The sequence below is a fragment of the Gymnoscopelus braueri genome (assembly GCF_963280865.1).
Source record: "Gymnoscopelus braueri genome assembly, chromosome: 15".
In the NCBI taxonomy this organism is placed as follows: Eukaryota; Metazoa; Chordata; class Actinopteri; order Myctophiformes; family Myctophidae; genus Gymnoscopelus; species Gymnoscopelus braueri.
Window position 1 is genome coordinate 12,267,478 of NC_137620.1, and position 126,669 is coordinate 12,394,146.

Consider the following 126,669-nt stretch of genomic DNA (forward strand, 5'->3'; position numbering starts at 1 on the left):
TCATGCAAATCGGTACACAGTATCTCTATAGTCATGTGATCAACCCGGATCTGTCCCATTTTTCATATTACATCCTCATTGGCTAAGATTGGCTTCCAAAGTTTGCAGGATTGGTCCGTTTTGAACAAACTGCCTCAAATCATGACGCAGCTTGCCATATCCATAAAATTGCACACACACATTCCCACTAGACCGAGGAAGAAATGCCACTTGAAAATGTTCAAATCAGCCTCATGGTGGCGCTATAACAGGCCGATTTGCATTTTTAACTATAACTGCACCGATCTGCGTGAAACTTAGCACGCACACTCCATAGAGGCCAAGGAAAAACATCTGCACTGCATTTTTCACATCTGCTTTTTACAGCGCCACCAGGAGGCCGACTTTATTATTCCTTCAGATTCTGTCCAAAAAACACGCAAATTGGTACACAGTATCTCCATAGTCATGTGATTCTGTGGATCTGTCCGATATTTCATATTCCATCCTATTTGGCTTACAGTGGTTTCCAAAGTTTGCAGGATTGGTCAGTTTTGAACAAAATGCCTTCAAACATGAACGCAGTGTGCGATTTCCGTGAAATTTTGCATGCAGATCCCGACTAGGCCGAGGAAGAAATGCCCCCCTTTTCACATTCACGTTGGCGTGTTATAGCGCCACCAGCAGGTCTAATTTAGCAAAACACATTTTTGGAACAAAATGCCTCAAATCATGAATGCAGTGTCCGATTGCTGTGAAAGGCCTAAGAAGAAATGCTACCCTTTTCACATTGGCCTATTATAGCGCCACCAGGAGGCCACAATAACCTGCCTGACCTGGCGGAGACTTGTGCTCCGAGGAGCACTTTTTCTGGTTTTTTATGATTTTGAAAAACATTTTAAAATTGTGAAAATAGACCAGTTGTGTGTCTCTTCAAAGTAAAAAATAAAAAACCTACCTAATAACATTTGTCATACAAGGCATAACATGTCACGTAAAATAGAGCCCTCTATCTTTCTCTCTTTAAAACTGAGTGGCTAATTCTCTGTCTCTGTCTCTGTCTCTGTCTCTGTCTCTATCTCTATCTCTATCTCTCCCTCTCTCTCTTTGTCTGATGATTTGTTCTAATTTATTCTACAGAGCGGGAAGCTCACAGGATGCAACAGACCCTAACCAACAGAGAGGATGAAAGGTACACTAATCCTTCTTCTACCTGCATGTATCTATGTATAGGCTACTGGTAGAAACACACTGGTCTATTGTTGTGGTCTGAGTGTTGTAGCGTATCTACTACAGATGATGATTATTATTTGAGGTACAGTGAGAGAAGACACAACAGGAAACTACAGAGAATCTAACATTAGATCCAAGAATAAAAGTTTAGAAAACAGCTTTGGGTTCATCATTTGTGATTGTGTGTGTATGTACAGTATGTGTGATGAAGTCTGTGGTTGTTCTTCATCTTGGTACGTGTTGTGTGTGTTTTGTGTGTGTTTGTGTTGCAGGTGATCAGGAGAGCAGAGTCCTGGCTGAAGGAGAGTGAGGAAGATCTTTGGTTAAAGGACGTGAGCTTTGCTTCATCCATGCTTTTATAGAAAGCTTGAAAATTTGTTTTTTGGTGACTTTATTTCAGTTATAGGGTTGGCCGCGGCCCCAGACTGCCCGGCCGTTCTGGCATCTGCCAGAAGTGCCAGACCGTCCAATCCGGGCCTGTACGTATCATTAATATGCATTTTATTTCACAGTAACAGTAGAGACGTTTCCAAACAATATAGCTGGTTTCGAAAGCTAGACATTTACAGTGACATTTATAGGCCAATATTATACCAAGTACAGTCGACGTACAACTAGCAACTTCCTCCACTCGTGATCTCATGATTCTTCATACCCGGACACCTGCTTTTTCAGCAGCTATGGATAACATTTCTCATTTTAAGTCATATCGATATAATTATTATTTTTAAAGCAACTGCTATTGTTCTCTATATGGTCTAGTACTGTATGTAAATATTTGAAGTTGTCAATTCTTCACTTTAGAGGAACATAATTCTACTGTATCTATATCACAAATGTTGATTTTGAAGCCGCACAGCGATGCAAGGTAAATCTGCCATCATTCACCTCATGAAATGCATTTGATTCCTGTTGCAAATAGCAATACCAAGATAACTTCTGCTAAACTTGTGAGATGACATCGCTCACTGCTCTACCAATTACAGAATAGCTGCCTAATAGTCTGACATCTCGTTCTCACCAAATTGAAAAAAGAATAACTCTTCCACTCATATCTATTTTTATTGTCACTGAGCGTGAACCAGGTTCTCTGAAACTCAACACCTCCATTATCAACTACATGTAAAAGTGTTCTATATAAATTGTTTATTTTTATTAAGAATTGTCATCCCTAATACCTCAGACCATATTTGTAACTTATATTTGTGTCTACATTGAACCACACAGCATCTATTTGAAAACATTCACCTTCACTGTTCTTGTAAATGTAATTCTCAAACGTGTGAACAGAACAGAGCAGGACACAGTGGTTTGACTATGACTGCTAAAAAACAGATAAGTTATCCTGAAATAGATGTGAATGTGATGCAGTGTCTGTAGATGAACATGTGAACTGAGCCGGTGGTTTGACCACAGAGAGCAGCTTACAGACCTGAAATAGAGACCTGACTGACACCACGGAGACAGAAAACCATGAGTACTATTTAAAATGTTTACAGCAATTCATACATCTACAGCTTATAGGCTACATTGATAAACATATGAAACACAGCAGAACATTAACATACAACATAACTTTCCATACAGGCTGTCCACACCAAGCTCTATGACTATAATTATAAAGGTATCGTTTTAAAAATATGTCTAATTCAAGTGGATGGCAGAGTCCACAGACTCCACACTACAACTATAATGAAGACAGTGTTGAAAGATGTAGTGCTTTGTGTGGACGACCCTTTACACTATAATATAATACTGATAGCGTGTGATATAATAATGATACTGTATAATATATAATAATCATCCATTATGACATTAAATCTACAGTAGAAAACTGTCATGTTTGTCTACTGTGTTCGTCTACAGCAACACTGTCAACAGTGTTGCTGTTTTCTTGGTTTCAGTGGATTTCGTTTGACAACACGTCAGCCACTGAAAGCCCTGTGTGTTTGTGCACAATATTATGCACAAATATTCAACTAGTATTAACACAACATATTGTGTACAGTATAGAATCAATGGATCGATCATTTAACATTTTTTTTGTTTTTGTCGCGAGATTTTTTTTGTTTTTGTCGCATTCCTGAGCCAATAATTTGGCGACTCAAGGAGGACTCAAAGTGTGAACTTTGAATCTCCTACCGGAGACATTAGCATCTATCTGGTCATCAAATTATTGGCTTAGGAATGTGAAAAAAAAAAGAAAATCCATTAATTCAAGGCTTCATGGGGTGTGTAATTAGCCCTTTAAAGAAAGGTCTTCCTCACCCCTTCAGCCAGGATTCTGTTCTCATGATCACCTGTAACACAAATACACACATGTCAAGATGAACACCACTCATCATAACCAGTGTACAATCAGTGTACTACTGTGGTACTGTCACACTTGGTGTACAGAGACTGTAGAGAAATATCTAGTGCTGTACACAGTGCACAAAGGACTATCATTTGTTTCACTGATGAAAGAATAATAAAGATGAGAGTGATCTGCACAAGAGAAACACTGATACACTTATAGTCTTAACTAATGAGTCTTACCATAATGAGTCTTTGCTATTTTCAGGGCTGCCAGCATTATCTATCTATAATAATGAATATTAGGTGAATTAATAGAAGGATTTGGTGAATTAACAGCAGGATAATAATAATGAGTGACCCTTACTTTTTATAACTAGAGTCACCTGTAATAATTAGAGTATTACCTATAATAATAATGATGAAAATCCTTCATAATACAAAAACATGTCCTTACATTTTATTACCAAAGTTTGACCTAAAACAGTGAGTCATAACAATGAGCGTTTTACCTATTGGAATGTAAAGAATTGGTCCCCGTCTGACTGAACTGGATTTGTAGATGAAGAATCATATTGGATCACTGAGTAGGTACACAGTTCTGGTTCTGCTGGTGAAAACACACACACACACACGCACGCACACGCACACGCACACGCACATGCACGCGCACACGCTCACTCACACACACTCAATATATATAAGAATGTCAACTTAATGTGTGTTGTAGCACTGACATAAAAACAAAAACAAGGCTATGCAAAAAAGATCTTTCCGTTTTGTCTTTGTCAATATTTCCTTCTACTTTATAAATACATATTCTGAACTTTTTGAATCTTCCCTGTCAAATACTCCATATTACAATAAAAACGAATACAAAATAAAACATAAACCTTTACACAAAATAACCCATTGTGTGTGTGTGTGTGTGTGTGTGTGTGTGTGTGTGTGTGTGTGTGTGTGTGTGTGTGTGTGTGTGTGTCTGTGTGTGTGTGTGTGTGTGTGTGTGTGTGTGTGTGTGTGTGTCCTTTATTTACAAATTGTCCTTTGTTGACCTACCTGTCTTCTTCTTTGGTTTTTTGACCGCAGCGTATGTCATTTCTTGTGAGTCTGGTTCATTTATGTCCTCCGGGGCTGAAAGAGAAGAAGACACAATTAGACCATCATGAGACAAAGTAAAGAAAAGGTCGCCCCTGTGGCTCCTCAGCCAAGCACATGCTCCAAATGTCTGAACCTGTGGTCCCTCTCATACTGAGCGGGATTACTATTTCAACAACACATCATCAGTAGGGTAAAACTAACCTGTCTCACAACGGTCTAAACACAACGTTTTTTGTGACTGGAGTTATTCCTCGCATTCCTTCTAGTTTCACTGTGGAGGGTGTGTAGACAACCATATGTATTACAACGGTCTCACAGTGGTCTAAACCCAAAATCTCACGCTTGGTGAATTCTGCTTCACAATGATAGGAAGGGGCGACATCGAAGGATCAATAAGCGATGTCACTTTGTAACTTAACATTAAAACCAATAAACCAATGTGTGCATGCGCGTGCGTGCGTGCGTGCGTGCGTGCCTCCTTGATTGAAATTGTCCTTTGTTAACCTACCAGTCTTCTTCTTTGGTTTGCTGACCACAGCGTATGTCATTTCTTGTGAGTCTGGTTTATTTATGTCCACCGGGGCTGAAAGAGAAGAAAAACAATTAGCCTATCACGAGACAGTCTAATTATCAGTTAACAAACAAGTCGTTAGAAGAAACTATTTCATTGTCCCTTAATTTAAAATACATACAGTACATACCTTTACATACATACATACATAGTTTTTTTATTTATATACTGCTGCTATCCACTGTTGTGAAATAATCGATGATTACTTGAGGTACTTGAGGAAGGCTTTGTAGCCGTCATTTCTTTGTCATGTTGCCTGCTATAATAATAAAATGAAAAGTTTCTGAATGGACTGACAATCATTCCTTACATGATATACTATACTTTTGGAGCCGTGCACCCGGCAAGTTTTTGATATTGTTTTTGTGACTGGAGTTATTCCTCGCATTCCTTCTAGTTTCACTGTGGAGGGTGTGTAGATAACCATATGTATCAATCTGATACAGATGGAGACACGAGCCATTCTGTTTCACCAGACAGTGAGGAGTTTTACTAAGGGCGGATTCAGACTATGGTCCCGGGTGCGCACCCCGGACCACATGGCAGATGTTGTGGTAGTGTGAATGTAGCGAACCGTTCCCCGTAACGCATCACCGTACCGTACCCGAAACCACCTGGGGAGGTAGTCTCGGGTCCGATTGCTGCGGACTCAGGAACGGAACGCGACAGTGTGAATCCATCCGTACCAAAAGAAGGAAGTGGACTGCTAATCATATCATTTATATATTTATTTTAATGACGCATTATTTTAGCTGGGTTATACCTTCTCATAGTTCTACTTGAATGTTGACAAGAAATAATAATCCCGCTAGTGTTTGAGTAGCGCGAGCAGTGAAAAAGAATAAACAAAAAACACATACAGCGAACGTATATATAAGGATAAATATACCAAGGATTAGTCCGTGACGTCACTGCTAAAATACCAAGGATGTATCAGTGACGTGACTATCATATTGATAACAACAGAGACGCGAGAGACGATTTTGAGGTTTCAAAGACCAATGCACACACTGCTTTGGTTGTGTATTGTTGTTCTGTTATTATAATAACTCAAGACAACGTCAGGAACACAGTCAAACTTTATTATTCACTTTAAACTCTGACAAGTGACTTCTGTGAATGAATGACCTTCTGTAAAAGCCCCATAGTAACAGCGCCCCCATGAGGCACATATTTACCATTACTGTTAAATTAAATGGTCTCGGGTGCGCAAGAATCTTGGCCAATGTGAATACTGGCCAGCTGCGAGAGGCCAACCGTACTCGGGAACGCTTCGAATCAATCGGACCCAGTCTGAATCCACCCTAAGAGAGAGAGAGAGTGAGCATGAGGTTTATGCTCTCTCTCCCCCTCCCTAACTGACCAACCAGTAGAAACCACTACTTTAGCTTCAAAGACAAACTTTTGGGAAGTGTACAAAATCTAAATGTATTCATTATTTCTCTTTACCACCACTTATCTTCCGGTAGATTATTCTTATCAGCATTCCCAGCATTCCCGCCAGTAGAACCAATGAAAAGAGGCAGACACAGATCCACAGCAGGTAGGAGAACGCAACAGAGGAAAGGCTGCCAGCTTGGTTGTCTGAAAAATGCAAAAATATATAGTAATAAATTAATATGAGAGATCAGTGCCCATACCCTAGGTGGGGTTGGCGAAAGGGCCTTTCTGTGTGGAGTTTGCATGTTCTCCCCGTGTCTCCTAGGGTGTACCCTCACAAAAACATGCAGTAATCCTGGTCACTAAACTGCCTCCCCCTGGCCAGCCGGGGCGCCTGATGGAGGGGAAAGGAACTGGTTGGAATAACGTGCTCCTTCCACGCGTTACGTCCAACCAGGGAACCTCTGCCCTGTCAGGTGACAAGAAGGTCAGTTGGCTCTCATGCATTGAAGGAGGCATGAGCTCGGCCCTGGCCTCCCTAGGTTGGCAGAGGGAAGGTAGTGCCCAGGATTACATAGACAATTGGCACTGGGTGTAAAAAATGGGGTTACAAAATTGTGGGATAAAAATTCAAGAAAAAAAAAATGTATATGAGAGAGTGATAGACAGATATGCCTACAAATGTTTCCTTGTAGAACCTCTCCTATCGAAAAACTGTTACTCTGTAGGCATACATACATAAATATATAGATACTATTCAATATACATAATATAATATAAATTATTATACAGATACTACTGTACCTTTCTCATTTGTGTGATTGTTAGAGACACTGACTATGTCCTTGTTAGAGACACTGACTGTTCCATAATGTCTGTTTCCTGTGTCTGTCTCTCCTGCTGCATAGAATAAAATGTGTGTGAATGTTAGCTGAGTAATATAATGTTCATTAAAAAAATCATCTCACCTCTGACATCCATCCAGCTCTCTAGTGACTCTCCAAGGTCAGAGATGCTACACTTGTAGAATCCTTCATCAGACTTGTTAGCACTGTGGATGGTCATCTGTCCTGTAGAGTCAGTCCTGATGAAGGATCCATTTTTATAGAAATCAGCTGGGAGGTTAGATGTTGTCTGGGTTGTACAGTGCAGAGTGACATCACTTCCTTCCATCACAGGAAGTACAGGGCTATCCAGTATCACAGCATCATCTGAACAACATACAGTAGGAATGATAAACAATGTGTTTAAATGTACTGCCTGTGCCTGGTGACAGTTACTTTATTCTTCCATCATACTAGCATTTATATTCATTCCTCCTCACCAGTCACAGTGACGTGGACAGTATTGCTTCTTCTTTTTCCATCTCCAGATTCACACCAGTACACACCGCTGTGTTCAATGAATGGCCCATCCATGATGCAGGAAGATCCGCTTGCTTCCCCCCAGTCAGTAGGACATATTTCAGCTTTGCCCTTAGTGTCCCTCATCAGCCTCCGTCCATCAGAGCCTGAAGACCCCTCACAGCTGAGAGATACTTTCTCAGAAGTAAAGAACTGCAGCCTGTTTGGGTCAACGCTGAGAACAAGATGTTCTGAGAGACATAGAGAATGAGAAAGAAAGAAACATACAAAGAGATGGAAATGGTACGGTAACACTTGCTATGCATCCCATGTCTATAATGCATTATAGAAATACTTTATAATCCGCTTATGACTTATGACTATGACTGTATGATTAAAGTTGTAATAACTAATAAATACTCATAGTGCTTTATGACAATAATCATAACACATTGCATTATAATGACTTATAAGGTCATGTATTATAATATTTAATAATTGTGGGACACTCACAGATGTTTTTGCAAGGATCGTGTGTTATAATTATCGTAATTGCAATACATACTAATAATAATATAATGTATTATAATCACTGTTGTAATGCATACAATTTGATTATAACAAGTCAACATAAGTGGTCATTGGGAGTCAAAAGTAATCACATTCCTGAAGGTATAGGTAGAAACTTATTGCATTAATTGAATGTTATTTATTTTTGCTTTAATTAAAGCACCCAATGGCCACTTATAGTGACATATAACCATACTGTATTGGCATTATAACAGTGATTTTAGTGCATTATAAAATCATTATAATGTAAATGTATACAAGTATGAGAATTATAATACTCTATGTTCCTCGCCAAAGGAAAAAGTCAGTGAGTGACCGTATGAGTCATTATAAGATGTATCATAATGTGTTATGATTGCATTATGAGTACAGTACTGATGACTGCTTACATGTAATGATACAATGTTACAACATTGCATTTATACCTGACTTTATAAGCATGGGCGGCGGGAGGGGGCACTAGCATAGTCTAAGGCCCCCCTCCCCACTAACCCTATTGTGATGAAAAATATTTATGGAATAAATAAATATATTACATTTATAAATGATGGACAATGGACAGACTTCTGAGTAACAAACTAAACTACTGTATGAAATCATACATTTCTATGCTATAATCTGCTTATTATACATTCACCGAATTATTTGCATCGTTGTATAACACTAAACATTAAAGGTAGGGTAAGTGATTTGCGTTGGTTAAAATAATTGTTAAATAGCTCTATATTCTGATAGTACTCATTGCTATAGAGTGTTTGTTCAGTATTAGGAGTCTCCTTGTCTCTCAACCTCTTTATTAAACAGAAAATGCATTTTCGTTTCAGTTTCAGTTTCATTTCCAATTTTATCCAACCAGGACAGAGAACTCAATCAGGATACAGATTAAACAAGTGAAATTGGAAGTGATGACACTAAGAAATGAGCAGACAAAATTGGAACTGGAACACTATACAAATTAAGCTTAAAAATGGGTACTTTCTCCTGATTGGCTGAGATTTTGACACCTACCGAAAAATGTATTTTCTGTTTATTAAAGAGCTGGAGAGACAGGGAGACGTCTGTTACTGAAAAAACACTCTATAGCAATGATTACAATCAGAATATAGTATTTTAACCTTTTAACAAAATACTTTTTGTTTTAACCCAAAAATATCACTTACCCTACCTTTAAGTAATGTGGCTATATTATATTATATTATATTATATTATATTATATTATATTATATTATATTATATTATATTAGATTAAATTCAAAGCCTAAATTCATTAGCCCCAAGCTCTCTGGAGCCACCACTACTTATAAGTCACGTTATGATTATTGTTATATGAAACATCATGAATATTAATGAGTTCTCACAACTATAATTATACATTATAAGCAGATTATAATGTATTATAAGTATAATTATAATGCATAGACTTGGGCTGCATAGCAAGTGTTACCACGGGGGTCTCTCCGTCTCTCCAGCTCTTTAATAAACAGGTGGCCAATTTCTTTATCCTGTATCCTGTATAAGTTATTTCTCCTGATTGGATAAAATTGGTAATTCGATTTTTACTAAAGAGCTAGAGAGATTGGAAGACCCTCTATAGCAATAATTACTATGGGAATATATTTCACACTACTTTAACCCAAAAAGATCACTAATCAACTGCTTTAATGCCACTTACCACCGTTGTGAACAGGATCATTCTGAGCATGTGCAAACAGTAGCATTAAAGGAGCTACACCATGAATTTAAAAAAAATATTTGATATTTAATATCATATGGTGTATGTCCCTCAAACCTTTTTCAAAAGGTTTGAGCCTAAATCATCACTCAGATATACTCATCCCAAGTCAATTGTCTCTGGCTTATACAGCACTTTCAGCTGCAATACCAAAACGTCCTCTTGGGCAGGGGGGGGCTACTGAGCAATTCTGTTAATACAAAATTCTGTTAATAAAAAAATATATTAAAAAAAAAATTCTGCATAAAAAGAAGCATCTAAGAAAAATACAAAATCGAAAAGAAAACACTTTGAACATTTTTGAACAATTCCACCAAGTGTTTGAGGTGCCTGTTTCACCCACTTCCGGGGGGCGGAGCCAAAATCCGAGCCCGAAGTATTTGTTCGTAGACCCCCACTTAGGGGGGGTAGAAAAAGTTTCGGAGCGATTCGGGCACTTTTCATTTAACATTGGGTTTGCCATCAAAAATGTTTATGACCTCATAAACATTGCCATTCTGAGATCGCCTGTTCAGACACGCCCATTCTGGAAATCCATGAAATGAGAAGGAATGACTGAATTTAATTTTTGGGGTACAAGAGACACTGGGGACCCCAAAAAATACAAAAAACCAAGAAAAAAGTGATTTTCATGGTGTAGACTCTTTAATATAATGAACCCTGTACAGAGAAGAGAAATATAATTATACACAAAGACAGTACACACACACACACACACACACACACACACACACACACACACACACACACACACACACACACGCACGCACGCACGCACGCACACACACACACACACACACACACACACATGTGCCTTGAATGGCACCGTTGGTGTGTCAATGTGTGTATGAATGGGTAACGCATGTTGTGGCCTAAAGCACTGAGGATGCACTTTAGAAATGTAGACTATTTACTATTATGTGCACAAAATGTTTCTCCTTGCTCCTGTCTTCATCACACAGGATTACTGTATGAGTTTGTATCTAATACTGATAATTTGTTGTCAGGGCATCATGAACTCTGAACTTTGCTGTCTTGTAATGTTACTGAGCTAATGATTCAAGATTATTTTTCAGAGTGCATGTAAAGAGTGCAAAATAACGAAATAAATTAAATGCAGTTAATAAAAAAGACTATTCCATAATCAAACAACATATAATCTAGTTAATCAATTTTACTTCATCAATCGGTAATAGGTTTATCTATGAAGTGTGATGTTATTGTATCATATTTACACAAGTTATTATTTGTAAATGCTGTTAAGCTTTTACATGATTAAAAACTCATGGAGAAAGGGGATACAGATAGATAAAGGGAGAGAGAGGTGTGGAGAGAGTAAAAGGTGAGAAATGTAAAAAATGAGGTATACATAGAGAAATGAAGAGAGTCAGTACTCACCCAGTGTGAGACAGAGAGTTGAGGTCTTCATGCTGTCTGTCTACTGAATGCCTCAACACTAAACTACACTCTAGTTACATTCTACTTCCTGTTCCTGTCCAGCTGGAGAGATGCGTTTTCAGATGTTACAGCTATACACCAGATGTTGTTGTTGTTGATGAGGACAGCAGACAAGTGACAATTTTGGAAGTGGGATGTACTTTCGACTACAGTCTGTAAGAGTCATTCCTTACCAAGGTGCTACCAACAACTTCAGGATGCTATTATACAGCTTGGTTACAAAATGTTTTGTAAACGGCTTGTGTTAAATAATGAAGCTGTCTAGAGCTATAGACTGGCCAGTCTCTTCATCCACAGCGGCCTTCGGTCAAAAAGTTCACAGAGAGCAAGGGTGGCAGTGTGCAGACACAGGTACAGGTCAGAAGTTATAGTAGTATGGTTTCTGTAGATATAATACACAAGAATACAATGGTTCTGTAAGCAATAACATACAGGCATAGCATATAGACTTGCATTAGCTTAGTGATCAACCATGTGCTAAACAAACAAATCAGCTAGCATCAACCATGTGCTAAACAAACAAATCAGCTAGCATCAACCATGTGCTAAACAAACAAATCAGCTAGCATCAACCATGTGCAAAACAAACGAATCAATTAGCAAATAAGGGTAGCTGCTAGAATGAAATAAACATCCACGTGTGATAGAAATAGTCAATGGTGCTTAACAAAGGCATACATGTAAACTCAACAAACTTACACGAGCATTCACTCATCTGACTGTCTCATCTGACTGTCTCATCTGATGCAAAAGGGTAGGTAAATGGGTGCAGCACATACTTATAGACAAGGCAAAGGCCCCCTTAGGTGTCCTACACACTGCCTGACTGAAATAACATGATATACATATATTGCATCACACAACACCACCTACTGGTGGGAAGGGGGAATTCTGCACAGCCGCCCCCATAATAGCAGGGCTATTATGTAATGTCCCAGAATTCTGTGTCCCAGGAGTAGTCCCTTGGCTGCCGTGGTATGGCTGGCAGTCGGACCAGCCGCGCCACAGGGCGTAGATAGATGTGGTCCTTGACCTTCACCTCTGCCGATCGGACACATCCATCTGAGCTGAAGATAAGCTTAACTACTCTTCCGATGGGCCAGTGAGCACGTTGTAGCTGCGGGTCGACAATCATGACCACATCGTCCATTGCCAGATTGTCAGTAGGGTTGCGCCACTTTTGTCTGACCTGAAGGGTAGGTAAGTATCCACGGATGAATTGCGACCAGAAGTGGTCCGCTATCATCTGGCTGTGTCGCCATCTCCTCTTGGTGAGAACATCAGGTGCATAGGACACCTGTGGCAGTGAAGCGTCTCGCCGCCCCATTAGCAACATACTTGGTGTCACCGGGTCAGGATCCGCCACATCGGAGGACACATAACCAAGCGGCTTGGCATTGAGGATGCCCTCGACCTCGATCAGAACTGTGAGTAGGACGTCCTCAGACACTGCTTGGCCACCGATCACCACTTGCAGAGCCCTCTTGACTGAGCGGATCTCCCGCTCCCAAATCCCGCCGAAGTGCGGTGCTGCAGGTGGATTGAACTTGAATGTTATCTGGTGTGCAGCCAGACCCTCCCGCAGCTGTGGTTCCATTGCCGCGAAGGCCTCCTTCAGTTCCCTCTCCGCACCCTTGAAATTTGTTCCTTGGTCCGAATAAATCTCTGACGGGGTACCTCTGCGGGCAATGAAACGCCTCATGGCGAGGAGAAAGGCGTCGGCGTCCATGCTGTTGAGCAGGTCCAGATGCACACACCTCGTAGTGAGGCACTTAAAGATCAAGCCCCAGCGTAGTCCGATCTTCACGAGATAAGGCCCGAAACAATCAACGCCCGTTGAGTAGAAGGGAGGCTTGAACAGCCGCAGACGGGCATAATGGGGACTGACGGCTGCCCTCTCCACTTCCAGCATCCTACACATGTCTTCTGGTGGTGTTTGATCGCCTGCCGACCACGCAGCACCCAATATTGGCGTCGAAGTTCGGCAAAGACCCGGTCGGGTCCTGGATGAAGCAGGCGAACATCCATATCTCTGATGAGAAGATTGGTCACTGCTTGGTGAGGCTCCAGAACAAAGGGATGAATGTCAGCGGAGCAGGGGTTTTCCATGCGTCGGAAGCGCCCCCCCAACACGGATAAGGCCGGTTGTAGAGTCCCACTCTGGGGAAAGAGAGCTTAGCCGGCTGCTGCACGACACTGGCTTCCCAGTCTGGAGAACTCTGACCTCCTCCGGGAAGCTGTCTGCTTGACAAGCTCTTAACAGATGGAGCTCAGTATTCCGGAGATCTGATGGGGCTACAGCAGGGTCAGTCCCCGCCGCCCCGTGCAAGGAGTGATGAGTGGCATTGACCAGGTCTGCCCAGGTGTTAAACTGGGTCGCATTCGGGATGGGAATGGCTTGAGTCGTCTGAGTGAGCCCACAGAATGTACTTCGTTTGAGCTCATCCGCATCCTCCTGCTCAATGTAGATAAAGGCCAATGGTCCGGGGAATTACGGAGAAACATTGGGCCTTCAATCCAGCGGTTTGGGAGTGCAAGTTCAGCCAAGGTCTTCCCTCGGGTGACGTCATCTGCTGGGTTGCTAGGAGAGTCCACATACCTCCACTCATCGTCCTGGGTGAGCTCCTGGATTTCAGAGACTCTGGTGTCCACAAACACCTTAAACCTGCAGGACTCAGATTTCAGCCAATGGAGAACTGTCATCGAGTCCGTCCAGAGGAAAGTCTTGGCGATGTCCAGAGTTAGCTCTCTGTGAATCAGGGTGGATAGCTGCGCTCCTGTCAATGCTGCACACAGCTCTAAACGTGGAATTGACAGCTGCCGCTTAGGAGCCACCCGAGACCGGGCCATCACAAAGGCAACATGAATGTCGTTGTTACTTTCCAGGGTCAGATACGCGACTGAACCATACGCCTGCTCAGAGGCATCACAGAAGACATGAAGGTTGTAGGCTTTGGCTTGAGTTGACTTCATAGGTTCGTGGCAGTGATATCTTTGACAACTCTGGTAGTTCTTGTTCCCAGCGGGTCCAGGCTTCCAAGAGGTCAGGTGGAAGGTTAGGGTCATCCCAGCCTCTCCCTTTTGCCCACAGCCTCTGAACGAGGACTTTGGCCCGCGTAGTGAACGGGAGGATTACACCCAATGGGTCATACTGACTTGACAGCACACTGTATATGTTCCGCATGGTTGGAAGTTGTCTCTCCACAGGTCTGCACTTGTAACTTAATCTGTCGTTGCGGTAGTGCCAACTCAGACCTAAGGCGGGCTCCTGAGGGTCAGTATGCTTCTCCATGATCCACAACTCAGTGGACTCTGACTTGGCGGTGGATGGTAGATGGGCGACCGTGGAGGGATCATTACTCGCCCACTGCCGGATCTCGAACCCTCCATCCGCGAGAACCTGCCGGATCTTGTCCACCAGGTGCTTGGCGGCTTCAGCAGTCGGGAAACTCTGAAGACAGTTATCCACATAGAATGACTGCTCCAGACACTGAAGCACGTCTTCGTTCCCCTTCTTGTGATCCTTGACGTGCTTCTGCAACGCAAAGGTTGCACAGCACGGGCTGCTGGTGGTACCAAATGGTAAGACCTGCCACTGGTACACGTCAGGTGGCTCCTCTCTTCGCAGGTTCCGCCAGGTGAATCTCATCAGGGGCTGGTCCTCTGGTAACAGACGCACCTGATGAAACATCGCCCGAATGTCCACGCTCACAGCGACAGGATGTTGCCTGAATCTCAACAGGACTCCCAACAGAGCCGGGCCGGGCCTGCGAGCAGTTGTTCATTGAGAGAAAGCCCCTGGTAGGAAAACGAACAGTTGAAAACGAGGCGGTGCTTCCCGTTATGATGGACGAGGTGATGGGGGCTGAACCATGACTCGGTTGATTGGCGTACTTCGTCTGGGTGAAGTTTCGCAACATATCCTCCATCGATAAGCTTTTGTATTTCCGCTTCATAGATCTGAGCCTTCTCGGGGTCCTTCACTAGTCTGCGTTCGGTGCTCCGTATTGTTGCCATCACTGCTTCCATCGTAGCCCGAAGTGGCGGTGCATCCTTCTTACGAGACAAAGGAGTGGCATATCGGAGAATGTCACCAACTTTGACTCGAACCGTGCGAGCCTCCAAGGTGTCCTGCCACCTTGGTCCTGACGGGAACGTACCGCCAGCTTCTTGCTTCGGAATGGCAAGACGTCGACCTGCCACAGGCGTTCCACCTGCCGATAGAGGTCATCAATACAACAAAGAGAAAGATAGAGGAATAGTTATGAGTCTTTGAAGCTGGAACTGCTTTCAAATTGATTGCAATTTAATAGTGTGGTGGGGAGAAGGATTTATTAAGCGTGCCAACGTGTCGTCACCAGCAGAAGGGGCAAATCAGGCTGCGGGGGCGAGGCATTGGGCGTGGCATTGGGCAATGTTAAGTCAACCTGGTTTTTACCCCTCAAAGATGTCCGCAGCTACCAAAAGACACTTGTTGACGCCCCCTTCAGGATTTTTGGCACGCTCTATATATTTTCATAGTTAAAGGAGAAAACAAAAACAGGGAAGACATATCATTTATTTTACATTATATTACATTTAAATTAAGATCTTTGCACTTAAATTCAAAGTGTTTATTGTCACATACACATGCTCAGTACAGCTGGCCTGGTAGGCTAGTACAGAATTTAAAGTTGTAATGATTATTTCTCCTAGTGTTGATTCCATTGATACTGCTGTTTCTACACTTTATTTTATTTTGTATTTATTTTTATTTTTATATTTTTATCCCACAATTTTGTAGCCCATTTTTCACTCAGTGCCAATTGCCTAAGCTTGTAATATTGGGCGCTACGGTAAGCAACACAGCTGCTGTGTGTGTGTGTGTGTGTGTGTGTGTGTGTGTGTGTGTGTGTGTGTGTGTGTGTGTGTGTGCGTGCGTGCGTGCGTGCGTGCGTGCGTGCGTGCGTGCGTGCGTGCGTGCGTGCGTGCGTGCGTGCGTGCGTGCGTGTCTATATCTTTTACCCTAGATATGACAGTCAGAATCAGAATCTGTCTATTCCAACAACGTCGAGCCAGATACAACCTAAACAAATACAACAGAGCAAGTGCTTCCTAGCAACAGCAATCATTTATTTATATCGATTTAAGATATGAAACAGTAAAATGCTTGACTCAGCAGTATGCTGTTCTGCTTGTGATAAGATTAGTCATTTAATTGTGGAATTCAATGTTCATCAAATTAACTGTTAACCTACATGCTGTCCATAAAAGAGACATTTTTAAACAACTCTTCCTCTTTGATTTCTGTGTACATAAATCTATACATATTACCTTTTCCTTTGTTTAGGGGACATAAGGTAGTCACAACTTTCTCAACCAGTGTTTCAACAACCTGCTTTAGAACCTTCAGTCTATTTGGTACATAGAACCTTCACCCCTATTTGGTACATCATAGAACCTTCACCCCTATTTGGTACATCATAGATAGAACCTTCACCACTATTTTGTGCATTATAGAATATCTGAAATCGATATTAAATAAATGATTGCCGTTTCTGGGAAACACTTTCTCTGTTGTATTCGTTTAGTTTGTATCTGGCACAAGTTGTTGGAATAGACAGATTCTGATCGGACTGTCACATCAAGGGTAAGAGATAAAGACACTCACGCACGCACGCACGCACACACACACACACACACACACAAACACAGACAGAGAGAGAGAGAGAGAGAGAGAGAGAGAGAGAGAGAACGAGCATGCTTGAGATTTAATTAGTAATTGTAAAATAACAGCAGAAGGACTGGGCTATAAACATGACTAATCTGAGTAACCACACTCATGCACAAACATACTCCCACGCACACAACCACCATTATCCCCATAGACATGCAGGCGAAATTAAAACAACAACAACCTGAAACAACCACTTTTTGTGTTTTTCGTAAATTAATGCCCTACTTGATCATACACTACAGCATCACACAAAAAGCATCAAAAGTAGCAGATCTACAAGCTCGAAACACGGCCCAAAGCGACACGTTTTGAGATTGTAGATCTGCTACTTTTGCTATTTTTGAATTTGAATCCTGAAAAGTAGCAGTTTTGGACATATGAGGTTTCCACCCGACAGAGGCGATATATGACATCGTAACCATATTCATTGTCTTCTACGGATGAAAATGTGCATCCTTGCTAACTCTGACATATTTACCCTGCATTCCAACTCTACTGCTGTGTTCATTAATACAGTATGTACAAATAAACAAATAAAGTAAACAAAGTAAAGTTACAATGCTGACAGAAGAACAGAAACTGAGTCCATGAACTTTAAATTACAACAGTTTGTAATGTCTGTCTGTCTGTCTGTCTGTCTGCCTGTCTGTCTGTCTGTCTGTCTGCCTGTCTGTCTGTCTGTCTGTCTGTCTGTCTGTCTGTCTGTCTATCATATCGTATACAGTACCTGACGCAGCTGTCTCTATTGCTAAAGAATTCAAGATGGCGAGAGTAATCCCTCTGTATAAAAAAGGGAGCAAATTAGAACGCCCCGTTTCCATCCTTTGTTCCATCTCAAAGGTTATCTGAGAGATTAATTCACGAACAAATCAACAGCTACCTCGACGTGCGTAAACTGCTGTTTGAATTCCAATCTGGCTTCAGAACATCCCACTACACTAACACATGCCTACTGTATTACCGACTACATCAAACGCGAGGTAGACTCGGGCAAATTATGCGGCATGGTCATGCTGGACCTCCAAAAGGTGTTCGACTCTGTTCAATTCTACTGAATAAGCTGAAGGCGATTGGTTTTGATAGCACATCATTAAACTGGATGAAATCAAGCAAGCCATCAAGCATATAGGGCCGTTACTGTTCCTTCTATAAATTAACGACATGAATGCTGCTTGTAACTGCAAATTGTTCCTGTTCGCTGACGACTGAGCACTCCTGGTCTCGGGTGTATACAAAATGCAGCTTGAGGAAGCTCTCAGCTCTGAACTCACTCAAATCCGTACTCGGCTTACCGACAACAAACTGTCACTACACCTTGGTAAGACAGAATCCATTATCTTTGGGTCCAAACATTCCCTCACTAAGATAAAAGTAAATTATTTCAAGGTCATGTTGATGACTTGGTAATCTCTAAAGAAGAGGTTACCTATTTGGGCTGTATTCTTGACAAAAACCTGAGAGGTGAAAGCATGGCAACAAAGGTGATCAAAAAAGTTAATCAAAGATCAACAAAGATTTTTGGGCAGAATTTCCTCTTTTTTCTACAAAAGACTTGCCGGAGCCCTCATTTAATGCCACTTTGACTATGCTTGCACCTCCTGGTTCTCCAACATCTCAATGTCACTAAAGACTAAGCTTCAAACCTCCCAAAACAAACAAATTCGACTACTTCTCAGCTTAGGGCCCATGACCCACCTTTTTCCCCACACATTTTGCTAGCCTAGGATGGCTCAGGGTAGAAGACAGGGTTAAGCCATTCAAAATTTTCACTTCTCCCTTAGAAAGGTGATCACCCCCTCCCTCTTTACTACCCTGCTCAACAGTCAGTTGCCCAGTACAACCACAGTATAACATTATAACAGGCATACATAGAATGTAATGCATGTGAGGTTTACTCTTCAAGATCTAAAATGTATTTGAGAGACAGTATAGGTTAGTGATCCTCAAATACACAGGTTCAGAACCTGACCAAACCACAACTATCTCCGGACTCTTGGCAAATTATAGCAAATTATATTTTCATAATACATTATTTTTGTATTATCTGCAAGATGCTATCGCGACGCATCAAGTAAATATTCTCTCATGTCTCCACTGCACGCAGTGCTCCGTACGACTATTCCACTGTTGGTGATTTGGTTTGTTCCAAATGTTGTTGCTTTCATTCATTGAGAGTCCGTACTGCAGACAGAGAGATGACAACACGCTAGAGATACACAAATGGGCTTTGACTTGAGGCAAAAAAGCACCAACAAATAAATCATCTGCCCAAATGTATTATTTCTCAGAGAGATAGATACAGTATAGCCTGCACCCACACGTACACAAGTTATTAATCAGTAATGAGAAGACACAATTTTATGCAAACATCCATTTTTGTGCTGTGTATGTTTTCCCAAACGTAAATCTGAGAGGGTACAAATGGAACCAAATGGACCCGGGGAAGCTCCCAACCCCAATATCCATTTGCGAACGCAATGGACACACCTGGCAAATCAAACCCCCAGGAACAAATGACATTGAACCTGTGTGTTTACCAGCTGAACACAGCAGTTGTCAGCTGTAGTTATAGATATATATATATACATTTGTAGATCTTATGTGGCTTATGACTGACCTTACGGACCTTTGTCATATTGAGAAAAAAAAATTGTGGACCTTTAAGATTTCTATTTGAGTACTCCTGGTGTAACTGTAAGGGTGCAGTTCAGCCCCATGGACAGTGTACAGAGGGGCTCTAGCTTGTAGGGGTACATTTTGGCACCATGGACAGTGTACAGAGGGGATATAGTTCAGCACCATGGACAGTGTCTAGCTCGTTAATTAACCCACTTGTCACATGAAGTCCTACATTTGTGTTGAAAATCCACCACACGATTAAATAGGCATGATCTAAAATAACAAAGGATTCCCATCAACAGTGACAACAGCAAACCTCACAAGGCTTATTAAATGAATATCTGAAACATAGTGTTAATATGTAAACATCCTCTTAGATGACGTGTATTAGCGTAACTGCTTCAAGACTTAAGTACAATAATGTTTACCTTAATAGTGCGGGATAATTGCCATTTGTGTTGAAAATGGTGAAGTGAATGACAGGAGGCGGTCCATGGTGCTGAAATGCTCTCTGTATTGTTTCCATGTTTATCCTTTAGGTATTGGATTATGTGAGTTTTCCACTCTGTGTCTGCTTTTAGCTGCATAATGATTAGGCTTTAATGATTAAGTCTTTTAGTCACTTTAATAATTAAGCCTTTTGACTAATCAGATCTTTAGGCTATTTAACCAGGTGAATCTCATTGAGATTAAGGCTTAATCATTAAAGCTTAATCATTAGCTCTGATGGGCTGGCCCAGCAACAACACTAACCTGGCATGCAGGCTTTCACAGCAACACCATAAAACGAACATGAAAAGCAACAATTACAGTTTATAAAAGACCTAAAACAACAAAGTATTGGGTAAGGCGAGTGATCCGGGCGGGTGAGCCGGGTCATCATCTGTATGGTCATCTGGCTGGGGCTTATAGTCTTGAGATGCTTGGACGGTGTTGGTGTGGGTCTCAGACTTGATGGGTACAGGTTGACAGCTACCCGTAGGGTCAATGGGGACCTCCTCAAACTCTGAGCTATACGAACATAAAGAACTCTTCTTACATACATTCAGTTTTCACTTCTACTTTTTCTTTAACTATGTCAAATGCAGTGAGATTAGGAATCAGTGGAGTGGAGAAACCTACTTCTTTTTGGTTTTGAGGATTCCCTTAATGTAGTCGTCCACCTCCAGATCCTCTGGTAACACTGGTTGTCTGTGGAGAGCAATAGTTTTGTTCCATTAGCAAAATGTGTTGGATGCTGGGGTCGCGCAGCAAAAATAGCTCACAACCTGTCACGATGTGATGCGTTGTGAGCTTGTAAGTGCTGTTGGTAATGTCCTTTCACTTACTGGCATACCGGACACATCCATATGCCATTCTCACTGTTGTCCTGCAGGTATGACTCCAGATCAAAGCACTGTTGAGAAAAACAGGTATACGTCATAATAACATAATAATAACAATAATAATAATAATAATAATAATAATGATAATGATAATGATAATGATAATGATAATGATAATGATAATAATAATAATAATAATAATTCAACACTTATGATCCGTCAGTGTCTGGTAAAGATAAGAGGAATTCAGGAGTAAACCACAACATGTTTACCATTTAAAGTTCACATACCTCAATATGTTTGCATTTGTGCCCTCGTGCTGGTAGTCGGATACGTCTCAAGGTTTTGGGGCATTTTAGTGACACTTTAATGCTCGTCTGCTTCATGCCATGTTGCCTGTCCTTACTTCCCTGTCTTTTGCTGTTTATGTTCTTAACTGGACAGACAATGCAACAATGTACAAGTTAGTTTAGTCAACAAGCAACAGCATTGCATTCCAAGGCATACAAAGGCAAGCAACCTGAAGCTTGTGAAATCTCCTGTAATGATGTAATTGCGTAAAGGTCTGTGTAAATGAATACGGTAGACGATGTAGGTCATACTCTTTTTGATGCACTGTTCTTCTGGCAGGAGTTGCTTCTCCAACAGTTCCTGGAGGACAGATCGCACCAACGGCCTGTGGACCAGCTGCACCACTAACATGTGGGACTGTGGAACACAAGAGACAAACAAACAGGATTAGTATAAACTGTTTCTGCAGCTACCAATGGACCCTTTGTCAGCCTTCTGATTGATCCCTGACCGACCAACCAGCAGGCTCCTTCCGCTTTGTTTTACCCTGGTTCCACCTCCTTCAGATTATTGTCTCCGCCCGGCCGAAGGCATGGCCGAGACTATGTTTTGCACCCTGTCTGTCTGTCCGTCGGTCCCTCCTTCCGTATGTGTGTCCCCGTCTGTGAATAGCTTATCTCCGGCAGCGTTGGCTTGATCGTAGGGGCGGCCATAGCTGAGTGGTTAGTGAGCCCGCCTAGGGAGCCAGAGGCCCTGGTTGCCCCAGGTACGATTCCAGGCCACGCCAGCATATGTGTCGATGAAATGAAATTTGTCCCTGAGCAAGACTCTTAACCCCTAATTGCTCACAGGCCCTCATTGGAAACAAGCCCGCAAGGACTTTCATGAACGTCCTGTTAAAAGGAAGTATCCTTATCGCAGCCAAACTGTGCTCACACACTCCCTGGATGCCAGAGCAGAACCTCAAATGTTTTCACATGGGCCTGTTATAGCGCCACCAGGAGGCACATTTTTGCCAAACTGATTGGCTAAGAGATTAGCTTCCAAAGTTTGCGGGCGTGCTCCGTTTTGAACCAAATGCCTCAAATCATGAACACAAAGTGTGATTTCCGTGAAATTTTGCACAAATATCTGCCTTTTATAGCACCACCAGGGGGCCGACTAATGTAAAACACATGTTTTGATATTAATCCCAAATTTCACGCAAATCGGTACACATGATCTATATAGTCATGTGATTAAGACGGATCTGTTTGATTTTTCATATTCAATCCTAATTGGCTAAGATTGACTGGAGTTTACTGGAGTGGCCCGTTTTGAACAAAATGCCACAAATCATGAACGCACTGTCCGATTGCGGTGAAACTTTCACGCACATACACACATTGAGGAACAAATGCCACCCTTTTAACATTGCCCTATTATAGCGCCACCAGGAGGCCGATTTTTGCAAAACACTTTTAAAAATAATTTCACTTTTAAAAACAAATTTTGTCCACACATCACGCAAATCGGTACACATTATCTCTATTGTCAATTGATCAAGACGGATCCGTCAGATTTTTCATATTCCATCCTGATTGGCCAATTCCTAACATTGCTGGCCCACAATAACCTACCTGACCTGGCGGACACCTTTTTCTAGTTTATGCTGAGTTTGCTAAAGAAAATTGAATTGGAGCATCAGGTGTCAGTTTGTATCTTCATGTGTACATGTCATCAACCTGGCGACAACTTGTCATTATATATATATATATATATATATATATATATATATATATATATATATATATATATATATATATATATATATATACACACATATATATCGGCCCTAGTGACTATTACTGTTACTACTGTATGTAGTGTATAACTTGTATTGTGCCTCTTAGGTTTTTTGTTTTTCTTCCCCCATTTGTTTTTTTTGTTTTATTTTTTGTGCTGTTTTGTGTCTTTTTGTGTCTTTTTTGTTGTTGCTCTTATAGGCCTACTGTGCCTTGGTTGGGGGGTGGGAAGGGAGATTTCTAGATTGGGGACAACATTGTTGACTCCTGCGCCCCATGTTAAATCTAAAAATGTATAAATAAAGTTGGAAAATATTAATAATAATACCCCCCCCCCCCCCAAAAAAAAAAGGAATTAGGAAAAAAAGGGGGAAAATTGTCACAATTGAGAGAGACATTGAACAAGGGATGTAGGTATGAGTAGGGTTTGCACCCCAGGTGCATCTGTTGAATTCTAAATTGGGTAGCTGCACTCACAGAGCATAAAGGGTTGTAGTCAGAGTTGCGGGTGGTGTTCTGGATCTGGATGTTGTTTCTCACAGGTTTATAGACGTGCTTCAAGTACAAGGGTTTTTGGGAGGTGTTGCTGTCTCCTCTCTCGATGGTCAGGGGTGTGCCATTGACACTGAACTGAACAGAGTCAGGCCAGTTGGTCTTCTTGTCATTGTCGTCATTGCGATAGCACTTGAACTGCAGCTCCATGTCTTTAAATCTTGTGACGGAGGGTAAAAATAAACACAGTTATTGACGTAGTGTTGCCGAAAAAATACAAGGGTGAAAAAACAAACAAACAAAAAATCAGCATCAAAGTGAAGAAAGATGGTTCTGTACCAGCCCTGTTCATTCCTTACAGAAAATCATTCCTAACATGACTGATAGTGCACTAGTAAGGCACCTTTAACCACTTTTACCCTGGTGTCCCTATTTTGGGCAAAGAAAATAAATAAAAACAAATTTAGTTTAGTTTAAATAAATAAATATATGAATATATATATATATATATATATATATATATTACTTCAAATAGTGAAAATAGCGAATGTACAATACATCGCGATGCGTTGTGAGCTTGTGGGCTTGTGAGACAGTGTTGGTAGAACAGCTATTTTGAACAGCTATTTTAGCATGACACCATAATTACAAATTATGAAATAGGGTAAACATTCAAATGAGGAAAAGAAGTGTTTGGAAACGTTGTGTAACAGTGCTATAGTACCTCTGGGTCAGGGTCTCATTTTGGGAGGCTGTCAGGGTGAAGTAGTGGCTAGTCAGGTCGGGCCCGAAGCGGCATGGTGCCAACACCACCCCAGTCTTCACCGGGAATGTAAACCGTAGTTCCTCGTTGGGATAGGCTGGGAAAGGAGCACAACATTCAATAGGACACAATTTACAGTAAACCTCAAAATATTTTTTCAGGGGGAGGGGGGTGTGGTGGATGAATATAGTTTTTCAGCTATATGAAACAAACGGCACTAGAACATCGGGACATGATGTTTGAGTGCTGCAGAAGTGTGTCTGCTGCTGAAGACAGCCAGGAATGGAGGACTACTGCTTCCTGGGGTCATGGGGTGTGTGGCGTTACCAGAGACAGAGGTGAGTGAGGATAGTTACCAGGCCTTGAGGACTACAGAGAGAGAGAGAGAGAGAGAGAGAGAGAGAGAGAGAGAGAGAGAGAGAGAGAGAGAGAGAGAGAGAGAGAGAAGAGAGGGAGAGAGATGATGATGATAATGATGATGATGACAATGAAATATTATGAAAAATGTCATGAATGAGACTTCCTTTATGTTTGACAAGCTCAATTGCAACTCAAGGATCTTCACTAAAGAACCACTTAAGCCTTATACTTTGCCCTACGACAAAAATAGCCGATCTACAAGCTCACAATGCATAATAGCATGATACGTTGTGAGTCTGTAAACATTTTGCCAAAATGGGGATGAAAGGGTTAATATGGTTAATATTTCTATTTTTATAAAAACATGTCATACTTCTCAATATGGTCCATGTGTTTACAAATCGCCTACGTAAAACTAATGCAATTGTGACAATTTCTTGGTGGCAAGTCTGCAACGTGAGCGCTCAACACACAGAATGCATTATGTCACATGTTCATAAGTCATCCTCACATCACATCTTTAGAGAATGAGACAACCTCACAATATGGCCCGACCATCGAGTTCAATGGACAGGTGGCATCATCTTGTGAGGTCTGCCGCTATTACAACAACACTGTGTGATGTCATGTTGTCTTCCTTGATAGGATTCATGTTAAGTATTGATAATGGGGGTCATCCCTATGTTCCCTGGGGTTCTATGTTCCCCCACTAAGGTTAGGGTTAGGGTTAGGTTTAGGTTAGGTCCTATATTCCCCGCTCTCCCTAGGAAAGCGGGGAACATAGGACCCGGGGAACATAGGTACGGTCCCTTGATAATGTTAAGACGACTTTGGTAGAGGTTTGGATTGTGTATGTACCTTGCCATGATGTAACTCCAGAGGTGGACAAGAAATCAAAAATAATTGCTCCATTGAATAGAAATTGATAATTACAAATATGCTCCTCATTGACTTACATTGTAAGGTAAAACAGCTCTCAAAGTCACTATTGTAGCAAACACGAACAAAGTTGATTCAGACAATATAGAACATCACCAAACCCAGTACTGTTTATTTTTTTAATAGAAATGTCAACTTGCTGCTGATTTTTACCTAGTGCCTTATGGACATTTCCTTAGCTGGCTAAGATCGCACCACGCTCTCACGCTCACTCTTTCGGGTATTCACTCTGAGGCCATCCGCTTCTTCGTTTTGCATGCCCCTACATCGCCACTGGTGTTGGGTAGACCTTGACATGAACCTCACATCTCCAGGGCCGTATCTTGGGTTGGAGCGCACATGTCATGCGGCCTGTCTGCGCTCCACCCTGTCTCCTCCCAGTGGTCCCAGGCCCATGTCCTCTCCCCCAGATATCACTGGTGTTCCTCCTGTTTATCATGACCTTGTCCTGGTGTTTAGTATGGATAAAGAAATTTCACTTCCCCCTCACCGGCCATATGATTGTGCCATCGACCTCCTTCCCGGGCATCCCATCCTAAGGGCGGCTCTACAACATCTCCCTTCTGGAGAAGGAGGCAATGCACAATTATATTGCAGAGTCCCTGCTCTCAGGCATCATGAGACCATTGTCTTCTCCCCTTGGGGCGGGCTTCTTTTTGTGGCTAAGAAGGATGGCGGCCTGAGGCCTTGTATTGACTATCCATTTTTAAGCCACTTACTCACACCTGGGTGTTCACTAAGCTCACTAGGCGACGAATGGAAGACGGCCTTCAACACCCATTTTCGAGGCTCGTTGTGCCTATTGGCCTTTCCAATGCCCCGGCAGTCTTCCAAGTCCTTGTGAACGACATGCTTAGAGATATGCTAAACGTCTTTGTGGTGGTGTACCTGGACGACATCCTTATCTTCTCCAGGTCCATGGAGGAACACCACCAGAATGTCCGCCTGGTTCTCCACCGGCGGTTGGAGAACCGCCTCTTTGTCGAAGCCGAAAAGTCTTCCACTCTGACACTGTGACGTACCTTGGCAACATTGTGGAAGCTGGACATATGTGTGCTGATCCCACCAAGGTCAAGGCAGTGGAGGAGTAGCTGCGACCCACTAACCGGACTCAGCTCAGACGCTTCCTGGGTTTTGCCGGTTTTGTATGCCGGTTCATCAAGGGATTCAGTCAGATCGCTGCCCCTCTCAATGACCTAACCTCCATCTCACGCCCCTTTTCCTGGACACCCAAAGCCGAGGCAGCCTTCTCCAAGCTCAGGGGCCTGTTCTCGACGGCTCCTGTGCTCGTCCACCCTGACCCGGCGAGGCAATTCATAGTGGAAGTAAATGCTTCAGACGGGCATCGGAGCGGCCCTCTCTCAGCGGTCTGAGGAGGACCAGAGGGTTCATCGTTGAGGTTATTTCTCTAGGAGGTACAACTCCGCTGAATCGCTGAGTCGTGTAACATGGAGCTGCTGGCGGCCCACGACGCACTGAGGGAGTGGAGACACTGGTTGGAGAGAGCGAAGAGGCCGTTCCTCGTGTGGTCAGACCACAATAATCTGACCTACTTGAGGACGGCGAAGAGGCTTAACTCCAGGCAGACCCACTGGGCCCTATTCTTCAGCCGGTTTGATTTCACTCTAAACTAGCGTCGACGCTCTTTCCCGTCAGTTCTCTGGCAAAAGCCCTGCTGTCCAGGAGAGTTCGGACACCATCCTTCCCCCTGCCCGGGTGGTAGGTGTTGTCACCTAGGCCACCGACTCGGTGGTAAGACAGGACTTACAGGCCCAGCCCGACCCGGGCAATGGTCCTCAGAACAGGCAGTTTGTTCCTGTTGCTGTCCGTCCACAGGTGTTGCAGTGACGACTGGTCACTCCAGTCGTGTTGCCTGTCACCCCGGAGAGCACCGGATAGCGGGGTTCATTGGCCAGAGGCTCTGGTGGCCCACCCTTAAGAAGGATGTCAGGGAGTTTGTTGCAGCCTCCGCCTGCACCATCTGTGTCCATAGAAAGGCTTCCCATGGCCCTCCAGCAGGTCTCCTACAACCCCTTCCCCTTCTGAGTTGGCCATGGTCTCACATAGCCGTGGACTTCGTTACTTGGCTCCCCGTGTCCCGGGGCAGTGACACCATCCTGACCGTAGTCGACCGTTTCTGTAAGGCGGTCCATTTCGTTCCTCTCCCCAAGTTCCCTTCTGCTGCTGAAACGGTGGACCTCCTCACCCTCCACGTCGTCCGCCTCCACGGAATTCCTGCTGGCATTGTGTCCAACCGTGGTCCCCGATTGATCTCCAAGGTATGGCAGGCCTTTTGCAAGGGAATTGGGGACACAGCCAGCCTCTCCTCTGGTACTATCCGCAGTCCAATGGGCAGGTAGAGCGTGCTATCCAGGCAGTCGAGGCGGCTCTTCGCTTCGTTGCCTCCAGCAACCCCTCCTCCTTGGCCAAATACCTAGCTTGGGAGGAGTATTTCCTCAACACCATGGAGAGCTCCGCCACCGGTATGTCACCTTTTCGATGCTCGTTGGGTTACCAACCTCCTCTGTTTCCCCAACAGGAGCTGGAGGTGGCGCCTGTTTCCCCAACAGGAGCTGGAGGTGGCGGTCCCGTCCACCAAGAACCACCTCCGGCGATGTCGACGCATCTGGAAAGCTGCCCGGGCTGCGCTACTCCGTGACTCTGTGCGTGCCTGCAGCGGTGCCAACCGGCGGAGGGTGCGTGCCCATGTCTACCAGCCTGGTCAGAAGGTTTGGCTGTTGGCCCGGGACCTGCAACTCCAGACCTCCCACACTTCTACCCGCAAGCCCTGTTGCGGTTTGTCTGGATCTCCCTCCTGCTCTCATGGTTCACCCTGTGTTCCATGTGTCCCAGCTTAAGCCCGTGGCCACCAGCTCCTTGTATCCCCAGGGTAGCACTTCAGCATTACAATACCTTATATGTATGTGTATAATGCCTTATACACATGGGATGCATAGCAAGTGCTACCGAAAGGTTTCCAGTACTTAGTGGACTGGGAGGGCTTCGGCCCTGAAGACCGTAGCTGGACGACTTCTACCGGGACAATCCGGGCGTCCCGGGGCGGTCGTCCGGTGCCTCCCCTCAATCCTCCCCACCAGCGCTCCACTTCTCCACTCCCTGGATTCCAAAACCCTCTCACCTCCCCAGCATTTCGCCCCCAACCTAACGTTTATTATTTAATAAAATTCCTTTTAGCACCATTCCTGTCTCTGTTTCTTTGCCTTTGGGGTCCCCGGCACATTTGACTACGCAGCACCAGTCGAGCCTAACACTCACATCCGTGTTGTTCTCTTTTGTCATCAGCAGGACTCTCTCTCTCTGTTCAGACCGTGGTTGATCCACATGTCTCTGAGTCTCTGTGAATAAATAAGAACGCTGTAAGCTACTGTTTACATTAATGTGTTTCCTTTTTTTTAAGGTTTTTGCGTTGTAAGTGGTCATCGGGTGCTTTAAATAAAATAAATAGCATTCAATTTGCGCAAGAACAACACAAAAAGTTTCTGCCTAAAATCTAATTTCTTAAATTAAAGCACACAATAAACACCTATAGTGACTTATAATCACACTAACAAGCGTTATAACAGTGATTATAATACATTAAAACATTATTATAATGTAAGCATTATAAAACTATGATAATTGTAATACACTATGATCCTTGCAACAATGACAAAAAACATAGTTCAAATACCACCGAAGTGGAAAAAGCGGCACTCCAAAATGAAGGATGCAAGACAGGCTTATTGAGAACGCTAATGCGTTTCGGCCTCAGCCTTCAACAAAACATGTCTGTGAGTGTCCAGCAGTTATGACATTTTATAATTGAATAATTATAAAATTATGTATAACGTGTTATGATTATTGCTATAAAGCATTGTGATTATTTATGAGTTCTTATAATTATACAGTGTTATAAAAACATTATACATTATATTAAAGTGCCTTAAGTACAAATATGTTTATAATGCATTCTATGAATGGGATGCATAAGTGTTACCAAAAACACATACACAAACATATGTAATGTATATTAAAAAAGGTTAAAGTTTTGTATATCTCTGCTGTCCAGCCCGAACCTGCTAACTCCAAAACACTCATTGTTCAGGAAACGAAAAAACAAAATATACGTTTTTTAGGAAATGAAGAAAAACATATATTTTTAAAACAAAGCAATACTGCCTCACCAACTTGGTATAGTGACTTTATATATCGTCAGATACTTGCATGTGTCATTATATTATCACCACTTTACCCAAATCCAGCGCAAGTGGAGATAGTAGTTTCAGACGAGCAGAAATCAAGCTGAAATGGAGTTAGGTGTCCAAACAACAATAGCTCCACTTGCTGCTGAGGGAGAGGTTTCAAAAGGGTAAAAATTTCCAAAAGCTAACAATGGATCTCCAAGCTCACAATGCATCACAACAACGTGTGAATTAATGCCCTGATGCTTCATGACACTTATATAGGCCAACAATAATAAACAGGACTTTAAATATTACAATAACTTTTGCAAAGAGGGGTTCACAGAATTGGAGATAGTGCGAGTCGCGACAGAAATGCTATCAACTCCTTTCTTCTTGTCACATTGCTCTCTTCATTAAACACTTCATAGATTTTAGAAATATAATTACTTGTTTTCATAACATTAGCGTCAGTGCTAAGTTTGATAAACAGGTACACTGCATATTTTTAACAGACTAAGGGGAGTTTGTTTACGTGATACTCCTCCTCGTTCACTGCGCAGCACGCTCTGTTCTGTGTTGTCAAAAGGCTGCAGCAGAGTAGAGAGGGGGAGTTGTTTGTTTTTGACGGACAGTTTGAGGATCCAATGGAGTTGGGAGAGGCGCTTTTTAATACTTTTCATTGGTTCAAATGTTTAGATTTTTTACACAGACGTAAAGGTTGTTCAATAGCGTTGATTTATGAAAAAAAAAAAAGAAGCTGAAAATGGAGTTAGCTGGTTCGTCCCGGACACCGACAAATTATATAGGATCATACAATTAAAAGTATTAATGTAATAATCTTACCATCAATTGGAATAATTAAAATTTGAAGGTGTGAATGTGTGTCTTACTGTGGTTGTTACGTCTCCATAAAAACAAGCCAGAAGCTGCTACCAGACAGCAACACATGAAGACAACAGCTATGATGATATAAACAACAGAGGAACTGGACTGAGCCATGAAGAAATCTCCTACAAATGATAAAAGACACAACAGCTGTTATTAATTCAAAACTATAACTTAGTTGTTTAAAACATCAAAGAATGTATGAGGGATATTATTAGCAAACATGTTTACCAGGAACATGGATGTGTGTGTCTCTGGTCTGGTTGATGTTGTGTTGTTGAAGTCTACAGGTGAAGGTGTTGTTGTCAGTCTTCTTCACAGTAACGTTGCTTCTGACTGCATAGAGACCATCAGTACCTCTGACTGTCTCTGAGGGTTCAGCAGGAAGGAGCTTTCCTTCACTGTCCAGCCAAGACACCTCAGGTTGTGGATACCAGCCTTTAGACTCACACCCTAAAACCACTCCATCACTGTTGATCCCCACTAAGAGGATGACAGGGGAGGAAGCAGTACCTAATGAAGAAGAAATTATTTTCAATCCAATAAAGTAAAATAAATAAATTTATCATTTAACACATCAATGTAACAGATTGGTGAAAATAGTGATACAACAATTGGGTCAAGGTTAGCTTGAAGGTCATCAAAATCAGTTTCTATTGGCCAAACATGCTTTACATTTAGAGAAATTTTACTCCGGTTCACACTGACTCTTGTTGTACTTAGTTATATTATGTTTAAGTCTGTTCTCTACTTTGAGTTAAACCAGGCAGTGTAGACACTGTTCAAGTTTGTGTTTTGTGACGTCATTCATTTAACAGCCTGAGCCCTGATTGCTACATTTTTGTGGGGTCACACAGACAAACAGCCTTCAGTTATGCTGTGAAAAGTGGAAAACCAGACAGAATATGATCATACTTACCAACAACCAGTTTAACAGAAGCCTCTCTCTTCATCACAGGAAGGAAGCATCTGTAAGTCCCTTCATCTGAGATCTTCACGTTGGACAGTTTGAGGGAAATGTTGCCGTTCTGCAGTTCCTCTATGAACAGAGATGTTCTTCCAGTGAAGGCTGTGTTTTGCAGATGAAGGAGTTCTCGCCTTCCCTGTCGTACGTAAACAAACCTAGGTTTGAGGTCTGGTCTTGTCCACTCCAGGGTCACTGCAACAGCACTAATGTTTGGATTCAGGCGACTTGGCAGAACAATGTCATCACCAAGTAATGCCACTATTGGATGATGTGGAGTGACCACCTGAGTCTCACCTGGGAAGAGATGAATGTGTTAATTAACAGGTTCAGCGTTTACTGAACAATATTGAAATGTTGAATTCACAAAGAAACATATTCTTACTTAAGCCACAAAATAGCTACATTAATTTTCCACAGGAGGAAAATAATTAATATTAATTATCCACAGTAGGAAAATGATTTTAGTAACATGGAAAAGTGTAAACAATTAACTATGCTACTTCTCATTGGTTCAATATTTTAAAAAGCCCATAGACACACTTAACCACTTCCATTAAGAATGTTCTTCTCTTTTTGCTACTTTTGTGTGACACTATAGTGGTAGTGGTGGTACTGTAGTATGAAGTAGGGTATTCATTTATGTAAGAAACCCCCCCTGAAAAAGTTTAAATATAGAGATACAAGGTTGCTGCCCGGCAGGAATTGTAAAAATATTTGTATTATAAGATTTATCAGAAGATGTATTTACAACACTGTGATTCCTGCTTGTGTTTTATAAACTAGCCCATACCCGGTCGGCCGGTCGGTCGACCCAAGACGGACACCAAGACAGAGGTTACTCCAATTATATAGTAGGATGTAGTTTTAAAGCTACAGAAACATGTTTCTGTAGCATACAGTATAATATCCTATATATCGTCGGTGTCCGGGACGAACCAGCTAACTCCATTTTCAGCTTCTTTTTTTTTTCATAAATCAACGCTATTGAACACCCTTTACGTCTGTGTAAAAAATCTAAACATTTGAACCAATGAAAAGTATTAAAAAGCGCCTCTGACGCAACCTCCCAACTCCATTGGATCCTCAAACTGTCCGTCAAAAACAAACAACTCCCCCTCTCTACTCTGCTGCAGCCTTTTGACAACACAGAACAGAGCGCGCTGCGCAGTGAACGAGGAGGAGTATCACGTAAACAAACTCCCCTTAGTCTGTTAAAAATATGCAGTGTATGTTTATCAAACTTAGCACTGACGCTAATGTTATGAAAACAAGTAATTATATTTCTAAAATCTATGAAGTGTTTAATGAAGAGAGCAATGTGACAAGAAGAAAGGAGTTGATAGCATTTCTGTCGCGACTCGCGCTAGTTCTACTGAATCTCCAATTCTGTGAACCCCTCTTTGCAAAAGTTATTGTAATATTTAAAGTCCTGTTTATTATTGTTGGCCTATATAAGTGTCATGAAGCATCAGGGCATTAATTCACACGTTGTTGTGATGCATTGTGAGCTTGGAGATCCATTGTTAGCTTTTGGAAATTTTTACCCTTTTGAAACCTCTCCCTCAGCAGCAAGTGGAGCTATTGTTGTTTGGACACCTAACTCCATTTCAGCTTGATTTCTGCTCATCTGAAACTACTATCTCCACTTGCGCTGGATTTGGGTAAAGTGGTGATAATATAATGACACATGCAAGTATCTGACGATATATAAAGTCACTATACCAACTTTGATGAGGCAGTATTGCTTTGTTTTAAAAAATATATGGTTTTCTTCATTTCCTAAAAAACGTATATTTAGTTTTTTCGTTTCCTGAACAATGAGCGTTTTGGAGTTAGCAGGTTCGGGCTGGACAGCAGAGATATATATATCTATATCTGTTGCCAGAACCTTAAATAAAGAAAATGAAAATAAAAACAATGCATTCACAGGCTATGTTTTTCAATAACATAGGCTTAGTGGGAAGGATACATCTTTCTTTTTTCATTGTTCTATTTGCAGCCCCTTAGCAGAGGTGTTTGAAAACCTTAGATTAAATAACATACCATTTTAAAATATATGTGAATTACCTTGTGTACAGACTGTCAATAGAAGAAAGACAACAGCATGATGGAACATGAACACACAGATGACTCTAGAGACAGAATGAAGAGACTGTCCATTCTTCAGGTCAAACATCATGGAGGTCTGAAAATACAAAATACATTAATACATATATGTACACCTCAGCATTACTTCATTATTCAAATTACACTCTGAGAACATTATTAGTACATTGTATTATTAAAATAATAATAATTATTATTATTTTATTTTTGTATTATTTGAAAATTATAGTGATATACCGAATTGAACTTTTAATATTAATATTACCATTAACCTTACAATTACTGGTTCATGCACAGTTGCACACACACACACACACACACACACACACACACACACACACACACACACACACACACACACACCAACCCAGTCTCTCTCACACACACACGCACGCACGCACGCACGCACCCACCCACCCACCCACCCACGCACACACACATACACACACACACACACCAACCCAGTCTCTCACTTACTCACACACACACACACGCACGCACGCACGCACGCACGCACGCACGCACGCACGCACGCACGCACGCACACACACACACACACACACACACACACACACACACACACACACACACACACACACACACACACACACACACCAACCCAGTCTCTCACTCACTCACACACACACACACACACACACACACACACACACACACACACACACACACACACACACACTAGGAAGGACATGATCAGAAATGACTACATTGAGCGGGTCAGCCCAGGTTAGAAGGTTTGGGTAAAAAAAACAGAAGCTATAGGTTGAGATGATTTGGGCATGTGCAGAGGAGGGATGAGGGATACATTGGAAGAAGCAGTGATGGTAAGTAGAAGTATCAATACCATAATGTAGACATACTTTGTTATAAGTAAAAGTCTGGTATTCAAAATTGACTTGAGTATAAAAGAACAAAAGTATTGGCATCAAAATATACAGTAAAAGTACTCATTGTGCATAATGTCCCATTTCCCAAGTTTTCAAAATGCAAAAAAATCCTTTGAAAATAGCAGATCTACAAGCTCATAACGTGTAGATCGGCTATTTTCAAATGACCGAAGTATATATTAAGGCTGAAGTGGTTAATGCATGTTTTGTAATAATGATAAAAAATCTACAAAGTAATTAGTAACTAAAGTTTTCTAATAAGTGTAGTGGAGTAAAAGTACAATATTTGCTTCTGAGATGTACTGGAGTAGAAGTAAAAGTATTGAAAATTGGAAATACTCCGGCAAAGTAAAAATGCCTAAACATTTTACTTAAGTACAGTGCTTGAGTACATGTACTTACATGTTACTTTACACCACTGGGAGGAAAGATGCTGAAGCTGGAACTGCCAGGCAAGAGGAGCAGAGGAAGGCCAAAGAGAGACAAGATTCAGAGAACAGAAGCAGATGGAAACAAATGATTTGCTCTGGTGACCCCTGCCAGCAAAGAATGTCAGCAGTTGGGAATTTGTTATTAAGGCATTGAATGACCTAAAACCACCTTTAGAAAATATTTATACCCAAAGTATACCCCACTTGGTCCTGTTTGACTTTTATTGGCCAATAAATGGTATAATTACATTAATTATGCAAATTTCTCAACACTCAACTTGCAACGCAACAAAGTTGAATATCATGCACTAGGCTTATAGATTACATTTCAATAATACATGTTAATGGAAAACAAAATTTCCAGTAGTGTATTTTATGTAATACAGGGTTTCGGCCTGCTGACAGCTGGTCAGCAGGTGGTTACATGAATGTATATAGACAATATTTTCGACCAATAAAAAAAAACTATAGACCCACCCCACCTCAGGGGCTCCGGACTATAAGACTATATACGTGTAAGACTATATTGAAGTATCTGTATTATAAATGTACATTACCTGAGGTTAACTTGTGGATTTCTTTCAAATGTCTTTTGTCTTGACGTCTCTTGCTGTGAGAAGTGTTGGTTTAAACCAGCCTACTGTATGATAACCTGCTTATTTCATTTGGACTTTGGACCGTTGACTCTGTTTTTCATTAATTATTCACTGCCTCAATTAGACAAAGGTTGCGTTGTAATGTGTTAACCTGACAATTATTAAATTATTGGATACCAGGCCTAGGCTACACAGTACAACATAAAAAAGAGAAAATGTTTATGTAGAAACCAGTGGTGATGTTATTACTTGGCCTGCTACAAGTACTACTTGACTACAGTCTTAGGAGTACAGTTATTAATCTTATGAGTAGTACTAATATTACCTGACAATTATTAAATTATTGGATACCAGGCCTAGGCTACACAGTACAACATAAAAAAGAGAAAATGTTTATGTAGAAACCAGTGGTGATGTTATTACTTGGCCTGCTACAAGTACTACTTGACTACAGTCTTAGGAGTACAGTTATTAATCTTATGAGTAGTACTAATATTAGTACTAATATACTAAAATATATATTTTTTAAAATTATAATTGTATGTAGGCCGACTGTACTGCAGAGGGCAGCAGAGCACCCTATGCTTTTGACCTCCACTGGCCCGTTGCTGTCGGGCAGAAACCTCTATTCATATTTTAACTTTTTGTTTTATCGTAAATGAATGCCCTACTTGATCATACTACAGCGTTGCACAAAACCATCAAAAGAAGCAGATATACAAGGGTTAGGGTTAGAGCTTGATGACCTGCTACTTTTGCTATTTTGGAAATAATTAGGTTTCCACCCGACAGAGACGATATCTAGCATCTAAAATAAAAAATTACACAAATGCTTTCCCGGCTTTAATGGGTTAATATTCACTCTTATTCAGAGTTGGATTGCCAGAGCAATAATATTGAATCTCCATATCATTAACAATACAAGACAGCAAAGCTCAGAATCATAATGTCCTGAAAACAGGGCATACAGTATAAACAACCTTTATTATTAACCCATTAAAACCGGGAAAGCATCTTTGAGCATTTTAGATTTCAACCACTTTAACCATTATGTTATACTTTGGTTACTCAAAAAAAGCAGATCTACAAGCTTATCTGTGAGCTTGTAGATCTACTATGTTTTCGAAAAATCTTGAACATTTGTGCAAATCTTTGAATAAACATTTATTTTTAAAGCGAATTTTTTTTACTTAGATCTTTGCTTCTGGGGGGTCCCTGGAACACAATATTTTGAGATGGGGATCGGCGGCCGAATACATATACTTTAGGGGGTCCTTGATATATTACACATGCGTGTACAGTAAGTGTGTTTAAAATACAGTATATACAGTATGATACTTATCTCTGTGCAGGATTCAGTCTATTGATGATGCACACTGCACACGCTGAAAATGATCGTTCTGATCCTCTTCTGCACTGCTGCTACAAGAACAAGATAACTGGTCAAACATCCTCGGACCTCCCAGCTGATTTCTATAAAAGTGGATCTCTCATCAGGACCGAGTCTACAGGACAGATGACCATCCACAGTGTTTACAAGTCTGATGAAGGATTCTAAAGTGTTGCATCTCTGACCTTGGAGAGTCAACAGAGAGCTGGATGGATGTGAGAGGTGAGATGAAAAATAGTTTATGAACATTACATTACTCAACAACTAACATTCACACTCATGCACGCACAAACGCACACGCACGCACGCACGCACGCACGCACGCACGCACACATTTATTTTTTATTTTATTTTATACGGCAGTCAACACAAGAAACAGACAGTATGAAACAGTCAGTGTCTCAACAAGCACGCAGAGGACAAAGGTAGTTTTATTTGTATGTGTATATGTATATTGAATTATATCTATGTATTTATGTATGTATGTTTACACAGTAACAGTTGTTCTATAGGTAAGGTTCTACAAGGAAACATTTGTATCTGTCTATCACTCTGTCTACATATTCATCTATTACAGTATAGCCTATATCTTTTTATATTTTGCAGACAACCAAGCTGGCAGCCATTCCTCAGTTGCACTCTGTGTCTGCCTGGTTCTACTGGCTGGAATGCTGGGAATGCTGATAAGAATTCTCTACCAGAAGAGACATACTGGTAAAGAGAAATAATGAAAACATTTTGATTTTGTACACTTTCCAAAAGTTTGTCCTTGATGCTGAACTAGTGGTTTGACCGGTTTCTACGAGTTGATCAGTTAGGGAGGGGGAGAGAGAGAGTATGAACCTCATGCTCGCTCTCTCTCTTAGTATAACTCCTCACTGTCTGGTGAAACAAAATGGCTTGTGTCTCCATCTGTATCGATACATTATGGTTGTCTACAGACCCTCCACAGTGAAACTAGAAGGAATGCGATGGAGCTGTTTTTCCTTATCACCCACACAAAGTACCAGACACTTTCATAAAGAGGCGACAAAGAAAAAACAGACTCAGAACACAGGCTCTCCATTGGGTATAGTGAAATATCTTGTATTCAGACAGAGAGAGAATGGAAGGTTACAGTGTCACAGGTATGGTAGGCATCATCGGTCGTCGTCTCTCTGCAGTTTAACAGAGAAAGCACTGGACTTTAACAGCGTCCGTTAACATAAACATATGACATCATAGGATGTGACATAGATGAGTTTCCGGGCGAAGGTGGACTTCTTGGATTGGATGAGAGTGATGATTACGTCGTCGTCAGATGAGGATGATGATGGTAGATGATGAAGATGATGATGATGGTGTGACAGTTTATCTTTGGACAAACAGCGTCCACATGTCTGGGTCAACACGTTGACCTCGGCTCTGACCCGTCACTGGTCAGTGGTGATTTTGTGACACTGAAGGAAGGGTTAGCGTAGAAAAGAACACTGATAGGAAGTGTTCTCAAAACAACAGATAGCCACAGAAAGCCTATAGCTAGTTTGACCTTGCATAGACAGAGAGACTGGGAGTACAGAAGCAACATTTAACATGACTGATTTAGGCCAATATGAAACCATTATATTAAATTGACATTTTAAGCAGGTTTATGGACCCTAGACACATTATGATAATTAAGATAACGAGATTAACTCTATCAGCGAGCACTAACTCAAGTCACAAAAACAATATATTTAGAGAGAGACAGGTTAGTTTTACCCTACTGATGTTGAAATAGTAATCCTGCTCAGTAAGAGAGGAAACACAGGTTCAGACATTTGTTGCATTTGCTTGGCTGAGGAGCCACTGGGGCGATCATTAATCATTCATTCATCATTAATTTGGTCTAAGTAATTTATAATTAGACACAAAGTTCTAATTGTTTCTCTTCTCTTTCAGCCTCGGAGGACATAAATGAACCAGACCAACAAGCAGTCACATACGATGTGGGCAGAAAGACAGTTATGACAACAAAGGACTTTTTTCTGTTAAAAAGTTTTTTAGTTATCTAGTTGTTTTCTTAGTTTTCATTTAACTATAACCATGGTACACACACCTTATCAGCAGTGTTTTAGTTTGCTCAGTTTAAGTTATTTTTTCTTTTGTGATTTAAATAATCAATGTTAGTATTTTTCTGGGGCTCTCTCAGACCCAGACATGTGTACCTACTCAGTGATCCAACATCATTCTTCATCTCCAAATCCAGTTCAGTCAGACGGGGACCAATTCTCTACATTCTAATAGGTAAAACGCTCATTGTTATGACTCACTGTTATAGGTAAAACTATAATAGTTATAAAATGTAAAAAATATTTTCATAGGTAGGATTCTCATTATTATAGGTAATAGTCCAATTATTAAAGGCAAGGCTCTAGTTATAAAAGGTAAGACAAATTGATAACTCATGGGAAAGAGTCTAATTATTATAGGTAAGACTCATGTGCATTTATGGAGTTTATGGTGATTGTTGTTCATTCTGTGTGCATTTTGTGTTACAGGTGATCATGAGAACAGAAACCTGACTGAAGGAGTGAGGAAGACCTACAATGATATATTGTATCATTATTATATATATCATTCATCAGCGGTCCACACAAAGCACTATAATTATAACTATATCGTTCAGCACTGTCATCATAGTTGTGGCGTGGACTCCACTTGAGTTGGAATGTTTTTTTAAACAATATCTTTATAATTTAGTTATAGTTATAGTGTGGACAGCCCATATGGAAAGTCTGCCGTTGCTCTCATGTCTTTATCAAAACTGTATTTTTATGAATTGTTGTAAACATTTTAAATAGTTCTCATGGTCTCCAGAAGTCAGACGTGTCTCTACTTTCAGGGCTGTAGGCTGCTCACTGTGGTTAAACCACCTGCTGGGTTCACATGTCCATCTATAGGCCACATACACACTGCATCACATTCACATCTATTTCGGATAACTTAGCTGTTTTTTAGCTGTCATAGTCAAACCACTGTGTCCTGCTCTGCTCTGTTCACACGTTTGAGAACGGCATTTACAAGAACAGCGAAGGTGAATGTTTTTAAATAGATGCTACTGTACACTGTATGTGTTTCAATGTAGACACAAAGTACAAGTTATAGCAATATGGTCTGCGGTATATAAAAGGGCCTAAAAACCTTCCTTTTTAACAAGGCATTTGCCTAGATAGAGATGTAGTTGTTTTATCTTTTTAAACTTCTACTGTGTTTTGCCGACTTGATTTGAAGTTTATTAATGTCACTATTTTATTATTATTGTTGTTTTCTTCTTTCTTTTTTTATTTTTAACCTGTAGCACTTTGAGATTTGTTTCAAATATAAAGTGCGTTACAAATAAAATGTATTATTATTATTATTATATATTAAGATGACAATTCTATCTTAATAAAAATAAACAATGTGTACAAACAATAAAACAATGATTAAACAATAGCATTCTTTATAAGTTAGTTCATAATGGAGGTCATGAGGTTCAGAGAACCTGAGTAACATTCAGTGACAATAAATATGAGTGGAAGAGATCATCTGTTTCATTTTGTTGAGAACGAGAAGTCAGAATGTCTCTGGTACGGTTGAGATGTCTTCTGCATCTGGCTGTAGTAGATGTGTGGAGCCACGTTGAAAAGATCAAGCTCAGACCAGGGGCGTCAATCTGTCTTGAGGCTGGGGGGGGTCCCTCGCGGTTCTGGGCGGATTGGGTTCGTTTTTATCGCGGTTCTGGGCGGATTGGGTTCTTTTTTTTTCCAGTTTTTGGTTTCTTTATTTTGGTTTTAGGGTTAGGATTAGGAGTTAGGTTAGGGTTATGTTATTTAATTCATATTTTTGCCTGATTTTACCAATTAATTATCACAAAAAACAATTTCTGCCTAATAAAATATTCAAACAAAATGGGTTTATACTAATGTAAAAATGTTGGTTATATGGCGGTTTTAGGGTTAGGTTAGGGTTATGTTATTTTGCCTAATTTTACTGATTTAATATAAAAATACTATTTTAACATTCATTTTTTATTATTCTAAATGACTTGGGGATGAGTAGCCCTGATCACCTCAAGGCAAAACACAGGCCGAGGCACAGCCAACTGCCAAGTAAGAGTAATATAAAATGTATTTTACCCACCACTGGCTGTTTCAAATAATGAGCAGAGCAGAGGAATTGAGCATCAACCATCTACGATTATCAATAGCTACTGTAAACTAAAGTATAACGAATAGAAGGTTTGGCACAGAGGCTTGTGAGTTTTGTTCAGAACATGAAGTTTGCTTTATATTCACTTAGTAAATTTACTCATCACCAGGCAGCCGCACTTGAAGTTGGTTTGTTTCAGGATAGACAGACACTAATAACAAATATAATGAAGCTGAGAAACTTTGGTCAACTTCATTATGTATGTACAGTACTTGCATAATAAATGGTACTTTGGATCTGATGGATAGGGTTCTGTGCAGACTGCAGTCCATTTGGAAACACTGGACCCTACCTGGTCGTAGTGTCACTGTTGCCTGGGCTGGTCCAGGTCCATTGCATTGCTCCTAACATTATCCCAAAAAAATCCTTTGATCACTGATGACCGACATTCTCCGTGTCCTCCTCTTCACTTCGGTTTTGGTCAGTCCATTCTCCTAACATTATCAGAATGGCAGCTGCTAAATCCTTTGATCTCTGATGACCGTAACATTCTCCATATCCTCCTCTTCAATACCTTTGGTTTTGGTCAAACTACCCCCCAACTTGGAAGCACCAGGAGGTTGTTTGTTTATAATTATACACTACGAATCCTTGGATTTGATGATAAACTCCCATTAGTTTGAGTCGTGGCGGGGGTCTATCACTCTGTTTCTTTTTCCTCGGTAGCTTTCACTGTTTTAAAATACTTGCTTAAATCTGCACACTTTGCAGCTAGCACAGATAGCTCTTGTATCCTCTCGTGTCTCGTTATGTTGTTGAGCTCTTTCCCCAAATTCTACTTGTAAACAAACCGTGAAAAACCACATGTTGGATGTTGCTGTGTGGCCGGTGTCACTGTTTACAATACAAGAACGCATCGTCCCAAAACACACTCGCCCCGGGTATATCCGGCGGCCTCGAACGCCGAAAAAAATAGGGGCGAGTGTGTTTTGGGGCGAGTGTTTTCACCGTGCAGTGAGGAAGAATGCCGGGCGTTGGACCAAACCATTTTGGGATTTACACGGGGGGGGGGGATAAATTAGTGTTTATTAGTGCATGTCATGATTTCAAAAGCGGGTTCGGATTCTATTAACTTAAATTAAAAAAGTATTTTTGAATTATCCTAAATTACTTGGGGGGGGTCCAATCTGACTTGGGGGGGTCCAATCTGAAGCTAGGGGGGGACAAAACCCCCCCGTCCCCCCCGGGATTGACGCGCATGGCTCAGACAAGCTGAGGTTAAGGCATCTATTGCAGTGGTTCTCAACCTTTTCAGGCCGTGATCCCCAAAATAATCATATTATTATTAATCATAACTATAGGGACCCCCCACCCTAATAAGCACTTGGCATGTAGGAGTTGAGGCATTCAATTTAGTTTGACTCGGTTCCACAGATAAATATTGTGAAAATAGCTGATCTACAAGCTCACAAGAGCATGTAGATAAAAGAGCGAAATAAAAGAGCACCTGTCTGCGATAGCCCTCTAAGCTTAGCCCCCCCCCCCCCAAAAAAAAGGTTTACTACACATAATTATGTTCATTGCTAGTGTTGATTATGTCGTGTTTATTATTGTATATTATTGTATGTCTTTAAATGTCTTAATGAATTGAATACACAGGGCTTTTTGTGTTTTAAAATCATTGTAAATCGTACCTCTGTACTAATTGCAAACTGTTAATAAAGTATTCAATCAATCAATCAAAGCTCACTGTGAGCTTGCAGATCAGCTATTTTTTTTTCTTAAATTGACCAGTTTTTATAGAAAGACTTTGATGATTTTTTTTAGGTATTAAAAAGGTCTTAAAAATCCTTAAATTGTCACTTCACTGTCATCTGGGGACCCCAAAAAATCATGTGGGGATCCTCGTGGGGGTAAAGCAACACCAAACAAGTCTGCTGGGCTGGTACTGTCTTTTTTTTTTAAAGGTGGAGGATAGTTCTGTTCTTGAACCTGAGCTAATAGCTCCCATAATTGAATTGTGGAGGCCTCAGGTATTTACATTTAACTCAACAGTGACCTCTGGTGGTAAAATGTAACTTACAGTTCCCTCTTATCAAGAATCAAGACAAATAAGATGAAATAAAAAGGTAGAAAAAAGGTTAAACAATACAGGCAAGACCCTCAGTCCAAACATTTTGTAAAATGAACTTTAGCAGCAAATAACCCCATCGTGGGGGTTATATTGGCCACACCTGGAGGTGTGGCCAATGCTGTTTGGCTACTCAAAATAGCCAAACAGCATTGGCCACACGCAAAATAGGGCCCTGTAATTCTTAACTGCTGTGCTGCCACTGGGCGACTGATATTCGGGATCAATAAAGGTATCTATCTATCTAAGTGCTTGTAGATCTGATCTTTTTCCTATTTAGGAAAATTACAAACATATTGGAATTTGGCTGAAATGGGGAGGGGGGTCCACAGATTCAAGTACAGAAATAGATGATCTTTTTGCTGTTTTCAAATATGATGCTTGTATGTTCCTGTTTATGTGAACCTTTCAGCAATATATATATATTTTTAAATATGCATCATTATCAGTTCTCATGAGGGGATTATTAAGGCTATAGGCAATTTTTAATTTGATGGTGGTTAATTGCAGAATACATTATTTGTACTTTTGTTCTTGTTCTTGTTGGCTGTTTGTGTTATGAATGCATCTTATATCATCAATACAATGTTTTCCTAATCATGTGAGTTGTCTCAGATACAATAACTATCAGATAGTGTTTAATAAACCCCTCCTTCTTCCATCTCTTATGTCCCTCTCTTCTTCTTCCCCCCATCATTCATGATTGGGGTTTGACTGGGTGTAAATTGTAATGATTGGTAGTTATGGCTACCATCCCTTTCTCTGTTCTTCTTGTGTAGGTAGAGCTCCATAAGCATAGAGGGGAGCCTCTTCCTCTAGATCAGTGGTTCTCAACCTGTGGGTCGGAACCCCCAGGGGTCCCCAGATGACAGTATTAAAGTAGTAGTTTCCTTCCTTACCTATGTTGAATGCACTTATTGTAAGTCGCTTTGGATAAAAGCGTCTGCTAAATGACTGTAATGTATTAAATTGTAATGTGACAATTAAAGGACTTTTAAGACCTTTTAAATAAAAAGAAGAAGAAATTAAAAAAGAGATTACTGCATCAAAAACAAGACCAGGAGACCTGGTTCTGCCAGACCCAAAATGAAGTCCTAGTATGTAACACACCTACAAACCACTTTATAACTGAAGTTCATGATGTCATGAATAGTTCGTGATGAAAGGGGATGTCACAAACTTTTGGACAAATGGCCCATGCCCATGTATGGACGAAACAGATACCCATGTATGGACGAAAGGGGGACAGACTTTTTTGGCTGGGGCCGGAGGACAAATGGCCCCTGCCCATGTATGGACGAAACAGATACAAAGCCTCATGTAAGCCCGACCCCTTGGGTCTGGCAATAATCAACAAACTATACTATACAAACTGGTCAAACATTGGCCAAATTGCAGATGGTTAGAAAGTGTAGCTCTGTTTCCACCACATTTTGTGTGCAGTAGTGCATGGGTGCATAGTCTTCCCTTGGGAGCGGGGTCTGTCTGTGGCGGCCTTTCTCTATTGCAAGGCTGTGTTCACTGATTCTGTACCTAGTCAAGGCTTTCCTAAGTTTTGGGTCGTTCACCCTGCTCAGGTATACTGTCAACCTCTTTTTAGTGCTAGACTAGTAGATAGCATTCCATTTTGCTTTGGTTTTGAGTTGTCTCTTTCCAGTATGTCAAGTAGCTTTCTTTTTGTTTTCTTATAATCTGGTTTTCCATCTGTTAGTTGGGCTTGCGTTTGTGCACAGAGTTCCTGGACCAGCTGACTAAGCGGACATCCCTGTAGGTTTTCTCTATGGTTGTGGGTCTTTTAGGTAGTTATGAAATTTAAGTGCTCTCTTCTTTACAATAAAATAGTAAATGATGAAAAACAGAGACAGACAACGGGTCCAAAGTCCGAATTCAATAAACAGGTTCAGTAGGCTGTATTAAACCGACACTTCTCACAGCAAGAGACGTCAAGACAAAAGACATTTGAAAGAAATCTACAAGTTAACCTCAGGTAATGTACATTTATAATACAGATACTTCAATACAGATGCATTAGTCTTATAGACCGGCAGCCCCTGAGGTGGGGTGGGAAATTTGATCTGTTGTTCCAAAATATTGTCTATATAGCCTACATGCATTCATGAAACCACCTGCTGACCAGCTGTCAGCATTGAGCTGTCAGCATTTTTTTATACAGGGGTACATGTGACCTTATCTCTGTATTACAAAAATACACTACTGGAAATGTCTTTGACCCAGAAATGTTTTTTTTTACTGTACTGGTGCAGTATTCCCAATTTTCAATACTTTTACTTCTACTCCAATACATCTCAGAAGCAAATATTGTACTTTTACTCCACTACACTTATTTGAAAACTTTAGTTACTAGTTACTTAAACTTTGTAGATTTTTGATTATTATTACAAAGCATGCATTAACCACTTCAGCCTTAATATATACTTTGGTTATTTGAAAATATTCAATCTACAAGCTCACAACGAGTCACATTGTGAGCTTGTATAGTATGTGTATAGAGTCTCCTACTGACCGATAACCCGGTCATCAAATAATTGGCCTGGGAACAAAAAAATCTCCATGAATTCAAGGCTTCATGGGGGTGTGTAATTGATAGAAGATAAGTCATTTTTTGGGTGAACTACTCCTTTAATGTAGTCATTTCTGATCATGTCCTTCCTAATAGCACATCCTCCAGCTCAACCTCCTGTCTTTGCATCAGTGACACCCTTTCCAAGCCGTCCAACCATGCTCTTTGGCTTGGTGTGTGCATGAACCAATAATTGTAAGGTTAATGGTAATATTATAAGTTCAATTCGGTATGTCACTAAAAGTTTGGAATAATAAAAAAGAAATGTGTTTAGAATTATTTTCTCAGAGTGTAATTTGAATAATGAAGTATTGCTGAGGTGTACAATATATATATGTATTCATTTATTTTGTATTTTCAGACATGTTTGACATGAAGATTGGACTGTCTCTTCATTCTGTCTGCAGAGTCGTCTGTGTGTTCATGTTCCATCATGCTGTTGCCTTTCTTCTGTTGACAGTCTGTACACAAGGTAATTCCCAGATATTTTAAAATCTTATGTTATTTAATCTATTTCAGAGGTTTTCAAACACCTCTGCTAAGGGGCTGCACATATAAAAAATAAAAAATAAAAATGTATCCTTCCCACTAAGCCTATGTTATTGAAAAGCATAGCCTGTGAATGCATTTCGTTATTTAAGGTTCTGGCAGATATAACCTATATTATACTGTATGCTACCATTTTATTGAAATGTGTACAGAAACCTTTTTCTGTAGCTTTAAAACTACATTGAAAAAACACTATCAGCAGGAATCACAGCGTTGTAAATACATCTTCTGATAAATATTATTAAAACAATGTTTTACACATGCTGTCGGGCAGAAAGCTTGTATCTCTGTATTTCAAAATGTTCATGTTTTCTTACATAGATGAATACCCTACTTCATACTACGTACGGTACCACCACTAATATTACAGTGTCACACAGAAGTAGCAAAAAGAGCAGAGCATTCTTAATGGAAGTGGTTAAGTGTGTCTATGGGCTTTTTTTTAATATTGAACCAATGAAAAGTAGCATTAACACAAGGGTTAGTGAGCTTGTGACTAAATAACTATACATTGGATCCATGGGACATACTTCTCAAGGTTTCTGCCTGACAGTGACAATATGCTGTATTTCAACTTTGAAATCTCACCATAAATCAAGTGTGGGGTTGCCAAAATAATAGGCCCTAGTATAAACTAGTGTATAAAATAGTTCATTGTTTACACTGTTCAACACACTGCCATGTTACCAATAAAGGTAAATATTTTTCCGACTGTGGATAATTAATATTAATTATTTTACTACTGTGGACAATGTATGTGGCTATTTTGTGGCATAAGTAAGAATATGCTTCTTTGTGAATTCAACATTTCAATATTATTCAGTAACGCTGAACCTGTTCAATCAACACATTGATCTCTTTCAGGTGAGACTCAGGTGGTCACTCCAAATCAGCCAATAGTGGCATTACTTGGTGATGACATCATTCTGCCAAGTCATCTGAATCCAAACATTAATGCTGTTGAACTTACCCTGGAGTGGAGCAGACCAGACCTCAATCCTAAGGTTGTTTACGTACGACGAGAAGGCAGAGAACTGGTTAATCTGAAAAACCCAGCCTACACTGGAAGAACATCTATGTTCATAGAGGAACTGCAGAACGGCAACGTTTCCCTCAAACTATCCAATGTGAAGATGTCAGATGAAGGGAGATACAGATGCTCCCTTCCTACAATGAACAGAGAGTCTTTTGTTGAGCTGGTTGTTGGTAAGTAGAATCATATCTTGTTTTGTCTTTAATTTTTTAATCTTTATCTCTAAAAGTATATCTAAAACTAGAAAAAGTGCTTCTCGGAGCACAGGTCTCCGCCGGGTCAGGCAGGTTAATGTGGCCTCCTGGTGGCGCTATTGATGGAATTCGGACACTGCGTTCATGAATTGAGGCATTTTGTTCAAAAAATGTGTTTTGCTAAATTAGACCTGCAGGTGGCGCTATAACAGGCCAATGTTAAAAGGGTGGCATTTGTTCCTCAACATAGTGTGAATCAGCGTGCAAAGTTTGACCGCAATCGGATGCTGCGTTCATGATTTCAGGCATTTTGTTCAAAACAAGCCACTACTGCAAACTTTAGATCTTAGCCAATCAGGATGGAATATGAAAAATCAAAAATCAAACCGATTGTTTTGCAAAAAGTGGCCTCCTGGTGAATCTATAACAGGCCCATGTGAAACATTTGGGGCAGAGGTTCTGAATTGGCATCCATGGTGTGTGTGTGCACAGTTTCGCTGCGATCAAGCCACCGGTGCCGGAGATTAGCTGGTCACAGACGGACGGACGGACGGACAAACACACACACACACACACACACACACACACACACACACACACACACACACACACACACACACACACACACACACACACACACACACACACACACACACACATACTCTCTCGCCAGGCCGAAAGACAATAACTACATGCAGTTGCAGTATCAGATTAAACAAATACTGTATCACAAGACCCAGTTTATTTTATTGAGATCTGATGAAAGTTTATTGTCATTTATTGTTTTGCTCAAGAGCAATGACATGTTTCCTACTCATTAAAATCAGACCTTCCAGGCAGTCACAAATCTAAATGCTATAGCCTTTATTGAAATAAGTTAAAGGAGCACTACTGGTGTCCCTCAGACCACTGGTGCTCATGGAAGGGAATAATGTTCAAGAGAGAGGAAATAATATGTCAAAAAGGCATACAAAATCCAGGTCCAGGCACTCAAGGTGGATTTTGTAGGTAAAAGGCCTTTATTACATTTGGGCTACTGACATACTATAGCATTTGTTGTCTTTACTGACGTCTTCTATGACACACTATGATCTTTCTTTATACTTTACAGAACTGATACTGATATGCCCACTTAAGTATAATATTTGCATATCCAGTGTTTGAAACCTATCTCTTATGTGTTCCTTCCTAGGTGCTGCTTCCTCCCCTGTCATCTTCTTAGTGGGGATCAACAGTGATGGAGTGGTTTTAGGGTGTGAGTCTAAAGGCTGGTATCCACAACCTGAGGTGTCTTGGCTGGACAGTGAAGGAAAGCTCCTTCCTGCTGAACCCTCAGAGACAGTCAGAGGTACTGATGGTCTCTATGCAGTCAGAAGCAACGTTACTGTGAAGAAGACTGACAACAACACCTTCACCTGTAGACTTCAACAACACAACATCAACCAGACCAGAGACACACACTTTCATGTTCCTGGTAAACATGTTTTCTAATAATATCCTCATACACACTTTGAATGTTTTAAACAACTGAGTTATAGTTTTACATCAATAACAGCTGTTGTCTCTTTTATCATTTGCAGGAGGTTTCTTCATGGTTCAGTCCAGTTCCTCTGTTGTTTATATTATCATAGCTGTTGTCATCATGTGTTGCTGTCTTGTAACAGCTGCTGGCTTTGTTTTATGGAGACATAACAACACCAGTAAGACACACATTCACATCTTAAAGCTTTTTCATATACAAATATAATTATTCTTTGATGGTAATATTATTACATTAATACTTTTAAATAAGTTTGTTTTCGGTAACACTTGCTATGCATACGTTGCCTACAATGCATTATAAACATATTTATAAAGCATTACAATGTGCTTATAGCTCTCTGTATAATTACAGTTATAAGAACTCATAAATAATCATAATGCTTTATAACAATAATCATAATACATCACAGACACTCACAGATATGCCACACCACCCATGACCCCAGGAAGCAGTGGTCCTCCATACCGGTCACCCAACCAGGATGTTAAGCCCCCCATTCCACCAAATCCAAACATGACACCACATCCTCCACCTTCAGGTGAGAAATGCAATCAGCAGCACTCAAGCATTATGTCCTGATGTTCTAGTGCTGTTTGTTTCATGGCAGAAAAACATATTCATCCACCACCACCCTCCCCCTGAACAATTATTTTGAGGTATACAGTAAATTGTGTCCTATTGAATGTTGTGCTTCTCTCCCAGCCCATCCCAACGAGGAGCTACGGTTAACATTCCCGGTGCAGAATGGGAAGGTGTTCAACTTGGAGCACAAACTGACTGACTACCCCTTCGACCTGACAGCCTCCACACATGAGACCCTGACCCAGAGGTACTGTAGCACTGTTACACAACGTTCCCAAACACCTAGCCTAGTTTTACTTTTGGGTTGGGGGGGGGGGGGGGGGGGGCAGAATTGAAGAATAAAAGCCAGTGGCGTGCATAGCGAGCGGCGGAATGTTTTTTGACCCCAGTCGAATTTGTCACATACTGTATTTGTTGGGCTTTGGGCCGGGCTTGGGTAGTTAATTTATAAGCTACATTTATAATAGCAGCGCAGCCTAATAGCCTTTTATGTTACGAATAGGGGTGTCACAATACATTCATTTCACCATACGATACACAATATTGGGCTCACGGTATCGATACAAAATATTTTATTTTTTTCCCAATTATCATCAACCATCATCTTCAGTTTAAAAGGGCTTTATTTATAAAACACATACAAAAGTTACAAAGAAATTATACAATTATACAAGCTTATGGAACAAGTGAAGTAAGTTCTCACTATAAACCACAAATATAATATCAATATTACATAAATATAAATTCCACTAACCTCATAGTCATATTCTTGTCTTCTGGACTTTACCAACCAAGTGTAGCCTAGTTATTAACAACAGCTTGAACAAAATAAAGCCAGAGAGGGTCACTTGTAAAAAAATATTTGGCTTTGATGCTACAGTATCTTAGATTAGATGTAAGTAGCCTAGGCTATTTGACAGTGCAGAAACATAATTGCCTTTGGACCCTAAATCAGGTGCCTGTGGGTGTCATCATGCTAAAATAGCTGTTCTACAAGCCCACAAGCTCACAACGCATGTGATGTTTTGTGAGCTTGTAGATTTGCTATTTTCGCTAATTGATAAAAAAAAAATTATATATGTTTTCATTATTTTTTTTGGCTTATAATGACATGCTAAAAATAGGGACGCCAGGTTGAAAGGGGTTAAAGGTGCTTTACTGGTGCACGATCAATCATGTTGGGAATGATCTGAGTTTCTGTAAGGAATGAACAGGGCTGGTACAGAACAATCTTCATTAGCGTGAGACGTGACATAGCGTCCACCTCGCATCGCAAATCCACCAGCTACGTTGTACCAGTGATCCAACTGATATGGCCATATATGGAGATCTCTATCTGTCATTCCTTGTCCCTTTCATGGGCATAAATCCAGATCCCTGATCCCTGTAATTAGTATATGGCCATATATGGACATGGCCCCCTTTGTGGCCATATATCGAGCAAAGTGTTTGTTTTTTTTGTGCTTGATTCCATGATGACGCATTGATGTTAGACAACACACTCCATAGTTGGATGTAGCTTCTTTGGGAATTCCTTAGTATATGGTTATGGCTGAGTCATGGTGACATGAGTGTGATGGCGTGGTCCTCTGCCCGCCTGTCCTCCCTTTAACAACTCATTCACTGCCACAATTATTGCTGGCCGCGTTTGCCCACTGCCAGAGATTTTTCATTTAAAAAAAAAAGTACTCAGGAGCCGAGATACAGAATTTTTAAGTTTTAAGTTAACAAGGAAGTGGATGGGAGTGTAGATCTTTAAACAATCATATCTCCTTGGTCTTTGGGTCAAATTTGAAAAAAAAACTAAAAAAATAAATAAAAAAATAATAATAATTTTTAAATTACGTTTTTTACGTCAGTGGCAGGATTGGTAAACGGGACAAATTACGTTTTTTACGTCAGTGGCAGTGAATGATATAGGATTAGTGTATTGTATTATTATTATGAGTAACTTTTATTTTAATAATAATTAGAAATAACAAATGAGAATGTAGAAGAAAGAAAGGTGTAACATATTAATAATAGAAACTTTAGGTTTGATCAACTGTCATTGACATTTTCAGATTCTTCTTGAAGAAGATTAGTTAACATTCTTTGAAAAGTTACGATTTTTTCCCATTCCAAATGGCTATGACTGCCTGGCAAAGTTTGCGGGCCCTGGGTAGACAACCCGCCCATGTGTGTGTACGGATCTGCGCGTGCAAACGCATCCACATGTAACATCTTGACATAATGACGACCTGTTTCTCTAGCAGCGCCTGATGTTGGTGTTCGCATGATGATTAGTTTGTATAAGAAAAGAGTGCTTCTCCAGTCAACGTGTTGTTCGTAGCATGAGTTGTAGTCAACACAACAGTGGAATGCTTATGGCATTGCAGCGCGAGTACTAGGGCTGTGAATCTCACGATTCGATTCCGATTCTTGGGGTCAGATTCATTTTTTTCCCGTTTTTTTCAAAACAAACGATTCCCGATTAAAAAACGATTCTTGATTCAAAACATAGGATTACTCCAGTCTGCTGGCATGAGAGCAGAGTACATTTATGTAACTTTTATAATTGTAAACGTTTTATCAACTGATGATAATGTAAACACACAAATGATGGAATTTGTTGGTAACCGGAATACTCGTACTCATAGAGTTAGTGAAACGGGGAGGGGCTACTGGCAGCAGATCTGCAAGGCAACAACGCGTCGACACAAGTATTGGGTCATAATGCGTTTCATATTAATTGTACATCGTGCAAGTACAACACTATGGGCAGCAGCTGGTGCTCTACGCAGAATATTGAGGAATTGTTGTGGAAAGTGTGGAGTTAGTTGGGCCATGTGTCTGCTGTGAGACTGGGCACAACTGGGCACAAAACTCTGTGGGTGTTTTCGTCAATTAGTGTAGCAAGATGCTGCTGTTTTGTTTTTGTTTTACCCACACTTGTTTCATGTAAACATAGTATTTCTTCTGCAACACTACTTCAATCACTGTGTTTATTTTTACCCTCCGTCTCGAGCAGTTCAGACATGGAGCTGCAGTTCAAGTGTTATCTTCATAACGACCGGGACAAGAAGACCAACTGGCCTGACTCCATTCAGGTCAGGGTCAATGACACGCTGCTGACCATCGAGAGAGGAGACAGCAACACCTCCCACATACCCTTGTACTTGAAGCACGTTTGTAAATCTGGGAAAAACAACATCCAGATCGCTGCCACCGTCTACCGCTCTGTGAGTGCACACAATTACATATATTATATATAATCCCACTCTGCTCTGTTAGTGCTGCCACATCTAGAATTCAACTGATGCACCTGGGGAGCAAACCATACTCACACCAGTGTGTCTCTCAATTGTGACCTTGACCTTTTTGACCAGACTATATATAATCTTTTAGCCAACTTTCCACCAAGTTTCTGGAAAATCATATATATATAAATATATATATATTAAAAAAAATATATATACATACATATATAAAATGAACAAATCTGGAGGAGCATGCTGGTTGGTCGGTCAGGGACCAATCAGAAGGCTGTCAAAGGGTCCATTGGTAGCTGCAGAAACAGTTTGTACTAATCATGTTTGTTTGTTCTCTTGTGTTGCACAGTTCCACATGTTTGTGCTGCAGCTGGTCCGCAGGCGGTCTATGCAATCCGTCCTCCAGGAACTATTGGAGAAGATACTCCTGCCAGAACACTGCATCTCAAAGAGTATGACCTACATCGTCTACCGTATTAATTTATACAGACCTTTACATTACAATTACTGCACATCCTTACATGAGATTACGCGAGCTTCAGGTTGTTTGCCTTTGTATGCTTTGAAATGCAATGTTAACTAAACTAGCTGTTACATCGTTGCCGTCTGTCCAGTTAAGCAGAACATAAGCAGCACAATTGCATTGAGAAGCAAAAAACAGGGACCTTTTAACAGGGAATGTGGCATGGAGTGGACAGGCATTGAAGTGTCACTAATATGCCCCAAAACCTTGAGACGCATCCAACTTCCCGCACGAGGGCACGAATGTAAACATGTCCAGGTATGTGAACTTTTAATTGTAAAGGTGTTATTGTTTAAACCTGGATATCTCTCCAGGGATCAATTAAAGTTTGTCTTATCTTTTCCAGACACTGATGCATCACATAACTGTGACATATACCATTATACCCATTTTTCTCAACAGTGCTTTGATCTAGAGTCATACCTGCAGGAAAACTGTGAGAATGACATATGGAGGTGTCCGGTATGCCAGTAAGTGAAATAACATTACCAACAGCACTTACAAGCTCACAACGCATCACATCGTGACACGTTGTGAGCGTATAGATCTGCTATTTCTGCTGCGCGACCCCAGCATCCAACACATTTTGCTAATGGAACAAAACTATTGCTCTCCACAGAGAAACAGTGCTCCTAAAGGATCTGGAGGTGGACCAGTACATGCAGGGAATCCTCAACACCAGGTAGGTTTCTCCACTTCTTGATTCCTAATATCACTGCATCGATCTGACATAGTTAAAGAACTTTTTAATGTATGTAATGTATGTAATTAGAGTTATTTATGTTTGTATAGCTCAGAGTTTGAGGAGTTCATCATTGAACCTACTGTAAGCTGGCGACCTGTGCCCAAAAGTCAAGCAGGTGATCCCCTAGCTGAAGCAAGTTGGTGTTATTATGGGGACCAGGTAAAGAATGGAAACCAGGATGTACTCCATTTGGTAAAAGGAAATTCAAGACAGAAAATAAGTGTGTCATCCAGAGCCAAATTGCATTACATTTAGTTGTAATGTCTTTAACTTGATACTGTAAAATCACACATGAGATTGGTATGAATTCTGAATGAATAAATGAATGGTTGGGTTCAGTCATTCCTGATTGTTCACTAATATAACATAACATTCCAACAACACATTGGTTAATATTTAAAACAACTCATGTAACTCCGCAAAAAATAACTGGAGCTTTGCCCTTGGAATGATTTTGAAGTTGGCTTAGGATACAATGATTACATTTGCAAATGAATTTGTGTCTTAAATATTGACTGTGAAAATGTTTCAGTTACGTAACCAGGTTTGTTTTGGTATAGAAAATATGTTTTGGTATAGAAAACACAATCTTGCTACACTAATTGACGAGGACACCCATGAAGTGTGGGAGTCAGTCCGCCAGGGTAAAACAGCAGATGCATGCTCCATATAACTCTTGCACAAATATTACTCAGTATTCTGGCTACAACAATAGCTGCTTTCCATACCGTTACAGTACTTGCACGATGTACAGTTAATGTGAAACTAATTATTACCCAATACTTTTGCAGTTCACTTCCGCATGTGCTGCAACGTCAAAATCGTCACAAAACAGATCCAGCCCCTCCCCTTTTCACTGGCACACGCACAGACACACACACACACACACACACACACACACACACACACACACACACACACACACACACACACACACACACACACACACACTCACACACTAGTGGATCACACACACACACACACACACACACACACACACACACACACACACACACACACACACACACACACACACACACTAGCGAGCCCTCACCCTGCAGGGGGTCCTTGGCGGATCCCCGTGGCGGACCACCGCGACGGACCCCCCATTCACTTTAGGATCGTGATGGCGATATAACACAAGTGAAACTATGGCTAACCCTAAACTTATTTCTAACATTATCTTCAGTAAAACAAATACAAGAATACAAGAACCGCTGGCCCGCGGAAAAAATGGGGGCGAGCGTTTTTTGGGACGAGTGACCCCTTTACAGATGAGGGGATAAATACATATAATACTTCCCCCCCCCCTTAATTACAGTACATGTAGGGCCCAATAGAGCATATTTGAGTACATTTAGGAGTAAATGACAGATGTTTTTGTTATAGAGCAGGGGTTCTCAAACCTTTTTATACCACAACCCCATATTATGAGGGATTCTTTTTGACAACCCCATCGAACTGCTAGTTAACATAATTATTAACTCTGGCCAAAGGCTAAAGGCAGAAACCGCTGGACTGATCAGCACCAGACATTGTTCTGCATGCAGCCCAAGGAAGTACCTCCACTAGCCAATTAAACTACAAAAGAATGCTGTTTAAAAAAAAGAAAATATAAAATCTACAAGCTCACAACATGTCACATCACATCGTGTTAATTGTGAGCTTTTAGATCTGCTATTCTCACCATTTGTCATACGACAAAGTATATATGGCTTGAGTGATTCATGTATTATCCATCCTCATGATGGTGTCGATTGCTGAAAACAACAGATTTTTGACCAAGCGACACCATTGTGTTACGGAGTATACATTTGCCTTGAGACGCAGTATAAACCCTCAGCCAGTATGAGTGCTAGATGCTCACTTACTCATTTCACCATATACTGTAAAGTTGAAGCTATACAGTAAGCTGGTCACAACATTCCATTTAGAAGGCCTGTTCCATATTAGCCATGTTTGAATTAATTTCACTTTTCCTCTTTCTTTCCCTACATTCTCCTTAATCTGTCTTTCCTTTGGACTCTATCCCACTAGCGCTCTCTTTGCCCCCCTCCCTCTCTCCCTCCCTCCCATTACTCTTCCCCAGATGTCTCAGTCTTAGATGCAGGGAGTGAGGTCTAACCGACACCAACGTGGGACTCCTGGATCTCTGCCCTCCACTCCCTCCTATCCAGCATCAGGGTCTGGAGCTCTGCAGTGTTGCTAGCTCCGCTGTGGTCCCGCAATGTGTCGTGGTGCGCCTCTCTCCCCTCATCCAGATCAATCCCATAATTCCATGCATCAGAGCTTGCATGTGTCTCCTCTCCCCACCCTGCCAACCAATCAGAGACACCCCTTGCATCACAGTGGCAATCATCACAGCTGGTGCATGCTCGCTATTCTTAATGTCAGCAACCTGGACAGAACAGTTTCACGAGATTGTGACCGATTGTGGCTCCACCTGTCAGATTGGTGCCACGCCTCTGCCTACTTGCCTCATAGTCGTGAGGACCCCCCATCTGAAAATACCCAGAGTTATGTGTATCTGAAGTGAACACGATGAGCAGGGGGCTACTTTGGAGGTGGGCTGTAGGCTGCCCAATCAGATGTTAGAAATGGTACTGGTATTTTCACAAAAAATGTATTGGGTGGGCAGGATCACATGTTTGGGTGGGCTCTGCACTCTGAATGTAAGATGAATGAATGGGTTAATGAAAACAAATGAGAAAAATATATATTCTGTCAAATACCCTGTGTTACGACTACGCCAGCTCTGATTGGAGGGGTAGCTTCCAGGGGTTCCAGCTCCTATGGAGGTAACATATATAAGAAGATCCCAAACCACCCATTGGCGCATACAGGGGCCACGCCCGTCTTCCTCCCCTCCCAACCGGCCACCCATCCAAGCCTTTGTTTGTTTAGTTAGATTATTTGATATACTGTGAGTTTGGTTATGTTATCCTACTTAATAACTGGTTTGTTTGATCCTTTAGTTTGTAACATTTATGTTAGAGAGGTTGTTGTACTTTGGTTTATTTTTGGATGTGTGTGATTTATTCATTTCAACTTAGTTCCCTTTTGTTTGGTTACTAAGTCATTGTCAGTTGTTAAGTTCTCTATTTTGAAGTCTTCTTTGTTAATCCTTCTATTGCTTATTATTCTATTCTTGTTACTGTGGTATGTTATATTACTTTTGTAAATAAATACTTTATCTTCATTCGAAGTTAAACCTTCCAATTTGGACCTCTGACGTGGCTCCATTGTGGATCTCCTTTGACTTCCATTGTAAATGTCAGATATTTCAAAAAGTATAACATATAGGTGAAAAGATGAATGAAGGTACATCTGTGGCCTACTGGCAGTGTGCATACAACGTTTTGTGCTGATTGGTCCCGTGGTGTGAGAAAATAAGTGAGTGAGTGAGTGAGTGAGTGACTCTATACATAATGGTATAAATGATGTGATTTCTAAGGGTCGATCACACCAGACATTGTTTCAGCCTCTGGGGGCGTCTTTCTACAATTGTTATCAATGTGAATTAAGTTTTGCTTTCAGGGTGCCTCGAGTTGGAAAAAACTAAATGAGCTCAAAGCGGATAAGTGCTCCAGTTCATTATTACTGCTTTAGATATAGATGTGCTGTTAGTGAGACGAGACCCCTTTGTACACTGTCCATGGTGCTGAACTATACCCCTACAAGCTAGCTCTGTACACTGTCCATGGTGCTGAACTGCACCCTTACAGTCTAGCCCCCCAGGAGAACTCAAATAGAAATCTTAAAGGTCCACAAAGAAAATGTTCAATTAGACAAAGGTCCGTAAGCTCAGTCATAAGCCACATAAGATCTACAAATGTATATATTTCTATAACTACAGCTGACAACTGCTGTGTTCAGCAGCTGTTAAACACACAGGTTCAATGTCGTTTGTTCCTGGGGGTTTGATTAGGCTACATTTGCCAGGTGTGTACGAGTGGGTTTAGGCTATACTGTATCTCTCTGAGAAATAATACATTTGGGCAGATTTTTTATTGGTAGACGTTGTCATTTGTAGCATGTTGTCATCTCTCTGTCTGCAGTACTAACTCTCAATGAATGAAACCAACAACATTTGGACCAAACCAAATCACCAACAGTGGAATATTCATACAGAGCACTGCGTGCAGTGGAGACATGAGAGAATATTTACTTGATGCGTCGTGAAAGCATCTTGCAGATAATACAAAAATAATATATTATGAAAATATAATTCACTATAATTTGCCAAGATTCCGGAGATAGTTGTGGTTCGCTCTGGATCTGGACCTGTATATTTGAGGATCACTGCCCTACACTGTCTCTCAAATACATTTTAGATCTTGAAGACTGAACCTCAAATGCATTACATTCTATGTATGCCTGTTATAATGTTATACTATGGTTGTACTGGGTAACTGACTGTTGAGCAGGGCAGTGCTCAAATAAGCAAGTGGAGTCTGATTATATATTTATATTTATATATATATATATATATATATATATATATATATATATATATATATATATATATATATATATATATATATATATATGTATATGTTGTATATGTGTTTTAATATTAATTTAGTATTAATAATTGGACGCCTAAGTGGTCAAGTAGTACTAGTAGCAGGCTGAATAAAAACATAAACATAAACTTTTCATATACAGCTTAAGTGCTTTGCAATTATGTAAAGGCAACACATAATGCATGAAAATAATAACAATAGTTAGGACAGACAATGTGGTAACATTATAGGCATACATACATTTCAATCAGATCAATAATTCACACCACAGAACAACGTTACTATTTTTTTATCTAATAGGCCTGACATCCAATAATGTTATAATGGTTAACACATTGCAATGCAACCTTTGTAAAGATATGTTTACTGCCTCAATCAGACACTACAATCATTACACACAGAGACAACAGGTCTAATGTCCAAATTCAATGAACAGGTTGTTATACAGTAGGCTGTAACCAACACTTCTTATTTTAAAGACATTAAGACAAAAGACATTTGAAAAAAAAGAAGAAATAAATCCACACGGTAACCAAAGGTAATTTAGACTTTTAATACAGATACTTAAATACAGATGCATCTTATAATCTTAGTAAACATCTGTATGCAAGAGTTTATTTAGTCACAAAGGACATGCTATGCTAGGTTATAAGGAAGTATAAGCTTCAGTATGGAGGGAAAAGCTTTTATAGAGCATAATCCAGAGCATAATGATTTATTCTAAGAATACAGTATTGTTGGTAAATATACTAAATCTGTCTTAAATAAAAAAAATAAACACGTACGAAAATGTAATGTAAAATAACATGCATCTACAAATGCAGTGCATTTGTTTTCAACTTTTCCCAAAATGAGCAAAAATCATAACATTATTTATAATTCACAAGTTAGGGGGGTTTAGCCTAAGGGGAATTTCCCCCTGAGCTAGTGGATAAGATGTTAGCTTTCCACGTGGGAGACCTGGGTTTGATTCCCGGGTGTTGCACATGAACCAATACTTGTAAGGATAATGGTTATATTAAATGTGCTACAGGTATGTCCCTACCCTTTTAGATTAATAACAAGACTTTTGTTTAGAATGTTTTTTAAGTGTAATTGGATTCAGTCTTTGAGTGTATTGTGAATAATGAAGTAATCCTCCTGAGTTGTGGAATGTATTCATTAATTTATTTTGTATTTTCAGATCTCCATGATGTTTGACCTGAAGAATGGACTGTCTCTTCATTCTGTCTCCAGAGTCATCTGTGTGTTCGTGTTCCATCATGCTGTTGTCTTTCTTCTATTGACACTCTCTACGCGAGGTAATTCACTGATCTGTAACTGTTTTAATTAAAACATGTACGTATATACAGTATAGTTCATTGTTTACACTGTTCAATAACAGGCTTCCATGTTAGAGGGAAGCAACAAATCAAAAGGCTAATTATTTTATTGAGGCTCATTATTTTGTGAATTTTATGTTCATGGATATCGGCAGGGCAAGGCCAGGCAGTTGTATTTGTATTGCACATTTCAACAACAAGGCAATTCAATGTGCTTTACACAGAACATCAAACAAAGGAAACACAATTTCAAAATGACATTGGGATGCATAAAACAAAATAAGTAAAACGTAATAGATACAGTTAAGGTCATTACACACCAGCGATTATGCGAATATAGGCTACGCAAAATTCGGATGGGGTCCGAATAAATAAAATACGCTTTTTCGCTCCGCAAAATTGATGTCGAAGCTTGCATTGACTTTATAAGGTTTAAAAAAAAACGTATTATTCGCATGAAAAATTCACCCCCGGTGTGTAAGGACCTTTACTGTGCAGAAGAGATATCCTCCTATAATTCTACAAAGCTCTGTCCCCAAAATCTCTTCTGCCCAGTTCTACTCAGTGGCTGGAGCAATTGATTTGTATTTACACATGGCCATTGACCATTAGCATGTGCACGGAACAGCGACGCCTGTTTTTCACTTTCCCCAAATGTCAGCTGTTTTATTAGCGTTTTTATGTAAAAAAGCCCCCGAAGCTATGGGATGAATGATCAAACTGTGCATGCGTCGAATCCATAGACCCACTCAGTTGCTGTCTGCCACAAGCACATACAGAGAACGTGGTGTGTGTGTGTGTGTGTGTGTGTGTGTGTGTGTGTGTGTGTGTGTGTGTGTGTGTGTGTGTGTGTGTGTGTGTGTGTGTGTGTGTGTGTGTGCGTGTGTCTGTGCGTGCGTGCGTGCGTGCGTGCGTGCGTGCGTGCGTATGTTCGCAACGGGGGACAGCTCTGGCTATTGGAACTGTTTTTGAGCCTGTGGCTTGTAGATCTGAATGGATAAAGTGGTTAAAATGATTGTGCTCTGTTAACTAATTTTGCTGGGGACCTCCTGGTACTCCCCCAAGGACCCCTGGGGGTCCCCGGACCCCACATTGAGAACCAATGCTCTAGGCTACAGTACATAGAAGTTTAGGAAAACATAAGACCTAGGCTACACGTACATGGATCTTTTTCTAAACCCACATTTTTGTGTGCGTTTGGGCCTTTCAGCCACACGCAAACGGTGTTTTTGGCCGCTAAAACGGATATTTTTGTAAACGGATAAATAAGTGAAGGTTTTCCAAAACATGCGTTTTCAGGCCTAGGCTACACGTATATGGATCTTTTACTAAACGGATATTTTAGTCCTCCGTTTTTAAAAAGAATCATGGCCACATGACAAAGATTAAAAAAAAATCCCTGTCCACACGTAGACGCAGAAATGCATTGATCAGCTGCAAGTTTCAAATTTATATCAGATTTTATATTTACCTTTATTTTATATATGAGGGGCCAAATACGTATATTTTTAATCACATGTTAAGGCCCAATACTGCAATAGCTGCATTATTTTAATAGCATACGTGAACAGCATACGTGAACATAAACGAAAACAACATTATTAGGGCGCAGCTGCAGTGCAAACAGTAGCCATGGTTCACATGACGCTTGTATACAAGCATCATGGTGCCGAGTCCCTCTCACATGTGCTCACATGTGCATAAACGTTCAGATTTCAAATATAAAGTGCTTACCCCCGAGCCACGGATGTTACAAGGCGATCCGGACCACGATAAGTACCCGTATCTCCCGTATTGTTCAATAAAAAGCATTTTAATCCCATCGCCGGCCATTTTCTTTTTCTTTTCTTTCTTTTTGTAATGTATCAGAGTGCAACACACCTCCCAACCATTAGTGTCGCATGGTTGAAAGCATCGGAGAAAATGGCCAGCGATCGGATTAAAAGGCTTTTTATTGAACAATACGGGAGATACGGGTGCTTATCGTGGTCCGGATCGCCTTGTAACCAGTGATGTGTTCTACCGTGGTACGCTGTATACGCAGTATGGCCTGCAGAATTTTTTCGTCGCCACCGTATACATCCAAAAACGGTTCGAAACGGCGTATCTGATACGTTGATACGCATCTGATACGCTGCACCCAGGAGTGGCTGGGCTGGGGGGCAACAACAAACAAACAAAAGAATGTGGTCTGACTGTCTGACTAGTCTAACTCTGAGGTGAAGCCGTGAAGGCTTATCATGTGTGTGGCTATTGTTCTTGGGGTGATAATTAATGGCTACTGGTGAAGGAATTCACACATTTCGACCTGCCATTCACTTCATTGAACGTAGGTCACTGAATTGAGTACTTCATTAGTATTCAAATTGCGCGTCATAGCACAGCAAAATCTTGAATCTTCAATACAGTTTGTGTCTTCAATGCCAAGTTAATACTATTCTGTAATAGATACAGGAAGGCTCGCTGTTAACACTGCTATAATTATATCTGATAAGCCTAACCAGCATTTGTTTATAACAATGCTTGCACTTCTATGGTAATAAAACAATTAAATAAAATGCATCTAAGGCTAAAAGCAGCTCCGAAGTGGTTGAGTTACAGGGTGATTAACATTAGAAACAGTAGATAATCAGTATAAAGCATATGATAGAGTCATTTTGGTCTCTTATCTGAATTATCATAATGTGTCTAGGGTCCCTTAACCTTAAAATGTCCTATTAATTATGGTCTCATATGGGCCTGTACTTTGTCATGGTAAAAGTACTCTGTACTCTTAGTCTCTGTGTCTACAAGCCAAGGTCAAACGCAAGCAGGCTTTCTCTGCGGCAATCTTGTTTTGGGAACACGGTGTCTGGGTGTTCTCTTCTCTTCTACAGCTGTCTCCTTTAGTGTCACCCAAATCTCCACTGACCAGTGGCAGGTCAGAGCAGTCAGATGTCAAACGTGTTTGACCCAGACATGGGGACGCTGTTGTCCAGAGATAAACTGTCACACAATCATAATCTACCATCATCTACCATCATCAGACGACGACGTAACCATCAGTCTCATCCAATCCGAGAAGTCCACCTTCGAACGGAACCTCATCGATGTCACATCCTATGATGTCATATGTTTATGTTACTGGACAATGTTAAAAGCTCGTGCTTGCTCTGTTACACTACGGAGAGACGCGACCGATGCTGCGGACATCTGTGATATACTGTAACCTTCTAATGTCTCTCTGATCTGAATACAATCAATTGTTTCATTATACCCAATGGCTGCCTGTCTGAGTTTGGTTTTTTCCTTATTGTCTCCGTGCTACAAGTATCTGTACTTTGTGTGGGTCATGAGGTGAAATTAAATTCCAACAATTGGTCCTTATCGAGCTGGATATGTTTGAAATATGGTGTACGTGGGGGAACTGCTATTGTCAGACTCTTCCCCCGGCAGACCATGTTTTAATACGTATCAAACGAACCAGCCTTGGGTGTAACGACTTACCACTTCTATTCAGATGAAGGTTAACTTTGAACAGTATCACAATTTATTTTGTTTTGGACCTGGACGCGATCGCTGGACCTTTGGACTGGACCCTCGACATGTCTCAAATTCCACATGGTCCAGCCATCGGGGTCGGGATCTCTGAACCAACATCAGATTTGATGAGTATATATTTTTATTTTTATTGTACCATGGTCCAGTGATTGGGACCTCCAACTTCTCCCTGTGAACCTTCTGATGAGTATACCTTTTTCTTTATTGTATGTATTATCTTTACCGAACCATGTGTCTCATAATTATCAGCCTGTTTGTAAATGACTGTTTAACAAAGCTCCGCCAGGGAGCCTGTCAAGTAAAAATGTTTTATCACCTTATATTCCTGGGAGGACATTCCTGAATGTCTCATAAATTCTCTTATCTAGTGGTCAATTATTTAGCTCGTTATTCCTTTTTCCGTTTCTAAGTTTCAGAGTGTAGTGCAAACACCCTAATCTATTTTTATCTACTACTCCTCCACGGTTTTCAGACTGTATTTTTCGGTGCGATTTCTTTATGAGGGACGGGTAGGGGATTTGTCCTCTACAAATTATACGTCCAAATTACTCCATTGAGGGACGGGTAGGGAATTTGTCCTCTACAAATTATACGTCCAAATTACTCCATTGTTGTAATCTGTACCGAATAATATCTATATCTTTATTTTATCTGCCTCTCTTTCTCTCACCACCTCCGGCCGGGGTGGTGCGGGGGGGTGAGCGTATATATATTTTTTACCTTTGACCGGTTTTATTTTGACCACTGTAGTTAAATCATCCATCCATTTAATATATTAAACTTTGACAATAACTTTTAAATCCCTTATCCAATATACAGCCTCTCACTTCTCCCGTGTCTTATCTGTTTACATTCTCTTGTTCAGAGCTGGTATCATAACAAGGCTATGCCCACAGAAGAATACAGTCACACTATAATGTTATACTATGAAGGCTTGTTTTAAAAGTTTAAAATATATATATTTTAACACTGTTCTAAATTCATTGAACCATCAGTACAATATATTCTTGCCTTAAAAAATAAATACATTTTAATTTATTTAAAATATTTTGAATTTAATTAAAATAATAAGTAAACCAATCAGGTTAAAATCTTTTTCATTCCAAAATTAGTTTGTTGCTGGAAGATATCTATGTTCGGTATGTTTGTATGTCTGTCTGTGTGTAGTAATGAACGGTTTCTCTCTCTATCTCTCTCTCTCTCTCTCTATGGGTCAGCAAGCTGTCGTACGGTGTGTGTGTCCGGGCGAGCGAGGGAGCTAAGGAGGGAAAGTTTCTCTCTTTATCTTTTTCTCCCTTCTATCTATGTATGAGTGATATGCATGCGTGAATGAATGCGTGTGTCTGTCTCGCTAGTTCTAACCATTTTAGTCCAAATTTCATTAATTCTCCAGTCAGTTAGAACAAAGTCACTCTGATCTCTTAAAACTCAATTTCCCATAATTCCTTCTGGGCTACTTAAACTCCATTTCCCATAATTCCTTCAGCAGGAAGTGTTAGTGGTATGTTAGACACGTTTCCATGGCAACGTCATCCTACTAGCTGTGTGTCTATTGAAGTCCATTTAAAACATAGATCAGTTAAATTAACACACAATAAGATTCAATATGTTCTATATCAATATTGGGAAACATTAACTATAATATTAAGTTTATTATAAAGTCATTTTGATTTATTTTAAAAGTTTTGAAAATATTTTATCATTTTAACTTAAGATTTTTTTGTAAGCTTGTAGATTTGCTAATTTTCAGAAGCGATTTTTCTGTACTTATCTAATTTCAATATACTCTTCAGAACAAAGATGTTTATTCCTTATTTTTCATTGTTATATTTTATTTTTAAAAAGTTTTAATTATAATTTTTTAATTTTAATTTGTTATTATTTTTTTTTCTCATCCCCTTTCTCATCAACAAATCATCTGACACACACTATATTATAGATATATGGGTGTCAAATAGAGGGGAGTTTGATGAATATCTGATTTAAATATTTGATTTAAATGTTTAATTGCTGTGTTTTGTGTTTCTTTTTCATTTTGTGTTTCATTTTAGAACGAGAATGTAAACCACCCCATAAATCCAATTCCTGGACAACTATAAGGTCACATTACCTGCTAATTGTACATACAATTGTACATACAGGGCTAAACTTTAAATTTATATCTGGTTCTAAACCTGTTTTAAACTGTGTTTCATACTACAGTCAAACTGTAGGCTACTGCCATGCCGAACAGTAAATTTGATTTCCATTCTGTCTTACAGATTTCAACTTATGTCTTGGATAGACAGATGTTTGATGCCCATGCCTACATGCAATCAGGAAGTATTTCTTGAGTTTTAAGATGATATCACGTAAGTTTTTTCCCAAAATAAAGTGTAAAGTGATGTACAAATTTACATAGTACAGAAGTGTCCCGTTCCATTTTAAATACTTGTATCTTGATAAAGCACAAGGACTGCAGCTCCACAAGGAGGAAGGTAACTTTTCTATTTCTGAACGTGTACAGAAACAATCAATGACCCGAGACGTAGGTCTCTTGTCAGATTTCAATATGAAAACTTACAGACTGGTGAGTTGTCCCTCCCTACAATCTCTCTGCTGCCATGCCATTAAACTGTGCTAAAATTGTCTGTCTTAGTTAAACCAAACATGTTGAAAAGATTTGCTTGGGACGGTGACATTAGCTGAGATTTTTTTGAATTATAATAAAGTTATTTGCAAAGTTGCAAAGGGAAAACTTGTGGAAACGTGTGGAGTGTCTTGGGAATTCATGAACTATAAACCCTGTTTTGCTTCCTATTTGAATAAATAAATTATACAGTCCTTTTGAAGAAGTATAAATGTGTATGTTATCTAACTAAGCATTTATTTTTGCCCTTAAGTCATTTAAATATTTGCCTGTCTGTGATTTGATTTTGAATAGTGTCACAAGGTGAGACCTGATCAGCTTGACCTTTGACCCTATCCAAATCATGATAAGATGTAGGATTGATAGAGTCATTTTGGTCTCTTATCTGAATTATCATAATGTGTCTAGGGTCCCTTAACCTTAAAATGTCCTATTAATTATGGTCTCATATGGGCCTGTACTTTGTCATGGTAAAAGTACTCTGTACTCTTAGTCTCTGTGTCTACAAGCCAAGGTCAAACGCAAGCAGGCTTTCTCTGCGGCAATCTTGTTTTGGGAACACGGTGTCTGGGTGTTCTCTTCTCTTCTACAGCTGTCTCCTTTAGTGTCACCCAAATCTCCACTGACCAGTGGCAGGTCAGAGCAGTCAGATGTCAAACGTGTTTGACCCAGACATGGGGACGCTGTTGTCCAGAGATAAACTGTCACACAATCATAATCTACCATCATCTACCATCATCAGACGACGACGTAACCATCAGTCTCATCCAATCCGAGAAGTCCACCTTCGAACGGAACCTCATCGATGTCACATCCTATGATGTCATATGTTTATGTTACTGGACAATGTTAAAAGCTCGTGCTTGCTCTGTTACACTACGGAGAGACGCGACCGATGCTGCGGACATCTGTGATATACTGTAACCTTCTAATGTCTCTCTGATCTGAATACAATCAATTGTTTCATTATACCCAATGGCTGCCTGTCTGAGTTTGGTTTTTTCCTTATTGTCTCCGTGCTACAAGTATCTGTACTTTGTGTGGGTCATGAGGTGAAATTAAATTCCAACAGCATATTGTAAGTGTATCAGTGTTACTGTGAAACTGGGCCTGAGTGGGCCTGGCCGAGTTTGCGGGGCAGAAACGCGCACGGAGCGCGCGCAATTTTTTTACATTAATGAATTATACGCGTGTGCGTGCCGTGCGTGTGGGAGGAACTAGGGGGGGAATTGTTATAGTATACCCTCCAAAAAAATCTAGAACACACCACTGCTTGTAACGTCCGTGGCTCGATCAGGGTAAGCACTTTATATTTGAAATCTGAACGTTTATGTACATGTGAGAGTTGGCAATGTAAAAAAATCAAACACCACTATAAAGCAGGGACTTTAAGCACCATGACTGTCATGGTATGACAGTTTCAGGGCTACGCAAACAGATGAGTTTTCCTTCATCAATTCATTACATCGTCCCAAAACTCTCCGCCCCACGCACCTTTTGAGCGGGCCACCCGCGGCCGCTCCATGGTCGCTGGATTTTGACCCGGGGCGATTGTGTTTTAGGACGACACAGACCCCACATTCAACCCGTGTGCGCGCTGTGTGCGCTACTCGGCGCAGAGAAAGAGGGTTTTCGTCACACAGTGAATGAGCTACTTCTCCCACCACTGTCTTATTATTAATTATGACATTATTTTGCCATAAATGAGCGTGCCTTGTTTCATAGACTGTAAGTGTTGCTCTCTCTCTCTCTTCGTTTATTATTATAATGACGATGAGCGGTCTGGTGTTTATGTATTATTATATTATTTATTATTATAATGACCATGTGCGAATGCGCGATGACGTCATCGTTTCTCAAAATCTCCGGATTACATGTCCACACAGATCCACACAGTACTTGTACTGTTAATTCACACAACTATTTTTAGGACTAAAATATCCGTTTAGTAAAAGATCCATATACGTGTAGTAGCCTAAGTGTTATGACACTGTCTATGCTTTGATTACTTGTTCTTGTTTGAGAAATGCTGCTCATGCTGTGTATAATTACACATGATTGATCCTGTTGCTTTATACATCTGCACATGGTCACTTTGCACAATGTCATTTGGGTGAACATGCTTTTGATCTGAAAAGGACCGCACACGGTAATATTTGTATATATTATTTTTCACTATTGTCATTCTATTCAATTTTGTATTTACTTGCTTTAATATATTTTCGTTATATGTACTGTACGTATGTAGCACAATCTGCAGGATAAGTCCCAACAACATTTCACTGCTTGTACCTGTATAAGTCAGTGACAAATGAAAAATAAAATAAAATCTTGAATTAACATATCAATCTCTCTTCCCAGGTGAGACTCAGGTGGTCGTTCCACATCAGCCAATAGTGGCAGTACTTGGTGATGACATCATTCTGCCAAGTCACCTGAATCCAAGCATTAGTGCTGTTGCAGTGACCCTGGAGTGGAAAAGACCAGACCTCAAACCTGCGTTTGTTTACGCACGACAGGGAAGGCGAGAATCTCTTAATTTTAAAAACCCAGCCTTCACTGGAAGAACATCTCTGTTCTTAGAGGAACTGCAGAACGGCAACATTTCCCTGAAACTGTCCAACGTGAAGATCTCAGATGAAGGGACTTACAGCTGCTTCCTTCCTTCAATGAAGAGAGAGGCTTTTGTTAAGCTGGTTGTTGGTAAATATGATCATATTCTGATTCTGATGGTTTTCCTCTTTTCACAGGATAACTGTCTAGAACAGCATTTGTCTGTATGACCCCACAAGTTCAACTACTGACCATTGACCAATCAGGGCTCACGCCGTTAAATGAAAGACATCACAAAACAGTGAACCAGGCAGTGTCTGCACTGCCTGGTGTAACTCATAGTAGAGAACAGACTTTATTTGAGCAAGTACAACAAGAGTCACTGTGAACCGGAGTCAAATTTCATACATGTAGAGCATGTTTGGTCAATAGAACCTGATTCTGATGACCTTCAAGCTAACCTTGACCCAATTGTTTTATCACTATTTTCACCAAAGCACTATCATCTGTTACATTGATGTGTTATATGATATATGATACTTTATTGGATTGCTATACATTTGTCCAACAAACTATGACTGCTTCAGTTCCGGTGTTTGAAACCAAGGTTTTTTTTTCATTACTATTGTAGGTGCTGCCTCCTTCCCTGTCATCATCTTAGTGGGGATCAACAGTGATGGAGTGGTTTTAGGGTGTGAGTCTAAAGGCTGGTATCCACAACCTGAGGTGTCTTGGCTGGACAGTGAAGGAAAGCTCCTTCCTGCTGAACCCTCAGAGACAGTCAGAGGTACTGATGGTCTCTATGCAGTCAGAAGCAACGTTACTGTGAAGAAGACTGACAACAACACCTTCACCTGTAGACTTCAACAACACAACATCAACCAGACCAGAGACACACACTTTCATGTTCCTGGTAAACATGTTTGCTAATAATATCCTCATACACACTTTGAAGGTTTTAAACAACTGAGTTTTAGTAGTTTTATATGAATAACAGCTGTTGTGTCTTTTATCATTTGCAGGAGATTTCTTCATGGGTCAGACTCAGTGCAGTTCCTGTGTTGTTTATATCATCATAGCTGTTGTCTTCGTGTGTTGCTGTCTGGTAGCAGTTGGCTTTGTTTTATGGAGATGTAACAACACCGGTAAGACACAAAATCACCTCTTAAAGGTATCATGACATTCATTTTCACTTTTTTTATTTTCAATGTTTTATTTGGGGTTTTATGACCTCAATTACACCCAAAAAAACTGAACTTAGAACATTCAGTGGATTTTCTGTGGTCTGGGGTTTTCTGAATAATTAGGCTGAAAAGTAATCTGAGCTTGGCCCTTCGACAGTGAGGTCACAGTCGATTAATCCCGCCCACTCTCCTCCTCGCCCCTCCCCTCCCCTATCCTTTCCTTTGGGGGGGGGGCGGAGCAGAGGCGATGATTGACAGGCAAAATCCCTCACCAGCGACACCCGCAGGCAAAGATTTATTTTTTCATTGCAGTTGAAAAGGCTTTAGAAATGTGAGAGAAAAACACCTGCCATTGATCACTGGAATGGAATTTTCACTTAAAACTTTTTGTACACTTTTGAAGGACCAGGACAAAGACTTTGAATGTGGTGTAAAAGTGAATGTCATGATACCTTTAAAGCTTTTTCATATAAACTTCAAATTATTCCTTGATGATAATATTATTACATTAATACTTTTAAATAATTTGTTTTAATTATGATCCTATATAAACAAAACCTAAACCTTTTTTGGGGCGGTGTAGCCGCCCCTATAAGTGGGGTTGGGACACCTCATTAGCTGTATTGTGATTGGCTCATTAGTACACCCCTAGCTGTACTGTGATTGGCTGACTCTATTGGCTGACTCTATTCAGCACTGTGATTGGCTAGCGAGACACATGATGACATTAATAACCTATAAATAGGATTATGCACTTCAAAAAATCCATATTTTTTTGAAGTGAGCTTCCATCACTATGATGACCACTGTGATGACCACACCGCCCACTTCACACTGGGTGTGATTTTTTTTTAAATATGTATATGTGTATGCGTTTTCGGTAACACTTGCTATTCATCCCTTGCCAAAGATCAACAACTGACAGAAAAAGATCAACAACCGAAGGAAAGTAATAAACTTCTGACAGAAAAAGATCAACAACAACTGGAGGTAAGTAATACACATCACATGGATGCACCTGGGACGTATCATCAGTGTTGTAGCCTGGGGTCATCGGGTGTTTCGGGTCTCGCAACAACATACACCCTCGCCCAGGTGACCCAGCCGGGGTTGATCAATATATATACTGTATGTATACATATATGTATATATATATATATATATATATACATATATATATATATATATATATTAGGGCCGGGACTTTATCGCGTTAATTTCTATCAATTAATTACAGAAAAATTATCGCGTTTAAAAAATTAACGCATTTTAATCGCACTTATATTTTGCCCCGCGGAACGTTTCTCACGGGACGAGTTTCAGGCGGACCGATCATCCCGGTGCACCAACCAACGTGCATGGGTCTCAGACGCGAACAGCCTTCTTCCATGCAGTTGGGGGAAGCCTCGCCGAGGCTTCCCCTATTGGGCGGGCGACTTCTTTCCTCTACATTAGAAGAGTTAGGACGTCACATTGTAATACAGCCCGAATACCTAATCCCAGTAGGCTACCGGCCACAGTGGTGCACCTCGATAATCATTGGACCACCGATCCTCTACGTCTGGGTTCGACTCCCGCTTGGGATAGTACTTTTTCAAACAACTGCGGACTACTTTCTTTCGCCGATAAAGTATAGTTTTGGACCATGACGGAGGCGCGCCGACTCAGCAGACCTTGAGGCCGAGGAGTCGCGTCCGAGCGCCTCCAGGCGCGAGTGCCCGCGACGACCGGCCGATGGTCTGCCAGTCGACTAAGCGCCGTCCGAGTTATGTACCGATAGGCACAGAATCGTAAATGATGTTGTGGGGACTGCGTTTGCCCCAACTGCCCCACCCCCTTGTGCCTTCAACTGCATGGAAGAAGGCCGTTCGCGTCTTACATTTTGTTTTCTTTCTTTAACTTGAACTTGTACTGTTAATTCATTTTATTTATACGTTAATTTGGACGGGACAGCGCATATTAATGAACACCACACATAAAATGGCGTGTCAATACACCGGATTTAGCAAGAATGATAATTTCTGTAACTGTAAAATCACACATGACTGATGATTAGTATAAATTCTGAATGAATACATAAATGGTTGGGTTCATTCCTGATTGTTCACTTACAATATAACATAACAGTCCAACAGTAAATTGGTTAGTATTTAAAACTCACTTTAGAAAAAAAGTTGGTGCTGTGCCCTTGGAATGATTTTGAAGTTGGCTTAGTATATAATGAATAATTATATGCATTTTTGGCAAGGAACAGTCCTAAATATTGACTGTGAGAAATGTTCAGTTACATAACCAGGTTTGTTTTTCAAAATAACCAAGGATGTACCTCCACTAACCAATTAAACTGTAAAAGAATGCTGTGTTCTACAAAAAACTAAAATTATCAAATCTACAAGCTCACAACACATCACATCACAACGTGTTAATTGTGAGCTTTTAGATCCGCTATTTGTCACACGACCAGTGGTGTAAAGTAACTAAATACTATACTCAAGTACTGTACTTAAGTACAATTTTGAGGTATGTTTTACTTTACTGGAGTATTTCCAATTTTCAATAGTTTTGCTTCTACTTCATTACATCTCAGAGGCAAATATTGTACTTTTTACTCCACTGCAATTATTTGAAAACTTTAGTCACTAGTTACTTTGTAAAACATACATTAACCACTTCAGACCTATACTTCGGCTATTTGAAAATAGCCGATCTACAAGCTCACAACACGTCGCTTTACGGCGTGTTGTGAACTATTTTCAAAGGATTTTATACATTTGGAAACTTGTGAAATGGTACATTTTGCGTATTGAGTACTTTTATTTGTAACAGAGTATTTCTACATTGTGGCATTGCTACTTTTGCTTTACAAAATGTGAGTACTTCTTCCACCACTGCATACGACAAAGTATATATGGCTTAAGCGATTATTTAGAATTCATCCGCTGGTCTCGATGGTGTCGATTGCTGAAAACAACAGATTTCCGGCCAAGCAACACCATTGTGAGTAGGCGATACATTTGCCTTGAGACACAGTATAAACCCTCAGCCAGTATGAGTGCTACAGTAGGTGCCCACTTGCTCACATCACCATATACTCTATTGTTGAAGCTATACAGTAAGCTGGTCACAGCTTCCCATTTAGAAAGCCTGTTCCATATTAGTCATGTTCAAACTCATTTAGCTTTTCCTCTTTCATTCCCTACATTCTCCTAATGGTGCGTTCACACGGGCAGATTAAAAGATACAAAGATACAAAAATACACCGCATCTTTGTCGCTGTGTTGCTTTGTATCTGTGTTGATCAACGCGGTCGCTGACGTCATCAAACGTGCGGACATTGGAGCTACAGTTGTAGCTTTGTATCTTTGTATCTGGAAGTTGAACCCAGCTCAACTTGAATTTGTATCTTTGTATCTTTGTATCTTTGTATCTTTGTATCTTTGTCGCTAGAGCTACAGCTACAAACGTCGAATGTATCTTTGTATCTTCATGTCGCTGGTTTCCACTGAAAATGAATGGTAGCATGTATCTTTTAATCTGCCCGTGTGAACGCACCATTAATCTGTCTTTCCTTTGGACTCTATCCCGCTATCTCTCTCTTTGCTCCCCTCCCTCTCTCCCTCCCTCCCATTACTCCTCCCCAGATGTCTCAGTCTTTGATGCAGGGAGTGAGGTCTAACTGACACCAGTGTGGAACTCTTGGATCGCTTCCCTCCACTCCCTCCTATCCAGCATCAGGGTCTGGAGCTCTGCAGTGTTGCTAGCTCCGCTGTCGTCCCGCAATGTGTCTGCAGGCGGTGCGCCTCTTTCCCCTCATCCTGATCAATCCCATAATTCTATGCATCAGAGCTTGCATGATTGTGTCTCCTCTCCCCACCCTGGCAACCAATCGGGGGCAGCACTTGCATCACACCAGAGGAAGCTCCTCTGATCTTGTTCCCCCTAAATTCGGCACAAACATGGGGAAGAATGCATTCTACCATTCTGCCACCAAAATGTGGAACGCCCTACCAACAGCCATATTCAAAACTGACCTAAAAAAACAGCTGTCCGCAAATTGCACTTGGACTTAGTTAATTATATCCCCCACTAGCTTGCCTCCATATAGAGTCAGACAACCGAAACCCATCGGCACACCCCCCCCCCCCCTTTATGTAAATATACCTTGTGTTAAACTTCACATTGTTGCTTTTGGTGCTGTTCATGATTATGTTGATGAATAAATAAATACATAAGTGATTAAATTAATTAATTAAACTGTACATACAATATGCGTATTACTCCTGTCTTCCACTAGATAATAATGTTATGGAAAAAGTCTTCAATCTGAACTCACTGAACTTCCTTTCTGAAAGTGGGTTGAGCATTTCCTCTCTTTTTGTTTTGGTGTTATATAAAAACATGTAACTTCACTTCATGACATTCACACACACAACAATAATGATGATTACAAAAATAACTGCAGGAAAAAGTACATGTGGGCAAAGCACAAAGAAAAAAATTGTGACTTTGAGAAAATTATGATGATTATAATGATCTTAACGTACAATAATATATTTGGTCAGGTCTATCATATATCTCTGCTGTCCGGCAGGAACCAGCTAACTCAAAACAGCTGAATGGACCTCCAAGCTCAAAATGAGGTTGGAGGTCAAAAGGGGGTGTAGCCTGGAGTCAGCTAAACCAGCAAACTCCGGTGGACTTTGCTGGTTTAGCAGAAAAATTGAGGATCCAATGGAGTTAGCTGGTTCTGTCAGAAGCGCTTAATGCTTTTCATTGGTTCAATATTGGTTCAACACACAGACGTAAAGGGTGTTCAATGGCCCTGATTTATGGAAAAAATGCAAAAGCGTCAAAATGGAGTTAGCTGGTTTCTGCCGGACAGCAACCATATACTACATGGTTGTTTACAGTCAGATTTGAACTCATGACCTTTGACCTGCACATCGTATGCAGTAGGTGCATAACGTTTATAGCACTTCAGTGCGTGGGTACAGATACCTAGATAGATACAGTGACAGATTAAGTAAATTAAGTTAGATGGAACTGATAATAGCATGCTTGCAGTAAGTCTTTATGAATCACTGTACTTCCTAAATTGCCTGTAACAGCAAAGTAACTTCAGTTGTTTATGTTCACACACACACACACACACACACACACACACACACACACACACACACACACACACACACACACACACACACACACACACACACACACACACACACACAGAGGTTGTGTGACAGAGGTTAGGTTACACACATGCACAGGCATCAATACTGTGTGCGTATGTGAAACAGACAGGTGGGTTTCCTCACTAAACCAGAAGGAGTTTTTCTGACAAGGTGCTGTTAATGTTGAACAGAGATAGACAGACAGACAGACAGCACAGACAAACAGACAGCACAGACATGGATTTCATATCCCTATTCAACTTATTATGTAAGTTGTGTGCGTGCGCAATGTATGTATGTATGTGTGCATATGTGCGTGCATGCGTATGTGTGTGTGTGTGTGTGTGTGTGTTTGTTTGTTTGTGTGTGTGTCTGTGTCTGTGCGTGTGTGCATGCGTGAGTGCGTACGTGCATGCGTGTGTGTGTGTGTGTGTACAAGTTAATGATTTTGCATTTAATTGTATATTATGTATCGTCATCTGAAACTTGATTGCTTTCAATAGTGCTGGAATGACTGTCATGGTTTAAATGTTTGTGCGTGCGTGCGTGCGTGCGTGCGTGCGTGCGTGCGTGCGTGCGTTTACCTACTGTATGATCCTAAATATTTCTATGCATTTGATATATTACCTCATGTTTGCCTTGCTTACTGTAAGTCGCTCTGGATTAAGAGCGTCTGCTAAATTCCTCAATTGTAAATTGTATAGGACAAGTATGGCCTGATTATCAGACTGAAGAGTGAAGCTTGTCCAGTCAGTGGAGTGGGCGGGGTCTATGGTCTGGAGCCAGGCTAGGACAAGTACTCACGCCAAGCAGGAAACACTCGCTAAATTAAACCTAAATGTGAAAGGATTTTATATTAGTCACAGCCAGGTTTTACTCACTTTGTAGGCTGACACTACAGTACAGAAGGATTGTTATGGGTTCATATATCCTGTCACATCCCACCACTGCTAGAAGGTTTCGGTATCCGTTGACCTGAGAACAGGTACATTCATGTCGCTGAATCTCCTTTCACACTCTGACTGACTGTCAGAGTGCACACCATACTGCATTTAACTCCCTGTGTCCTTATTTCTCTCTCTCTCTCTCTCTCTCTCTCTCTCTCTCTCTCTCTCTCTCTCTCTCTCTCTCTCTCTCTCTAGGTTCATCTGCTTCATCTATTCTGACTGTCAGTCCCAGCAGGTCTCAGTTCTTTCATTATGAGCCCATCAGTTTCTACTGTGAGACACCACAAGGAGACTCTACTTGGTGGACAGTGATGAGGAATGCAAATGGAAATGCTGAAAAATGTCATCACTGGGGGATACCAGATGAGTCTTCTTGCAAAGTCTCTGGTGCATTCAAATCAGACAGTGGAGTGTATTGGTGTGAGTCTGAACAGAGAACCAGCAGTAATACTGTAAAGATCACTGTGACTGGTAAGTTCATATTATAATTAAATAATCTACTGTATTTTAATAATTTCTATTTGACCTAATAGTTCATAGTGTTATCAGATTGTTTGTGGCAATGCATTGTGGGAAATGCTATATGATATTTTGATATACATAATTATGAATTAAATGATTTAACACATCAAATGATATGATTCTTTCCAGAAGGTGCTGTGATCCTGGACAGCCCTGTACGTCCTGTGTTGGAGGGAAATAATGTGACTCTGCGCTGCCGGTACCGTCATCAAACACTACCAAAGAGTTCTTCAAACCTCCCAGCTGATTTCATCAAAGATGGATCCCTCATCAGGACCGAGTCTACAGGACAGATGACCATCCACAGTGTTTACAAGTCTGATGAAGGATTCTACAAGTGTTACATGACAGGCCTTGGAGAGTCACCAGAGAGCTGGATGGATGTGAGAGGTGAGTCATACAGTTACACATGAACAAACTTGTTATTAAATAGTTAATTAATTAATTAACAAACTAGCTTATTTATTGATTTATTGTAAAATTCAGAGAATGGATTTTCTCTCATCCCTCCAGGCAACCAATCGGAACATCCCTCCTCCACTGGCGCCACCCCTCCCATTCCTCTCCACTTTGTGATTCGCTCCTCTGTCTGCTTCCTGGTTGTGTTTGTCCTGGTGCTGGTCAGCGTGTTCTACAACAGAAAATACAAAGGTCTGAAACAAAAGAAAATGAACCAGCAAGCAAGTTCAGGCAGACATCTCTCTGAGTGATGTGGTGTGTGAATTTATTGACATAGTCATGTTACGAGCTATTTAAATGTTAACAATTATTTTGGCATACGACAAATATAAAAAATTGCAGATGTACAAGCTCAAAACGTGTACTGTCAGACACAGTACATTCCTTACTCTGTTCCTGTACTCTGTTACCCTTAAATGCTGTGCTTAACTGATATTCGGGATCAATACAGGTATTTATCTATCTATGTGCTTGTAGATCTGATCTTTTTCCTATTTTGTAAAATGATGGGGGGGGGGGGTCCATCCAGATTGTACGCTACAGGTTCAAGTACACAAATAGATGAACTTTTAGCTGTTTTCAAATATGCTTTGTATGGTCCTGTTAATGTGAACCAGTGAATCAGCAATATATAGATTTTTTTAAAGATGCATCATTATCAGTCCTCATGCGGGGATTATTAACTCATTCACTGCCACAATTATTGCTGGCCGCGTTTGCCCACTGCCAGAGATTTTTCATTGAAAAAAAAAAAGTACTCAGGAGGAGTACAGAATTTTTAAGTTTTAAGTTAACAAGGAAGTGGATGGGAGTGTAGATCTTTAAACAATCATATCTCCTTGGTCTTTGGGTCAAATTTGAAAAAAAAAAAAAAGAAAAAAATTGAAAAAATTAAAATTACGTTTTTTACGTCAGTGGCAGGATTGGTAAACGGGACAAATTACGTTTTTTACGTCAGTGGCAGTGAATGATAGGCTATAGGCAATTTTAAATCTGACAGTGGTTATTTGCAGATTCAATTATTTGTACGTTTGTTCTTGAGAAAAGACCCTATTATCATTCTCTGCTCTCATGTTGGCTGTCTGTGTTATGAATGCATCTTATATATATCATTAATAAAATGTTTTCATAAACCTGTGGTGCATTTATATAGCGTTTTTATCCAAAGCGCTTTACATTGATCGTGCCATTAACCCGTTCATACACCGATGGCGTAGGAAACCATGCAAGGCAACAACCTGCTCATCGGGAGCAATTAGGGGTTCAGCGTCTTGCTCAAGGACACTTCGACACTAACTCTAGGGGAGCGCCCCAGCCCGGGATCGAACTGGGAACCTTACGGTTTTCCAGTTCACTCTACCCGGCCACTCTACCCCTGAGCCACTGCCGCCCCGTGTGAGTTGTCTCAGATAAAATATCTATCAGATAGTGTTTGATAAATCTCTTTCGTCCCTCTCTTCTTCTTCCCCCCATCATTCATGATTGGGGTTTGACTGGGTGTAAATTGTAATGATTCCCTCTCTCCGCTCTTCTATAGAGCTCCATATGCCCAGTGATGGAAAGTAACTAATTACATTTAATTTTGAGGCACTTTTACTTTACTGGAATATTTCCAATTTTCAATAGTTTTACTTACTACTCCACTACATCTCAGAGAAAAATATGGTACTTTTTACTCCACTATAATTATTTGAAAACTTTAGTTGCTACACTGTAGGTACTTTGTAGATTTGAATTGTTGTTACAAAACATACATTAACCACTTCAGCCCTATTTAAACTTTGGCTATTTAAAAAAATAGCCGATCTACAAGCTCACAACGTGTCGCCCTATTTAAACTTTGGCTATTTAAAAAAATTGCCGATCTACAAGCTCACAACGTGTCGCGATGCGACGTGTTATGAGCTTATAGATCTGCCATTAAAAATATATATATATATTATATACATAATGATACCTTGTGAAACGGGACATTCTGCATAATGACTACTTTTACTTTTGGTACTTTAAGTATATTTTGATTTCAATACTTTTGTACTTTTACTCAAGTAAATTTTGATTACGGTACTTTTACTTGTTGTAACAGAGTATATCTACAATGCAGTATTGATACTTTTACTTAAGTAAAAAAAAAAGTACTTTTTCCTCCACTGCATATGCCTAGAGGGGAGCTTCTTCCTCTAGATCAGTGCTTCCCAACCTTTTTCCTTGGAGCCCCCCTTATTGCATCTGACACAAGCTGAGACACCTGAACACACAAACACAAACACACACACACACACACACACACACACACACACACACACACACACACACACACACACACACACACACACACACACACACACGCGCGCGGCGCGCGCGCACACGCGCATGCCCATGCACACAGACAACCTATATACTAATGATAATCGTACGACGAATTGTAAAAAATAGCAAATCTGCAAGCTGATCTACAATAGCAGATCTACAATAGCAGATCTTCACGCTCACAACACGTCGCGATGTGACGCGTTGCGACTCTCTTTTAGCTATTAGTGAAGCTTTTTGACTATTTTTGAAAATACAATGACCCCAAAATGTAAGTTATGAATTTGTGCAATATATATTGACATTTTTGAAGTACCTCCAAAGAGACACGGCCTCAAGGCCCCCATAGGATTTTTGGGGCCACCCCAAGGGGGGCCCGAACCCCAGGTTGGCAAACATGCTCTAGATAACAATATTATGAAGAAGTCTTTAATCTGAACTCACTGCCCTTCCTTTCTGAAAGTGGGTGAAGCATTTACTCCCTTTCTTTTTTTTCTCTTTTATATCAAAAGCACCAAAGAAAGAATAAATGAACTTCATCCAACTGTCTGTGGAGGTGAAATGTCTGATAGTTGTCTTTCATCGACAGACACTGCATTCAGAACACAGAGAACACTTCCTGTTCAGAGATGGAGAGACAGATACAGAATGAGAAAGAGAGATAAAATATGATGGCGATAGACAGATACAGATAAAGAACGAGATAGACACATACAGATACAGATGGAGATAGATTGTTGTAAATGAAGTTAGGTAAAACTGACAACAGTACTTCATATTATTGCCTCAGACGCCAAAGTGATTTCAGTTGTTTATTTTCTAATTCATATTTTAATTGTTATTAGTTTGGGGATGGCTCTCACTCACATGCACGCACACACACAAACACACACACACACACACACACACACACACACACACACACACACACACACACACACACACACACACACACACACACACACACACACACACACACACACACACACACACACACACACACACACACACACACGCACAGTAGTTAATCAATGGGGTTTCAGTAGAAGATTTTCCACCTACACACACACACACACACGCACACGCACACGCACACGCACACGCACACGCACACACGCAGACACGCAGACACGCACACACACGCACACACACGCACACACACACACACACACACACACACACACACACACACACACACACACACACACAGAGAGAGGTTACCCACATGCACAGACATCTATGCTGTGTGTGTATGCGAGACAGACGGGTGGGTTTCCTCACTACACCAGAAGGAGGAGTTTCTCTGACAAAGTGCTGTTAATGTTGAACAGACAGATAGACGGACAGACTGACAGACAGACAGACAGACATGGATTTCATATCACTATACACCTTATTATGTAAGTTATGTGCGTGCGTGTATGTGCGTGTATGTGCGTGTGTGTGCGTGTGTGTGCGTGTGTGTGTGTGTGTGTGTGTGTGTGTGTGTGTGTGTGTGTGTGTGTGTGTGTGTGTGTGTGTGTGTGTGTGTGTGTGTGTGTGTGTATGAGTGTGTGTATGAGTGCATTCGTGCATGCGTGTGTGTGTGTGTGTGTGTGTGTGTGTGTGTGTGTGTGTGTGTGTGTGTTTATGATTGTGTATTTGGGTCGCAAGTCAAATTTCAGTGTGATCTCATAATAAAGTAATATTGTATCGTATTTAGTTGTATATGATGTATGTTAATCCAAAACTTTAATGCTTACAATAGTGCTGGAATGGGTGTCATGATTTAAACACTGTATGTTTGTGTGTGTGACATGTGTACATGTACAGTAAAAACCTGTGGGAATGGACAGTAAGGGATGTTTGTTTTATGATGACAGACGATAGCAAACATCATTGTGTTGTTTCTCCTACTAGTGTTGAATTCATTCATCCAAACATCTAAAGGTGCTTCTCTCAGCAGTAAGTTTATACGCTTCATTTATTCACATATCTGATACAGCACTGGTTCTCAAAGTGAGTTCTGGTGGTCCTTGAGGTTCCAGGGGGTCCCCAGGCAGCTAAATTGGTGATACTTCGAACCAAATTGACCTTTACAGGTCTGTAACTCTGAGAGTGCACAAATGGAACAAAATGGACCCTTATGGGTCTGTAACTCAGAGAGTGTAATGGAACCAAATGGACCCTTATGGGTCTGTAACTCAGAGAGTGTAATGGAACCAAATGGACTCTTATGGGTCTGTAACTCAGAGAGTGTAATGGAACCAAATGGACTCTTATGGGTCTGTAACTCAGAGAGTGTAATGGAACCAAATGGACTCTTATGGGGCTGTAACTCAGAGAGTGTAATGGAACCAAATGGACTCTTATGGGGCTGTAACTCAGAGAGTGTAATGGAACCAAATGGACTCTTATGGGTCTGTAACTCAGAGAGTGTAATGGAACCAAATGGACTCTTATGGGTCTGTAACTCAGAGAGTGTAATGGAACCAAATGGACTCTTATGGGTCTGTAACTCAGACAGTGTAATGGAACCAAATGGACTCTTATGGGTCTGTAACTCAGAGAGTGTAATGGAACCAAATGGACTCTTATGGGTCTATAACTCAGACAGTGTAATGGAACCAAATGGACTCTTATGGGTCTGTAACTCAGAGAGTGTAATGGAACCAAATGGACCCTTATGGGTCTGTAACTCAGAGAGTGTAATGGAACCAAATGGACTCTTAGGGGTCTGTAACTCAGAGAGTGTAATGGAACCAAATGGACCCTTATGGGTCTGTAACTCAGAGAGTGTAATGGAACCAAATGGACTCTTAGGGGTCTGTAACTCAGAGAGTGTAATGGAACCAAATGGACCTTTATGGGTCTGTAACTCAGTGAGGGTACAATTGTACACTCTCAGAGTTATGGGGGTCCGTGGGCCTAATGTGTACCAAACCGTTTCAATGTTTTGCTCTCTCTAGTAAAGTAGAATGTTTATTTGTAAATCACTTTCATAAAGTAATAATTCACCATTGTATCTCTAGGGATTGTTTCTTATTGGGGAACCCTGTTTTAATGGTGTAATCAGCAGCACATACGGCACACACAAATACACACTCTTTCATAATGTGTTCATAATATTCTATGACATGTGCAACATTGCTTCATAACCTCACAAATCATCTATAGTCAACTATAGCAGACAAACAGGAACCACGACCCAAATACAAGGTACCAGTAAATACAGGACCAGTACCACTTGTCACTACGTATATAAAACCCAGATGTCATTAGTCACAAGTTTTACTCACTTTGCTGACAACAGTATGTACTTCCTGCTCCCACTGATTTAGAAGGTTTTGATCTACATTCAGGCCGATACCCGACCTGTTGACCAGGCCAGGGTAATTACTGCACATTCATGATGCTGAATCTCCTGCGTATTTCACACAGATGGAATGACTTTAGTGCAATTTATTAAAGGCAAGAAATTTACCATTCTGCATCTCTGTCTCTCTCTGTCTCTCTCTCTGTGTCTCTCTCTCTCTGTGTGTGTGTGTGTGTGTGTGTGTGTGTGTCTCTCTCTCTCTCTCTCTCTCTCTCTCTCTCTCTCTCTCTCTCTCTCTCTCTCTCTCTCTCTCTCTCTCTCTCTCTCTCTCTCTCTCTCTCTCTAGGTTCATCTGCTTCATCTATTCTGACTGTCAGTCCCAGCAGGTCTCAGTTTTTTTTTTATGAGCTTATCAGTTTCTACTGTGAGACGCCACGAGGAGACTCTACTGGGTGGACAGTGATGAGGAATGCAAATGGAAAGGCTGGAAAATGTCATAATGAGTGGGGGAGACCAGAGTCTTCTTGCAAACTCTCTGGTGCATACCTATCAGACAGTGGGGTTTACTGGTGTGAGTCTCAAGAGAGAAGAAGAATTAATACAGTAAATATCACTGTGACTGGTAGGTTCATTGATTTGTCATTAAATCATCAAATGTGTTTTAAGCCTTTCTGTTATTTTTGATCTAATGGTTTTGTCAGATTGTTTGTGGCAGTGTATTGTCAGAAATTATACTATATCAAAAGTATTTATCATGTGACTTATCATGGCAAATGATGTTCAGATGGAGATGTGATCCTGGACAGTCCTGTACTTCCTGTGTTGGAGGGAAGTGATGTCACACTGCGTTGCTGGTACCGAAATAAGAAACATCCAAAGCCCTCTTCAAACCTCCCAGCTGATTTCTATAAAGATGGATCCCTCATCAGCAACACATCTACAGAGAACATGACCATCCACAATGTTAACACGTCTGATGGAGGATTCTACAAGTGTATCATCTCAGGCCGTAGAGAGTCACCAGAGAGCTGGATGGATGTGAGAGGTGAGTCATGCAGTTACATACAAAAACACACGAGGGTTCAGACATGAAGTCTGATGTCTTGACCCAGTTCGAACCTCCTATCTGTTCCAGTTAAACTCTCTAGAGATTTGCTTATTTTGTGCCTTTGTTGTCAGTAAAAGTATATAGATTAAGATTCCTTCTTATTATTGTCTTCCACAGAAGACTTTTTTTTCACGGTCTGTAGTCTCTGTAGTCTGTACACAATTAAACTCTCACACACTTTCACCTGTGAAGTTACTGATTTATACTCTAGTCTCTGATGAGTACTCTGAAACTGATCAGTGCGACATTATGTAAATAAATACACAAATAAATGAAAAAAATACAAGTATTTCTGGTTTATCATTATACATTTAACATGCATCTTTACTGTTTATCAATACATTATTTATTATTATAAGTTTCCATTTAATAGTGGTTTATTTTGTATTCCATCATAATTGTGTTTATTATATTTATGTTTATATTATATATATATTTATTTTCAATTGTCTTCGTCCTTTCGTACAAATTTCAGAGAATGAGTTTTCTGTCACCACTCCACCCAACGAATCGGCACATTCCTCCACTGACCCCGCCCCGCTCATCTACATTCTGATTGGAACAGCCGTCTCCTTCTTGTTTGTGTTTCTACTGGTGCTGGCTAGCATGCTCTGCTACAGGAAACACAAAGGTAATGTAGGACCAAAATAAACTAAAACCATACGGTGTACTGTATGTTCAGACTGAGAGAGAGAGACATGGAGACAAAGACAAAATTACAAATATGTTGACCTAAACAACTGTACTAAAACAGCACATGACAAACATTAAGAAGCAACAAATTGCTATTAAAGAGATTAAAAGACCTAATACAAAATGTTAAACTGTTCCAAAGCCTCTGAGTCAGCAGCACAGTGGAGAAGGCCTTTGGTTCTGACCTTGAAGAAGCTTTCATGGTCCACCCACAACAGTTTATTGGCTTATACATTTTTTTGGGGGGCTGAATCAAAGGTGATACCAAGTTGTTTTGCATCTGTAACTTATGTATATTTGAGCACATCGACCCCAGAAACCATCTCCCAAACCACTGTAAAGCAGTAGTACCCTGATTGCCAACCCATACTCGAGATGGTCTAAGATAATAACATGGTTGACCATGAGAAACGAGGCACTAAGGTCCAGCAGGAATAAAAGCACGATTCACTGAATCAGTAGCCAAGAATAAATTGTTAGTGTGGTTAATCCATTTGGAGAGCTGCCTCAGCGTCATGGCGTGCCCGGTGCCCTAAAATATGAGATGGGCTTGAGATAGGTTGGAAGTTGTTAAGACCTCCTGGGTCTTTATTAACGCAGGACGGGACTGACACACAGACTAAAATGTAGGGTGGCATCCTTGTCTTAGTGGACTGTGCGTGCAAAGTCTCACAGCAATCAGACTGTTCATGATTTGAGGCATTTTATCAAAAACGGGCCACTCCTGCACATTTTTAAAGCCAATCAGGATGGAACATGAAAAATCAGACAGATCCGTATTGTTCACATGACTATAGAGATAATGTGTACTGATTTGCGTGATGTTTGGAAAAGGGTAAAAAATGTGTTTTGCAAAAATCGGTCTCCTGGTGGCGCTATAACAGGCCCATGTGAAACATATGGGGTAGAGGTTCTGCTCTGGCCTCCAGAGAAAGTGTGTGCACAGTTTCACACTGATCGGGCCAACGGTGCCGGAGATTAGCTAGCGAAAACATAGTCTCTCAATAAGAACTTAAAGTATACTGTCAGTTCTCTTGATCCAAGCCGGAACACAATCGATCGATTGATCATTAAAATCAACATGCTCTGAACATGCACGCTTTCTAGATTTCCAAGTGGAACCGGATCCAGAAAAGGTTGGGAACCTAAAGCATTTTTTAACACTAACTTCTTGTGTTTCAGTGTCTGGAATAACTGTTGATCCAGCCCCCCAGGGAGTCATATATGCTGAAGTAACATTGAAAACAAAGAAGAAGAGAGGTAGTTCAGTTGCTACATAATAATTACAGTATGTATAATGAGTATGGAATGAATGATGTCCTTCCTCTTTTTCTCCTGTATTTAAACATTTCATGTTACTAATTATATTATGGTCTATTTTGTTGCTGTTTTTTGATTCAGGGACACCCAGTCCAGGAGCAGATTCAGCTCATGTGATTCAATCAGGTGAGAAACCAGTAAGTTGTATTGAACATATTAGACAGAGATATAGAACAGACAGACAGACAGACAAAGATTGATTGATTGATTGATTGATTGATTGATTGATTGATTGATTGATTGATTGATTGATTGATTGATTGATTGATTGATTGATTGATTGATTCGATTGATCGATTGATCGATTGATCGATCGATCATTGAAATAAACACTTTCCAGATTTTCAAGTGAACCCAGATCCAGAAAAGGTTGGGAACCTATAAAGCATGTTTTAACACTAACTTCTTGTGTTTCAGTGTCTGGAACAACTGATGATCCAGCCCCTCAGGGAGTCATCTATGCTGAAGTAACATTGAAAAAAAAGAAGAAGAGAGGTAGTTCAATTGCTCCACTACATGCAAGATATCCCCCAGATAAATGTAGCTAGCCAATCAAGCTACAAGTTACATGGAAAAACTGCTTGCTACACTGAAGCTATGTCCTCTATGTGACCCATATAAATTGATAGACAATTATTGTTTATTATAAGACATGAAAAAACAAAGAAGTTAGTTAGCTAGCCTTTGTTAAACTGCACTGGGAGCAGTTGTAAATACTGTACACTATGTACATACTTCAAAGACAACAACAAAAAGGGTACAATATAACACTAAGTAGCCTACTTAAAGACAAGACACGCCTACTCCAAACACAAATGTCAATGGTAAAAACATTTACAGTATGAGTATGAATGAGCGATGTCCTTCCTCTTTTTCTCCTGTTTTAAACATATTGTGTTACTAATTATATTATGGTCTATTTTGTTGCTGTTTTTTGATTCAGAGAGACCCAGTCCTGGAGCAGATTCAGCTCATGTGATTCAATCAGGTGAGAAACCAGGACAAGTTGTATTGAACATATATTAGACAGAGATACAGGACAGACAGACAGACAGACAGACAGACAGACAGACAGACAGACAGACAGACAGACAGACAGACAGACAGACAGACAGACAGACAGAGCGATTGATTGATAGATAGATAGATTGATTGATTGATTGATTGATTGATTGATTGATTGATTGATTGATTGATTGATTGATTGATTGATTGATTGATTGATTGATTGATTGATTGATTGATTGTGCTGCGTTCACACTGGCAGATACAAAGACACAAAGCTACACAGCATATTTGTAGCTTCGTATCTGAAGTTCAAACCAGCTCAACGTTTTTGTAGCTGTTGCAGCTTTTGTAGCAGAGCTACAAACGTCGGATGTATCTTTGTATCTTCATGTCGCTGGCTTCCATTGAAAAAGAACGGTAGCCTCATGGATCTCTGTAGCTGCCAATGTGAACGCAGCATTAATACAGGCTGATGCCGTTCATTTTCTCACGGTATCTTTAGAGGCCATTCTGTGTTGCTGTGATGTGTTCAGAGCTGCCCCCACAAGGAGACCACACATAAAAGAGAAAGATACAGAGCCTCCTACAAGCCTCCTGTAGCAATGAGGAAATATTCTGTACTCACCAACATTGCTGTATAAAGTGCACACCCTATGCAGGCTACATTGTGGCTTAGTTAATGTCTTTCTTTCTTCTGTTGTGTCTTTCTTTTTTTTGGTCTGTTTTCATTTGTTTCTTTGTTTGCTTCTTGTTTGCGTCTTTGTATTTGTCTATTTGTTCTTCTTTCCTCATACCATAGTTGCAGGTGGTGTGGTCACTGGGCGCGCAGACACAGTCTACAGCCTGGCAGGTCATTACACTGGTCCACACACAGACCCAGTCTACAGCCTGGCAGGTCAGTTGCAGATTACTGGTCCACACACAGGCCAACACATTCACCAACTCATCAAATACTCTTTCTCTCTCTCTGTTTCGGTCCGGCTTAGCAACAAATAGAAGAAACATACATACTGTCTTTGTCACAAATGAGTGAGACTAAATCCTTTTGTTTTTGCAGCAGTTTTTAAATGTATCTCCTGTATCTGTGTGTTCTGTGTTACAGGATGCTGAGAGGGGAAACACTTGGACAAAAGAGGAAGGAAGACTGGAATACCATACAGTTACATTTTACGTTTTATTTTTGATTTTGTACTTACAGCACAATACTTTCCACTCTCCATAGATTTCAGGTAGTAGCTTTAGTGGAATGGGACTTCTAAAATCATAAACAGAATGAGATTATATAATGTCCTTCTAAATTCTAGCATTCTGCTGTCTTTACCTGCAAAGGCAGAATGAGCCCAAGCTTACTAGAATGTTCCGGAGAGACGTAAGAGTGTGTGGTTATTTGCTGTACCATAAGGTAGTTTTGCCCTGGGTGAAGTACACTTTGAAACAATAAGTTTGCTCCACATATCTAGTCGTCTTCTGTTGATGTGAATGACATATACAGTATCGAAGACACACACATAATATAGTACATGACGCGTACACACAAACAATACCTTGGCCTTTGAGACCAATCATTTACTTTTATTACAGTTCCTCAGTTTTGCTCATAAACAAAAATATTTACAATCAATGGGCGAACCAGTATCCGTGAAGGAAATAATTTATCTGTTGATAGGTGGATGTTGGCCATGCAGTCCAATGTCTTCTTCGCCTACGTGTTTGTCACTCACATGTGCATTAGAGACATGGTGCAAGTCCTCATCGGTACATAAGGTTGGGTTTGATGGGGGTGTAGTTATTCATGTTTAGTAGGGTGGGAGCCGATACCGTCTCTTCAGCCACGCGGGTCGTGGTTTAACCACCGCGTTGGTCACATGCGTCAAAGACCTGTGTCTTTTCGTGAACCTGTTTATGGGAAGTGGTGTGTGTGTGTCTACCTCTCGGAAACTAAGGCGCATTTTTGTTTCTAGTTGGTGCCGATTTCTAGTACATGTACTGTATGTATGGTGGCTTCTTACTGTGGTTATGGTATGAACTGTTGCACTAAGGCCTTTTGTTGTTATATTGGAACACATAGCAGCTGTGGTTCTGTTTGTGCAACTGAGTAACACAACCCTTTTTAGCCACTAAAGCCCTGTTTTTTTCGCACAGAAAAAGAACCGATCTACAAGCTAAAAATGCGTCGCGATGCAACACGTCGTGAGCTTGTAGATCGGACCGAGAAAGATCAGACAGCGATAGATCGGACAGAGGTTAGATGGATAAATAGAGAGTGAGAGGTAACATAGAGAGTGCTTGGCTCCATCAGACCGCTTGAGAACGTTGATTGTAGCGTTGTCTCAATCAAAACCATTGGTGAATTTAGTAACTAAGTATATTTACTTGAGTATTGTAGTACGTACATTTTTGGAGTATTATATTATTTCATATTTTTTTTGCAAGCTCATGACTTTCACTCCGGTATATTTCAAACTGAAATATTTGTACTTTCGACTCAACTACATTTCTAGGAAGGGACTCTTGGGACCCAAACTTACAAAAATATATATTTTTAAAGTTTGGGTACCTAGAGCCCCGTCTATTTGAAATAGGGCTTACAGTAAGCGGTTAATTCATAATACACTTACTATAAGCCTTATTTAAAACAGAGTGAAAATACCCAATCTACAAGCTCACAACATGTCGCTCACAACATGTCTTGTGGATCTGCTCTTTTCACTATTTCAGAAAATTTCTGAAAATGTCAGATTTTGGGGTGGGAAATGTTCTAAATTTCAATACAGCGATGCATTGATATTAAAAAGAAAATGTACTTTGCAGTTTGTACTTTTGAATACTTGAGTGTTTACTTGTGTATATACTTTGTCCACCACTGATCAAAATCGTCTGGTGTCACTTTTATTTTTCTTATAACCTAAACCTTCATGTTCCTTTCATGCAGAGAGTCTCTCCGGGAACGTACAGTTACAGTAGGCTACATGAAATCACACGTTGGTTTACCAGTGTGGTTGTCACCTCTGTCACCCCACAAAGCCAAACGGCCACGGCTGCATGAGCAAGAAGTCTGGTGTCTTCAGAAAGTTCCTGAGGAGACAACACAGGAGGTTTCAGACAAAAGGCAGAATACATTTACAATTTAGGCATTTGGCATCCAGAGAGATTTACAGTAGCAAGCCTTAAGGTAAACACATACATCAAATGCAGAGAGACAGTGTTGTGCCTCAGTAATCTAGGATCATAGGTAAACCAAGAACCTAGCATCAGTCTGTATAATATTAAAAAATAAATGATCTGTACATTGAAACTATACAAACTAGGATGCCAGGTCAACAAATGAACCTGGCATCTGTCTAAATAACATGCTATCTATCTAGTAGTAGTACAGTAGTACTAAACGTATTAAAACATGTTCAATTCAAGTGTTTAGAATAGTTATTTCTTCTAATAAGCATTTTTAATAATAACAGAACTGTTTATAATGGTACAATATCCATACAGCGGCATGGGCTCATTACAGTACTGGGTCTAATGCTGCCCCTGTGCATCAGCCCAGTTGTGTTTTGTTGAGGAACATAAAGTATAGTCAGTGTTCAAGCCCTGCAGAGCAGAAACAAGCAGCCTCTGAAAGTAGGACGACACCAGATATCTGGGGCTTCCTCATCGTCTCGTGCAGGCTACTACCACCCACAGTGAGTCAAACCGTGAACATGACAATGAAACAAACCACCATAACATACTTTTCTACTGTGGGTATAAGGCACGATTCACATACAGTACGGTGGAAAAAGACAAACCACAGCTGGTGCCCTACTCTGTTCTATTCTATCCCACCTTTTCAGGCCGTGACCCCCCAAATATTTGAACTTGGGACCCCCCCACCCTGACAGGCACTTGGAATTGTAGGCATTACATTTAGTTTGACTCGGTTCTACAGATAAATAGCCAAACTGCAAACTACAAACTGAACTGCAAGCTTGTAGAGAGCAGTAAATGCCTAGAATTAGTTTTCAATTTCAAAACAGCTTTTTGAAATTTGACACATTTGCAAGTATAACTTCTGAATATATAAGATAGGCTAAATTTGTCTGTCTGTCTGTCTGTCTGTGTGTCTCTCTCTCTCACCCTCTCGCCCTCTCGTCTGTCTGTCTGTCTGTCTGTCTGTCTGTCTGTCTGTCTCTTACGTGCTCTATTTAAAGTGTGGTTATGCAGCTCTGAAGGGGAAGTAAATGTAACTTGACATTCAAGCGCTCCATGTGGTTTGACCTCATTGAATTGCTTCTGCTGTCCTTTTGAAAATGGAAAAAAAATACTTTGATAGCTGTAACTGTTCCTCTGCACAGCATTGTATTAAACGTCCCACTGTGTTGCGTACACGAGTAGAACAGAACAGAACAGAACAGAACAGAACAGAACAGAACAGAACAGAACAGAACAGAACAGAACAGAACAGAACAGAACAGATCTGTTAATTTGTCACATCACAGTTTTACAGTTGTAAAGCAGTGTGTGCTCCATCGTGTTGTAGTATTCCATGAGAATAGAAAGGATAGAGATAGAATGACAGCAAAGGGAAAGAGATAGAAAACAGGTTAAATAGGACAAATAAAGATACATACATATATATATAGAGAGAGAGCTTATGTGAAAGTAGTTATATTTTGAACGTTAGAAAGAATAGAATAGAATAGAACCCTTGGCCTTTTTTCTTTTTTATAATGTCCATGTTCTGTAAAGGTACTTGCACACTGCATGATTTTGGATGTCTCTCTGTGACAGAACATTTTCAAATCATGATGTTGTCAGACTGTGTGAGTTGAATTGGGTGAGCAAACCTACGTCAGCCAACGTACGCCAGGTCAGTGCTTTACATCCAGAAAACAAAACCAGAGAAGGAGAGGAGGAAACTGTGGACCTGTGGGTCTGGAAGTGGCAGAAGAGGACAGCATGGGTTGGCATTTTTCCAAAGAGAGCTGATAAAATCTACATGACATTTTTTTCACCAAACTGGACCAGTGATCACTTACAGTATTGACTCCCCATGATTTAACAAATGAAACTGTAACCACTGAACGCTCTATTTTTAGTCAAACAGAACTGAGGTGCACTGTACTTGGTACGTTCTTTTTCGATCTACACCAAATCAAAAATAGCATATTGCAAAGCATTGTGAGCTTGTAGATTGGCTATTCTTTGCAAATGTTCCCCCCAGAATAGGTATGCTAGCTGGGCTGGGGTTCAAGTGGTTCAAGAGTTGCTGCAGTAAACATTATCCATTAAATGTAACAGTTTCTATTAACTCAAGCAGTGAACTGTACTGTATTTTCAATACAGTTTAAGGTCTGATTTGTTAAACATTTATTTTGTCCATTAAATAAGTGCCGGATTGCAGCTTTAACCTGAATTTCCGTTTCATGTAGCAAGTCCCTCCAGGTGCGTACGTGAAATGACTCACTGGCTTACCAGTGTGGTTATCACGTCTACCACAGCTACATGAGGAGTGAAACTGACACTGAAAAAAAGACACAAAAATGTGTAAAAGATATAACTGCACAGTCAAGAGTTAAATTTGACAAGAAAGACAAAAATAACTATCATCACTTAAAGCAGCACTATGTAACTTTGTATTAGTGAATACAATTTAATTTTGGCCAATCTGTATGGTAGAGTAAGTTAATACAATATAACTTATACAATTGGGGAGGTTGTATTTGGTCTCTCTGCTCTTCTATTGAGACATTTAGATCCTGTGTCTAGGCGAGACATGACCTTTGACACGATCCTGTTTCTGGTTTGACACAACTTTTGACCTAAAGGTCAAGATTCAATTTATCCCCTGAGCAAGCAGGCAGGCTCTATAAATCAATGGTAAAAATGTCAGCACTTGGCAGGAGGCCCGGGTTCAAATCCGGCATAGAAGAGGAAAGTTACATAGTGCAGCTTAGAGGCCAAAGTTATATCCATGACCTGAACTTTTGGTAATGTCTGTCACCTCTGTGTGAAACACAGGTGAGCTGATACATTCCAACTGCATTGAGGGGAATTGATGCCTGTTAGTATTAGGAAGTAATGTGGACACTGTTGAGACACTTATATCTGTAACAAACTATTTTTTTTAAAGAAAATTGCATAGCCTACCCTTGATATATTCTAATATTATAAAGAAAACATCAACAAAAAATGTTGTAGCCTGGGGTCATAGGGTGTTTCGGGTCTCGCAACAACATACACCCTCGCCCAGGTGACCCAGCCAGGGTCGATCAAGCCCCGACTTACGTCCCAGTAGCTACCCACGGTCAGTCCTATAGGGAAAGACAGGGCCACTCAGTCCGCTTCTCCAGAACTACTCTGCCGGGACTCGGGGATATTTATTATTATTAGTAGTAGTAGTATTGACATTATTATTACATTTGATATTAGCACCAACTAATAAGTGGCCTACTGCATCGAATGTGTTGAGTTTTACATTGTGTTTTACTTGCAGTGGTTCATTTTGTCCACTAGATGGTAGCATTGTGATGATTCTAGGTAAAATGGACAATCACTATACTCTCAAAATGTTTCCTTTATACATTCACCCATGGTTAAGTTCAAGCATGTGTTAAAATTAAAATGACGTTATGGTGTATTGTCTTAATTTAACTTGACAAGACAAGAGAGAATGGATTGTTACGCTGTGTAGCATAAGAATTATTTCCAAATATTGTTGGAGAAATTATGTTGCTAATAAAGTTGAGTTTGTTAAATTATTATGCAAAATAATTGCTACCCACTGTTATTTACTTCTCATATATTATAGTGTTGAAATTATTCATAACCATATATACTGGGTAAGGTTTGTATGCGATGAATAAATGTGTTTATTCATTAGCACGTTTCTGGCTTCTCACTGTTGCCTAGATTCATACAAGACTTTTTTTTAAACAAAATAATTTCTTATTGCTATGGTTCAACTTGTGTATGTTCCTTTTGATTCAGTGCAATTAAGTTAATTGATGCAGGTGTTGCTAATTGCATAGCTGTGCTTGCAGTATCATTTTGTACTCATCCTACAGTCCAAGGCATAGTCATGTCACATATTGCATATTGGTTGATGTCTTCTTCAAAATAAGGTAATTTAAATAAAAGCTTAATATATAGCAAACAATGATGTCCTGATGTGTGTGTTAATACAGTAGGGAAACAAGGCATTATTTCACATTTGTTTAATGTGTGTGACCAAAGACATGTTTACACTGGAGAATGGAGTGATTAAACATTTGTACATCATACACTGTCACATTGTTCAAAATGACACTTTGGTAGAGATTTTGGATTACCTTGAAGAGATGTATCTCCAAATATTGGTGAGATATCATCAATAGTTGCTCCATTGATTAACACACAAACAAATACAAAAAGGTGTCTTTTGTCAATTCTGCAATATAACATCCACAATGATTTTATTGAAATAAAAATGTAAATTTCCGGTCAATCTCATTATTTTAAGATTCAAATTTGGAGCAACACATATATCTTCATAGTGACCAAACACAGACAGAGACTTTTTTTGTCTTTTTTGTTTAAACCACAAAGGCGGTTTTATAGAAGAGAAAACTAATTTTGTTGTTTTTGTTTGTTTTTTGACAATTTAATTGAAATGCTGTATGTCATATCAATGATATGAATTCATGCTGGTTAATTCTGACATTAATGCTACTGACATCATAATGCCAGCCCTTGCTACAAAAGGGCCTATTTTTGTAAGGTTGAGATGTATTTAATGACCTCTGGCTCCCTCTAATGTCGTTTGTGTGTCATAGTAAGGTTGTAAAGTATTTATTAATTGACCTCTGGCTCGCTTTCATGACTCAACTAAAAACAAACTGCCATAGGTTTTTCTTAGGGACACTGCTGGGATGTTACTGACTTTAAATATTTATTACAATGACTTTAAGCTTTTTTAAATATTAATCCAATTTAAATCTTTGCAACCAATGTCTAATAAACTAGACTTTGCACAATCTCTGCACTTGGATCTGTAATTTTTTAACTCATCTAAAAATAGCTGCACACTTGTAGCTCCAATGCAATACTTTATTTGGGGGTGGCATCGCTGATTGGTGAGAGAGCCTGCCTGGGGAGATGCAGTCCCCAGTTGTCCCAGGTATAATTCCACACCTAACCCATAACTTCTCCGCGCCCCTTGAGCTGAAAGCAAATTTCCCCCGTGGGAGCAAGTAGGCCAATATTATTATTATTAAGACATTAAAGGTTGACTATTCAAAATGTCTGGTCTGTGTGTGTACAAACAGGGAAGGTGTGTTGTTATTATACACCCCCCCCCGCCTCTTTGAGAGACATGCCCCCCCCCCCCTCCCCAAACAGACAGACGCGTCCCTCAACATAAAGAATGGGACACACCAGCGCAATAATTTAGTGGCTGATAGAAGGAAATGACAGCTAAAATATGTATACTGTGTATACTGTACATACAAATATGGCTAAAAGTTACACAGTTGATCTTTAAGAAGAAAACATTTCAGCAGTTAAAGAGGTGGTGCCATGTTTTTGCACTTTTTCTGTTTTTCATGTGTCTATGAGGTTGATAGAACTTCATTAAGGCCCCCGCTGGTGGTTTTAAGGTGTTTCATGTCTTCTCTGACTATTTGGAGTTTTTTCCTGGAGGCTGAAACCTTGAGAGTCAAACGTGCCAATCCAAAAAGAGCAACATACTGACGTAACAATGCCCATACCCTCCCACCGCACCTCCCCTCATTATCATTGTCATTTATACTACAACCTTTTGTGGGCGGAGCTGCCTCGAACACACGTGTGTGACCATGGCAGGGTTTGTTCTGTGCTGCTGTGTGACAGCTATCAAACAGTTGTTTCACACTTTGCCCATTGACACGGACAAACGTGATCAATGGCTTAATTTCATTTATAAAGACAGGATTTTTCCCTCAGCCCCCTCTACCAGGCTTCGGGTGTGTAGTTCCCATTTTGTTGATGACTGCTTCACCAATTAGTGCAAGTCAATATGGGATTTGCAAACAGGAAAGTACTGAAGCCAGGTTCTATTCCGACGATTTATCCTGGAGACACAGAAAGCAGCACCTCAGGAGCGTTACCGGTAAATTAAAACATCCGCCAGCCCCAATAAAATGATTTAGGAGCATGAATCGGTTTGACATAGCCTTGTGTCTGTGACCTCCCCCACCGTTTAGTTGTGGGATTTAGTTCAGCGTCAATAAGATCGCTTCTGAACATCGTATGGAAAATGTAACGGTAGTCGCGGTAACCTACAGTCGTCTGTTGTTACGACGGTGTGAAGAAATTAATGGATGGGTTGAAACAACCTTTTAAATCGGAGTTTTGTGCCGGTCTGCGACTCTGCGTTGAATTCAACGTGCAGAGACAGTGCTGGTCGTGAACGCGCATCGCCGTTTAACATGGCGTAGAGTTAGATCAGGGACGAGCCTCCATGTTAATTCAACGCAGGCTGCCAACAAACTAAGGTTTTAAACGGTTGTTTGAGCCCATCGATGCGTTGTTTCACGCCGTCGGAACAACAGACTATGTAGGTTACGGCGCCTACCTTTAGATTTTTCATACGATGTTCAGAAGGTAAAACATTTACATTAAATCGGCAGAACATACCGACGCGGGCGGGACCAACTCGAGTCATACAGTCTCAGCCAACGTTAGGGTCGCTAGAGCTAGTTCAGTTGGATTAGATACATAGCGTGATTGTTTGTCAATATAATAAAAAAGAAACGAATTATCTGTGCCTCTGCAAACAGAAGTGTATTATCAAGGTGGAAATGGCTCTGAATACATTATGAGAGCATCTAGTTAGACGTTTTATATGCATATGCCTACTGTAATATACTGTAGCTTATATTTCCATTTTCTAGTAAGGGGATGTATGGAAAGAATACATAGCCCATTTAAATGGGAATGTCAGGTTGAAGGAATACAAATGCATTGTAATGATAGTAAAATGTGTGCAGTGATGCTATAAATAATGTCACTGATGTAATGGATACCATAGTCATTGTAAGATAAAGTTCTACTTGGATCACAGGATATTGAACATCACCATGGCACATCTGTAAGAATGTATGACAACTGATGGTTCTGTTTTAAGCCTTTTATTTATCCGTTGCACACATGAGCATTTGGGATTTGAGCAAAGGGTTGATGAGGCTTTCTGGTTATGGAGTAGTTCTTCTTCTTCCTCCTCATCTTCATCTGAACCAGATTCAGGTTCAAACATATATGGCTGTATTTGTCCAATTTGTCCTCCTGCCATTTTGTAAACAAATGGCCAGAACCATGGCAGTCCTTTAGTGATAAGGGGGAAGGACTAGGACAGGTGGGTGGTCTTATAGGAGGAGGCGGAGGGACTGGATTAGATGGGTGGTGCTAAGTGAAACCAGGTATACTTAATGAACTGGTGGGTGTGTCTACATAAAAACAACATTTTAACACTTACTGTACACTTTTTCTTTTTGAAAAAAATCCTTACATAATAATAATACCTTATGATCAGGTTTTAGGGTTGAAAAATATCATGGCACTCCATCTTTAAGCTGCCCTCAGTTGAACTACAAATGTCTGTCTGCACTGTTACTGAACAAATACTAGTCTATAGCCATGATTACTATGGCAACATAGAGCTATTTAACACTTATTTTAACAAAGAAAACTTGAAAATAACTTTTCCTGTTGGCATTATTGGGAGAACAATTCATTCTGAGTGTGAAGAGGACCGTGTTAACGACTGGAAGCAATACAGAGACACTGGTAGTAGGGTTTAACCAACTGGCATATTTATTCTCCAACATTTCTAGTTTGCCAACCACCAGAGAAGACCGTGAGGACCAAGTTTGTTTATTTGGGAGTCTCCCATGTTTACTTTATCATGGTAAAAAAAAAGAATAGAGTCTGCACACTGGTGATGCTGAAAAAGCGGCGCTGTATTTTATTGCGTCGTCAACATTTCGATCTATTCAGACCTACATCAGGACACACACATGTATATGTCCTGATGAAGATCGTGCATAAATGATGCATTATTTGCTATGACTACTACGGTTACTGCAGATGTGACTTATAGTCATTGGAATGCCTTCTGAGGGCAGCATTCAATTTCACCCCGCCTCCCATTCTCACTGATTGGACGGGCGCGAGAACCAATGAAATTGAATGCTGCCCTCAGAAGGCATTCCAATGACTATAAGTCACATCTGCTAGAAGAATTCTGTCAAACATTCAGTTTTTGAGATACAATTCTGAAATTTACCACGCTACATTCTACTATTACATCAACATGTTGTCATTTATTTGATATAGCTTTATTCACCAAGAATTTGCAGTAGCTGTTTATAGTAGTGTTTACAGTAAAACATGAATTAGTTTAATTCATTTTACAGTTTTTGCGAGAAAAAACAAAAAAACACAGTGATGGACTTCAATTCCTACCAGCTCAAATCATCTGTACATTTCTTCTGACCAGTGGTGGAAAAAGTACTCAAATGTTTTACTTAAGTAAAAGTATCAATACTGCAATTCAGAAATACTCTGTTACAAGTAAAAGTCCAAGTATATAAAATGTACTTGAGTAAAAGTAGCAAAATGTACTTAAGTACCAAAAGTAAAAGTACTAATTATGCAGATGAATGTCCCATTTCACAAGTGTTCAAAATGTATACAAATCTTTTGAAAATAGCTCACAACTTGTCGCAAAGTGACGCGTTGAGAGCTTGTAGATCGGCTATTTCTTTAACATAGCATCACAATAGATTTAACCACTTTAACCTTTTATACTTTAGCTATTCAAAAATATAGCAGATATGCAAGCTCATAGCGTAGATCTGCTATTTTTGAAAAGTCTTGAACATATTTTGTGCAAATCTTTGAATATATATATTTTTTTTTAAAGCGAACATTTGTTACTCAAATCTTTGCTTCTCGGGGTCCCCGGAACCCCCATTGAGATTGGGGAGGGTCCGCGGCCAAATACATAATCATTTTGGGGGTCCTTGACATGAAAAAGTTTGAGAACCACTGACATAGATTTATGTGGTTTATGTGGTTAAGCCACCTCCTCAGTATATAACCAGATGGGGAAGAAAAGACAGAAGAGTTGTAAAAAAATATATATATCAATGTTGTCTTTCAAAAGCAGTTGTTCTGTTTTTTTCATCCTGAAGGCAGATTGCTACAAATCCTTACGCTCATCCAGAGCTCTCATCATATTCTGGACCCAAGGTAGATCAGGGTCCATGCAGAGATGGAGAGATTTCTCGGTAACCACACTGTGCAAGAAACAAACAAATTACCCATGTTACTAAAATAGCAGGTGGTGGTTTGTGACGTACAGCACAGCAGTGGTTCTCAACCTTTATAGGCCGTGACCCTCCAACATAATCATATTTAAACTGTGGACCCCCCAAAATAATCATATTTGAACTTGGGACCCCCCAACATAATCATATGTGAACTGTGGACCCCCCAAAATAATTATATTTGAACTGTGGACCCCCCAAAATAATCATATTTGAACTGGGGACCCCCAAAATAATCATATTTGAGCTGTTGACCCCCCAAAATAATCATATTTGAACTGGGGACCCCCCAAAATAATCATATTTGAAAAACTGGGACCCCCCACCCCGACAAGCACTTGGAATTGTAGGACTTGAGACATTTTTATAGTGTAGTTTGTTGATTACTTTTGATGCCTTAATTAAACGTAATATTTTTTTGGTATTCAAAAGGTCTTAAAAGTCCTTAAATGTCACTTCACTGTCATCTGGGGGTCCCGACCCACAAGTTTTACTCCCAACACTTACATGACTCCTGTCTTTGTACACCGGCGATCAGTCATGTTGTAAGACCTCAGGTGTCTGATGTTCACTCTCTTCAGGTAGAATTTGGTACAGCAGTCATTATGGCCGATTCCATCTGCATAGGGTTTTATGTGTTAATATCGTTAGCCTCATAGCATTTTTGCCTAGCTCTACTCTCCTAACACTGCTGCATCATTGTGCCTTATTGCCTATGTCCTAAGCCAATCAGAATGCTTGTTACATTTCAAAACAAGACCAGGAGACCTGGTTCTGCCAGACCCCTAGTGGTTGAAATCTGAATGGCTGGGTAGAAAAAGAGGGACAGACCGACAGACCGACCGACCGACAGACCGACTGACAAAGCCTCCTGTAGGCCGACCCCCTGGGTCTGGCAATGAATCAGAATCAGGTTTATTGTCACATCAAAGGTTTACAGAGTAAAAACAAGTGGGTGAAATTTGTTTTCGTACATAGTTCCCATCGTAACGTTATTTCCATAGAAAGAAGAGGGGGATGAAGAAGAGGGCAAGTGGGAAGGGAGATCAAACAAGAGAACAAAAAAACAAAACAAGTTATCTACATATTTACACTAGTACCTGAGATAAGATATGAAAAGGTGCGTGAGCATAGCAGCTATGTATACTGTGCATGATATACTTATGGACGTTAGTTAAGGCGCTTAGAGAAAAAAAAAACACAATGAAAGACAAAGGTCAGTGCGTTGTAGGGTAGAACCGGGACGAACGACGCGCAGGGACGGTTGCAACACGGACCTTTTTTCGTGCACTTCATGCGACGTCACCCTCTTCGTCTTCGGTCGAAAACATCAGACACGATTTTTTTCCCAGTTTTGATCAAAATTGGCAGAGTTGAAGCCACTTTTGTGTATTTCCACACTGTAGTAAAAAATACCCTATTTGAGTGTTTTCCATTTGTACTGCTGTGTTTATTTGGTGCCGATTGTAAATGGATTTTGTCTGTTAGGCTAATCTGTGGGCTAACTCTCAGTGAAGGTTCCATTGAAAAATATTCATTAGCTTTTGTGCTAGCTAGCAAAACATCCGGGGAGGGCAGGGAGGGACGAACGGCGCATTAAGCCACTCGGTGCATTACGGACAGGGAGGGACGAACGGTGCATGTGTAAAACACAAAGTTGAGGAAACAGACAGAGGGGACATTAACATGATACATTTGTTTGACTATCAGCATGGTCATTTGCTCGTAGGGTTCTACTGAAGCATCAATGAGAGTTAGATGCCAGAAATGTAACGTATGTGCTTGTTATAGGACATTTCATCCGACCGCGCCGTCCGACCCCCGTGTATGCACCGTTCGTCCCGACTGGCGGCCGTGTGCGGAGAGTAGCGCAACGTCACTTTACTTACCGATTGCGTTCGACTCGTTTCACTAAAATTAAAACGGACTGCGGGTAATGGGAGAGGACAAGTGTCTCTTGTTCACAAAAAAGTATGGTTACATGAAATTAAGTAATCTCTGTGCAGGGAGGGAAATAGAAAAGGGTGCGTCGTTGGACCCCACTCTCCCCTACATGGGATTAAGGTGCAAAATGTCAGTGCGTGTCGACCACATAATCCACATAAGGTAGACTGACACTGGTATAATACGCAAGTAGTTCCATGAGGAAGAGCAAAGAAAAAGAGGGGGGGGGGGGGATGACTTAGGCAGAAAGTCAATTTCTGCCTAAGTTTTGACTTAGGCAGACATTTTGAATGTAACAAGCTTTCTGGTAGGATGAGAACATTGGCAATAAGGTAGGATGAATCAGCAGTGTTAGGTGAGTAGAGTTAGGCGGATATAAATAAAAACAGATAAACTTATGACTTTAATATCGTCACCTTGCTAAACTAATGGCCTATGTCAAGTTTTTCAGGAAAAATAAAAAAAAACGATCCAAAACAAAACTAGCCTATATGATATTTCTTAATCATTTCACCCAAAATGTTTATAAAAAATTATGACTATTATAATAAAAATAACACTGTCTGTCATTGTTATGTAACATAAAAGATTTAAATAGGTTTAAATAGGATAAAATCTGACTTAGGCCAAAACATTTTTTTTAAATGGCCTAAATCAGTAAATAATTTGGCCTAAGTCACAAAACCATGAGACTTAGGCCAAAAAAAATGCCTATTTTGGCCTAAGTCACACTAGGGAGTTAGGCCATTATACTAAAAGGGGAGGAAACAGCATGATCCTTTTCAATTAGGAGATGGGCGATTTTACCAGAGGTGGCCAGTGTCATGAGGAGCTGACTTAAGCAAAAATATACATTTCCTCGAAAAATTACTTAGGCCATTAGTTTAGCAAGGTGACGATATGAAATTAGTTTTTTACTTTCTGCCTAAGTCATCTAGGTTACTTAGGCAGAAAGTATTTTGTTTTGTTTTGTCTCTCCTGAAAACCTTAAAAATATGAGTTAGGCAATTATGCTATGAGGCTACCGATAAAAGCTTGTTATGACATGTACCTGAAAACAGACATTATACAGTACTAGAGTATAAGCGTTATGACCACTTGTTGCCCTTGTTGGTCGAGACAATAAAAACTTTGTTTGTAATAAGGTCACTAAATACATGTTTACTTACTGTGGGCCGTCACAGAGCAGTATAGCACAGATCCCATCAGGATACAAAGCAGGACAACGTGACTGGTCCCCATGGTCAGAACCTTCTGCAGAGAACCGTCGTTCGGGTGTGTACCTGGATCCTGTCAACACACACTGCTATGACAACTTATTCTATTCTCTAGACAAGTCTAGACAATTCTTCCTCTCCCTGTGTGTGTACACTGCAACATGTTTACTTAACTGAATGCTTCTCTCTCATCTCAATCAACAGGCTAACCAGTCTGGAACGCTCGCCCCCAAACACACTCGCTCCCATTCTTTTTTGGCGGACTGCTCGCCCCCCAGCGGTTTTTATTCTTTTTTTGTTTCGCTGAGGTTATAAGGTTAGGTTTAGGCATAGTTTTATTGAGGTTACGTTTAGGAATAAGGTTAGGTTTAGGCATAGTTTTATTGAGGTTACGCTTAGGAATACCTACCATGGTGGCGACCGTTCTGAGGTCGCCGGATTTGACCCGGGGTGAATATGTTTAGGGGCGAGCGTTCTTGTATTCCTGTGTAGAAATGGCTACAGGCCAACACACTCGCACGCTCTGTTTCATACAATTAGACACAGTACATCACATAGGCAAGCATTGACACTGTTTCACTGTCCTCACATGCAATCACTTTCAATGTCCTCACATGCACTCACCTTCACATACATGCGCAGTATTGCCTTAAACATATACTGCACAGACACATACAGTCCAAATACTGTATAGCAGCATGTGTCATCACAAATTATACACTCACCAGTCACCACATTACTTGATCTCAACTCTACCACTGCCATGAACAGAAAGGTATTTTGCCCAGAATATGTCTTAAATCTACAGTGCACAAATTTGTCCATGGCCTTGCTGGCCTCCAACTTAGCATAGCCCTTTACCTTGTAATATCAACATGTATGTAAGTCTCAACTTATAATAAATAGGACTACAATGGACTACAAATCCCAGGACATTTTTGTTATCCTTTTTGCCCTAGTGTTTTGTTATATACTGTTTCCATTTTTGACTAATAAAGTATTCAATCAATCAATACATTTTAGCTGGTTTATGCTATTTTAAACCGCCCTTTAATGGAAAGGGACAACTTGAGATATGAGGCTATGGTTAAATTCCACCCTGACTAGTTGAGCCGTTTGAAGTTCCGTTTTTATCCTCTTGGATGTGCTACTGTACCATGTAGCACAGACAAATTATGGAATGCATGTAAAAAATAAAAAACAACATAATACTTCATAAGGTTAATATGAGTACAAATCAATATTTTAAATGTTTTTTTTTGCACATGCATTCCATAAATTCCATCCAATCATCTACTTGCGATGGGCATTGCCCCTCTTGAGTAAAATATTAACTGTTTCTAAAATAAATAAAATATTTAAGGTGTTTTAAAAATATATATTTTAGTTAGAGAGGGCAAGTATAATGTATTAAGGCATATTTGGGGCTTATTAGCCAGGGATCCTTTTAACATTTCCTTATCTAAAAAATGACTTTTCTTTATATAAGTCAAATTAAATTAGATTGAGAACATTAAGGGCCTGAACAAGGACTGTTTCAGGCCAGTCGTGCATTTGTACAAATAAATGAAACTTCAATTGATGAACTTTACTCCCTAATGAAGACATCACACTCAGAATGAGACTTGAGTTCCGGGGGTACATTAGGTTACTCTTCTTTATGTAATAAATGTGAGATGGCCCTGTGTACATATCCTCATGATGTTATTTCTGTTCAAAGATCAAACCTTTTTGACAAATAATTCATGTCCTAATATATAGTTTAAACCACTTAAACGGTTAGTTCGGATTTTTGGACTTAAAGCTGTAGGAAATACTTGCCATGAATGTAGTGGTTGCAAAGGTATTAATTGATTGCCCGAGTCCCGTGGTCAGAGTTCTGGTCCGGTTCTGGTCCTGTTCTGATGAATATTAAGTAGTTCGGCCGCTCATTAAAATTAAATGTATCAAAAAAACTAGCGTCATTTGTATTGTTGACCTATTTCTACCATATAGTGCAGGTTTCGTTCAACCTCGACCCCTCTGTCACATGGTACTATTTTTTTGTGTCATATATTTTGTGGGTGAGTAGGCTGCCGTGGGGCAGTGATTCATGGACACAAAAAATAGCACCATGTGACAGAGGGGTCGAAGTTGAACTAAACCTGCACTATATGGTTGAAATAGGTCAACAATACAAATGACGCTAGTGTTTTTAATTCATTTATTTTGAATGAGCGGCCCCCACCAAATCTACTAATCTACCGGAACTACTTCATATTCATCAGAACCGGACCATAACTCTGACCACGGGACTTCGGCAATCAATTAATACCTTTGCAACCACTACATTCATGGCAAGTATTTCCCACAGCTTTAAGTCCAAAAATCCGAACCAACCGTTTAAGCCCTAGCCTATATAAATGGTCATACGACTAATTATATATACAGTACATATACGCCGTACACACACACACACACACACACACACACACACACACACACACACACACACACACACACACACACACACACACACACACACACACACACACACACACACACACACACACACACACACCTACACACATAGACGTGTGCGTGCGTAGTTTATGTCGTGGTTATGTTGTATAGAATAGTGACAAGTTAAATAACTTCCCTTTCTAGCAATCACTTTCAAGCATTCCTGACCTTAGATAGATAGCATTCACATTCAAGCATTTCCAGTGTAAAACACTGTGCAAACCCTGTTTTCTTAAAGGAACGACAAGCAAGTGTGCACAGGTTATTGTCACACAGGCATGTAAAAGATATGCTTTTATTATAAAAGTAGGCCCGAGGACAAGATATTACAGAGCCATAGTAACATGCAGTGGTGGACAGTAACGGAGTAAATGTACTTGAGTACTTTACTTGAGTACAGATTCTGAGGATCACGTACTTTACTTGAGTATTAGATTTTTTTTAAACGTATTACTCTTACTTGAGTACATTTCCAAGACAAATATTTTACTTTTACTCGAGTACATTTCTAGGAAGGCTGTAAAGTACTGAGTACTATTAAGCCCATTCCACATCCACACCAATGATTTGCCATGCAACTCCTTGCAACATGCAACTACTTGCAAAATATTATCCCCAATGGTATAGTTGCAAGGAGTTGCATTGGTGTGGTTGATTAAAACGGTTTTGTTGCAAGGAGTTGCGACTAGTTGCATTGGTGAGGTTTGGTCTTTAGGTTGGCAATTTTTTTCTTCCCTAAAATGCAATTGGCCAAACTTCTGCTATAACACTGGCCGTGTTTCTGGCTTCCCCCTCCGCTCGCCTCGTTGTTACAGTACATCTTGTATGGGTGTATAGGAGTAAAAGTATTTAGTTCTGGTTCCTATGTTTTTATTGGTGTTTCTGCAGGCTTTGTATAGCATAGTGGTTCTACAAGCAAGCACATCAGTGCATGCAGTGCAGGTGGTTTCAGAGAGTTACAGTACTTCTCTGAAACCAAAGTTACAAGGTCCTATAAATTCATTGTGAAAACATGACAGCAATTCATTGATATAAAAATTAAGAAATGTACTTCTACTTTTACTTGTACTTTAAATTTTTTTTAAAGCAAAAGTATATTTAAAAGCAATTACTTGTTTTACTCTTACTTGAGTAACATTTTGACTGAGCTACTTTTACTTGTAGTGGAGTAAATTTGAGAGAGAGAGAGAGAGAGAGAGAGAGAGAGAGAGAGAGAGAGAGAGAGAGAGAGAGAGAGAGAGCATTTTTGCAGACTGTCCCATTTCACAGGTTTCCATAATAAAAATGCTTTGAAAATAGTAGATCTACAAGCTCACAACACGTCGCAAAGTGACACATTGTGAGCTTGTAGATCTGCTATTTTCAAATAGCGTAAGTATGCATAGGGCTGAAGTGGTTAAATCCACGTTTTGTAATAATAATCTAAAGCTGCAACTAGTAACTAATGTTGTGGAGTAAAAGTACAATATTTGTCGCTGAGATGTAGTGGAGTAGAAAAGTAAAAGTACCTCAAAATTGTACTTAAGTACAGTACTTGAGTAAAGGTTCTCACAGCAACAATTTAAACCCTACTTTGGCTGTTTGATGTGTCGTGTTGTTGTAGATCTACTATTTTTGAAGAATTTCAAAATTAAAAATGTTGAAATTTGAAAAGCTTGTTGAAAAAGTTGAACACCACAAATCTTCTCTTATGGGGTTCACGGGCACAAACTATTTATAATGGGGGTCGGTGGCCAAATGCATACCAATTTAGGGGTCCTTCACATGAAAATGTTTGAAAACCACATGGTCTATCTAGCACATTGAAAAGGCAATAGACAAACTTTGAAAGAAAAATCAAGAACGACAATATATATTTACCAATCATTTTATTTATATGCCCCATAGTGGATGTATAATGCATACTTTGTAGGTTATATAAAAATGTAAAAAGTAAAGGAGAAACCTAACAAAAACACTTGGGATTTGTGACATTTACCAATTACAGTAAATTATTAGCAAATATGTTCTCATTCTAAAATATATGCGTTAAGTGTTATTAAACCAGTAACCAGATGAGGAACAAAAAACAGAAGAGTTTTAAAAAAGATCAAGGAGTTGCAACTATAGTTGCATTGGTGCGGTTTGGCCTTTAAGTTGGCAATATTTTTCTTCCCTAAAATGCAATTGGCCTAACTTCTGCTCTCACACTAGCCATGTTTCCCCGCCCCCCACACACACACACACACAAGGACCCCTGGGGGACCCCCAGACCCCACTTTGAGAACCACTGCTGTACATTTGCTACTAAAATCTGCGCTCATCCAGAAGGCTCATGGTCTTCTTGACCCAAGGAAGCTCAGGGTCCATACAGAGACGGGAATTCTTTGCTGTGATCACACTGCAAGGAACAAGAAAAATATGCCTGTTACTAGAATAGTAGGTGGTGTTTGAGAAAATGCATACATACTGTGTGTATATATATATATATATATATATATATATATATATATATATATATATAAATATATATTATGCATTATATGCATCAAAATAAATACAAGGCCCACAATGGAAACTTTTTGCTATCCTTTTTGCATAACCTTTGACTATACTGCCTGTACTGTTAATAAGCATGATAACGAAGTATTCAATAAATCAATCAATATCTCTCTATATATCTATCTATATATATATATATATATATTGGTTTGTTGGTTGTTCATTGTTTTTTCATTGTTTCATTGTTCATTGGGTTTAAGAAAGGCGCTATAAAAATTCAAGTTATTATTATTATTATATATACATATACACACACATATAGAATATATATATATACTGTACATATTTATTTATTTATCTCCAAAACGTACATGACTACTGCCTTTCCACAGCGGTGGTCAGTCAGGTGGTAAGACTTCAGGACTTCGATCTTCACTCTCTTTGGGTAGAACTCAAAGCAGCAGGTATCAGGGCCACCTCCATCTGCATAACATGTTACTTAATGTTAATATAATGGTTGTATTTCATGACACAATAGATATTATCACACAGAGTGCCGCACTATGAGCTTGTAGATCTGCTATTTTTAGAAAGATTGTGAAGATTTGTGCAAATCTTTGCTTCAGGGGATTCTATAAATGTCTTCTAAATCCTAAGATTATTTTAATTATTATTATGTTGCTATAATATCAGTGGTTCTCAAAATGTCAAGGACCACCCAAAATGTATCTATATTGTCCACTGAACCCCCCCATCTCAAAGTTCCAGGGACCCCAATCAGAAGCAAGATTTGAGTAAAAAATGTATGTAGCCTATATATTCAAAGATTTGCACACACTTTCACGATTTTCTCCCAAAAAAATAGCAGATCTACAAGCTACAAGCTCATAGCGCGGCACTCGGTGCCGCGCTATGAGCTTGTAGATCTGCTGTTTTTGAATAGCCAAAGAAATCTTAAAATGACACAGATTCCAGCGTTCCCGGAGTGAATGGGTAAATAAAGCAATTTGTAATAAGGTCACTAAAAACATGCATGTTTACTTACTGTTGGCCGTCACAGAGCAACACAGAGCTGCTCCTATCAGGATGCAGAACAGGAGACTGGTTCCCATGGTCACAACTTCTGCAGAGAAGGATGGAGGAGTGGATGGATGACAGCTCTACAAAAGGTGTCTAAATGAAAGATGATAGCCCATATTTATACTGATGCTTAAGAACAAAGAGAAATTGCAAAGAGGAGGGAGGTGGGGTGTTGTGGTCACAGGGGGGCGGAAAGAGGCTTTACTGTGACACAACAAACTTTCCACTCTTTCAAAAGTCTACCTAAGAAAAGAAAGAAAAAATACCCTATACGATGTATCTTACAAAGGAAACGTGTCGTTAAGCTCACAATCCGCTCATATTATCAATACGTCTTTGCCTGTTCTACTCTTAGCAAGACAAGGTGAAACGCTACAAAGGGAAGGACGAAAATTGTGTTAGTAAAGCTTAAAGCTTAATCATCACTAGATAGTCTAATGTTTCAAAGTACATTAAGACATTAACCCATTGAAACCTGGAACACATCTACAAATGTCTTCTAAATCCTAACTGGTTTCTGAAAAACCTATGTTGCTGTAATATCAGTGGTGCCCGAACTGTTTCATGTCAAGGACCCCCCAAAATGATATGTATTTGGCTGCCGACCCGCCATCTCAAAATATTCTGTTCCAGGGACCCCTCCCCCGGAAGTAAAGATCTGAGTTACAAATGTTCGCTTTAAAAATATATTATATTCAAAGATTTGCACACATTTTCAGGATTAAAAATAAATAAATAGCAGGTCTACATACTCATAGTGCGGCTTTTATATCTACTATTTTTGAATAGCCAAAGTATAAAATAATGGTTATGGCTGAAAATATGTGAATTTATCTTACCTTGATCAGTGGCAGGCCACTGAGACGTGCCGAGGTCACTGGACCACCAAAAGGAGAAGTGTATGTATTTGTGGTTGAAAACGACTGATTACAAGATAAGTTACTGACAGACCAGGTAGACAGGAACTTGGCTAATTTTCTCAAATCTAAAATGACACAGATGCGTTCCCGGATTGAATGGGTTAAAAGAGATGCAGTGTAATAGTATGTAAATATTTTGTAAAGACAAATAAGAGGCCACAACAACAACACTGTTCTTGTTGTATATGTACAGCTCTTTATTTAATAAAACTGCAATATATTTATATATATATATATATATATATATATATATATATATATATATATATAGAGAGAGAGAGAGAGAGAGAGAGAGAGAGAGAGAGAATAGATTAGAATCCCCAGAAGCAAAGATTTGCACAGATCTGCAAGCTCATAGTGCGGCACTGTGTGATAATATGCTATGCTACGCGGGGCAGGGGAGTTATTTCATACATAGGCCAGCCTTTTGCTGTAACAATCAAGAGTAACAAACTTCTTTCTCCTTTCTTAGAAATGTCACTTAAAGACACAAACACACATTTTTGAAAAGCAACACACATTTGCATTGTGAATTAGTCACGTGCAAAAATGTAAATAAAAAGAAAGACAAGACAGACTAAAACCATAGTTAATTTAAATTGCAAGTGATGACACTATCTTTATCATGAGGCACAAATAAAGGCATGTTGTGCAAACAGCTTTATTGCAGTAATGCAGTGCTCACCACACTGGGGGCGTGGGGAGAGAGGAGTGCATCTAGAAAAGTGATCCAAACGACTATGTGTGTGTGTGTGTGCAGGTCATGTGATGAGATACACAATACAATACATTAAAGCACAAACAGCAGTAGGCTACTGCCAGCAACATGTGGATTAAAATAACAGTGTTTTATGTACATTAGCCTATACACTGTATGCTAGCAGCCAAAGCGAGAATTGAGGGCCCGGTACTTTGATTAGGAGTAATCGCCATCATCACACACATTCATCATCATCTATTGGAGCTCTAGCTATTTAAGAGACTAGAAATCGAGGTGAGTGGCGCCTAAATGCCATTTACTGTATGCATCCATTACTGCGCCTCACACTTCAAACCCAGAGGCTCTCGTGTTTTACTTAAGATGTGAGTGAGACTTTGGGTGCTGCTGGGCTGTTGGGAGGACAAAAGGGCGTTTTTGGAAAGCACAGCACTTGCCCCTCTTAGCAAGGCAGAATCTGACTGGCTGGCTGACTACAGAAATCCTATAATCCTTCCTTTCCGTTAAGGTGTAAGTCAAAAGTGACATTATCATTCACCAATACAGTATTAACCAGTACTTGCCCCTGTAGATGGATGGCAAAAAAAACAACAACAAACCACTCACTCCTTTTTTCTTCTTCACAATCATCTGTATCAGATTAACAGCTGAATTATATTTCAGCGTACAATCACTTTGCTTGACTGATTTTCAGCAAAAGTATGTCAAAGTATATCATGAACAGAAAGGTATTTTGCCCAGAATATGTCTTAAATCTACAGGGCACAAATGTGTTTGTGGCCTAGCTTGCCTCCAACTTAGCATGGCTCTTTACCTTGTAATGTCAATATAGTCTCAACTTATACTACATACTGTAGGACTACAATGGAAAAAAGTCCCCAGGACCTTTTTGTTATCCTTTTAGCCCTAGTGTTTTACTATTTACAGTTTCCATTTTTGACTCATTAAAGTATTCAATCAATCAATCAATCAATATAAAGGGATAAGTTGATTAGTCACCCCATGGAGACTTGAATTCATGGATATTTTTTTGTTTTTGTCGCATTCCTCAGCCAATAATTAGATGACCAGTGGACCGGTAGGCAGCGGTTCCGGTAGGAGACACAAAGGAGACTCTTTGTGTCTCCTACCGGAACCGCTACCGGTCATCAAATTATTGGCTTAGAAATGCGACAAAAACTAAAAAATATCCATGAATTCAAGTCTCCATAGGGTGACTAATGGATAGAAAAAAAGTCATTTTGGGGGTGAACTATCCCTTTAAGCTGGTTTATGCTATTATAAACCGCCCTTTAATGGAAAGATATGAGATATGGGGCTATGGTTCAATACCACCCTGACTAGTTTATTTGGAGCTGTTTGAAGTTCAGTTTTTATCCTCTTGGGCGTGCTACTGTACCATGTAGTACAGACAGTCAAAGGGGCTGAATAAAAAAATATATATTAATGTAAAAATGTTAACATTTCCTTATCTAAAAAATACATCCAATTAGGCTTAAGGTTTCATCTAATTAGACTTTTCTTTTTTATGTATATGTCAAATTAAATTACACTTACGGGCCAAATGGTCACTCAGTTGATTGAGAACATTAACAGCTTTATTGCAGTAATGCAGTGCTCACCACACTGGGGGCGTGGGGAGAGAGGAGTGCATCTGGAAAAGTGATCCAAATCTGCCAGCAACATGTGGATTAAAATAACGGGTGTTTCATGTACATTAGCCTATACACTGTATGCTAGCAGCCAAAGCGAGAATTGAGGGCCCAGTACTTTGATTTCTTTGGAGTAATCGTCATCATCACACACATTCATCATCATCTATTGGAGCTCTAGCTATTTAAGAGAGTAGAAATCGAGGTGAGTTGCGCCTAAATGCCATTTACTGTATGCATCCATTACCCAGAGGTTCTCGTGTTTTACTTAAGATGTGAGTGAGACTTTGGGTGCTGCTGGGCTGTTGGGAGGACAAAAGGGCGTTTTTGGAAAGCACAGCCCTTGCCCCTCCTAGCAAGGCAGAATCTGACTGGCTGGCTGACTACAGAAATCCTATAATCCTATCCCTTTAAGCTGGTTTATGCTATTTTAAACCGCCCTTTAATGGAAAGATATGAGATATGGGGCTATGGTTCAATACCACCCTGACTAGTTTATTTGGAGCTGTTTGAAGTTCAGTTTTTATCCTCTTGGGCGTGCTACTGTACCATGTAGTACAGACAGTCAAATGGGCTGAATGAAAAAATATATATTAATGTAAAAATCTTAACATTTCCTTATCTAAAAAATACATCCAATTAGGCTTAAGGTTTCATCTAATTAGACTTTTCTTTTTTATGTATATGTCAAATTAAATTACACTTACGGGCCAAATGGTCACTCAGTTGATTGAGAACATTAAAGGCCTAAACAAGGCCTGTTTCAAGCAAGTCATTTGTAGGAATAAATGAAACTTCAATTGATGAACTTTACTCCCTAATGAAGACATCACACTCAGAATGAGACTTGAGTTCCGGAGGTACATTAGGTTACTCTTCTTTATGTAATAACTGTGAGATGGCCCTGTGTACATATCATCATTATGTTATTTCTGTTCAAAGATCAAACCTTTTTGACAAATAATTCATGTTCTAATATATAGTTGAAACCACTTAAGCCCTGTATAAATAGTCATACGACTAATTCTATATACAGTACCGTACACACACCTACATATATAGACGTGTGTGTGTGTGTGTGTGTGTGTGTGTGTGTGTGTGTGTGTGTGTGTGTGTGTGTGTGTGTGTGTGTGTGTGTGTGTGTGTGTGTGTGTGTGTGTGTGTGTGTGTGTGTGTGTGTGTGTGTGTGTGTGTGTCTAGTTCTGAAGACGGTCATAGTTTATGTTGTGGTTATGTTGCATAGAATAGTGACAAGTTAAATCACTTCCCTTTCTAGCAATCACTTTAAAGCATTCCTGACCTTAGATAGATAACATTCACATTCAAGCATCCAATGTGCAAAACTGTGCAAACCCTGTTTAAAAGGAACGACAAGCAACAGTGACTTGACTTGACTCGCTCAACAGCCGGCAGCTGTGTGCACAGGTTATTGTCACACAGGCATGTAAAATATATGCTTTTATAATAAAAGTAGGCCCGAGGACAAGATATTACAGAGCCATAGTAACCATGTCAATGCTTATACTGCTGAGGAGAGAGAGAGAGAGAGAGAGAGTGTGTGTGTGTGTGTGTGTGTGTGTGTGTGTGTGTGTGTGTGTGTGTGTGTGTGTGTGTGTGTGTGTGTGTGTGTGTGTGTGTGTGTGTGTGTGTGTGTGTGTGTGTGTGTGTGTGTGTGTGTGTGTGAGTGTGTGTGTGTGTGTGTGTGTGTGTGTGTGTGTGTGTGTGTGTGTGTGTGTGTGTGTGTGTGTGTGTGTGTGTGTGGCTCACTCAGTCGTCGAGCACTGGCCTTTGGACCGCAAAGACCCCGGGCACCACCAACTCAGAGTGTGAATAGGATGGCTTGGGCAGTGGTGGAAGAAATACTCACATTGTGTACTTAAGTAGAAGTACCAATACCTCAATGTAGAAACACTCTGTTACAAATAAAAGTCAGGTAAATGTTATTGAATAAAAGTACAAAAGTATTCGCATTAAAATACTTAAATACTGAAAGTAAAAGTACTCATTTTCAAAAAGTACTCAGAAAAATCAAGAACGACAATGTATTTTACCAAGCATTTTATTTATATGCCCATAGTGGATGTATAATGCATACTTTGTAGGTTATATAAAAATGTAAAAAGTAAAGGAGAAACACAAAAACACTTGATTTATGACATTTACCTATTACAGTAAATTATTAGCAAATATGTTCTCATTCTAAAATATATGCGTTAAGTGTAAAAGTAACCAGTAACCAGATGAGGAACAAAAAAACAGAAGAGTTTTAAAAAGATCAAGGAGTTGCGACTATAGTTGCATGCCTTTAGGTTGGCAATATTTTTCTTCCCTATAATCTCACACTAGCCATGTCTCTGCCCCCCCCCCCCCCCCCCCCCCAAACAGCTGTTGTGCCAACAGCTTTATTGCAGTAATGCAGTGCTCACCACACTGGGGGCGTGGGGAGAGAGGAGTGCATCTGGAAAAGTGATCCAAATCTGCCAGTAACATGTGGATTAAAATAACGGGTGTTTCATGTACATTAGCCTATACACTGTATGCTAGCAGCCAAAGCGAGAATTGAGGGCCCAGTACTTTGATTTCTTTGGAGTAATCGCCATCATCACACACATTCATCATCATCTATTGGAGCTCTAGCTATTTAAGAGAGTAGAAATCGAGGTGAGTTGCGCCTAAATGCCATTTACTGTATGCATCCATTACCCAGAGGTTCTTGTGTTTTACTTAAGATGTGAGTGAGACTTTGGGTGCTGCTGGGCTGTTGGGAGGACAAAAGGGCTTTTTTGGAAAGCACAGCACTTGCCCCTCCTAGCAAGGCAGAATCTGACTGGCTGGCTGACTACAGAAATCCTATAATCCTTCCTTTCCGTTAAGGTGCAAGTCAAAAGTGACATTATCATTCACCGATACAGTATTAACCAGTACTTGCCCCTGGAGATGGATGGCAAATCTTCTTCACAATCATCTGTATCAGATTAACAGCTGAATTATACTTCAGCGTACAATCAATTTGCTTGACTGATTTTCAGCAAACGTACGTCAAAGTATAAATCTCGTTAAAACAGTTAAACTCTGAGACATTGGCCAAAACAAGGCCTGTTTCAGTCCAGTCTTGCTTTTGTACAAATAATTAAAACTTCAAGTGAGGACTCCATAACGAAGACATCACACTCAGACCAAGATCTAAGCAAAATAAAACATAAAGACACACCCACAAGGACCCCTGGGGGCCCCCAGACTCCACTTTGAGAACCACTGCTGTACATTTGCTACTAAAATCTGCGCTCATCCAGAGCGCTCATCATCTTCTTCGCCCATTTAAGCTCAGGGTCCATGCAGAGATGGGCATTCTTCGCTGTGACCACACTGCAAGGAACAAGAAAAACATTCCTGTTACTAGAATAGTAGGTGGTGTTTGAGAAAATACATACATACTGTGTATATATATATATATATGCATTATATGCATCAAAATAAATACAAGGACCACAATGGAAACTTTTTGCTATCTTTTTTGCATAACCTTTGACACCTGTACTGTTAATAAGCATGATAATGAAGTATTCAATAAATCAATCAATATCTATATATATATATTGGTTTGTTGGTTGTTCATTGTTTTTTCATTGTTTCATTGTTCATTGGGTTTAAGAAAGGCGCTATATAAATTCAATTTATTATTATTATTATATATATATATACACACAAATAATATATATATATATACTGTACATATTTATTTATTTATCTCCAAAACGTACATGACTCCTGCCTTTGCACAGCGGTGGTCAGTCAGGCGGTAAGACTTCAGGAGTTCGATCTTCACTCTCTTTGGGTAGAACTCAAAGCAGCAGTTATCAGGGCCACCTCCATCTGCATAACATGTATAATGGTTGTATTTTATGACACAATAGATATTATCACACAGAGTGCCGCACTATGAGCTTGTAGATCTGCTATTTTTAGAAAGATCGTGAAGATTTGTGCAAATCTTTGCTTCTGGGGATTCTATAAATGTCTTCTAAATCCTAAGATTATAATTTTTTTATTATTTTATTGATATCATATGTTGCTATAATATCAGTGGTTCTGAAAATGTCAAGGACCACCCAAAATGATAATGTATTTGTCCACAGACACCCCCCCCCCCCCCCATCTCAAAATATTTTGTTCCAGGGACCCCCATCAGAAGCAAAGATTTGAGTTAAAAATGTATGTATATATTCAAAGATTTGCACACACTTTCACAATTTTCTCCCCAAAAAATAGCAGATCTACAAGCTACAAGCTCATAGCGCGGCACTCGGTGCTGCGCTATGAGCTTGTAGATCTGCTATTTTTGAATAGACAAAGAAATCTTAAAATGACACAGATTCCAGCGTTCCCGGAGTGAATGGGTAAATAAAGCAATTTGTTATAAGGTCACTAAAAACATGCATGTCTACTTACTGTTGGCCGTCACAGAGCAGCACAGAGCTGCTCCTATCAGGATACAGAACAGGAGACTGGTTCCCATGGTCACAACTTCTGCAGAGAAGGATGGAGGGATAGATGGATGGATGACAGCTCTACAAGAGGTGTCTAAATGAAAGATAGCCCATATACTGATGCTTAAGAACAAAGAGAAATTGCAAAGAGGAGGGAGGTGGGGTGTTGTGGTCACAGGGGGGCGGAAAGAGGCTTTACTGTGACACAACAAACTTTCCACTCTTTCAAAAGTCTACCTAAGAAAAGAAAAAAAAATACCCTATACAATGTATCTTACAAAGGAAACGTGTGGTTAAGCTCACAATCCGCTCATATTATCAATACGTCTTTGCCTGTTCTACTCTTAGCAAGACAAGGTGAAACGCTACAAAGGGAAGGACGAAAATTGTGTCAGTAAAAATTAAAGCTTAATCATCACTAGATAGTCTAATGTTTCAAAGTACATTAAGACATTAACCCATTCAATCCTGGAACGCATCTACAAATGTCTTCTAAATCCTAACTGGTTTCTGAAAAACCTATGTTGCTATAATATCAGTGGTGCCCGAACTGTTTCATGTCAAGGACCCCCCAAAATGATATGTATTTGGCCGCCGACCCCCCATCTCAAAATATTCTGTTCCAGGGACCCCACCCCTAGAAGTAAAGATCTGAGTTACAAATGTTCGCTTTAAAAATATATTATATTCTAAGATTTGCACACATTTTCAGGATAAAAATAAATAAATAGCAGATCTACAAGCTCATAGCGTGGCTTGTATATCTGCTATTTTTGAATAGCCAAAGTATAAAATAATGGTTATAATTGATGTGAAAATATGTGAATTTATCTTGATCAGTGGCAGGCCACTGAGACGTGCCGAGGTCACTGGAGCACCAAAAGGAGAAGTGTATGTATTTGTGGTTGAAAACGACTGATTACAAGATAAGTTACTGGCAGACCAGGGGCCTGTTCCTCAAAAGGTGAATTAGAGCTCAAGCCTGGCTTTACCACCTATCCTGGCTTAATTTAGCCAGGATTAGAGCTGAGTCGGTTCCTCAAAAGGTGAATTATCTTGAAGATTAGTTTAGCCAGTTCACCCTGGCTAAGTTTAGCCTTATCCGATTCCTCAAAAGAGAATTGAAGCAAGCCTAGCTTAGTTACCATGGCAATTTAGCTGTGAAGTTAGCCTGGTCAGGAGCAGGCTAACAGCCAAGCTTACTTAACCCAGTGCCTTGTTCTTCAAGTTTTGTGAAATAGCTGTTAGTCCAATGACTCCAATCATAAACCAACGAGTTTTTCCACACTTATTCAATTCTTATGCGAAAATCGAAGATCTACAAGCCCGAAATGTTTTTGTCTTATGGCGGCCGGGGGTCCCCGGCCCCCCATGGACCCCCGCCCCCGTTGACCCCCGCCCCTGTGGACCCCCGGACCCCCGTGTACCCCCGGCCCCCTGTGTACCTCTGGACCCCCGTGGACCCCCGGACCCCTGTGTACCCCCGGCCCCCTGTGTACCTCTGGACCCCCATGGACCTCCGGACCCCCGTGTACCCCCGGCCCCCTGTGTACCTCCGGACCCCCATGGACCTCCGGACCCCCGTGGACCCCCGCCCCGTGGACCCCCGGACCCCGTATACCCCAGACCTCTGTTGGGGGTCAACGGGGGTCCGGGAGTACACGGGGGGCCGGGTACTCCCGGACCCCCGTTGACCCCCGTGGACCGGGGACCCCCGGCCGCCAAAAGGCAAGCTTTTCACTTGTAGATCTTCGATTTTAGAAATTAGAAATTAGAAAATTATTCTAAGTGTTTATAATTATAATTCCAACATTCACTTAAACTCCTTATGTTTAAGCCTAACTGAATTATATATTTATGGATTTGTATATAAATTAATTGCATATTTTTGGACAACTTGTGCATTTAATTTGTCGGCAATACTTTGCCACGCTTTCTCCCTGGATCTATATTTATTGCGGCCGTGTTTCCTTTCTTACTTATTATAAATTTTACTTCCTTGTATGATTTCATGAGCTGCTGCAGTGCTGCTGTTCAGCCACAGAGAAGAACGCCGCTCTGGTTTTGGACTCCGTGATTGGTCAAGTTCAAGGATTCTGCTATCGACTTTCATGGTCTTTTATAGAAATATGTGAAGCCTGGCTTCATTATCCTGGCTCGACACAGCCTGGCTTGACAAGGTCTAGCTTGACAAAGTCGCTCCTTTTCAGCCTGGCTTGGCGTTCCAGGAACCGAATAAACCAGGCTATACGGACCCGACTTTGTCAAGCCTGGATTTGACTTAAGGCCAGGCTTATTTAATTCACCTTTCGAGGAACAGGCCCCAGGTAGACAGGAACTTGGCAAATTTTTATCAAATCTAAAACAGATGCGTTCCCGGATTGAATGGGTTAAAAGAGATGCAGTGTAGTATGTCAATATTTTGTAAAGACAAATAAGAGGCCACAAGAACAACACTGTTCTTGTTGAATATGTACAGCTCTTTATTTAATAAAACTGTAATATATTTATGTATATTATGTACACACTTCAAGTGAAACACAGATCCAGTGTTTGCCAGTCTGCCTTCCAACTAGAGTATATACGTATCTTATCAGTCCAGTCCTCTAAAACAGAGATGGGGGGGGCCTTCGAAAATCTAAAAGACAAAAACATAAATTGCCCAGGAAAATAAAATAGTCGAGACAAATCAGACAAATCATTTTAAGAATTTCACCTCCAGATTTCATTGCACATTTAAAGGAGTAGTTCACCCAAAATATTACACATTTTATATCCATTACACACCCCATGAATATCAAATTATTGGCTTAGGAATGCGACCAAAACAAAAAAGAATCTCCATAAATTCAAGGCTTCATGGGGTGTGTAATGGATAGAAAATAAGTAAGTTTTTGGGTGAACTACTCCTTTAACCAAACAGAACATTGTTGATGTGTACAATACAATAACATGCCGTTTCGTTTTTTCATTTCTGTGATAAGAGGGTTGAGGGGCACATATACTGTTGGCTACACGGGGCAGGGGGGGTTATTTCATACATAGAGCAGCCCAGGGGCGGACTGGGACCAAAATTCAGCCCTGGCATTTTGGTCCGAACCGGCCCACCACCCCCCGGACCGTTTGGGGGGGGGCTGAAAAGAAAAGCGTTTCACTGTTTTAACCCAGCAACCCTATGTAAATTACGCCACTGCTGACAAGCACCCCAGCCCAAATATTAACGTAACTAATAATTGGGCCGCGCGACCCGGAAATGACCGTTATAATCCTAAAACGGGTGGCCCACCGGCCCACTGGCCCAGCAGCCCACCGGGCATATGCCCGGCCGGTATGCCAAATGGCCAGTCCGCCCCTGGGCCAGCCTTTCGCTGTAACAATCAAGAGTAACAAACTTCTTTCTCATTTCTTAGAAATGTCACTTAAGACAAAACACACATTTTTGAAAAGCAACACACATTTGCATTGTGAATTAGTCACGTGCAAAAATGTAAATAAAAAGACAGACAAGACAGACTAAAACCATGGTTCATTTAAATTGCAAGTGATGGACACTGAATCTTTATCATGAGGCACAAATAAAGGCATGTTGTGCAAACAGCTTTATTGCAGTAATGCAGTGCTCACCACACTGGGGGCGTGGGGAGAGAGGAGTGCATCTAGAAAAGTGATCCAAATGACGACTGGGTGTGCAGGTCATGTGATGAGGTACACAATACATTAAAGCACAAACAGCAGTACTGCCAGCAACATGTGGATTAAAATAACGGTGTTTTATCATAGACTGTATAAAAAGAATGGACAGCGTCACGCCATTGTTTTCTACAGACCGTAAATGAAGCCGATTGTTCAGGAATGTGCAATCCGCCATCTTTAATATATACCAAAGGGCACGTTGGAAATCAAACGCTATTGCTTGAGACCAGACATGTGACCAAAGCGGGGGCGGGTCAACCAGACATGTGACCAAAGCGGGGGCGGGTCAACCAGACATGTGACCAGGGAACCGGAAAACAATCCTCAAAGAATGCTATTGGTTGGGTAGCTTGTCAATCAAGAGCGAGGGCGGGGAATGAATGCTATTGGTTGTGTAGATTGTCAATCAAATCATCCCGCCCCTCCTGGAGCATAGCCTACATTATCGTCAATTTCAAAATAAATGGGACCATAATTTAGCAAAACGCATATCATGATGATTGAAAGGAGACTTTAAACTAGCGACTGGAAGCATATAGTATTTATGAACATTTTTATTAAGGTAAGAAAATCTAGTCTAAAGTTCGTCAAAAACCCATCCGCTTACAATGAGAGAATATTCTTTCTGACACCTGCAGGAGTAAAACAGCGCCATACAGGCCATTCATATGAACTGCCTCTCTTCTGTATCGGCTTCAATGTAAATATGTCAGGCTGGCCCCTTGTGTTTTATGTACAGTAGCCTATAGGGGTCGGGCAAAAGGCGTGGCCAAGCAGGCTGACGTAGTTCCGGTGGCCATCTTGGGTGGGCTCCATAACAACAACTCGTATCAACAACATTGACAGTTACTCACAACGTATCCTGAACTACAACAAATGTATTGGTAAAGGACAGAAGATGGACCGGGCAATGCGTGACAGAGAGATACCATACAGAGAGAAGCTGAACGCGGACGCAAAGGCACGCCACCTGGAAAAAACGTCATTACCCCAGATGTAATGACGGTGCACAGTCAGAGTCACAATCATTCATTTCAGGCTGGTTTACCTGAAAAGAACAAAGTTGTGTTGCTTAGTTGTGTAACGGAAATAAAATATAGTCATCTTGAGTACTGATTATTTATATATTATGATTAATATTATTAGCGAAGTATTATTATTATTATTATTATTATATAGTTAATTCATTAATCATTGAGCTAGTGAACGGAACGGGACCTCAGTTGCCAGATTTTGCGAGAGAAATAAGCAACCAGGTCTATAAAAACAAGCCCAAAAGAAGTGGCTTAGTCAATCGGCTACTCGAAAATAGCCGATCTACAAGCTCGCGTGAACTTGTACATAGGCTATTTAAAAAAAAACTCATGCAATAGAATGTGGAATATTTGGAATATTTTTTAAAACATTCTAACAACACAAATGCTCCCTGGCACAAAATTTATATTTCATGAAAATATTTGAGAACCACTGGTTTAAATGTATTTTTACTTTTTTGGGAGCAAGTCTAAATAAGCAAGTACACTTTATAAATAAGCCACAAAAAACTACCCGCAACTACCAATTTTACAAGCAACTTTACAGAAAAAGAAGCCCAAAGTCGCTTATAATAAGCTGACATGGCAACGCTGATGCTCTGACTGGCTGCGAGACTCACAACATGAGACTCCGTCTGATCAGCACAACAGATTTTTATATTTTTATTGTGTGCTGTCATGCTTGTTTGAGCAGAAGTAGAGAGCCTATCACTGGGTGAAAAGCAATGATTTTGGGAGGGTATTCCTCAGGCATACCCCTGATACTTATGGGAGTATGTGTGTGTATGTTGCCCTCATTCATTAATGTACCACCTCCCACATACCTCCCACATATCCAGGTAAATGTACCATTTCTGAGACATTCATTTGCATTCACCCCCTGTGGTGTCTGCCAGCAAGGACCTCACACACCCCACCCCTCCCTCCCACCCCAACCACTTCTGAGCATGTGCAGAAAACTACATTTGATTGGAAGCTGTGGCTTATAACCCCACCCACCCACCCCACAATTCTGCATGCTAATTCGTGTATAAACCCCCTAGTTTATACCCCCCCCCCCCCACTGAGGGGGTTTATAGCACCCCCTCCCCCCCCAGGGGCTGTGCCTTGTCCCCCCACACCCCCAGTGGGAGGGGGGGGGGGGGGATATATATATATATATATATATATATATATATATATATATATATATATATATATATATATATATATATATATATATATATATATATATATATATATATATATATATATATATATATGCATACACACACACACACACACACAAACAATATAGAAAAACAAATAGGCAGAACTCATGTAATTATGTTTATTGATCAAGAAAAAGAAATGTATTTATACAAAACAATGGAACAGGAGCACACAGATAAGATAAACTGTTTCAAAGAAAGGTATTTTGTTCCAGGGACCCCAAAAGCAAAGATTTGAGCTAAAAATGTTCACTCTAAAAATATATATTCAAAGATTCTGAATCAGAATCAGGTTTATTGTCACATCACAGGTTTAATTAAAAAAAGTGGGTGAAATTTGTGTCTATATATTCACACTAGTACCTGAGATAAGATATGTGCATGAACATAGCAGCAATGTATACTGTGCATGATATACTTATGGACGTTAGTTAGGTGCTTGGGGAAAAAAAACACAATAAAAGACAAAAGTCAGTGCGTTGTACACAGGATTACGGTGCAAAATGTCAGTGTGTGTCGACCGCATAATCCACATAAGTAGACTGACACTGGTATAGTCAGCAAGTAGTTCCATCAGGAAGAGCAAAGAAAAATAGGGGGAAAAGGAAAACAAAGTCACTTGTAGGCTACTTGGTGTAATCCACGGTGGGTGGGTCCAAGGAAGAGCTAAATCCAAGTCATTTGTCCCTGGTATAATCCACAGGAAGAAATATAGAAAATAAATAAACATATTTTGTTCCAGGGACCCCAGAAGCAAAGATTTGTGTTAAAATGTTCGGACTAAAAACATATATTCAAAGATTTGCACACATTTTCAAAAACAGCAGATCTACAGCAGATCTCGCTATGTACAAGCTCATAGCGCGGCACGAAAAAGACCTGTTGTGGTCCTCAAGCTCTTTGTCGTCAAGCATTGGGTCCTGGAGAACACAACGTTTGGTACGAGCTCCTGAACTTCTTCCTGCTGGAGGGCTGAAGATCCAAAATGGCAGTCCATCTTTGAAGCTGTCATGAGCTCTGGAGTTGCTCTGTGTCCTCAAGCACTGGGTCCTGGAGAACACAGCGTTTGGTATGAGGTCCTGGAGATGATTTCCTGAACTTTTTCCTGCTGGAGGGCTGAAGATCCAAAATGGCAGTCCTTGAAGCCTTGAAGAAAAAGAGAAGAAAAAAGAAAGAATTACAATTAAACCACAAAACCACTGAAACAGGAACACAACAATGTTAATACAATTAAAAAAGCTCTACCACACTACAGTGTGTGTGTGTGTGTGTGTGTGTGTGTGTGTGTGTGTGTGTGTGTGTGTGTGTGTGTGTGTGTGTGTGTGTGTGTGTGTGTGTGTGTGTGTGTGTGTGTGTGTGTGTGTCTTGTCTTGTCTGCTGAATCTTCTACCAATCCACTTTCCTTTGACTGTTGACATGCAAATTGCAATTTATTTTAGAGACAGTTTCACTGCACTGGCAGGAAATAGCAGCAGTATACTTAAATTATCAAAGTAAAAGTAGGATAATTTCTTGCTGAATTTGCGAGCCTTAAACCAAAAGAAGAAAAAAGAAGAAGAGAGTGTGTGCTGGAGATTACCTGTTAAAACTCCGAAAGGTCCTCACACATGTACCCCTGGATGCCAAGTTAACTGTAAAATACATAACAGCAATTACAACTCAGAAAACTTCAACTGAAACAGGAGTGCACAAAAATAGTTAAATGAAGAAGAAGCGTGTGGGTGTGTAGTACCTTTTAAAACTTCCTCGTCAACAGTGGGGAAAACAATGGAAATCTCCCTGCAAATATAATTTTAGGGGTTAGTGGGATGAAGCAATGCTTTGCCATTGTATTCAATGTACAGCCACAGTAAAGACAAACTACAAAGCAATCCAACTTTAGTTACTAACATTTATAAAGTCTGTGTATTTTACTATTACTGCATTATGCTGACACATTAAATCATGGCATATGAATTGACTAGCCACTTAGCTAGGCCACATGTTTTAAAACAATCTGAACTCATACAGGTAAAGAAACACTAGCTTACAACTGATCAAACAAACTGTAGAGAACTGATCAAAGTAAATACAATAAACAGTAAAACCTACTAATGATTTACAATTAGATAAAATAGCAGCTTACCATTTACAAAGCTAGTCCGAAAACATCAACAGGCCAGCAGTACATTTGTGAGTAGAATGAATTCACCCAACCGCCCAAACAGTTCGAATGTTTGAAATCTCTGTTTGGACGAATCTGATTGGATAGACACACAGGTTCCCCTCCCCACCGTTTGAAATGTGCATGTTAAATGTTGGCAGTCAGAGAGAGAGAGAGAGAGAGAGACTGGAAATGAACTATTTACTTAGTTTAGTTAGTTTTAACAAGTTAAAAGTTACTTATGTAGAGGTACTAATACTTTGCACTAAACAACAAGCACAAAAAAAGTACTGACATTTTATACTTAAGTAAAAGTAGTGTAATGTAGAAATACTCTTACTGTTACAAGTAAAAGTCCATAACATTTTGTTCTTTTGAGCACTACTGGGCCTAGACTAGAAAACAAACTAAATAGTTTAACCACATGACTGGTGGTAACCTGTATTTTTTAGCAGTGATGGCAGAAGTACTCAGATATTTTACTTAAGTAAAAGTAGCAATAGCCTACCACAATATAAAAATACTAATACTAAAAATAATAAAACAAGTAAAAGGCCTGTGTTCAAAATGTTACTTGAGTAAAAGTAAAAAAGTTTTCAAAATATACTTAAATTACCACAAGTGAAAGTATTAAAATGTTTGAAAATAGCAGATCTACAAGCTTGTAGATCGGCTATTTTCAAATAGCCTAGGTATAAAATAAGGCTAAAGTGGTTAATGTATGTTTTATAATGTAACCATTTATATCTGCAAAGTAACTAAAGTTTTCAAATAATTGTAGTGGAGCATAATAAGTATAATATTTGCCCCAAGACTGCACTCTGATCTGTGTACACACACACAGAGATAGATATCTCACTCATTGTTTTTAATCAGTAATTGTGCATCTCTCTCTCTCTCTCTCTCTCTCTCTCTCTCTCTCTCTCTCTCTCTCTCTCTCTCTCTCTCTCTCTCATACCTCTGACCCCCCCCCCCCCCACTCTGAACCCCACACCTCCCATTGTTTGAACAAACCTCTAATTTACATATGTAAGGCAGATTCCCTAGCAGAGAAAAGAGAGATGCATATATCCAGGTATCTTAAAGGCATTTGAAGGTAAACAGTCCTCTCCCGCATTCATTGAAAAACTCCCACCAATCATTTATGTTGGGTGGGTGTATGCCTTGCCCACGTATCCAGGTATATCACCTTTTTCACCCAGTGTATGTGTTTGGGAATAAAGCTAAATTAGAGCGACAGATAGATGGAAGATAATGTACACAGTCTACACTTGCTGCTTGCTGGACAACATAGGACTAGTACAGAGTGATATGGCAGCGGGTCAATCTGGTCACCGATCATGGCGGCGAAAGTGGGCGGAGTTAACGGCGTCTCGACCCTGTTACGTCGCTATGCCCGACCCCTATACACTGTATGCTAGCAGCCAAAATGAATGCCTATAGGGCCTATAGTACTTTGATCACAGTTCTGGGTGAAAGGCTCTGTGTGAACCAGAGTGACTGAGTGGGGTGGGATTTGTCTGCTAGATTCAGCAAGTCTACAACCAGAGAAATGTCCCTGGGGTTTAAGGAAGACGGTCAAGACCTCTCCCCAGCTGTATATAGGGTTCAAGTATAACCGCCGCAACGCAGGAAAGCGTTCGGTTGCGGCCTGTTTCAGATTCCAGTGACTTGGGGCTGGGGTTGAAGGACAACTGGGTTAGTGCTGGAGCTTGGAGTCATTGTGTGTGTGTGTGTGTGTGTGTGTGTGTGTGTGTGTGTGTGTGTGTGTGTGTGTGTGTGTGTGTGTGTGTGTGTGTGTGTGTGTGTGTGTGTGTGTGTGTGTGTGTGTGTGTGTGTGTGTGTGTGTGTGTGTGTGTGTGTGTGTGTGTGTGGCGGTAGTGGCGGTTCTCCATGTTGAAGTGCTCTTGTCAGTGCTTCCGAACAGGGCTGCTCCCCCGGATTTGACCCGGGGCAAGCGTGTTTTGGGGCGAGC

The 126,669-nt window shown here is 40.2% G+C and overlaps 5 protein-coding genes and 1 long non-coding RNA gene across 6 annotated transcripts in view; 3 read left to right on the forward strand and 3 right to left on the reverse strand.

Annotated features, from left to right (window-relative positions):
• Window positions 1–1,522, forward strand: part of LOC308102116 (uncharacterized protein) — a gene marked incomplete at its 3' end in the record, with an annotated part of 7,653 nt that extends 6,131 nt beyond the window's left edge. The window contains exon 4 of the mRNA XM_080451719.1: window positions 1,485–1,522. Within this exon, the coding sequence (XP_080307845.1) occupies window positions 1,485–1,522 (38 nt within the window). The remainder of the gene's footprint in view (window positions 1–1,484) is intronic.
• A 74,271-nt stretch (window positions 1,523–75,793) lies between these two features.
• On the forward strand, window positions 75,794–77,870 carry LOC308102004 (high affinity immunoglobulin gamma Fc receptor I-like). Its single transcript, XM_080451581.1, has 4 exons — window positions 75,794–75,895; window positions 76,770–77,045; window positions 77,226–77,486; window positions 77,610–77,870. The coding sequence occupies exons 1-4, from the start codon at window positions 75,808–75,810 to the stop codon at window positions 77,804–77,806; spliced, it is 822 nt and encodes a 273-aa protein (XP_080307707.1). The 5' UTR covers window positions 75,794–75,807; the 3' UTR covers window positions 77,807–77,870.
• Window positions 77,871–83,622: 5,752 nt separating this feature from the next.
• Window positions 83,623–90,034, forward strand: LOC308101360 (uncharacterized protein; the record flags this gene model as incomplete). Its single annotated transcript, XM_080450785.1, has 9 exons — window positions 83,623–83,782; window positions 83,945–84,205; window positions 84,744–84,899; window positions 86,144–86,221; window positions 86,363–86,407; window positions 86,699–86,779; window positions 87,225–87,269; window positions 88,089–88,184; window positions 88,392–90,034. The coding sequence occupies 9 exons, from the start codon at window positions 83,623–83,625 to the stop codon at window positions 88,397–88,399; spliced, it is 930 nt and encodes a 309-aa protein (XP_080306911.1). The 3' UTR covers window positions 88,400–90,034.
• Window positions 90,035–99,289: 9,255 nt separating this feature from the next.
• On the reverse strand, window positions 99,290–102,877 carry LOC308102329. Its single transcript, XR_013934642.1, has 3 exons — window positions 102,726–102,877; window positions 100,120–100,231; window positions 99,290–99,582 (listed from the first exon to the last, which is right to left on the reverse strand). It is a non-coding gene; the product is annotated as an uncharacterized lncRNA (long non-coding RNA).
• A 4,253-nt stretch (window positions 102,878–107,130) lies between these two features.
• Window positions 107,131–108,913, reverse strand: LOC308102488 (eotaxin-like). Its single transcript, XM_080452235.1, has 3 exons — window positions 108,802–108,913; window positions 108,128–108,239; window positions 107,131–107,655 (listed from the first exon to the last, which is right to left on the reverse strand). Exons 1-3 carry the CDS (start codon window positions 108,866–108,868, stop codon window positions 107,562–107,564), a joined length of 273 nt encoding a protein of 90 aa, XP_080308361.1. The 5' UTR covers window positions 108,869–108,913; the 3' UTR covers window positions 107,131–107,561.
• A 6,162-nt stretch (window positions 108,914–115,075) lies between these two features.
• Window positions 115,076–116,697, reverse strand: LOC308102487 (eotaxin-like). The gene is made up of 3 exons (XM_080452234.1): window positions 116,576–116,697; window positions 115,888–115,999; window positions 115,076–115,492 (listed from the first exon to the last, which is right to left on the reverse strand). Exons 1-3 carry the CDS (start codon window positions 116,640–116,642, stop codon window positions 115,399–115,401), a joined length of 273 nt encoding a protein of 90 aa, XP_080308360.1. The 5' UTR covers window positions 116,643–116,697; the 3' UTR covers window positions 115,076–115,398.
• Between the last annotated feature and the right edge of the window lie 9,972 nt (window positions 116,698–126,669).

What these genes read in the sequence shown, in the direction of transcription:
- LOC308102004 (XM_080451581.1), top strand. Translation starts at nt 75,808, where the DNA reads ATGTTGAACAGAGATAGACAGACAGACAGACAGCACAGACAAACAGAC. An exon ending in ATCCCTATTCAACTTATTAT is followed by an intron (nt 75,896 to 76,769) that starts GTAAGTTGTGTG and finishes CTCTCTCTCTAG; the next exon opens with GTTCATCTGCTTCATCTATT. An exon ending in TGTAAAGATCACTGTGACTG is followed by an intron (nt 77,046 to 77,225) that starts GTAAGTTCATAT and finishes GATTCTTTCCAG; the next exon opens with AAGGTGCTGTGATCCTGGAC.
- LOC308102488 (XM_080452235.1), bottom strand. Translation starts at nt 108,868, where the DNA reads ATGGGAACCAGTCTCCTGTTCTGCATCCTGATAGGAGCAGCTCTGTGT. An exon ending in TTGCTCTGTGACGGCCAACA is followed by an intron (nt 108,240 to 108,801) that starts GTAAGTAAACAT and finishes CATGTTATGCAG; the next exon opens with ATGGAGGTGGCCCTGATACC. An exon ending in TGTGGAAAGGCAGTAGTCAT is followed by an intron (nt 107,656 to 108,127) that starts GTACGTTTTGGA and finishes TGTTCCTTGCAG; the next exon opens with TGTGATCACAGCAAAGAATT.
- LOC308102487 (XM_080452234.1), bottom strand. Translation starts at nt 116,642, where the DNA reads ATGGGAACCAGTCTCCTGTTCTGTATCCTGATAGGAGCAGCTCTGTGC. An exon ending in CTGCTCTGTGACGGCCAACA is followed by an intron (nt 116,000 to 116,575) that starts GTAAGTAGACAT and finishes CATGTTATGCAG; the next exon opens with ATGGAGGTGGCCCTGATAAC. An exon ending in TGTGCAAAGGCAGGAGTCAT is followed by an intron (nt 115,493 to 115,887) that starts GTACGTTTTGGA and finishes TGTTCCTTGCAG; the next exon opens with TGTGGTCACAGCGAAGAATG.